This window comes from Centropristis striata, chromosome 11 (genome assembly GCF_030273125.1).
Source record: "Centropristis striata isolate RG_2023a ecotype Rhode Island chromosome 11, C.striata_1.0, whole genome shotgun sequence".
NCBI classification, from domain to species: Eukaryota; Metazoa; Chordata; class Actinopteri; order Perciformes; family Serranidae; genus Centropristis; species Centropristis striata.
The window spans coordinates 18,518,675-18,662,853 of record NC_081527.1 but is presented as its reverse complement, the minus strand read 5'-3'; the positions used below and the strand labels follow the sequence as shown (position 1 = coordinate 18,662,853).

At 39.9% G+C, this 144,179-nt stretch overlaps 6 protein-coding genes across 13 annotated transcripts in view; 3 read left to right on the top strand and 3 right to left on the bottom strand.

The window, feature by feature from the left end:
- Positions 1-23,634, bottom strand: part of LOC131980318 (tensin-3-like) — a 37,667-nt gene extending 14,033 nt beyond the window's left edge. The window contains exons 1-13 of one of the 3 annotated variants that reach the window (XM_059344528.1): positions 23,313-23,634; positions 16,373-16,540; positions 15,646-15,696; positions 15,266-15,388; positions 11,191-11,255; positions 10,056-10,139; positions 8,944-9,056; positions 8,417-8,477; positions 8,152-8,227; positions 7,936-8,065; positions 7,619-7,684; positions 6,675-6,770; positions 737-1,939 (exon numbers count right to left, since the gene is read on the bottom strand). In XM_059344528.1, coding sequence (XP_059200511.1) covers positions 737-1,939; positions 6,675-6,770; positions 7,619-7,684; positions 7,936-8,065; positions 8,152-8,227; positions 8,417-8,477; positions 8,944-9,056; positions 10,056-10,139; positions 11,191-11,255; positions 15,266-15,388; positions 15,646-15,696; positions 16,373-16,522 — 2,218 coding nt within the window. In that variant the 5' untranslated portion in view covers positions 16,523-16,540; positions 23,313-23,634. Of the gene's footprint in view, positions 1-736; positions 1,940-6,668; positions 6,771-7,618; positions 7,685-7,935; positions 8,066-8,151; positions 8,228-8,416; positions 8,478-8,943; positions 9,057-10,055; positions 10,140-11,190; positions 11,256-15,265; positions 15,389-15,645; positions 15,697-16,372; positions 16,541-23,312 lie in introns of all 3 variants that reach the window. The other 2 variants (XM_059344527.1, XM_059344529.1) reach the window with 2 other exon arrangements.
- A 2,436-nt stretch (positions 23,635-26,070) lies between these two features.
- Positions 26,071-43,947, bottom strand: LOC131980126 (desmoplakin-B-like). 2 transcript variants are annotated; one of them, XM_059344305.1, is made up of 24 exons: positions 43,578-43,947; positions 42,127-42,211; positions 41,521-41,639; positions 41,061-41,205; positions 39,093-39,218; positions 38,910-38,969; positions 38,651-38,818; positions 37,998-38,102; positions 37,785-37,880; positions 37,566-37,691; positions 37,139-37,291; positions 36,852-37,006; positions 36,374-36,500; positions 36,039-36,225; positions 35,674-35,933; positions 35,312-35,493; positions 34,812-34,950; positions 34,122-34,315; positions 33,362-33,524; positions 32,938-33,021; positions 32,722-32,829; positions 32,357-32,455; positions 30,395-32,209; positions 26,071-29,853 (listed from the first exon to the last, which is right to left on the bottom strand). In XM_059344305.1, the coding sequence occupies exons 1-24, from the start codon at positions 43,811-43,813 to the stop codon at positions 26,641-26,643; spliced, it is 8,145 nt and encodes a 2,714-aa protein (XP_059200288.1). In that variant the 5' UTR covers positions 43,814-43,947; the 3' UTR covers positions 26,071-26,640. The 2 variants fall into 2 exon arrangements, with proteins under 2 accessions (XP_059200288.1, XP_059200289.1); XM_059344306.1 differs by having other exon boundaries at positions 31,712-32,209; positions 43,578-43,945.
- An 8,639-nt stretch (positions 43,948-52,586) lies between these two features.
- On the top strand, positions 52,587-94,723 carry LOC131979879 (solute carrier family 22 member 23-like). Its single transcript, XM_059343947.1, has 10 exons — positions 52,587-53,510; positions 60,756-60,859; positions 60,946-61,100; positions 77,414-77,582; positions 79,203-79,330; positions 85,376-85,478; positions 86,153-86,388; positions 88,042-88,074; positions 89,178-89,301; positions 90,088-94,723. Exons 1-10 carry the CDS (start codon positions 53,073-53,075, stop codon positions 91,640-91,642), a joined length of 3,045 nt encoding a protein of 1,014 aa, XP_059199930.1. The 5' UTR covers positions 52,587-53,072; the 3' UTR covers positions 91,643-94,723.
- Positions 94,724-96,562: 1,839 nt separating this feature from the next.
- LOC131979880 (tubulin beta-2A chain-like) lies at positions 96,563-101,643 on the top strand. 2 transcript variants are annotated; one of them, XM_059343949.1, is made up of 4 exons: positions 96,563-96,765; positions 97,154-97,262; positions 98,527-98,637; positions 100,177-101,643. In XM_059343949.1, exons 1-4 carry the CDS (start codon positions 96,709-96,711, stop codon positions 101,259-101,261), a joined length of 1,362 nt encoding a protein of 453 aa, XP_059199932.1. In that variant the 5' UTR covers positions 96,563-96,708; the 3' UTR covers positions 101,262-101,643. The 2 variants fall into 2 exon arrangements, with proteins under 2 accessions (XP_059199932.1, XP_059199933.1); XM_059343950.1 differs by lacking the exon at positions 96,563-96,765 and having other exon boundaries at positions 97,158-97,262; positions 97,536-98,637.
- A 3,044-nt stretch (positions 101,644-104,687) lies between these two features.
- LOC131980746 (desmoglein-2-like protein) lies at positions 104,688-113,768 on the bottom strand. 4 transcript variants are annotated; one of them, XM_059345047.1, is made up of 16 exons: positions 113,607-113,768; positions 112,746-112,868; positions 111,680-111,835; positions 111,436-111,577; positions 111,171-111,334; positions 110,745-110,879; positions 110,462-110,647; positions 110,100-110,377; positions 109,576-109,718; positions 109,262-109,483; positions 108,418-108,645; positions 108,015-108,142; positions 107,602-107,928; positions 106,885-107,487; positions 106,813-106,848; positions 104,688-106,776 (listed from the first exon to the last, which is right to left on the bottom strand). In XM_059345047.1, exons 1-16 carry the CDS (start codon positions 113,655-113,657, stop codon positions 106,375-106,377), a joined length of 3,324 nt encoding a protein of 1,107 aa, XP_059201030.1. In that variant the 5' UTR covers positions 113,658-113,768; the 3' UTR covers positions 104,688-106,374. The 4 variants fall into 4 exon arrangements, with proteins under 4 accessions (XP_059201030.1, XP_059201028.1, XP_059201029.1 ...); XM_059345045.1 differs by having other exon boundaries at positions 106,813-107,487; XM_059345046.1 differs by having other exon boundaries at positions 104,688-106,848.
- A 4,334-nt stretch (positions 113,769-118,102) lies between these two features.
- dsc2l (desmocollin 2 like) lies at positions 118,103-126,968 on the top strand. The gene is made up of 16 exons (XM_059345167.1): positions 118,103-118,357; positions 118,572-118,662; positions 118,775-118,983; positions 119,066-119,164; positions 119,469-119,624; positions 120,044-120,188; positions 120,282-120,436; positions 120,577-120,711; positions 120,880-121,065; positions 121,209-121,456; positions 121,645-121,787; positions 122,440-122,661; positions 123,751-123,972; positions 124,270-124,385; positions 124,519-124,839; positions 125,541-126,968. The coding sequence occupies exons 1-16, from the start codon at positions 118,319-118,321 to the stop codon at positions 125,736-125,738; spliced, it is 2,685 nt and encodes an 894-aa protein (XP_059201150.1). The 5' UTR covers positions 118,103-118,318; the 3' UTR covers positions 125,739-126,968.
- The last annotated feature ends 17,211 nt before the right edge of the window (positions 126,969-144,179 follow it).

Sequence of the window (144,179 nt, the reverse complement as noted above, 5' to 3'; positions counted from 1 at the left end):
GATAAACAGTTGAAATAGTTAGGTTCAGAAAGGTCCTTTCAAGATGACAGTAAAGGAACTCAATCTTGACATCTTGACAGATGAAAGTGTGATGAACATGAAATATGGAGAGCAACTATTAGAGATGCACATTAAATGAAAGAAATGGTGTGTGTTTCATGTAATGCTTAAGAATCATCATTTACACACAATAAGCAGTGGGAAGGTCTGTGGCAAAGACAATGTTAAGGACTTTGATTTAGTAAATATTGGTATTCCTCAGTATGCAATCTCTATAATCAAACACTGAGAGACAACAATGTTCAGAGAGGTCGATGACAGCTGCTCTCCCTCTCTTCATGTACCGTACTGATCCTCTCCTCAGATAACTATACAGGCAAGTCTGGACGGCGTTCTTTCCTTAGATTCATACTGAAAACATCTGAAAACCTGGCAACAACCCTGCTATTTCTGCCACTAAAGCACGCCAGGTGGGAGAGGGAGAGGAGGAGTGCATTGTAAAGTTAACTCTGAAGTGAAGGGAGAAAAAAGCTTATGCTATTGAAGAGGAACTACTCTGTTTTGAAATATACCTCACATGCTAATTAAATCTGTTTTATTACCTTTCCGTGTTTATTAGACATTTCTAGCAAAACAACTTCTCTGGTTTTATAATGACTGTCACACATTTCTTTTCACGACCACACTTCCAGCCCACACCACATCATCACCACCACACCCAGACCGACTGTCTTACCTGTCTGCTGTGTGTTTTTCAGGGTTGCTGCGTTATTATCGTTGAATCTGAGATTGATGCCGTTCGAGGATTTGGAGACTGAGCCATTCACGTGTGTCCCTCCGTTCCTCTTTATGGAGCCGTTGTTGCTCGAAACTGGCACAAATGTAGGATCCAGGTCCATGATCAGCTGGTTGAGCTGGTCAATGGAGTTGTCAATGTCCTTTGTTAAAGATTTGAACTCCTCATCACGTTTGTTGTTGTTGTTATTGTTTATCGTTGCCTGTTCTTCTAGTGGCGCTGTCTTTCTCAGGGCATCTGTCGTCATGTCCCTGTTAGGGCCCTGAGGTTCACTTGGCAGACCTGCTTTGGGTGAACCGCTCCCTTGCTTGTATCTTTCTGTATCATTTCCATCCTCGGGCATGTAGATAAACTGTTGTGCAGCAACCATCTGCTGCTGGCGAACCCAGGACTGTGTGGAATAGCTTCCCTGTCTGTAGACATGCTGTTTGGGCATGGGGGCACTGCTGGGATTAGCTGAGGCCACAGAGTTGCTCCTGGAGCTCAGGCAGCCCCTTCTCGCCTCAGCATAGCCTCTCTCATACTCCTCCATAGGAGGAGGTGCAGGGTGATGGAGGTGGTGCTGGCTTTGGCTTTGCTGCTCCTCTGCTCCGGGACTCCCAAAGCCATCTGACAGCAGTGAGTTCTGGCTGCTCTTGTGGCAGGAGGACGACAAGGTCCCTAAGCTGTCCACACTGTGCAGATCATGACCTGTAATGACCTCATCATCCAGGATGTCCGTTTCCCTCTCTCTGGGTCTGGGGTCTCCGTTGATGTGCACTTGCGCTGGGACTATCTGCTGGATAGCCACTCTGGGGCCTTGATCACCCATCTCCCCCAGTGAGGGCTCCTCAAGACCAAAACCACTTAAAAGGCGCTTTAGCTGGACCTTTTCCTGCTGGCTGGGACCCTGGTTAGGCTTGATGGTGGTGGTGGTAGTGGTGGTCGTGGTGATGGTGGCGGCGGGGACAGGTGTGGGTCTGTCAGTCCACAGTGAAGTGCTAGACAGGCCCGAGTCACTGCTGACAGAGAGGGCGTGGTCGCTGTGGTCCGGGCTGGAGGTGGCGGAGGTCGTGCGGGCCCCTCTGCCCAGCGTAGCCTCTCCTCCGCTGGGGCTCCTCTTTTTAGCAGCTTTGTCCTGGCTTAGGCCTTGAGAGCGTGGCGCTGCAAAATAGAAGAGATGCAGCGCTTCATACGGTCAGCTGGTATGGGCACACACAGAGACACACACAGACAGCACGCAGACGAACACAAACTGCACAAAACCACAGACAAAACAAGACTCTCTTAACATGCACAGTCATGTCACCCCACAACCTGCATCATTCACAATCTGTTATAGACACAGCTCAACACTTACACTCACACCTCACCTGACAAAGACAACATTCCAGACAATACAGAGCAAACATGAGACTACAAATAACTAGGATATTAATGCATTGACAGAAAATATGTGAATCATAATAATAATAATTAGATGTGTCAGGAAAAAAATAAATCACCCAAATTATTCAAATCCCTCTTTTTAATATTCCACTCATCTTCCACCGGGCCACAAGGTGCTAGCATATGCAGTGTGTGCAGCAGACAAAGGTGTTCCTCATGCTCAGGTTATATAATAAATGTTAAGTTTTTTGTATGCCGTTACAAGAGTCAGACGGCTGTGGATCTTCAGAGTCTGACCCCTGCATTCCTCACCCTGCTGTGATTAAGCCATCCTGCTCCCTCTCGCCTGCCCCTTGACCCCCAGCATATGTCCAAACAACCTCCTTAATCCTCAGAAGTGAAAGAAACATCACACATGTCAGTCATTTTTCAAGGCGGGCTCGAATCCATCACACGAGAAAACAATAAGTAGACTTACGCAAAATGAATACTGGAGAAGAAGTGCGTGTGAGGAGCGTTGCCAAGTAAGTAAAAATTGCTGTTTCACTGTCACTCTGTCCGTAACAAAAGAGAGCTGGAACACGACTCCTACGCTTCTCCCTCAATCTGCCGCCTTAAGTACTTGCCTTTCAGTCAAACCATGACTGGAGGATCTGAATACCAGACACGCATGATAAAAGCTCCCCCTCCTCCTTCTCCTCCTCTCCGAAAGCTCCTGTATGTATGGCTTGCCCCCCCTGGCTCACACAAATACACTAGTTGAACCTGCATCCGGCCTTGAGCAGCCTCGGCTCAGGCCTCCATGCAGGTCAGTTCCATTGGGAGTTTTCCAACAAATCCCTCTTGTAATAATCCTTTTGGCAAGGTGCAAGCAGCTTTTAAGACAGATGTTTCCCCCCAGTGCTGGCCATCTTTCTCCCTCTCTGTCACCCCTGTCATCGTCCTGCCTCCCTTTTCTTTTCCCTCCCCCTCACGGCCCTTCCATCTGTCTCAAGAAGAAAAATGTCTTACCTTCGCTGCCACTACCAGGTAAGCACACGAGACAATCCCAGTCTCCGGTAAAGTAAAACTTGCAGAGGGGAATGCAGACAAGCGAGAGCGGACATGGTTTTTATCCAGCAGATAATGGTCAGGGTCAAATCATGAGTAAGAATGAGTTGGCCCCTGCTTTCTTCCTCTGCTGAGAAGGTGAGAGTGTTTGCACTCCACACAAGGGGGGACCTTGAGATCTCCAAATAAGGGCAGAGGAATGTAAACAAGTGAGGCGGGGCTTCAGGGTGGAGGCGGGTTTTGAGGAAAGCAGTAACCCGACCTCTTGCCCTGCATTAGGGGACTACCCCACTGGGGAGAGAGGGGGAAAAAGAGGGAGAGAAAGAAAGAAAAAGGGCGGCTCAGAGAGGATCAGAGAAAGAAAACAACATTCCTGCAGCTCCTGACTTTTCTACTCTGTAAAAAGACACTTTTTAATTAAAGCAATCCTTGCCTTCTACTTGAAACTCTGAAAAGCTGCAGCCCAGTTGTTTTTCTCTCACTCCTGTGTGTCATGAAAGTGCATGCCTGCTGTCCTCATGAACAATATCGGCAAGAAACAGATGTGCACTAAACTCAATTATATGGTTCAACAATTTTTTCAAAAACTGTTTTACCTATCAGGTTTAACACTGGCATTAACAAACCGAGGAATGGTTAACCAAGTATGTTCTTAGCTTAAGAAATTCAGTCAAACCATTTATATCTAGCATCCATCATGTCGGTTGTTGTGGTAAGGTCAGTCCCTGAATAATCCACCAATTACAGTGCAGAGAGCAGCGAAACCAGAACTGTTCCTCAAGCTGCTCTCGTATCGCAGGAGGAGGTCTGGTTGTGTATGGATATGCAATTACCCAACCCTTCCCATTCCTCCACAGCTACTACCATCCCGCACCTTGTGAATGCCAAAACCGTGAGTCGTAAGCATAATGACGATCATCATCCTCATTTTTCTTCCGCCCAACCTTTTACATGTGCCTACAATGTGTAGACATCCGCACTCTGGGAAATATATCTCTTAAATTCTGTGTACAATTTGTACAGGACATACTGTTCATACAGAAGGAGTGTTGAAGGAAAACTCCATTGAGGAAGAGTTAAAAATGTGTTTCAGACGCACTCCTAATGGAATCTTTTTGAGATTCACATCACTGAGATTTCTGCCTCTAATATGAAATGGGTAACAAAAACAGGGAGATGTCACATATTGTTCATATTCTAAGTTACGGTCAGTTGCTCAGAATAGTTTATTTCATTGTCATCTTTGGTTAGCAGTGGTGGAAAAAGTATTAAGATATTTAGCAAAGTAACATAACTAGTCTCAAAGTCCTGCATTCAAAATCTTACTAAAGTAAAAGTATGCAAGTATAATCAAGAAAGTGGACTTAAAGTACAAAAGTATTCACTATGCTGCCAAATGGGCTCTTCTGTTATTATATATTATTACATTATTACGATTGATGCAGTTTTTTAAATGGTGTAGCTTGCTGCAACGGTGCAAATTTTATTCATTTTTATACTGTTGAGGGGTTTAATTTACTGTATAACAATGCATTGTATTTCAATTGCTTAGTCATGCTGTGCCACAAGTTTATCAGGGATTTTGCTGAGATATAACGTGTCAAATGAGCAGCAATTTCTATTTCAGGTATTTTCATTGTCTCTTTAATGGCCTTTTGTTCAATGAAAAAACCCCTGTTTATAAACTATGTGATCCTAATAGTAGAATATGTTCTTCCAAAAGAACTCTTGCCAAGACCATGAATTGATGGTTTTAATCTGGGTTTTACTTCGTATTACACGAGTCCTCCTCCGTTATCTCTAGGTTTGATTAACTCTCCTATTTCCTTTTGATATGGACTGTAATTTTGAGAGCATGGGCCAAGAATTATTCAGACCTCTTGTGGAAAGAGATATTGTTTTTTTTAAATGGCATTTTTCCGTGCTGTGATCCCCACATATGAAATTCCATCTATCTACATTGTATTGAGGTGGCGGCAGAAATATGAGAAATAGATATCACAAACTATCTGCATGGCCTTATACTTTTAAAAATACAAATTTACACAAGCAATAACCATTCAACACTTCAGCACATTTTAATGTTAACTATTAGTTATCTATCTGCAGGCAGTCGGCTGCTAGCTGAGCTACACAGGGACACAAGCCCACTTTCACAGGAAACTTCAGTAAACAACCTTTCTGGAAAAACAATCTTTTAAAATTCAACTCTTCATTTACACGTGGGGATAAGCACACACTCTCACCGGTGATTGTCGAAAAGCCATTGAAGTAAATGAGGTTTTCTTTTCACAACCTTAGCACTACAATGGCAAACGTTTTTCAGACTTCCTCCTCCTGACCAACCTCTGAGTGACAGCTTCTCAGAGTCAAACTGGGCCTGTCAGAGGACTGATGGTAAGTAGATGCAGAATTCCAACAAAGCTCCCCATCTCCCGTCTCAGATGTAGTGTTTACATGAGAAAACAAGGCTGTAAATATCCCACATGAATGCTTTGGAATCAAGGCAAGAGAAAAAAATGCTCCTTGAGTTAATGTCTTTGCTTTGATGAATTCTTAAATTTGAGTGTTTTGCTCTTTTATTGCATTCTCAGAGGTGTGCATAAAAATTGTATATGGTCTTGTTGGTTGTAGTTTAAATGAAAATAAAAAAGCTAATTTTCATCAAGCTGAACCCCGACTTATAAAAACACTGAATGAATACTGGGAAAGGGTGGATCTGCGTTTTAATGCTACCACCACGTCGCTCTATTCTGGGAGGCTGTTGTGAATTCTGTGGTTGAGTGGAGAGCAACAACCACAGCTAGGACATGACGCCCCGACAGGGTGGCTCTGAGTGTGTGTCTGCAGTGAGAGTGCGCATACGTGTGTGTGTGTGTGTGTGTGTGTGGGATGGTTGAAGCATTCCTTTTCATTTGATGAAACAACAAAATAGAAATCTCTTGAGAACTAATTGCTCGTCTTCTGAACCCAGAATTCTCTGCATACAACACTCCTTCCTATCCTTCACATAGATACAACATTGTCATGCCCAGAACCTGAACTTCAGTTTTCTTTTCCTGTCCTCGCCATAATAAAAGTCTCAGAGGGCCTGCCTGGGTTTTAAGCCCTACTCATGAGTAATAACTTCTGTTAGCAACACTTGCAACATAAACCAAGTTAGTGGTGACTGTGTGTGCATGTTAATGCAATCACACTGCAGTCCCTCAATAACATGCAGCACAGGATATGTCATGCTGTGTTAATTCCCTGAGAGGAAAAGAGTGCTTGTGTGTTTGTTTGTGAAACAGAGGAGGTGAAAACTCCATTTAATGTCTAAATAACACCCAATGCAAAAATCTTCCATTCTTAAAAAATCGTGCATATTTTGAGATTTTGATTCATTATGCAAACCTTGGCATTGCTATAATGTCTTGTGAGTCATGTAGTGACTAATGCAGCGTAATTACTGTACCTTCACCATCACAGATGTTCTGGTAGGAGTCCCAGCGGATTAAAGGATCTGAGGTGTTGTAGTCCACAATAACATCCGCCCCATTCTGCCACCTGTCAGCACCTGGACCCAAAAATAACATAAATCAAGGTGTTGTTTTTCATAAAATACTACTCATCATTATGTTATTGTTACATCTGTTATGGCCCGAGGGAAGAGAAAGATGGATCTGTTCTAACAATTTTGTGTAAATATTTCAGGTGGGGCAATAATTTGATGTTATAAGCTTTGAGAGGAATTGCATCACTACAATTATAAGTGTTAACATCATATCACCCAGTCTTGCATGTGGAAATTTGTTATTAACAAATCTTACCATTCAAAAACCAAAGAACAAATCGTTTCAGTTCACCTCATATTTAACAAGACTTTTAAGGAATAAAAGCCTCAAGTTTTACAGTTTATTTACAGGATAGTTTAAGAGCCAATCAAGCTCCCTACTTCCAGTCTTTATGCAATGACATGAGACTGATATCAAGCCTTCCGTCTAACTGTCAGCAAAAGACCTCTGTCACCGCTGCAGATTGAAATTTTATCATTGTTTGAGGACATCTATAACTGTTAATATCACCTGACCCAAAATATTTAAATAATGCTACCGGATTTGTAAGAAAATATACAAAACCTAGTACATTAGATGCATATCCACAAACCCACACAAACTAGTTTAGCTCCTGTGGGGCTGTGGGCCAGCACATGCTGTGCTTCTTTACCTCTCTGTCAGCACACACTTCACACTACATTTCCCCTCTGCAGCATTCCACATCCCTTCTCACCAGGGGGCAGAGGGGGAAGCAGGGAGCACAGGACAACACGGAGGGGAAAATGGAGAAAGCTCTGGGTCTGCTTTCCCAACTTCCTCTCTATGTAGCAACTTAAAAAAATGAAAAACTGAAGAGTTGGGGATCTACCTGGGATCCTCTCTGGTCCCTCGGAGAACACCAGCTCCACTTTGCCATAATCTGCAAATCTGGGATCTGCAACGTAAGCACACAGGAATGCCATTAGTGTCTCCATCCAGAAGTGGAAGGATGAATGTCTGTGAAAAGGATTCTCTCAGTACACGTAAAACATGTTTGGGAAAACAAGATTATTGGTCTCAAAGTGCCAAGTCTAAATTAAGTCCAGACTGAGCCCTGCAGATGCTGCGTGGAGCAGAACAGTCGCTGTAAACTAGCTGGTGGCACGTTGAGACCTGCTCTCAGGTTTTTGTTTTTTTCAGGTCTACCTTTGTTGGCAGTCTCCATGTCCTCTTTTTCAAACATCAGGTTGTAGCCCTGCACTGCTCCCGTGTGGAACTGCAGCCGGAAAATAACCTCACGATCTGAAGTTACGTCACTTTTGTGATAGCATTTAATCTGTAAAAGAAGATACAAAAATATTGTGATTGCAACAATCAAAGCTGATGTCAGAAACCCTGAGAAGGCTTTTTTTTTCTCCCTACCATGATGTCTCCTTTAAGAAGCTGGGCAGGCTCAAGTGAGATGCACACTCGGTCTCTGTGGCCTGGACCGATGTGACTGAAACAAAAACAACAGAGAAGTGAGTCAAACTGAGCCAGAGTTTGGAAGAAATCACAAATATTTACAGAGAGCAGTGACTCACAATTAAAATCAGCATTAAAATAAGTAAAACAGAAAATTGCTTTGATGTTTTCCAATATTCTTGACAGTAAACAAATTACTGTACCACATGTGTAAACTACTTACTAGATTCCAGATGAGTACACTGTCTGCATGCCCTGGTAAACCTTAATGTATGGACGACACACTGAAAAGAAAAGAAATTCTCAAATAAATAATAGTTAAGGCATCCATAACATGACATTAAGTAACCTGTGAGGTTAGATATTCACGAGAGGCTTCTCAGATTGTTTTGCTCACGTCAAGTGTGATAAGCTGTTGTTGTGAGAAAGGGATTTCAGCACCACAGTGTGACGAAGACCTCTGCTGTTTCATTGAAATTAGTAAAAACAGCAATTTACATGTAAATATGGGTGTGAATTCCCTTCGGATCTACAGAGAACCCATAAAGAAGTTCTGTTTATGTATACGTCTATCTGTCTGAGCATGCATGTGTGTCGGAAAAAGAGAGAGATATAAAGTACAGATAAGTCTCCGTCTTGTTTACTGCTCCGGCTCTGATGTGGTCGTGTCTGGTTCTTTTATGCCGTCATGGTGGCAGCGACTGTGTTTTCATTGCAGCTGTGTATAGTGGTAAACAATATGAGTTTAACCTCCAGTGGCGTCGAAGTTTGGGATCCCGTGAAGGATGACGCAGTGCAGGAACAAGGGGGAGGCGTTGATCTTCATGGATCCACTGAGGAGACTGTTGAGGATCCAAACATACCTGACAGGAGACCACAGAGCAGGATGTAAATAATATACACACACAGAAGTGGGACCAACTCCTTGTTAGCATGGCACAAGTGCATCTGAAGTCTTTGCACTCAAGTCTCAAGTCAAGACTGACAAGTCTTATAAATATAATTATCCTATGATTGTTTAACACAATTACCCATTGGCTTTGGAAAAATCATGCACATTTTATTTATGTTAAACTGTCTTTTCAAAGTGGATTTTATTGAACTTTAAATATAATTCAACAAACAAAAAATAAATGTAAAAAAAATAAAAATAATAATACATGCGTAATATACATAAACAAATAAAATAAAAAACAACAAAATCTATATTAAATATATAAAAATAAGAAATAAAAATATGTTGGGCCAAAATTAAATGCATTGTAGTACTTTGCCACAACATAAATTTAATATTTTGGTACATTATATTAAAACATATTCCAATAATGGTTATGCTGGATTTATAACTCAAGACAAAACAAGAGCAACATTGTTAAACAGAATGTTGCACAACAATCGCTTTATCTCAATTATCTTGTTATCATGTTTGTTGGCCAAAAAGTAATTGAAAATGAAATTGGTTAATCGCCCGGCCAACCCAGCCACACTTAAAGGGGCTCATCTGTCTCCGCTGTAATTGCTCAAGGTTTGCGTGACATAAACTTGGTCAAAAAGACAGTTTGGAGTAACTAGAACAAAACAAACTGGAGGAAGCAGTTCAGCCTCAGAGCCATCAGTGTGATGGAGGATGATTCACCGTGATACACAGGATTAGGATGACACCAAGTCACCATGGGGCCCCATTCTTATTAAAATGATCCCAAATAATAAGATTTGTAGTAAAGAAATAAGACAAACAGTACCAGGACATGCACGCTTCTGTATTGAATCAGGTGGGTCTGGGACATGAATGTGTTTGGATGCGAGTCAACAGAGGACAGACGTGTGCTGCTAGAAGGGTGTGCTCAAATTTTGGGTCTTACCGTTTCTGCGAGGGTGTCATCAGAGCTGAGACCTTATCATCGTAGTATTTCCTCATCGCGAAGCGGTCTAACGCCTGATCAGCACTTTGAGGGAGACAGTGAGACACATTAAACACTTTAGGTAATTATGACTCCAGAGAGAGATTACACTCTGCTGCTCTATAATTGAATGGTGTTAACCCTTACTTAAATTAGGACGACACACACACACACACAGACACACACACACTCACACATGCATACACATGCATAATGGACAAGAGTGAAAGTAAGCGGAGAGACAGGGGATTCCAGCAGAGAGGAAGAGAATGCCAGCCTTAAGTAAACACGGAGGGGGACAGAGAGAGGCCAGAGTGTGTGCACAGCTCTGCTATTCAGACAGACCTAAAACCAACAGGCGCTGGAGCCTTTTCACCACAGCTCTGTTTCTCTCTCGTCCGCCCACTCCCCCTGCTCCCCCCTCCCTAAATCTATTCCATTGTAAATCTGCCACATTGTTTTCCTATCTCTTCCTCTACCTCTTTTTGCCCTCAGTCTTTCACATTCACCTTACCGACCCCGGTCTTCCTCAGCGGGACGCAAACACCGAGAGAAACAGAGGCTAAATCGAAGACTAATATGTGCTCATGCTAATAGTGATGTAACACCAGGCCGCTTCTGCTAATGTTTGCTGCATTTCTTTACTCAAGGGCTTAAACACTGACAATGGTTAGAAAATTAGAATCGGTTTTCTCCATGATGAATGCATTGCATGAAACTGACACTGTGGCCAGAAGCTATTACAGTAACTAACATTTTTCGAAGTTGATTCATGCAATCCAATACGGGGTGATTCATTCATAGCTTAAATTGTGTGGTTTGCCTTAGAATTTCGAAGAGGTGACTCTTCTTTGACTCGTTCTCTGAGTCACCTTGACTCTAAGTTAAAGCAGCTAAATAAATCAGCCATGGTTAGGGGGAAGGACATTTCTTGTGGTCTACCGAATGAGTCTTCATGAACTATTGTGGCTTGTTGTTGACATCCTTTGCTGCCAACAGTGAGTGGGTGCACTTGTGTTATGATAAATCCTGACTTCAGAGGAAACAACGACATTTATAGTAACCCAGCATGAAAGTGTGACACATTAGTGGTTACCTTGCTGATACATCGGTGAAATGCACAAAGGAGGAGATGACGACACCGATTCGACCCTTGCCTCCCTGAAGAAACAAGAGAAAGGACATCATACACTACACATGCACTTAGACTTCTATGGTGTTTTCAAGGGCCCAAATAGGTATTTATCAATCATCTTCCTATTGGAAGTAACGGCATCCTAAATAACAGTGATAATAATAACTAGAAAATTTCTAAAGAAATTTTGATTGTGTGCTTGCCTCTGGACCGTGACTCTCGTGGCTTATCAAAAGGGGCAGGGATTAAACAGGGACTTTCTGCTGAGTACACTCACACCTCATACAAGTCTCTAGGACAAACGGTTCATTGGTTATGAAAGGGGGCGTGGCTAATCAAAAAGGGCGGGAATTTATGAAATATTGTTATGTATAAGTGGTCAGTGATGAACCATCATCATGCTTGACAAGTTTGAGGAAGATTGGACAACGTATGGTCAAGTTATAAGGTCTCATGTTTTATGAAGAACAACATGTCTGTTTACTTAGAGTAAACTGACAGTTATCAGTTAGAATGTCTGTGTTGGAGGAGGGGAGGAGGGAGGGGGGAGGCTTTGATAGCTAAGCAACCACGTGGCCAGATGGAGTCGACCAATAAGAGCAGAGCAATCAACTGAAATTAACTGCTGTTGGAGAAAGTTCCGCAGACAGAGGTGGACAAACTGAAATTTCTGGCCTCGAACAGAAAGCATTTTTGGCAAAACCATAATACCTATCATTGATCCGACTTCACTTTGAGCGTCCTGAGTTCTTCCTGAACATCTACATATGTTTTTTTTTAAGAAAGATGAAAAAATAGCTTTGTTAGAGCGATTTAAAAAAACGGTTAAATTTTTTTTGGGGAGAAATCTTCCTGCATTTTTAATATGGGAGCCAATGAGGCAGTTGGTGCGTTTTGTTTGAGCATCTGTGCGTCCTGCGCCAAAACTATAACTCTGACAGCTTTACCAGAGGATTGTGAGTGAGAGGACAAATTTTCCTACGTTTCTATGTATAAATCATTTCTGTAGAGTGAAATTTGCAGCCTGGAGCGCAGTTTTCAAATTTATTTTTTGACAATTCGTTCTCTCCCTCTACACTCTGTTTGATGACATCACCGCTCTAGACTCTCCATAGGGTTACATTGGGGGGATTTTTTGACGTGTCTTTGCCCAATAATTTGAAAACCGTTTGTCGAAACCCTTATAAAAGTCATAGCACACTTGTCATGAGCGAGCCGGTCGATTTGATACCTTTTTTGTGTATGTGCGGCCAAAACTCTGGGAGGAGTAGTCGACCGAAAAAAGACCACGGAAGAAACGGAAGAATAACTAGAAACAAAATTCCAGGGAAATTTTGGAGTGCCACGGGACTACTGCCGGATGATTCTCGTGGTTTAAATCAGCAGTTAAACAGGGACTCTGTCCTGAGTTCACAGACACCTCATACAAGTCTGTAGGACAAACGGTTCACTAGTTCGTAAAAAGGGGCGTGGCTACTCAAAGGGGGCGTGGCTTCAATCACCAGTCAAACAGGGACTCTGTCCTGAGTCCACAGACACCTCATACAAGTCTGTAGGACAAACGGTTCACTAGTTAGTAAAAAGGGGCGTGGCTACTCAAAGGGGGAGTGGCTTCAATCACCAGTCAAACAGGGACTCTGTCCTGAGTCCACAGACACCTCATACAAGTCTGTAGGACAAACGGTTCACTAGTTCGTAAAAAGGGGCGTGGCTACTCAAAGGGGGCGTGGCTTCAATCACCAGTAAAACAGGGGCTCTGTCCTGAGTTAGCAGACACCTCATACAAGTCTGTAGGACAAACGGTTCACTAATTAGTAAAAGGGGCGTGGCTTATCAAAAGGGGCGGGGTTATCAATCAACAGTTACAGGGACGCCATGCTGAGTAATCTGACACCTCATACAAATTTCTAGGACAAACGGTTCATTAGTTAAGAAAGGGGGCGTGGCTAATCAAAAAGGGCGGGAATTTATGAAATATAGTTATGTACAACTGGTCAGTGATGAGCCATCATCATGCATGACAAGTTTGAAGCAGATTGGACAATGTATGGTCAAGTTATAAGGTCTCGTGTTTAATGAAAGAACGCCATGTCTGTTCAGTGAGAATGTCTGTGTTGGAGGAGGGGGGGGGGGGGGGGGTAGGAGGTTGGGGGAGGCTTTGGTAGCTAAGCAACCACGTGGCCAGGTGGAGTCGACCAATCAGAGCAGAGCAATCAACTGAAATTAACTGAAGGTGGAGACAGTACTGCCAAACTGAGCAGCCAGAGGTGGACCAACTGAAAATTCTGGCCTCGAACAGAAAGCATTTTCGGCAAAACCATAATACCTATCACTGATCCGACTTCACTTTGAGCGTCCTGAGTTCTTCCTGAACGTCTACATATATTTTTTTTTAACAAAAATGAAAAAATAGCTTTGTTAGAGCGATCTAAAAAAACGGTAAAATCTGATTATTTCAAAAATCCTTGTGTGTTTTTAATATGGGACTCAATGGGGCAGTTGATGCGTTTTGGTGGCACTTCTCTGTGTCCTGCGCCCAAACTAAAACTCTGACAGCTTTACCAGAGGATTGTGAGTGAGACCACAAATTTTCCTACGTTTCTATGTACAAATTATTACTGTAGAGTGAAATTTGCGGCCTGGAGCGCAGTTTTCAACTTTATTTTTTGACAATTCCTTCTCTCCCTCTACACTCTGCTTGATGACATCACCAGTCGAGAGTCTGAACATTCCGCGCAATACACACACATGGGAAAATCTCCCTCCCCATTAGTTTGGAAAAATGGAAATGTTTTCGCACTTCGTGCGAAAACTATACGTGCAATCGCTTTGAAATTTCACAGGACTAGAGTTAAATTCAGGCCCTACAACTTTCTAAATCGCTTCGGAATTTTACGAGCAACGGTTTGCAAATGGTGAGGCCCCAAAGTTGGCGCAATGCGTTCCGGATGGGCCAAAAAGTGCACGTTTGTGCACGTTGTGCGAAAACGTGCGCGCCGATCGCTAAAAAAAGTCATTCCACACGATTCCCGATTAGGGCGCAACTTTTGACGTTTTTACTTTTCGCGATTTCTCAAAGCTGCGAGACTAGTTACGCGCCAAAGTTTTTACGGAAGAATAATCTATAATAATAAACATGAGCAATAATAAGAGATGCCTCGAGCTTCGCTCGAGGCACTCATCCTCACTGCTTGCAGTGAAGATGAGTGCCTCGCTGCTCAGCCGTGGCACTAATAAAATTAAGCCCGGTGAATAGTAGTTAGTGTGCTTTTGCAAGCAAGCACACAAAATAATAATAATAAAAAATTTAATTTATATAGCGCTTTTCTAGACACTCAAACACGCTTAACAGGCAATAGGAGTGGACAGGACAGGAAGACAGGGATGGAAGAATTAGCCATCAACCCGTCCGTACATATAAATAAACATACATACAATAAACTTTGGATAAACATTCAAAGAGTATGAAACAATCTCTGTTATCAAAATTAAATTGAAAGAGCTTTAAATATAAATTATGCAAATTAAAAGCAGGATCAGGGATTGACCAAATCTGACCATTTGGCATTCCAAAAAAATATATCACACTCGATATCAGGAAACCTATATTTTTAAAATAAGTAAATAAATTAGTGTAAATGACAGTTGTCGGGGTGTAAAACCAATCTGTACAAATAAAGATTCAGTTACCTAACAATGAAATAGCAGTCAGTGCTGGAAAAAAACATGTTTATATCAAAAAACGAAATAAATTATGACCTTAAAATGGAAAATCTACTCGAACATTGAATTTGAGACACTTCTATCATCCACCAATGAGGACTTTTTTCAATCAGAATATGATGTCATGCCTCTTCACTTTCATAGACATATACTTTAAATACTCAGGGGTTTTAACACAAACAACATAAAAATACGACATTGAAAAATGCTTGATGACAAAGTAATTTCAATGTAATCAAACCTGGAGTAATTGCTAAATTATTAAAGCTACACTGCATCTACAACTGATACAACACAACCTGTATATGCTCACCCTGCAGTGTATAACCACCACATGAAGGGGGTCAGCATTGAGCCAGCTCTCCATGGCCTTACAGATGGTGCAGATCTTATCCAGAGGTGGAGCGTGCATGTCCGGCCAGCCCGTATCTAGAGTCTGAAAACACACCACTCACTGTAAATAGACACAGTAGAGGTCTATACAGCTATGCATTTCCAATCAATATCATATAATTTACTGTAGCTGGTTAGACACAGCTGATCAAAGAGGATGACGAGGGATCTATTAATCTACTTAAATTAATTATATTGTGGATTTTTTTGCTGATGGATATTGATAAACTCATTCTTCTAGGATTTATTTAGCTTCTTAGCTTATAGCATATATAGATGGATCAGTAAATGTAAGCTTACCTTTGGGTTCATTCTAGTGAGATCATGTCTTTTCTCTGACAGGTTGATGATCTAAAGAGAACATTAAACAAAGGCAATTACCTAAAATGTATGTAAGATCATTGTATGCTGGTTTAACACTGATTTTTAACCCATTCGTGCCAAAATACTAAACATGCTCTGATTGTTCTAGAGTCTTGAAATCTGGTATGTACATATACTGGGCAAGGATCGAACAGTACGAATGAAATGAAAAGAAAAGAAATTTAGGATTTTGTTTTGTTTTGTTTTCAAAATTAAATATATTTTTCCACTTCATGTGTGAGCATGTCTTTTATATTCAACTATTAAGGAGTACGATAAATACCAAATACTCAACTGTGCTCCTTATAATATCAATAGGACTACTGTTTTTTCCTGAAATATAATGTAATCTATTGCACAAACAGTAGTCCCATGTGCCCAAAAACTTACAGCTTGATGAGAAAAACTCACTTTTCAGCCAAACAGATTTTTAAAATGTCTTCACATTTGTGCTAAGGAAAGCCAAGAGAATATTTCCACCTAATAACATATTTTTAAAAATCAGTTGCAGGCACCATAAATAAGCATGAGTGAAAGATGAACTATGCACTCTGAGATCAATAGTCTCAAGTCAATATCCCATGAAAGCCCATCAGTCCTGACATCAATACTGTTTGCACTTTGACACTTCAGCTCCTTTCAAGGTGAGACAGCGAGCACTGACCAGATAATTATCTGCATGCTTGGACTTGAGCATTCGTGTGACATCCTTCAGGTTGTGAGAGTAGATCTCCTCTGTGCAGCCCCGGGGGAAGGACACAGCGATGATGCGCTCTGTGATGTACGTCAGGTCGAGTTCATATCCCTCCTCCATCCTGAATCTTTAGACTTCCTGTTAAAAAACATTGAAGCAGAGACACAGGTGACTCGGGCACTTCAATAAACTTACACCATTCCCATTTAAAGCAGGTGACATTGCTCAAGTCAATATTTGGTGGCCAAAGTCCTCAGCTTTCGTCATTGTGTCCAAGTTTGTAACAGATATCTTTAGAGCTTGACCTCAATTCCAGATTGTATGACAGAGGGTGTCTTGTGTGCACAGAAACGATCAACAGTGTGAGTCACAAAAACTGTACTGGTTGAAAGGAAACAATATATCAAGGGCTTTTTAACATGTCAGAGATGAGTGCCACTTATCTACACAGCAAAAAGAGATACACAGCGGTGGTATCAAAACACCCAACACCAGCAATCTAGCACCCGATGTCAGTTAGTCCGACAAAAAAAACTTTCAAAGAATTCCGGTCAGAACCAGTTGCTGTAAATCCCTGAGTGATGGCGTGTCCCTGTGACCTCATGGCCATGCACTTCCTGCAGTGGTGGTCTGGAGAGAGCCTGTCTCACCCCACAACATCCACAGACACATCCCTTATTCTCTTATCTAGTCATCTGTGTATGCTCTGTGCTGGTTGTCAGGCGGAGAGGAGCAAAGTGTTGCCTGTGGCCATCACTAGTGCCGACACAATCGGTCACTTCATCAATAAATCAAACAGAGCAATTGTTTTTCATTTAGAGGACGTAAAAAATGTTTGTTGCTGTTCCAACTTATTGTGAGGTTTTGCTGCTTCTCTCTTTAAGCAATTGAAAGGTTTCATTTTTCAGACCTATTATATTAAGAATGGCATTTTTTAAAACTGTTATCTGATGTTTTATTGAATTGCTTTTTTCATAGTATCTAGAAAAGTTAAATAGTAAAGTAAAACCTGACATACTGTTATATACTGTTTGCAAAAATTGCACATGAAATACATATAACATGTATTACATTGCACATTTTCTATTTCTGTCTATAGTCTATTATAATTGAATGTATTATTATTATTATATTGTGATAGGGCTGTGTATTGGCGAGAATCTGGAGAAATTATCACATCATTATAAAGGGGTTACAATTCAATATATTGTGTTTTATTGCGATATTGTAAGAAAGCAATTTTTAAATAAAATTTTAGGTAAACTCATAGTATAAAAGAACAAAGAACAATATACATAAAGTTGGAGTAAAAACTGTTTAGAGCCATAGCATTACTTCTTGTGCAATTTGTACATCTTTACATGTAAACTTTTATTAAAATTAATGCAGTGTTCTTGAGAATCGATACAGTATCGCAAAATATAATCTTGTTATATTCAAGTGCATCAATATACTTATACCTCTATAATTTACTCTATATTGTATGATATATTACTGTACTATACTACTAAGAGATAACTGGCCAATAGAGCTTGATAAATGTCTCAGATTTCACACAAACACAAGCACTCCCACAAACAGAAACACATTCCTTAAAGCTGCCAAAGATATCATCATCCTTCTTGAATGACTCCAATTGTTTGTTGTGATTAAACGATCCACAGTCAAGAATGTGTCCATCAATTAAGTCTGCAGTGACTGCAGGCTACAGCCCAACACTTTGAAGGGGGCCAGAGAGGGAGCCATAAACCAGGGACAGTGTAGCCACGGCTTAAACCAACCCTCAGAGCGGAATGAAAGAGGCCATGTGTATGAAGAGGTCATCACTCGGGGAAACAGGGCTGGGTGTTTTGTGAGTGTGTGTGTGTTGGTGGAGGTGGTGGGAGCAGGGGGGAAGAGGTCCTCAGGGATTGTTGGAACTAATGGGGGGTTTAGTCTATTTCCCCTGAGACTCTGAGGGAAAACTGTTGACTAATGGGAAATTAATGAACAGTGTGGCCAGTACTTATGCTCTGTGTCTCTCCAGGGCAGGGGCATGGGAAGAAGGCTTAGCAATGTTTTGGAAGTGTATCTAACCAACACTTATCCTCCATGTGACCCTGGAGGAGTAAACATTAATTTTAACATTAATTAATTTGGTGTATTAAGTTGTTTTTAAAGGTTATTTCAAAAAGGTTTGATAAAGATAAAATAAAAGGTTTGATAAAGATAAAATAAAAGCATTGATGCCCACCTCTTGTCTGCGTAGTAAAAAATAAGCTAACGTTTCTGCCACTAGCCTGTTAGTTTTGTTTAGCATAAAGCCTGTAAAACAGGGAAACAGCTAGCCTGGCTCTGTAACAAAATATGCCCACAAACACACAATATAGCATCTCAATAGTTTAATACATACAAAAACAAAAGTGTAAATAACGTCAAGAGGGATCGAGTGTCTAACTCTATCTTAGTTGTGGGCGCAGTACTTTCTAACGCCAAGAAAAAGTCAGACAAATAGGCTAACCTCCCCCTAAAACCACAACATGTTGTTCTTTAAACACAGTTTTTGGGGCATGCTGTAGGTGGATTTTGCTAACTTTGGACAGACCCAGGCTAGCCATTTCCCCTTGTTTTCAGTCTTCATGCTAAGCTAAGCTAACTGGAGACTGGCAGTAGCTTCATATTTAACAAACAGACATAAGAGGTACATCAATCTTTTTTATCTAAGTCTCGGCAAGAGAGCTAATAAGTTCAAAAAGTCTAACTATAATATAATAAATATATTTAAATTCAATAAATGGTCACATAACACATTTCATGGCAACTAACAAAGAAAAATAAGGGTTTGTATCAACACAAATAAAGCTCATAAAGATACATAAAATTAGCCAATAGTACTTGTGCCTACTCATTTCTAATGAATTCATTCATGCACAACACTGCAGCAACCAACATCCTTTTTCTACCAGACCTCTCACTTCTCCCACTCATCATTCAAGCTAACATGAGCGACTTGCCCCAGCACGCACTAAAGATAATTGGTCTTTAATTTGCACTGACTGCTTTTGTTCCTGGTTTGAGGCGCAGCATTAGCTCACAAAGGCAGAATAAGCAGTGCCAAGGAACTCAAATCCCGAGCCCACCCATGGCACTGGGAGAGCAAGGCTGGTTGAGGAGCGGGGTAGGCAGACGGATTCAAGAAAATGGGTTGCCAGGTCTACTGTGAACAAGCTGCGACAGGTTTACTGAGGTCAGGATGTTGGGGGATTAGGGTGTGTCTGGCTACCCCAGCTCCAACCCCTGCAGGTAAGAGCTTGACTAGGCTGTGTGGGTGCTGTCAGCCACGTTCACACATGCATGACCATCACTTGGGATTGGATCCAAATGCCTTTCTTCCAATTATCCAGAACAACGCTGAAAATAAATTAATCAAACATTCCATTTATGCGTAAATGAAATGCAGGGAAGACGGAGTTGGAAGGCATATTAAAGTTCTGGGATGAAGCCTGTTTCTATTTCTGGAGCCACACCCTTCACCTGGCCAGCACTGTATGGAATCTTCCATTTTGTAGGAGCAGGTGAACCACGAGATGAAACAAGACAGCATAATGTAATAGGACATAAACTGCCGAGGGCACTAACTCAATCCAGACATCTGTTAGACCCTAAGAGTTAAATCATGGCCGCATCATGTGAACACTGACCTCATAGTTGTTTTCATTTTTGAGTCCACTGTGGTACAAAACTTGGCAAAAACTCTGCATGCTTGTCTGTCACAAATAATAAAGACTACCACGAGCCTCGGGTTGAGCCACAGCAACCGAATCCATTTACGTGAAAGTTTGTTTGTATGTGATTAGGCTGGTTGCTACATGTCTACAGGCTCCACTGCTGTATTTTCCATTAGAGATCTCAGTGTGGCCATCATGCATGATTGCTTTTACATATTTGTACAAACCAGGGGAAGAAGGAACACAGTGCAAAAAAAAAAAGTTTAATAAAAGGAGGTGAGATGAGAATATCAACACTGCTGCAATGACAATGAAAGAAAGAATTTTTTCTTGCTTGTTAAATGTCAAAAATAATTCTCATCACAAAGTTACTATCAAAGCCCACCAAATATTTCCAAAAATCCAAAAGGACTCAATGCTACGATGCAGAAATGCATTAAATCCTCATATAAGGGAAGGTGCAACAACCAAAATTTAGTCTAGTTCTAAGAGACAGGCATTTACCTAATCAACTAATCTATATTTAAATGGATGGTTGCTAATTGGTTTTAAATTAATTAGAGAAAACCAACATGTCCATAAACCTGCACCCCTGCACACATATGAAAGCAATCAAAGCATCCCTTCCCCCATTCACACTTCAAAATCAAACCAAATAGCTTCTCTTGGCTCCAGCTTCTTTTTTATGATTGACATGTTGTGGCAACGGCTTCCATTTTGTGACAACTTAAATATTTTTATAGGTCCATTAAACTGGAATTATGTGTCTGAAATGAAAAATGGTTGCACTGATATTCCCCCACTAAGAGGAGAAAATAAAAGACAGCACCAAACCCAAACTCAACACAAACTTTCTCTGGTGCAGACTGCTATTAGAGGTCGAACTCAGTGAGGGTGATAAAGCTCATCCAACACAGCATGTAGTAACTGGTTCTGGGTTTTTTACCTATGGAAAAAGCAGCTACATATATATAGCACACTTCTGTCTCTTGGGGGATTCTGGACAGATTAATGATCTCCTAAACTGTTTGTCTGCAAACTTGAGTAACACCTAAGGTGCCATAAATGCTTCAGGAAGTCTGGGTGCCTGCAGGGACTGCTGGATGGAAACATTTTTTGTTGTTGTTGTTTCTCTTTTTAAACATTTCTACTAAATGTAGCTTTTTTTCTCCCATTATTTCTTTGATTGCCCAGTAAATGAAACGAACTATTCATGCCTGTTTACTGCCATCAGATGACAGGAATTATACAACCAGAACAAATTTGTTTCTTGCCTTTGTCATCTGGCTGTAGCCCCCAGTTGGTATTTAGCATTCACATCTAATAGCCACCTAATAGCCTTGATACCATCAGCTTCACTGTTCCAAAGCGCCTTGTATTCATACTTGGCACGAGCACATGCCTCATACTGCGGGATAACATGTCCACAGTGACATAACAGGCTGGTTGAAGGGCCCGGAGAGAGACAAGGACACAGTTTGTTCTGGCCTTTTCCTGTCAGGGGCTCTATATGTTTATGCTGTGGCTTTGACACCCATTCACTGCTGCTGAAGAACTGAAATAAACAAAACCATGAGAACTATTGAGAAAAACACTATGCGAGGGGGGAGCTTGGTATTTTTGGTAAGTTTATTTAGTAACCCTGGAACTCTAACATGTATTTGTCCCACATTTTTATGAGATATGTTGAAGGGAATAAAAATGACAGCCCTGGGCAAATCTGTGCACCCTTAAGGCTCCTAAAGTACTCCCTAATTACCGTTTTCTATCCCAAGGTCATAGCGGAATGCGTTCCAAAATGGATTACGTTCCCACTCTCGCTCTCTCATTCCCTCCATCTCTCTATTTCTTGCTGTTCTTTCGTCTTTATTGCTTCCATTCTCCTTCCTTCCTTCTCCAGGTCTCCTTCTCTCAGTTTAATGGCTTACACATGTCAGCCAAGTGGCCGTGGCAGTTCTGTGACAAAGTGAAATGCCCCCAGTGCTCCGTCCCATGCTGTTCCTCCCAGGGTTGGATCAGTGTTCTGCTTACAGTACACAACGCCAACCCTGTGCCAACCCACCTGTCCAAACCACACTTTCAGGATCCCCATTCATCTGCCGCCCTGCCAGCCCTTTGTAATTACCGCCTGACACTTTAGGTTTCTGACACACGTTTCTTTCGCCTTGAAGGGGGCAAGATATTGTTCATATGACTCTGACCTCAAAATAGAACCACCAACAAAAGCTATAATTGCCACTTCAAAAATGTTTCTCCTGTCTCACTGGGTCTGTAATTAAAGCTAATCTTGAAAGAGTTTAGCCTGCAAAATGTTCCGAACAACCTGTATGGTTTATGTTGCTTGAAAGAACGGTGCGCAGGAGGGTGTAAATGCAGGTGTGTGTCTGATTTCCAAGCAAGGGAGGAACAAAATTCAGGTGAAGAGGGCTGTAGTGGTTGTGATGTAAGGACGCTTGTACATGTCATCAACAATGGCTGCCTGAGAAGCATAGCCCAAGGGCCGCAAATACCACGCAGCAGCTGTATCTCAAAGAAGAAGAAAAAAAGACATACTCTCTCATTCTGATTGTCTCCATCAGTTATCCACAGACTGGAGGATACACACAAAGGGTTCCTTTGGGACTCTATAGACTACTGGGTACAAGTTTTCCACAAGAATGGCCCCATATGTTTCACATTATAAAAGGTCTCCAGTACACCAGAGCCCACAACAGCAAGGAACCCCAAATTATAGCCATTGCAAAACGTCATTGAGGAAGACATTTAAAAAGCTAAAAGGACCCAAGGAGCCCAAGCCAAGCTTTAGGGAGTCCAGTTCAAAAGCTCTAAATAATACTCATTCACATTGAAAAGGGAAAAAAACACAAGAGCAATGCTGGGTTAGTTTGAATGAGTCCCTTCTCTGTCTTCAGAGTGCTGCTGGAGGAGCTGGGGCACAAACACACACTCTCACACACACACCCCTGGTTTAAGTAGGACTTTAGCAGAGCCAAAGTAAATACAGAGAGCAGTGGCCTGTTTTGCACTTTGAATAAATGAGCAAACTCAATGAAATGTTACTGAGCAAAGAAATAAAGAGTAGGGGGAAAAGTACAACAGTGTGTGGAAGTTTAATCCTGCTTTTAAGTGCTGACCAGCCCGATTAAAAAAAAAAACTCCCTGCTAATGATTGACCGTGGAAAAGTTCAGACACCGTGCCTTACCTTTTCAAACTGAAAGCGAGTCCTTTGATTCTTCTTTTTTTCCCCTCCTCTGTGTCCCTTTGTGAGTCAGAGCTGCAGAAGGAGAGAGAGTTGGGTAAAGTCCTGATCAAAGAGCCCTCAGCCCTTCATACAGGCTTAGTGCAGGCTGAGAGGCTCATTTTCCTCTGCTGGAATGCGCTCTCAGCTGGACCCGGTGCTCTCCTCGGCCGGTGATAAAATGGAAGCTTTTGCTCCGTTTCTGAACTGCTCCTGCTCCTGCTCCTGCTCCTGCTCCTGCCGCCTGCTGTTGCTGCTCAGCCCCCCAGCACACTTCCTCCAGTCCGGGCCGCCGCTGCAGCCGCCACAAGTCCTGGCACGGGATAGTCCTCCCACTGCGCCGCTAGGGCTGTCTCCCTTGTTCCCTCCCCCTTCCACCCTGCCTCCCCTCTTCACGGCCTCCTCCTCCTGCCTGTCTCCATTTGTTCTCACCCTCACTCCTCACACGCAGACGGAGACTTCCTCCAGCCACCCCTCCACAGGACCCCCCAAAAACCCTTCACATGTGTAGGCCTACACTGTACAATGAAATAGCAGTGGGAGTATAAAAGGATTTTTTTTTGCTTATAGCCCATCATATTACATTGGGCAGTCTATGACCTACACTGTAATAATTTATTCTGTAGTCATTTCATTTTACTTAATATATTTGATAAAATGTAGGCTATTAAATATAAATGCGTCCTTGATTTTGAGGCAGTTGTTTAAGTAACTTTAATGTAAAAATGTTTGAGATAGAATCTACTTATTTTGATCACATTAAATATAATCTTTATGTGTGTGTAATTCTAAAACGAGAGAATTTTGAATGAATCCAACACAATAGAATTAGTCTGTTTTTAATTTACAATTAACACTTCCTGTTAAGTTGTTATTAACTCAACTTGTAACATAGTTAGATTTAATAAATAATATTGCGTGCAATCTGTTGCCTCAGTTTTATTGAGTAGCTACTGTTTGTTTTGTTTACAGTGTTGAGGTTAGGAATCGGGCTTGTAAATGGAAAGTCGCCGGTTTGCTTAAGGACTGAAGTGCCCTTGAGCAAGGCACCTAACCCCGCTGCACAGCTCCCCGGGCGCAGTAATGTGCTTCCCACTGCTCCTTGCATGGTGTGTTCACTTGTGTGTTAAAAAAAAAAAGATGGGTTAAATGCAGAGGTTGAATTTCCCCATTGTGGGTTAATAAAGTAATTAATATAATAAATAATAAGATTGTATTATATTATGTGTTATGTTATGTATTATAGATTATTAGGCCATCTGTTTTACCTATATTATATACAGTCATGGAAAAAAATATTAGACCATTGTTTTCTTGTTGTTCATTTAATGCCTGGTACAGCTAAAGTTGCATTTGTTTGGACAAATATAATGATAACAACAAAAATCGCTCAAAAGAGTTTAAATTAAGAGCTGATATCTAGACATTTTCCATGGTTTTCTTGGTAATAACTAAAATCATTATAAAGAAAACCATGGAAAATGAAGAAAACAAGGCTGGTCTAATCATCTTTTCCATGAATGTATGTCATATACCATTTCTCCTATATTGTGTATATCTCTGCATATATTTGAATATATTTATAGATTAGATTTGACTTTATTAATCCCACAGTGGGGAAAATGTCTTATTTAATTCATTGATTTTCATACTACGTTCAACAACTTATATAACTTATTTAACAGGCTAAATATATATTTTGTCCAATGTGCAATATCTGTAAAATGCAAAGTTCTCTCAGGAAAACAAACACAATATATCTATAAATTAATAATAAATGTTTATGTTTTTTAATATTCTTATTCTGTCTTCTTTATCTGTCTGTATCTTTAGCTGCTGTGATGACAAAATTTCGCCACTGTGGGAGAAAGTCATATCTTATGTTATCTAATTACACTACTTCATCTTAAATACTCATTTCTTTTACTTTCGTAAAAGTAACAATAATAAACTACAGTATGATAAATATTCTACAAGCCTGCATTCAAAGTTTTACCAAAGTACTCAAGTATGAGCATCAACATATACTTAAACACAGTAAAAATAGCTTACTTATTTTGCAGAATGACACACTTTAGAGTAATATGCATTGTATTAGTGAATTATAATTATTCATGCATTATGTTTTCAACACTTTAATGTTGCAACTGATAAAAGTGGAGCTTTTTTCAATTACTGAATAGAGGCCAACTGCTGCATAGCATACACTTGAATATTATGGAATTATTTGTTATTGTGTAGTCAAAATTTGCAAAGTAACTAGTAACCTTAAATGTTCCAATCTGCACTTGTGTCTGGAGTCTAAGTTATTTTAATGCCACAATAGAAACTTGTTTGATTATTTAAATGCATTGACTGATCATAATTACCCATGTTTGTCCACATAGTATATGTATGTGTATATGGTCAGTGACCATCAAATTTCAAACATAACAGCTCATGCACTCCTGGTGAAATAAGCATTATCAAGATTGCACTCCTGCTGATATTGTACCATACCAAATGTGTACAAGTTTGTTTCCCACCTCTCTGGTATAGTGTAAAGTAAACTGTGCTTGGAGGGCAAACTGGCTCGCATTGAATCAGTTTTAGCGCCATTTGCTGGTTACAATAGGTACTGCTGAGCCTCTCTTCATACAGTGAACTGTTTATGCTTTTAATACAGAACAGACATATCCAACTGGTCAATGAATGAATGAGTAACAAAAAAAAAAACTGTTATTACAATTTTATTTTCAATTATGTGAGAATAACATTTTAGCAACAAGGAATTTTCATAGCTGATCATTACATTGTCAAGTCAGTAGCTTAAGCTAAACCTCAGTATTTTCAATTAACATAAACTGTTTTTTCCATCCAAAAATTAACAAAATGAAAACATACAGCTGCACAAAACAAGAAAAAATATAGCAAAAAATTAATTTTTACTGCACGCTGAAGCTAATGTGAATAAGCATGTTATGGAATAACATTGTTAATTAAAAAAAGCACCATATATTAAAATGAGCTATGACAAATATATTCACTCAACACTTGCGCTTTAGAAAAAGAGAATTAACTATGCACTGCATTAAGTTTAATATTGAAACACCACATTACCAAAAACTGCAAACAATCAAAACACTTAAATGAATTCAGAATCAGACTCAGTATTTAAGCAAACCTCCCATGATATCGTAGTGGCAGAGAAACATTTAGGAAAGAAAACTGTTACAAAAGTACTCAAACTGCATAGGAATTGCTAGTGTAGATTCATTATGTTTTTCCATGCTGTGTATTAAGAGTGAGTGTTTTAACTATAGGTGGTGGTACTGCTGGAGGAGAAGTTATAGCTGTACGTAGAAGAGTAATCCACGCTGCCTCTACGGGATCCATTCCTGGAGCCGGCTAGGGAACCAGCCCTGGATCCAGAGCGAGATCCTGGGTTAGAGACATTGTAAGGGCTGCTGATTCCCTTGGTGGACATTGAGGAGGCCTGCAGCATCTTCATACCATTGCTTTCTTCCACCATGCAGCTGTCCATGGCTTCCTTGTAGGAGATCTTCAGTTTTGTCTTGGGACAGGTCAGGTTCTTCGGGTGGTTCCGTGTTTCCTGAAGCTTCACGGCCGCTTGACCATCGAGCCAACCTCTGCGGATAGCCTCTTCAATGCTGATACGACGTCCGCTGCCAGGCTCTATCAGGCCTCCTGTCAGGTACTGAAACTCCAAAAATCTCTGGCCGGCTTCATAGGGCAACCACGTCTCCTTCACTGCCTCAGCCGCGGACATCTTTCTTTTAGTCTTCACATCCTCAAAACCAACAAAGGCTTTCTGGGCCGGTTTCAACTTTGCGCTCATGCTGTCGTCGATGATGCTCTGATGGACAGCATCCTGCAGCGTCAGTCTCTCACCGGTGGCCGGGTTGATAATACCACCACTGCAGGCCTGGGCCTCCAGTAGCCTCTGTGCTGTTATAGTGTCAACTATGCCTCTTCGGAGCCCTTCAGACAAAGTGATTTTCTCCAAGGTCTCTGTGTCGAATATAGCCGCCACAGGGCTGTGGTCATCGAACATCTCAGGGGGAGAAACAGTGATAGAAATACTGTTGAAGCGTCTACGGACGGTAGGAGAAGATGGTGCAGCCTGGGTAGGACTGCTGCAGGTTACCATGTCATCAACATTGCTGGCAGCAATGGACATCTCTGTGCTGCTGGTTCTGCTCGTGATTTGGTCAGCAAACTGGGTCAAGGTTAGTGTTCCGGCACGATACTGATCCAGAGATGTCTTGTCGATGATTCCACGCTCAATGCAGTCCTGGATGTCATACTGGGTTCCTGTTTTCCTATCCACTATCACCAAACGTGAAGAGCCATCAGAACCCTTGATAGTTATTTCCTCCCACTCGCACTCCTGCTCCGACAAGTCCAGGAAAGTGTCATAGTCAATTAGTTCGCGGTGATAGGCCTCCCTCACTGACATCTCCAGCCCAGTGTCTGGGTCAACGATCACAACCCGCCTTTTGCGAAGAACATTGGTGCGGCTCTCCTGTGACTTCTGGGCTTTCTTCTTGTCTCTGAGTGGCAGGAGTATTAATCCTGTGTTGGGATCTGTCATGCACCTCTCCTTAAGCTGAAGATATGTCAGGTTGTCTTTGGTATTAGGGTCGAAGAATCCTTTTGTGTCGTCTCCTTCATAGGTAAGGATCTCATTCATCTCCTCATCAAAATATCCCCTTTTATAGGCAACATTGACATCAATACGGTGGCTCTCTTTGGGGTCAATAATCCCACCGCTGGCAATTTGGGCCTCAAGAAGCCGGATTCCATGACCTTTCTCAATAAGATCTTTCTCAATAGCCTGGAAGAGGGAGATTGTGTTTCCTGTGGATGGGTCTTTGTATCCAGTTACCGCCTTCTCTGCAGACAACAGCTTATTCTTAAACTCATTTCCTATCAGGCCTCTCTTTGAGGCCTCCTCTACTGTCAGGAACACATTGTTGACTGGATCAACAATGAAGCCAGAAGCAGCTTGGGCCTCAAGAAGCTCCAGGGTGGTTCCTCTCATGAGCAGGCCTTCCTTCATTGCATTATAGAACGGCAGTATTCTGTCCTTGGCTTCATCGTAGATACCTGCAATGCACGTAGAGCCATGGAGATAGTTCTTTAGCTTGTCTTCAATTTCTCTGGTGGTGAGCTTGCCCTCTTTGAGCTTCACCAAATCAGTTTCATCCAGCAAGTCAGCATCGATAAGGTCAGTGACAGAGACTTCACCACGGAGACCCTTCACTGTCATGGGCTTTTCTGGACCACGGAGCAGAAGCAAGCCATTAACTGGCTCCACTGTACACTTCTTCCTAAGGTCATTATAGCTAATCTTCTCTCCTGTCTCTGGCTCCAGGTAGCAGGCAGGTTTTTTGTTCAGAGCCCTGTAGAGGTCCTCATCAATAAGATTGCGATCCAAGGCCTGATCTTTCGGAAGGAACACACTCAGCACAGGATCCAGTATACCTCCGACAGACTCCTGAGCCTGGAGCAAGCGGATGGCTGTGTCTTTGTCAACGCGGCCCTGTTTGTAAGCCTGACCCACAGACAACACTTTGCCAGAGTATGGATCTTTGAAGCCTGTGCTGGCTGCCTCAGCTGACACCAGGGTGTCTCTGTCTTCTGTGTCTACAATCCCTCTTGAGCAGGCAGTATCCACAGGCATCCTTTCGTTGAATGCTGGGTCCATTATGTAGCCTGTTGCAGCTTGAGCTTCCAGGAGCATGAGGGCGCTCTCTGGGCTGAGGAGTTTCTTGTTTTTCGCTTCGGTGAATGGCATTTTCCCTTGAGAAGCTGTTGTCATGCCAGCAATTACGCCGGTACCCTTTAGATTAAGCTGGATGTCCAGAGCTACCTCATCCACTGTCTTTTTTCCCTTTAGGAGTTGCTCTAGTGTGGCTTTACTGATGATACCACAGTCACAGAGCTGGTGGGCTGTGACTTTGCGGCGCACCCCATCAAATAACAGCTTGGATGGATCGATTGTTGGGACCTTCTCATCTGTCTGGGTCTGCCTATTCAGAGTGCTGGGTCTCTGCTGCAGCCTCTGTATCTCTCTCTCCAGGGCATCTCTCTTCAGAGCCAAGTCTGATGCCTCCTTTTCAGAGATCATCAGACGGCTCTTGTACCTCTCCTCAACACTCTTTAGCTCCCTCATGAGCCTCTCGATCTCACTCTTCAGGGAGTGCCGGTCCCGATCCCCCTTGTCTCTGTCTGATTCAAACTGCCTAATGTGGGTTTCTCTCAGCTCATACTGGCTCTTCATGTAGTTGAAATCCTTCTGGAGGGAATTCTTTTCATCCTGAAGTCGCTGTTTGGTGCGGAGCTCAGTCTCCAGTGTGAGCTTGATGCGGGTGAGCTCTTCTTCTATGCGCTGCTGACGAAGCTTGTCCTGCTCCAGCAGTTTGAGCTTGGAAAGCAAGCTGTCCCTCTCCAGTTTCAGTTCACTGTATTGGCTTTGGGAACTGTGCACCATCATGGATGTCTGGAGAGAAAAATATAAAACACATTATTATGTCTTTGAAGAAATGCCAATAGGTGATGCACAAAGCAAAAAGCTGATTATGCAAAGAGCCACAACTCTAATTACTTATTTACACATGGCTTTCCTTAGCTGCATGTTCAAAGAAGAGCTTATCATCATATAACATTGTCAACAATATCTATTCAATTTGTGATGTCACAGAACAATTGAAAGTTTAGACATTTCAATCAGTTGTCAGTACTGATTGAACAAATTCATAATGTACAACCTGTTAAAAGATGTGTACATTATATATAAAACAAAAGTTAGTATGATGTGAATAATTAGCGGATTGTTATTATCAAATGAGTTAAGTTTAGTCACTAAATGTGTAAAGTATAAGGATGAACAACATGCAGGTTTAAGAAAAAACATTTGTAAGCAAGTGAATTTCATGCGAAAGTCATAATAAGTCATGTGTCACTATAGCAGTTCATGCAAAAGCGGGTGAAAAAATTTGTTGGATTAGGTGGAGATGATCCTTCAATGCAATCAAAAATACCTCAAGGGATTGCTTTTGGAATTTGTCTATTTCCACTTTAAGCTTTTCTCTCTCCTTGGTCAGGTCATTGGTGAGAGACTGGAGCTCCGCTGTCCTCCTGGTGCTAGTCTGAAGCTGGACATGCAAGGCTGAGATCTGAGTGGCACTCTCTCCATCAATAGCATCTTTGCTAAGCTTCAGGTTATCTCTCTCCTGTCTAACTGTCCTCAGCTCCTCCTCCAACCTCAGTCTCTCCTTCGTCAGGTTCTGCGTCAGAGTCTTCAGCTTTTCGATCTCTGTGGTGTAATCGTTAAGCTGGCGGCTCTTCTCCTCGATGGTTTTGTACAGGTTCTCGTTGCGTTGGTTGAGCTCAAGAATTCGAGCCAGTTCTTGCTGGAGCTTCTGTTTAAGTGTTTTCAGCTCAGCTGTGACAGCTGCCAGTTCCTGCTTAGTGATGTTATGCTCCCTCAAACTCCTGTCCAGAGCCTCCCGGAGGCTGCTGAGGTCCTGCTCATACTTCCGTCCGGCGTTCGTTGTCTCCACCTGGACAGATTTCAGTGTGCTAATTGTGGTGGTGTGCTCTCTGCAAGTATGTGTCATCCTCTCCAACTCTGCCTCCATTCTCTTCCTACGTGTGAACTCCTCCTGGGTCGCCTTCTTCTGCTTCTCCAACTCAGCTTCCAATCCATCCAGAGAGGACTGAAGTTCCCGGATACGGCCCTGCAGCCGGCTAGAACTCTGCTCAGCCTTGTTTTTCTCACTGGACTGCTTCTGCAGCTCTACTCGGGTGATGTGGATATCCTCTTCAAACACTTTAAGCCTGTTAATGGACTCTAGATAGGAGGTATTCTTTGCCTTCAGGTCTGCCTCAGCCTGTTTCAGGCGATTGATTTCCAGTTCCAGAGCTCTCCTCTTCTTCCCCTCCTCCTCCAGGTTAAATGTTAACACACTGATCTGCCTGGCCTTTTCCTGATTGCTTTTGTTGGCCTCCCTTACTTTGAGCTCATTCTCTTCTCCCTGCTGTTTGAACGTTCTCAGCTGAACCTCCAACTCAGTGCGTATTCTTGTTTCTTGTGTCACTGACGCCCTCTGCTGGCTGGCCTCCTGCTCTGCTCTGCTTTTCTGCTCTTCTGTGTGAGCAATGGACAGCCTCAGTCTCCTCATCTCCTCTTCTAGATCTCTCTTCTCAGCAGTGAGTCTGTCAACTTGCAGTCTCAGGTCTGCTGCGTCTTCTTCTTTCTGTTGTGAGGCTTTCAGGATTGTGGTCTTGGTAACATGGATCTCTTTCTCGTATGTCTGCTTAAGTTGATTAACCTCCTGGGTGCACTGTGTTCTTACCTTTGAGTTTTCCGATTCAGCGTTTCGCCGACGTGTCGCTTCTTCATCTAGCAGTATCTTCATCCTCTCCAGTTCACGTTCCTTGTCCTTCACAGACTTTTCCAGGTCAATCTTGGTCCAGTTCAGTTCTTCCAGTTCTTTCTGTCTACGCCGAACAACCGTCTCATACTCTTCTTGCTGACTGGTGTATCGCTCTTCTGCCAACACTCTTTTCCTCTTTTCTTCCTCCAGCTGGTATTTAATGCGGGTCAGCTGGTCATTGAGATCTTGAAGCTGGCTGTGTGTGTTGTCCAGACTCTCCCTGGTAGCGCTGACTTTAATTGCGGTGGTTCTCTTCACTTCTTCCATAGAAATTAGCTCTTCTTTTGATTGACTGAGCTCCAGCTTGAGGCGGGCTAAAGCATCCTCCAGGGACTTGTTTTTCTGGCTACGATCCCGGATGTCGTCTTTCAGACGCTTCAGTTCCTCCTCCAACAACTCAATCTTGGTGTTTCTGATCTGAAGAGAGCATTGACAAAAACAGAATGAGCCTCAGTCACCTACTTTCATATTGTGAAACAAACATTTTGTTCATTTATGTCACTAACACAATATTATTGATTTACGAAAACAATGAAATGAAATTAAATCATATTAATCTGATACCTTCAGCTCTTCCATGTTCTTCAGCAGCTCCCCGAGGAACTTGTAGTAGTCACTAGAGCGGGTGAGTAGCTCTATGTAGCGGGACTGGAGGTCACCCGCCTGATTGGAGTTAAAATTAGAGGATTAATAACGCTGCCAAATGTTCATGTGTTAAAAACATATGGGTGAGATCTCTAAATGACAGAGGCAATTAAGGGATTAGCCTTTAAACTGGTTATACTACATGAGCTAATACAAAAGAAACAACCACTGTTTAATTCATATTTAACAACCAGAAGACAAACATATAATAATTACTTGAATTATAATAGCTAACATGCATAACTAATATCAAGTGTGACGTCATGGTGAGACAGCACTCATACCTCTTGTCTGACCACAGATGCGGGGGACTGCAGCATTGTTCTCTTGATGGGAATATTAAGCAGAGTTTCCAGGCCTGAACTGTAGGAAGCCAGCTGCAGCTCGTAGTCCTGAAAACAACATGGACTTCATTATTTTCTACCTTGCTTGCTTATTCTCATTAACTTTAAAAACATTTTTAAATGAAAGAAAACGGTGCACATTGATTGACCACCCACCTTTATGGAGGCAGCACAGGTGTCTGCATCTTTCTGCACATTCTCTACTTTCTCCTTCTTTCCTTTAATTTCAGTGTGAAGTGCCTGTGCAGTGAGCAAAAGAGGGCATCAAAGTCATTGATTGAATCCGACATGACACAGCGTGGTCTTATTAGATAAGAATTTTAATGATATCATTAAAAATGGTTATACAACAAATTTGTGTTAATTGTCTCAAGGGCTAGTAAGTCGAGTTGCATAAAGAATTTGAGAAAAGAAAAATATATTTTTGCTGTATAATGTATAATGTATAACATTCTGCTTACAGCTGTCAGAATCTCAGTGAAAGTGTAAATGGTGCATATTTCCATTTCCAAATCAAATCAGTTCAGTTTATATATTATTATTAATTACAATATGTTGATGTAAACAAGGAAAGACGTGCCTTCTGTTGGTTGAGGTGATCCATTAAAGTCTGGACGTCACTGAGCTTAACCGTCTGAAGGGTATCCTGGCGTTTCCTGGCATTGTCTATCCACTGTTCCAGGAGATGGCTGCTCTGCTGATAATGATTCAGCTGTTTCTCCTGCTTCTCCAAGTCCCACATTCTGAAGAGGAAAAGAAGGGGGATGAAAGGATATATTTATTGTTGTTACCGGCACTGACCAACAGAGGATGTGTGTTACGTGCCAGAGGACTGTTTGTGTGTGTTTGTTGTGTCTCTGTCTTTGAGACTGGTGTTTTGACATTTAAATTCGACTTGTTAGTGCTATTTTGTGGTGGTGAGGTTGGGACTAGGTAAGTTGGGGGTACCCTGTACATTTTGCATTCACGTAGGTTATTTTCTGTTACTCCATTAGCTTATTGGTTGTGCCACCCCTGTATTGTTTTGAAAAGCCTTTTTGTAGAGAAGTTAGTTGAGCCTTTTGTTTGTTTGTTTTACTTCACAGCTAGGCCTTCTTTTGTTATATTTGTTTCAACTTTCTTTTGGCACAATCACTTGTCCCATCCTCCCCCACCTTAGTGTGTCTTTCTTTTGTTGTTCGTAAAATAAATCATAATTGTTCACAACACTTTTGACTTTGTTTGATTTTCTGATTGTCACGTTATTGTCTGCTGGCTGGGTTTGGTCAGTGGACGTAACAATGTGGAAAAGCATTCACTGACTTTAAAAAGTATGTGTTTACATCTACAGATTATCCTACCTGCTGTCAATCTGGGTTTGGATGCGGCGCCAGCGGTCAGACATCTGGGTCACCAGGTCTGAGTACTTAGACAAGTCCACGTCGCACTTGTGGAAGGGCTCGGAGATTTGACCATTCCAGTGCACTGCTTTAGCCAGGTCGGATTCCATAGTTGTTAGCAGGTCTCTTTTTTGCTCCAGGTCACTCTTCATATGCTTTAATAGAAAACCACAAAAATAGTAAATAAAACATTTCTATAAGTACTTTAAATACAAGTACATAAGCATTGGTAGCATAATATAGTTAAAATATCAAATGAAAAGTATTCATAGTGCAGAAAAATGAAAACAAGTATAAATTGTTATAAGACCCAAGTGTGGAACCTGAGAAATAAAGACGGTGAGATGCAGCTGAAACCTCAGAGAAAAGCTTGTAAATGGACCTTTTAGTTAATATCATTTTGCTACAAGAATGGTTTCCAAGGTCGAAAATTAACTTCCATGTTCAAGTTTCTCAATTGACTAAGCAAAAAAAAGTAGTATATCACAAGAAACAGTGATGTTACAATATAAAATGAGTGACGGTGTTACTATTACTACTGCTATTGTAGCCTCAGGTCCCACAGAGGACAAAGACGAATCAGTGAGTGCTAGTCTTGAAACTGGAAAGCAAGAGACTGCAATTTAATCTAATATAAAACGTGTGACAAACCTTTAGTGTGCTCCGATAATTCTCCACCTCTCTAAGGTCCAGGGAGCTGGTCTCCTTCTCTGTCAGCCGGGCCTCATTGACTTTAATGATATCTTCAGCCTGGAGAAGGCTCTGAAGCAAGGTCTTAAGAGCCGACAGCCTGTTAAAAAAACAACGCAATTACACTAAATGCACATGTACTCGCAAACTTTCACTTACGTTTAATGAGAAAAAAGTGTTTTTACTCATTAGAAAAGCTGTATATTCAAAGAGTTTGATTTCCCTCGGTGACCTGTATGTTCTGATTTATGTATGTTCTGATTTATGAGATTCATATGTCTTGATTGTCTGTGTAAGACACTGGAAAAATTTGAAAAATTAAAAATAAAGTTAAAAAAAAAAAAAAGAAAAGCTGCATATTGCAAGAAGTTCTGGTCCCAGTACTTACTTTATTGTGTGCAGTATTTTCTTAATCATGTGATGAATTAAAATATGATGTAATTACACCAAAACTATTGTACCTTTGAAGGTAAGGTGGGTAGAGACCCTGGAGGCCTCCCAGTTTCTGGTTGATGATTTCCAGCTCGGAGCGGAGGAACTTGGCTTGCTCAGAGTCTGCAGGCAACCCCTCCAGCTGCTTTATAATCTTTTCTCTCAGTCGCAGGTACTCGTCATGAATGGAGTCTAAGTCTTGGTGCACAGTCTGGATATCAACATGGAATAATAATTGACATTTAACATGATCAGACGTTTCTCAGTGTGCTCTAAAGAAAGAATTCAAAACAAAGTGCTTGTTGTATTGGGCACATTTTGAATGGACTTCATAGCAAAAAAAACAACCTAATTTTCAATGTGACAGAAGAATAAATGAAAAGTTACACACCTGCAGCTTCTGGAGGTGTACTGAGCAGTCATGCACACCATTTTCCCCCAGGCAGACGTGAAGATGACTGGTGAGACCAGACTCAGCCAGCTCCAGCCTGCGCCTGAGTTCTTGCAGACTGTTGAGCAGGGTGAGGTTGATGGAGGGTGGCGGAGGCGTGACGCTGACCTTGGGGACAGTGACTTTGGGGATCTTGGGAGTCGGAGGCTTGACGGGCTCTGGTTTTGGGGGATCAGGCTTCACCTCTTCACCCCCTTTTACTGGTTGGTGGAAAATTTAAGGGATATCAATTTAAGAAAAAAGATGGCAGCATTTTTTATATTTAGTGGACTGAAGATTTACAGATAAAGACATTTAACACTCACTGTAAGTAGGCAGCTGGATAACCAGTGTGTCATAGTGGGTCTGGGCTTGATCAAAGTGGCCCTGGATAGTTTTCTTATCCTCTTCCCCAAACATCTCAGAACCGTTGCTGGTACGCAGGAACTCTTGGTAGTGAGTCTCCAGTCTTTTGAGGACACTACGGTACTCCTCGGGACGCATCTTAGACAGCTGTGAGACAATGGAGAGAGGTCGGGTTAAGTTAAAGACATATTATTTCAGATAAGACACAAACTGAATCTAATTCAGCTTAGCCTTTTATGAAAACAACGTTATTTTAACAGTTAAACTCTTATTAGTTGCATTTTTTGTATCTTACCATGCTGACAGTGAGGGAGTTGATGTAATTGATGTCTTTGAGGCAGTACTGCCATGAGATGAGACTCTTAATGTTGATGTAGAGCTGATTCCAGATGCTCATGATGGCTTCATAATATTGATCATTCCTAGGAAAAGCACAAGACATAAATATGCAGATATTGCATTATAAACATAATGTAACATTTATCCAATGCAGATTCTCATCTTTTCATTTTGACTGAATGACTACTTGCCACATTTTGGATTGAGGTTATTTTCTATCCTATTATGCTCATAAACCCCTTTAGAACACTATTGTTGGAGAAATGTATCCAAAAAAGGAGGCCTGGATATATGATATATGATATAGGATATATGAATATATTGTTATTGATTCATCCAATATATTTACTACATAATAAATGGATCTGGCCTGCAATATCTGTGCAGGATTTTGGCAGACCTACACTGGACTACTTTGATTGAATGGTTCTTACTTGTTGGCTATGCCGATGCTGAGCGGGTTTGGTGGAGGGATCAGCAGACACACAGAGGGAATCAGCATGTCCAGACCTCCAGGTCCCGTCACAAGCCACTTGCTGCGCTGCGAGTTATCCTTCAGGAGGCCTTCATTCCCTTTTAAAATTCCTTTCTAAAGCCAAAGCAGGACATACAAACTGAGGAAATGCTAAAGTATACTTGTAATATTCCACTTCATACCCTGTGTCTGCGTATGTGTGTGCGTGTGTGTGTGTGTGTGTGTGAGAGGGAGCATTTATCCCACCTGGTCTTGTTTAAAGTCACATATGGCCTTGACTACGATGGGGCTGCTGCTCTTCTCCTCAGGGTTGCGAGGTTTCAGCCTGACAATGGCCTTAGATTTGCTGACCAGACTGTGGACCTGCCTCTTATTCTCCATGATCCGCGCCTTCTCTTTCTGTGAACATGCAATAATCAGACATATGTTTTAAACTCAGACATCAACTGTTCATTGCAACCATCAGTCAAAGTTCAAAACACTCCAAAACAAAATGAATGCAGACATGCAGAGCCATTTTTTAATAGTGAGTCTCTTAAAAAGGATCTGGCAAAACCAGTTCACCAGACAGGCAAATGGTTTACTCCCATGTCACACAAGAGAACAAATAGTTTTGTGCTTTACACCTGCAGCGAAATATGTGTGCTGTGGATTTAACAGACTGTAATAATACCTCTAGGTTTTTCAAGAGATCAGAGAGGCTCTCCAGTGGGGTGTTCTTGTCGCATGTGTACGTGTTTCGGATAGACTCGTGCTCCTTCTGCAGCTTCGCGTAGGTCTCATTGGCCTCCTTGAAAAACTGAAGATGGCAGCAAAAAGCTTTGATTAGTGTTCACATGAAAACATGCAGGGCTCGATTTTCAAAAGAGCTAGAGCAGGACTGAGCACTTACTTGGCTGTAGGCAGCATTCTCCTTCAAATGAACATGGATACACTTGGTGATCTGGAGCAGCCAGCTCCACTGGGTCTGTAAGGTGTCCATGTAGGCCTGTGGGCACAAACACACACACACACACACACACACACACACACACACACAGTCATTAGTACAAAAGCAATGACTAAATGGTTGTTTAGGATTGAAAACACCCAGAAAAAAACTTACTTCAATCTTATCTGAGGCAGGGTGGTTGTTGTTCAGGACTGCATCAGTTTTAACCTTCAGCTTGTTCAGCTCCTTCTCTTTCTCCTCCAGGTCCCTCATCAGCCCCTGTAAGGAAAACAGAAAGTAAGACCCAAAAGGTTATACTTTGGAGTCTGAGGGCCAACATTCTGAACTAAAGATTGCAAAAAATGCACTACGCGTTACAATGTACATATATTAACTCTAGTTTGTGTTGCTAATGGTTAAAATTGATTTCATGTAAAGGACTCTGGATGATTTTGCCAGGAAAATACAAGGATGTCAGGTTTATTTTGAGTCCCTCTTCATCTTCCCTATAGGACCAACAGTGTGTAACTGCTAATGTTATCTAAGAAATGGAGCCACCACAACGCACTCCAAAACACAGTCCATGTAAGCAAGAAATAAAACGTTTAATCCAGTGAAATACTTCAATATCAACAGGGCCCTCAATTCATGTAGTGACCTCTGTTTGGCTCTGTATCGACTGTAACGTCACTGTTTTGGTCTTAATAACAACTGGTGTCTTTAACAACAAGGATTTTCTAAGAGTTACACATAGTACATTTAAGGTATAATAACACCCATAAACTAAGACAGAAACATCCAGGATAAGTTCAGCCAGGGATCCTTACCGAGTAGCTCTCTTGCTTCCGTGGTATATACTGGTCGATGTTCTTGTCTCCCCAGTCAAACATAAGCTCTTCCTCCTCTCTCTCATTCACCCACATGATGGCTCTGGAGACCTCCTCGATGATGCTCTGAAGCTCACGCAGCTGATTCAAACGGCTGTGGGACATTTTCTGAGACAGACACAAGGTACATTTATGAAAATGATCAAAAGCAACAATAGTGCTGCTGTTTTTTACACTCTGTAAAAGACTTTGGTTCTACCTGCAGGCTTTCCCATTCTTGTTCCAGGATTGCGAGGTTGTACTTGTCGCCCCTCATGTTCTAAAAACAAAAAAAAGATTTAAATCAGATTACAAAACGTTTGTACACTTGATGCAACATAGCAACAATATTCCAGTTCAAAGTAAAAAAGCGTTAAAACAGTGAAACAGGAACACTACTTACCAGTTCATCTCTGGCACGGTCTACTTCCTGGCTCCGCTGGAGAGAGCTGTGGTTTTTGTTGTGGGCCATGATTTGCTTCTCTATGGTTTCAGAGTCATCTCCCCACGGCGCTGTCTCAATCATGCGCTACAAGAAGCAGAATCAAAGTTAATTACCAATTAAAAATACAATAACTGCAACGCTAAAATCAATTTAAATTCAAGCAAAATGACATATTTTGTGGAACACTGCGGTGAAATATTATACATGGTATATATACAAATATGAAAGAAACAAACAATGGACAATCCATCTCTTTATACTTTCTGACCCTCTGCCCTAAGCCAATTTAATCCTACTGAAGATATAAATCTTTAAAAATAAGTCATGCATATATAAAAAGCTTAAAACCACAGGGCACTGCAGTTTTTTTAGCAAATGCGACTCAAACAAGAGTAAATTGTGCAATTGTTGGGAAAAAATTGCTTTGTATTAATACACATGGTGCTCTCTTGACTATTTACAACATCAGACTGTGTGGAATTGACTCCAATAAACTAATAAACCTTGTCAGCCGGTCCAAAGGTGTGGCTCACTGATGTGTTTTTAATAGTTTATCTACAGCAATAAAGCTGCTCTGCTGTGACACAGAAGACTAAACTTTATTGGCTTTAGAACACTCAACTCATTGTTTTTTCATATTTTTTTAAATACACATTGAACCCTCCTTACTCTTTAAAGCAACGTAATTCAAAATCTCAACAGAAAACTATTCTCCCTGCTTCTGACTTTTCCCGTTTGTCCTCTAGGTGTCACCATATAATCATTAACTCCATTGTTAAGCAGGAAACTATCCCAACTATTCCCCCCTTGTTAGCAGCATTCAGCTTTGATAAGCGCTCTGCCAGCAAACCGACCTCAGCCAGTCCCTGCTCTTTACCCGCATTTTTTTCTCTCTCTCTCTTTTGTTCTCTCACCACTCCCTTTCCCTTCATGACTTCTTGGCTGAAGCCAGACACGACTTGAATGTTAAGAGACTGTGTGCAGTAAAGCTATTGTCCAGAGTATAAAGGTCAACGAAGTTATATGTTGGACTGTCAATGCAGGTTAGATACTGGAGTTCTTTTTTAAATGCAATAAAGTATCAAGACTTTCTTTTTTCTGATGACAGGGGGAGAATCTGAATGACGAAGACAAAGGGTGAGGCTCGGAGTGGTGACAGAATGACAGGGTGTGTTTTTGGTTGGGTGGGAGGGTTGGGGAGGTAGAGAGTAGAAGGGCGTTTTCCCATGAGCATGTTACAGTTCTGCTGAACTGCCCTGTCCCATAACGACTGACTCAGTGCAGAGTGTCAGATTTCACACTCCTTTACTTCTACTTTTCTTTTTGCTCCCACAGCTTCTTTATCTGCCTTCCTCTATTCCGCCACTCTCTCGCTCTATCTCTCTCTCTCTCGCCCTGCCGTCTCTTTCTCAAATGGCCGAGCTCTTTCCTCTTCTTTGTTTCCACCCTTCCTCACCTCCCCTGGCCTCTTTTCACTCCCGGATCAGGTTTTGGCAGCGTGTCCAGATGGTTTGAGTTACAGGAGGTCAGAATGTGTGATAGTGTAAGTGCATCCCCCCCCCCCCTCTTTCTCCATTAACGTATGAAATGGTATGCACTAATTCACCTGGCTTTGCAGGCATGCACACACATGCAGGTGCAACTACTCATACTGCTCAAACAGGTTAGAAAACTGTAGGGCAGACAAGTATACCGATGCTGGTAACAGATCTGTATACTCATTAAATGATTAGAAACTAGTGAAGAGTTAACAGTTTAGTTAACAGTGAAGAGTTTTGCACGAAACAGTGGAACATATCTGAGTATTTTGGGTGACTTTATATGCACTTACAATATTGTGATGTGTATTTAAGAACGATTATTTTTGTGTTAGTGATTTAAGCCATATTTGTTGTGTTTATTTAATCGTGTTCATAAAGTGCTCACCTTCTGTTGGGCGATCCAAGACACAGCATCATTAAAGACCCTTCCTCCGTCAAGGGAACCCGCGCTGCCTCTGTTCCGTCTTACAGTCATACCACCTCCTAATTGCTGTTGAATAGCACTATGCATGTGCTGGAACTGGTCAAGGCTGGAGAGTTGCACAAAAAAGGAAAAATTCTTGTGAATCTTCCAAGGGCCCACTGAGCACTCGACATCAAAGAGCTGAGCTGGGCAAATACAGCTGAGAAGAATGTTCCAGGGGCATGCAACTCCTCAGGATTACTTTATCTTAATAAGGTTTGGTTCTACTACAAAATGAAATTCGGATGCTGCTCTGTGACATCAAAAAGCATATTTGTAGGCAGAGCGTGTATACACAGTCATGAATGAACACATGCAAATGCAAACAAACTCACACTGCACTTTGCAAAAGCAAACACAGTCACAATGCATCCTGTCTTACCTTCTGAAGACATCATTAGGGACTCGCATTTGCTGCAGCTCTCTACCACAGACCTTCATCTGCTCCATGGTTTCTGCAGCCATGATCAGCAGTTTTTCTGCCTCCACGACTGGACCTCCCTGTCAAACCACACAGAGAGAACAAACGCTGGAATCTTGCCATTTAAACTCAGCTGATGATATCGGTTTATTTAAGTCATTTAGTATGGCTTCATTGATGCATGAAGAGAAAACATTATAACAATGAAGTCAACTAAAGTTTGTTTAGAAAAAAATCACAAAAAATAGAAAACTACTTCCTTTTAAAAAAAAAAACAATTTTAAATGCAAAAGCTGTTTACGTCTTTCCTACTTTCTCTGTTTAATAAAAAACTTAATATCTCTGGGTTTTTGACTGAAAAAAGACATTTAAAGGCATTGTCTTGGACTTTGAGAAAGTGGGATGGATATATTTCAGGGGTTAAGTAATAATCTACAAAACAAAAATTGTGTTACAGCCCTAAATTATTTATTTAATCAATGCATTACTTTATTTTAATTACCACCACAAGTGAAAGCAAACACTTGAGATCAGTTATGTTCAGTGTAATCTGTGTGCTTCACTTACACCCTGGAGAATCATCTTGGCTCTCTGCAAGTATTCTTGACACTGGCCTGTCAGGAACATCGCTTTTTGCTGAATTCCTTGTACACTACACATAGGGGAAAAACACAAAATAATACATTTTTGGAGCTTGTATTACAGTTTTAAATAGTATCAGTGTGAAAAACATGATCAAAAATACAGTCTACTGTGTGTTTTAGCACATAACACTAGATATATGTACATCTATCTTTGTTTGTCTGTTCCAACACTGTTAGAAATGGTTAATATTGTTAATGAGATTGGTATAAATACTTGGAAATGATCAGTGAATTTCTTGGAAATTGCAATGAAAACATAAAATATCAGATCAAGCCATTGCAAAGTGCTACGTGACACAAGAACAACAATCATGTGGAGACAATCCAGGCATATATCCAAGGAAAGCACAGGAAAAAACAATCAGTGATGAAGGAAATGCTAAAAAGCCTTTATGAAAGTGGCTAAATCATTAAAAAAGCCCAGAGCACCCAACACATTTTTGATCTACAGTGTAGCCGAATATATACAGAGCAATGAGTCATCTCTTTTTCAAACAATAAAGTAGTTTCTGATGAGAAATAATCCTTTTCAAATCATAAACTTGTTTTTTTAATCCAACACAAACTCATTCATTGTTTCCAGTCTGTATAGAGGTTTAGGTCATAGAAACAGGTCATCAAAGGGTCACAAATACAAAATCTCTTCTGGACTTTCTCTCTTTAAAGAGCTGTCAACTCCCACATAAACATCCTGTATTTGATTTAAACCTTCAGTCAAAGTGAGTGAAACATTTTGAAATATTTTTTAAAAAGGGAAATAGTTTGCAAAGCCCTGGCACAGACATCACTGCTATAACATTAGACACTGACATCATGACGAATGACAGTAGTGGGAGGACACATTCGAGGGGTGTGTGCACGTATTTCTTCAATTGTAATGCAGAATATTGGGAAAGAGATGAGGAGTGATACAACTAGGATTACTTAGAAACACATGTTTCACAACACAAATGGGAAAATGACGTGTTAGGCTGAGAGGTGGACTTTAGTATTGATGAAAGAACAGTTTTATCCTATGAAAACAATGTTACTTCATGCCCCTGTTGGCACTTAGCTCTACAACATTCAGCTGCCTGCCTGTGCTATTTAATAGCGAGCTAGCAGTGGCTTTATGAACCTGTTTGATGACATTTTTCTCTTTAATGGTGCACGACATAAACCCTTAAAACATTCACAAGTGGATTTTAAATATCGATATAAATATTATAAAACATTGCTCAATAAAACTACATGAATTTGAAGTTTATGGTTAGCATTTTTGCAAGCTAGGAAGAACCACTTGAACTTTGTTTTTAACGCGAACATTTAAAGGATAATTCAAATACATACTCGAGACTTATTTCAAAGCAACAGGTTAATTTTCAAAGCTCTTACCTCAGTCCCCCGCCTCCACCCATGCTAACTTGCACTTTCTGCGGCCCCCCGTGCATGGAGCTCCTGGAGTAGGAGGTGGTGTAGGTGTATCCGCCGTCTCCTGCCGGGTATTCTCCCTGGAAGCCGTTTCCACCGACGAAAACGTCGTTTCGCAAACCTGCACCCGCCAAATCCTGTCGCGAGTTACTTCTCAGGCCTATATTGGCCAGTCTGGTATTGGAGCCGTGTAAACTCATGTTTGCTGAGTAGTTTTACTTATGTTTTAAGAAAGTTTTTTAGCTGTTCTTCTCTGCTGTCCAGACGGGACAGACCGCGCACCTCTCCCCTCCCCGTCTCCTGTTGCGCAGATAATGGTGTGCTGTGAATAGACGGAAGCGGACCGCTTTTGGATAGAAACCACACCTTGCTGTGTTTACGAAACACTCCTGCACCCAGAGGCTGTGTGGGAAGATTCGTGCCAAGGTTGTCAATTCATTCTGCTTCAAAAGTTGTGTTGCAATTATAACCACGATTGCTCAGTTGAATTATACAATCGAGTTAGGGAAAGTTGATTAGATAGTCTACTTTGTTATCTGCTTCCTGGTGATACAAAAAAAACATGATCAAAAATACAGTCTACTGTGTGTTTAAGCACAAAACACTAGATATATGTACATCTAGCTTTGTTTGTCTGTTTCAACACTGTTAGAAACGGTTAATATTGTTAATGAGATTACTTGGAAATTATCAGTGAATTTCTTGGATCAAAAGGAAACAAAATTTCAGATCAAGTCATTAAAGTGCTACGTGACACAAGAACAACAATCATGTGGAGACAATGCAGGCATATATCCCAGGAAAGCACAGGAAAAAACAATCAGTGAAATATCAAAAGTGAAAGTTCATTAAAGTGTCTAAATCATTAAAAAAGCTCGGAGCACCCGACACATTTTGATCTACAGTGTAGCCTAATACAGAGCAGATAGTGATAGCAGATAGTCTACTTTGTTATATGTTTCCTGGTTGTTAACAAATGGCATATTTTTATTGATTACCACCTTCAAAACATCTCCCAAATGTTCATAAAAACTTATAAGAGTTTTAATCGTCTTTGTGGTCAATTTGAATATCAAATCCAATATAATGCCTGTGCTTTTATATTGTAAGGTGTTGGTGTTGAGCTTGGCAGCAATAAACGACTAAAGTTCATACAAACAGCTTACTACAGTTTACTCATGTTAATAATAAAATGTGATAAATTTGAGACAAATATCCAATCCAATATAATACCTGTGTTATTATTATATTGGATTATATTACAAGGTGTTTTTATTTTATGAAATCTTTACATTTTGTGAAAGCTACAATTGGAATTAGAATATAAATAGATTTTTAACATATATTGTTTCATTTTAGTAAGCTTGGCTCCAATAAAAGACAATTCTGCCATTTCCTGTTGTGATTTTTACACAATTTTTTGCTTTATTGCTGTTTAATTGTTACAAATAAAGGTAATTCTTTGTCATCTTCAAAACATGCCCCAGCTTATGACAGTTTAATTGTCTTTGTGGTAAATTTGAATATCCAATCAAATATAATACCTGTGTTATTATATTGGATTATATTGTAACGTGTTTATATTTTTTGATAATAAAAATATACGTTCAGTTTTAATATATATTGTTTCATTGTAGTGAGCTTGACTGCAATAAAAGACAATTCTGCATTTTCCTGTTTAGATTATGATTGCTTTATTGTTATTTAACTGTTACAAATAAAGGTAGTTGCTTGCCATATTCAAAACATTTGCTATGAATTTATACAGACAGCTTTTAATGTCAGAGACATTTAATAATCTCTGTGGGAAACTTGAAACCATCTGTGTTATTATATTGGATTAGTTATATTGTAGCCTGAGGTGTACTTTATATTTTGTGAAATCTACAATTGGAAATGTATTTATACTTACAGTGTTTGGAATAACCTTTACCTTGATTGAAAAAAATGAAAAATCTGCCTTTTCCTGTTATGATTTTATATGATTTTTGCTCTGTTGTTATTTTAATGGATAATGTTACATCTGGCAAAAGCACAAAACTGGAAACTGAAAGCCTTTGGCTAACCCATTTACAGTGATATTGATCACTGTGCATTTTACCTTGAATAATAAATAAATTAAAACATTAAAGAAAAAAATACATTCTTAAGTTTCCTTCTTTTATGGACCCTTAAGGCTCACTGATCCTCACTTAAACATCCTCTGAAGAATTATTCTTCACTCATGATTTATGCTTTCAATACATTAGCTTGCTCCTTCTCCAGTTTGCTATAGCTTCAGGATCAATGTGGGCCCAATTAAAACCTGGCAAGTGATCATGCTATATATACACAGTTGACAGTAATTAAAGAATACAGCAGCCAAAACATTTAATCCCCAGCAGAGTGAGATAGTGGTTGCACAAAGAATTTGTCGTCCCGGGTTCAACATTCTTGAGGTCAAAAGGAGTCCATCTGAGAGCTCAGTGTGTGGCGTAGCTGCTTGAAGATGACAAACAAGGGACACCAAGTTCCCCAAGTATATTTTTTATGTTTCAATTTTGTGACTTTGTCCTCACTTCTCTACTTTTTCTCCTTTCCTCTGCACATTCAGACACAACAGGTAGGCATGCCGGGGCCGAGAAAAGTGAAAGGGAGTGAAAAAAGGAGTGGGGAGGGTCACACATACCTTGTGTCAGTGTCAGGCAGTGTGTGGGTGAAAAAAAAAGCCAGTGAAAAGTCTGAAGAGTGAACAGTTAACCTGAGTGTGCTTGCATGTCATCGTGCAGGTGTGATAAATGAGAAAAGTAGGAAAGATGTACAAAAAAACTAACAAAAAAACCCCATAAACTGCCTGGTGGGCTTTGGTCTTTACAACAATGGAAAAAACAATAGTGCTCACAGACATATTGTGCCCTCTGGTGTTTAAGTCCTGAGCTATTGCCATTGTGCACACACAGCTACACTGCATCACATAGGAGTGTGAGAACAGAGAGAACAAGAGAGAGACAGGAGGAGAGGGAGGCATGGTCATGGAAACCAACACCCTAAACTGGAATTTTTTAAAAAGCACAAGCTTCACTATGTATGTGTTTGAAAAAATTGGCCTGACTTGTCTGTGCGGGTGACTTTCAAACGTATGATCACAGCCTCATCTGTTATAATGACAATTTTGTGAAAGACCAGCCTAAAACACACCCGCCTAAAGACACACCCTGCATTTTTCTCCCACTACGCTCAGGTGGGTTTGCTTTACGTGTTTGCATTTTCCACTTGTAAAACAAAACACGCTGCAAGACCGAGCATGTACAGTACAAACTTCAGTTTAAGAACAGCTTTTGTGCCAAGAGAGATGGACTGAACAGTAGGACAGTGAACCTTGAGATAGAAATGTAATTACAAACAGGGTATTAATTATGAGCTGTCAAACAGAAAGGGTTTGGCCTCAAACCGCAAACAAACAACTGACTTTTTTTTATTTTTTGAGATTGTTGTGCAGGGATTGTTTTGTTTGTGTGTATATATTTATGAGATATGAATCTTTCTGGGAGATTTAAGTGTCACAACTGTCACAGTAAGGTGTGCCAAATAATGCAGGGATGGTCCACTATATCAGCTCTACAAATACCTGTCTGTCATGCTGTGGAGCCGCCCTCTGGCTTATCTTTTACATCTCCTTAATCCTTTCCGTCTGCTTTGTCCATTCAGGTCTACACAAGGCCTTTTGGGGAAAAAGTAAAACCTTTGCTGACTTGTCTCTTCAGTTTGGGAGTAAATATTTAACCTTGTGTTTGCTTTCTGCAGTGAGCACCAGTGGGGGTCACGGCTGTATTTCCTGGTTATGAAGAGGCGATCTGTTCCAAAGGGGAATGTGTCACTCATGCATGTGTGGCTCACACCAAACTGACGTCTGGAATATAAAACTAAACAGACTCACACCAGAGTGTCTGATATGACATATCAAAAACAAAGCCAAGGTAACACCAGTTTCACTCTCACGTAGTATGTCCGGTGATTCACAGTGACTGTGAGACCTGAAGACACACAGCATGACATCATTTCCAGACACTGGCACTGACATCATTCACTGAGTAAACAGTGATAAAAAAAAACAACCCTGACAGCTGGTTATTAAATTACGTAGACAATTGACATTGTATCGCTGATTAACGCTGTGACCTGAGTTTCCCCCAGTAGCGTGTTAACAAACAGACGGCTCCTCAGACTTTCCACTGAGACATGTCTTCAGCACTGCTTAACAAAACCACATTAACTAAATCAAATAATAAAAATTACGTGACCAAAAAAACACTTTTCTGGTCCTCTTTTTGGTATACTTCCAGTAAGATTTTACCTGTCAGCATGCTCACATGTGTTTCACAGGTGTGTAATCATAGTGAAGAATGGTTTGTTTGAATCATTTTAACCACTGGAATCAGCCTTGAAATGTCTATTGATTAAGAATTTAAACTCTTCCTAAAGTTATTAAACGCTCCCAAATTCCCAGGATTATTAGGGCCTTGGCCTTTCAAACACCCGGGAAACAAATCCACCACATCAGAGGCTGTGCCGCAATGATTTGGAGCAAAAAACCCTTGTGTTAACCGCCTTTTCTTCTATAATATTTACTTATCTGCCGCAAGATAAACCAACGTTTTTTTTACAGTATGTATGCATTTGTGTGTGTGTGTATCTTTGTGTGGTTGTGTGATACTAACCCGAAAGTGATAAATCAAACAACTTTGAGCCAATCTCTTGGACTTTGAAACCAAAGTGCACTAAAATTATATTAATATATGGTTATATTGTCTGTGTTATGTCATCACTTTACGTAATGATACAGTTTAAATCTATGAATCTATTATAAATACATACTGATATATACACTATTTTCTGACGGCAAAAAAGGAAAGTCGGCCTGTGGTTGTCTTTTTACAGCAGAACAAATTTACATCAGTCAGAGTGAAAGCTCAGTCACATCTCTGGAATTTTTTTTCTCCTTTACACCTCATGTGTAACCAGCTGGTTTATGAGACACAGACAGACACAGAGTACATGCACACACACACATTTGAGTTCACTAACAGCATCACCCGGGGCGGGCCCTGGACACACCTGAATTAGTTGCTAGGGAGTGTACCGAGCAGGTTTGAATGATAACAAACAGCACAGTGAGATAGTGTGACGGTACAACGGTCGACTGGTTTCTGTTGGCCCCGAGCCATGCCATATTTTTTGCACACACTGCAATGGAAGGCATTGTCTGAATGACAGATTTTTTGAAGGATGCAGATTCAATGGATCCGGCCATTAATGTTTTCTTTTTATTGTTACCTTTCAGACAAAAGAGCAAAGGGCTAGAGCACAAAAAAGTTTATAATTAATTGAAAGCAAATAATTTGCATCTATCACCTTCATGTCACATGTGTATCCTGCCCTTTTTGTGAGGATATTAAACTTGCTTTCAACAATAAAAAAAAGCCCTAATTCAACTTAACATATTAAAAAATAAATGACTTTTATGTTGTATGATTGTTGCCAGATGAAACAAATGGGCCGCAGATGCTGCAGTAACAAAAATAAGTGTTGTTGCTGCAGTTTGCCTGCAGGGAGCATCAGTGTGTAACAAAACACAACAAGACACTGCAAGCTGTTTAGGGGCCACTCAGTCATCAATCCTGGGGCTGCACGGGGTCTAGCATGTTTGCAAAACATGCAGTAGGGTGAATTCGGGTAATGTGGGACACTTTTTGCAATTTTGACTTTGTTATATTTTTCTAAATTTAAAAATATTTTATGTAATTTCAGTCACATGACACCCAAGGTAGACCAAAAGTAAAGGTTTTGATGACTATATTTACTTTAAGCAGGAAATAAACCAGCCAAACCTTAAGTGTCCCACATTGCCAAGTGTCCCACATTACCCGAATCCACCCTAATATATTTTATAACATGTCACATCAAGGTCTACTCCAATGTAATTTATCACAAGTAGGCTATTTTTTCACAATAATCATTTGGAAAAGAAGACGATTTTTTAACATTATTAGTCAGAAACAAACTATCACTTGCAGATCTTTGTGAAAATGTATTGATAAAAAAGAAAGAAAAAAAGTGCATGATTAAACACCTTGAGTGAATGATAGATGTATGCAATAACATATTAGGGCCAGCAGGGTGAAGCATTGCTAAACACATGCTGTGCAGAGGCAGCAGCAGTCTTTTTATCACATGCTCAGATAAATATAGGCTTTCAAGCTTGAGGGTGTAAAGCAAACCTGAGCAATATTGAACTCTTTGTTATCATAAATATCATTCAGATTATCCCAAGAGGCTTTCATAAATAATTCACAATTAGAACAGAAAACAAAAATGTTTGTAATTCAAAACATCTGTGTCCAGATCGAATCTTAGTGATAATAATAAAAAAGAAATGTATAAAGTGTGACTATAATTAAGTGCAAAGTTCAGTTTTGCAACTAGATGTTAAAATACTCACAAAAATATTATAATTTGAATTATATATCTTGTAAAACAAGTAGTGGATTTTCAGTAGAATTAGGGGAAAGAGATGGAAAAATAATAAATAATTAATATTTTATTATGATGACTTTTATGACTTTATTATTATTTTATTATTACTGATCAGATCAAATTAAAATGTGCAACACAGCGTGTGAAGGAAATGTGATGTGTTGCGATAAAGAATAGACCCACCTCCCAAAAGGACACACTTTATAAAGGGTGATTGGCTTTATTGAAGGGTCATAAATAATTTATTAATGCTTTAAATATCAATAAGGAAAAAGCTTTGGGATGCCAGGTTGTGATAAAATCAGTTGGCTGGTGTCTTGTCTTTTTAGTTCTCCAGTTTATTGCCAAGACCCAGTTTAACCCCTCAGCTGCTGGAAAGAGCTGAGAACAAAATCCATTCATTAAGTACCAATTAACATTTACAACTCCAGAATTAATAAATAGTTATAGTACAGGAAAGTCAATATTAATAGCTTACTAACATATATAACTGCTAACCTGTTGACCCATTATAAAGTGTGATATTGATAAGATTTTTACCCACGAGGTAGTGGTGGGGAAGAAGTATTGAAAGTATTGAAATCTTTGGAGTATTAACTTTAAAATAAACAAAAATACAAAAAGTTCAGATTTTGCAGAATGGCATATTCCAGCATCACATATAATATATTATTGGATTGTAATTATTGATGCTTTCATGTGATCATCATTGTAATTACTTTATATACTGTTGGCTATCTTAACATACCTCATACCTCATATAATTTATTAGTTGATTTATATTTCCTATAACTGATCTTCACCAGTAAAGCAGCATATAATAGAAATACTCAAGTAAAGTACCTCAAAACTATTTTTAATACAGTATTGGGGTAAATGTAGTTATACTTGTACTACTATTTGTTATATTCCACCACTACCACCAGGCAAATTTAAAGTTATTTTTAAAACCTTAATATTGATCTATGCATTAATAAATAAATAAGCAAGCTTGAATAAAGGACAATACAAACCCTCCATGCGATTTTAGAAAATTGGTACATATAGACATAGAAGTTCATGGGGCTGCCCATAAGTGGGCAAAAAACCTCAGTAAGAATAGAAATAAGGAAGTAGAAATAAATACATAATGCTGACCCTGAATAAGTCAGTCGCCTTCACCAAAAAAAGGCAAGAAAACAAAACAAAAAAAACTTGAACTATCAACAAAGTAGCACACAATGTACCCTGCTATCTGTGACAAGAGAAATGATTGGGTCACTGTTTTTCTCTCATAATCACTCAAGCTCTGGATGAACAGGCAAAATACAATGTTAACTCTTTTTTTGTGTGCCTTTTTAACATGCTGCTATCACTCACTATACATCAGTGGTGGAAGAAGTATTCAGATCCCATACTTAAGTAAAAGTAATACCACACTCTAAATAAAAGTCCTGCATTTAAAATTTAGTTCAGTAAAAGTGCAAAAGTATCAACATCAAAATGTACTTAAAGTATCAAAAATAAAGTACTCCTGATGCATCATGGCCCCACACAGATTGCTATATATATTCCAAATATATTATTGTATTATTATTTTTGATGCATTTATGTAAGCAGTATTTTACTGTATTCAGGTTAGGGCTAATTCTAACAACTTTATATACTGTTATGGGGTTTTACTTAAAAAAAAAAGTTGAATCACTTTGAATTGGTCATGTATTTTATGTTAACTCTCTACCCAAGAAGTTATTAAAGCTGTTAGCTAAATGTAGTAGAGGTAAAAGTACAACATTTGCACCTAAAATGTAGTGAAGTAGAATTATAAAAGAACATATGTGGAAATACTCAAGTAAAGTACCACAAAATTGTACTTGAGTAAATGTACTTAGTTACATTCCACCACTGCTGTACATACACTATAGCCCCTGTACAACAGTCATTGCCTCCTGTATCAAAACTTTCTGCTACCAGCTGATTACATATTATATAAAGAGTAATAAACTTTATTATTATTCACCTGAGCTGGCAGCTGAAGTAGAAGTGACATGTTTGTTTGTTACAGAGCTGGGCGGGGACAGAGCTCCTCCTCCTCCCCCCTGTTGATAGGACATCTGTACTACTGTGCATTTAAAATATTTGTATTTATGTATGCATGTAAAGTTTTTCATTATTTATTCATCTTCCATCTGCAATTTTTGGATTTTTGAAAGAGCCCTAAACACTGACTCTTGAGTGTTTCTTGCAAAATGTTTGTAATTCCATTTTTTCCTACCAGAATTGTTACAGTTGCTATGGTTTGGTTGCTATATTCTGTCATCAAAGAATAATAAAACATAACCTGGTTGCACAAATATGCACTATAAGAACACAGATTTAACAGTGTAGTTTTTATTTTAAGAAATACACACAAAATATGCCTACTGGTGTATTTTTACTGGGGAAAAATATTAAATATTATGTGATATTGTTTCACTTGATGACGTGTTCACTGAGAATGACTATTTTCCTTTCAAAGTGGTTACCAGTGGCTACAGGTGGCCATGTTGGGGTAGAGTCAACAGCACACAGCCTTTATGGGCAGGTGTGTTACCTGTGGCTCCCTCTGGAAGCACTTCCGAGGGCTCTGCTGCCACGGCTGACCGACTGACACACCAATGAAAAAGACGACGGAAAAGATCATGCAATAGTTTTCCTCGTCACCACCGCTTTAATCGCCCCTGCAACCACCCGCCTTTTATTCCGGAGCTTTGAACCTGCAGTCAGCCCCGCACGGGTTTTTGGTGGCAGACGGAGGGAAGTGCTTCCTGATAATAAAGAGGTGCGTCTTATTTCCATTCCAGTGATTGACTGCGCACGGCTTTCACCGCCGGAGCTGGGGGCATTGACGCATTGTGGAGTCGACAGGGGGTAGCACTGCAACCCCGGCTTCGCAACACAACGGAGGCATCTATCGCCGAAACCGCGATGGCCGTGGTGCAGCTCGACACGGAGGACCATCAACCTGAGAACGGCTTCGTGTCCCCCGAAACCACGTCGCCGGGGCTGCTGACACGCATCGACGGCTCTATTCTGCCATTTCTCGGGGGATTTGGGAAGTACCAGAAACAGCTGATCGTGCTGACATGGATCCCGGCGTTATTTATTGGATTCAGCCAGTACTCTGATAATTTCCTCCTCGCCCAGCCGAACAACACATGTATCCAGCCTTTGGCAAACCTGAGCAATCAGACTACAAGCCATTCCTCGTTGTTAGACAGTCCAAAAAACAGCTCGCGGCCAGCTTATATTCATGCCAATGGAAGTTACGCCGGTACCCACAATGACACGGCCAACACGCAGTGTAGGTGCAATGAGTGGACCTTCGAGCTGCACACAGGACTTGTACAGAACGTGGTTACAAAGGTAAGCTGTCCATCTTGAGGGTGGACATCCTTTCCATCATATTGTGTTATGCATCAGTGAAACCCTATCCGCCCTAATCCTGTTAGGTTCGATTAAAGAGAGAGAAATAGTGGCGCTTATCAACGCTGCATCTTAAAAAAACTAATTTCAAGCAGCAGTGATGTTAATATACAATTATGTATATGACTTGACAGCTTCTGGATAGTGCTTGTGGTTTTGCCTCCATTAGTGCATCCACAAGGCGTGCACATCTCCACAGTGGGCCGTATAGCACTGACTCATCTATTCTGTGGAGATTCACAGATTCTGCTCACATTGGACCTGAAAGTAGTAGTATGTGTTACAGCACCGTGCTGACAGAGATTGTGTGAGTCATTGCAACAGCTGACACAAAGTGTGACCTATCACAGAGAGACGCAACCATTGGCACACTGGGCAAAACTGCCAGGGCTGGTGGAATTTGCCGGTTGTCGTAATGGACATAATAGACGTGTAGCCTTTTGATTTGGAGCAAAGGTCATTTAGTGCACACTCTAGAATAATGCAACCCCATCCCTGGCCAAACATCACCCGCCCTATCGCTGCACTAACCAAACACCAGTGAGATGTTTTTATTGCTTTCACTTTGGCCACTTTTAGTGTGTCTGTGATGCATTTGTCAAATCAGCATTGTGTTGTAATATTCCTATCTGCACAGGCCAGGCTGAGGCATAGGCCTGCAGTCTTTATAACTGGTCTTCTAGCAGGAGGAAGAATATATGTATAATATACATCAATATGCACATCAGCTCTCCCATTGTAGATGCTGCATGCTTATATCAATAGGTCAAGTTTGATACCTGAAACTTGATCTATAGGGCTCCCTGAGTAAACCTGACATCAATATCGATGTGGGCTGCACCGTCTTAGTCAATCAGCTGCCTAATCGGTCATTTTGGTCTTAGTCATCTCAGGCTTCTATAGCCAACAAGTAATTTTTAGTGCTTTTTCAAATGCAAAATGACTTATATGCACATCTCTGATAAACATAATATTTAAAGCGGGGCTTTTACGTGATTCGCCATGGACAAAATCAGTTTTACAGATTAAATCGATTAAATCAACTTACTGTTGAAAGGGCAATATTGTAGTGATAGTCGACTGAAAATTTCATTAATCCACCCGAGCCCTGACATTGATGTGATAATGTGATTAAATATACAGGGAAACGATTCTTATCAAAAGTACAGATAAGACTTTAGAAAGGGAAATATAAAACAGATATTAATGTGCAAAACTTTGCTCAGAATAAGTCTAAAATGTTGATACATACCCTGATAACCTCACACACCCTTAGAGAGAACAGTGAATTGCATTTTAATCTGCAATTAGAGTTTGGCATGCATGCCATAATCAAAAGGCTTATCAGGAGGAGTTAGATGTGAAGCTGGGCTTTGAAGCTTCTCTGTGCTGTAGGAGGGGGGTTGTGGCACCCTGAGCTTGTGTCCACTGTGATGCCAATAGCCCATCTGCTTATCACTGATAATGTCCCCATTTAAATAAAGCAAATAAAATGCAACTGTGGCGATCTTATTTAGCCGTGAGCCACGAGGACAGTTTAAATCTTGATTTCATTTACTGTCCGCCGGGTAATTTGAGGGGGTGGGGTGCATGAACTAAAGCCAACCTTATAAACTGTTTTTACGGATGGAAGCGTGCAAAATATTCTCAATTTGCAGCTAAATATGAAGTCATTTGTGAGGGGGAAATCGATTGGGTGGGTCCTTATTACTAACAATCAAAAAATGTCTCTCATGGGTGAAAAAATGAAGAGAAGTTTGGGATATGAAGAAAACACATCCGGCTCTCCTCTCATACTGGTGCTAACGTGTAAGTACTGATATTTGTGTTGCCGTTGCACGCATATGGAGAATGTCATGTTGACACTACCACCACTGCAGATCAGTGACAGGCCTGAGCAGTTGGTAAAAGTGTCTCGTCTTCCCTGACCCATGCAGTCTACATTCTGACAAGGTCACCGTCAGGAGAAATTGAGTCGGATGGCATGAGGACGAATCTCGAATTGGAGCCAGAATTGAAGCAGAATTGACTCCTCCGCTTGACGTCGGACTTGCGTCCTTTGACGACCCGTCCCTCACTCTTTCAAGGCTGCCTTTTCCTACTAGCAGAATCACAAACTAGGATGTGACACTACAGCACGAACTGATGACTTGGCATTTCTCCCTGTGTTTGGATTGCATAGGCATAACTGCACATGACTGGGCTCAGCTTATCTGTGACACTCGATGCCTAAAAAGCAGAGCAGACATGCCAACACCCGTCGAAACCGGTAGCTGTCAAAATGTACCAACACATTCTGACCTCGTGTTACTCTGCTCGCTCTTCATATCGCATGAGGTAAACATGTAAATATATGTAGATGGTTTCGCCCAGTGCCAAAGAGGTTGTGCCTCCAGAATCAGTAGCACATTAATGCTCACTCCCTTTTCTCAGGGGGTCACAGAAAGAAGGCTTTGATGGAGGAGGCTGAGGTGGTGGTGAAGGATCCAAAGTGGTTAATGTGGAGACCCATACTAATTGAGTCAAAGCTCTCCTCGGGGTCCGTCTTAATTGGACTGAGCCTTAGAAATGAGAATGTATCATTACTCAGAGACAGATAGAGTCTCTCTGCAACCTATCCCACTCAGCTCCCATTCAGACGGGCAGCAGCTGCACACGCCTGCCTGAAATAGTGGCCTGAGAAGCGCTTGGAAGCAAAGATTACCCTCTATGCTTCCTTAGAATGTTCAGTTCTTTTCTATTATTCAAAGACACCTGCCATCTAGGGACTGATGGTGATACCTTGAGTTCTTTTGTAAACCTTAATTGTAGAATGATGTTTGGACCTCTACAAAACGATGACACTGTCATGCATTTAATCTGTTTTTGATTTAGATCACAATTTCTGTTTTGTCAAAAGAAAAAAAATGGTAAAAGTTGCAACTTAATGTCTACATTGCTTATTTTATTCGATCAACAGTCCAAAACCCCAAAGATATTTCTTTTAAAATTATTAATTAAAAAAATCTGGGAAAATTAGCAAATCCTCATGTTTTAGAAGCTGGTTGTTTATAGGGCAATATCTATATCCTGATATTTATTCAATTAATAAATAATCTATCACATGGTAAAGCCTATATTTATATGTTAGCAAAACACTGCCTCTATTTGCTCCCATGTGCAGCAATCAGAATGTAAAGTGTTGCCGGAATTATGTAAATATTGCCATAACGCATGCTGGCAGCTAGTTTTTCAACATTGCGATAGAAACTATATAGAAAAATATATTCGATTAATATTTCTATATGGTTTTGACAATTTATATCGCCATATAATTTTATGAAATGTCAGAAAATAGTTAAGAATGCCAATCCCAGTTTCTCAAAGTCCAACAGGATGTCTTTAAATATCTAGTTTTGTCAGTCCAACATAAATATATTCAGTGTAATGAGATATAAAACAGAGAAAATAAGAAAATCTCAATAATTGAGAGGCTGAAAACAGCCTTTTCTGCCTTTTTTGCTAGACAAATTAGTTTAGAGATTAATCAGTTATCAAAATACAAGATTATTTTTGTCAATGGACTTCTCAGTTAGTTAACTAATTGTTGTGTCTTTATTGTTGAGTTAAACAAAAGTTAAGTAATGGATTAGTCCATCTATTTAAGTCATTTTTTAAGCAAAAAGGCCAAATAGTTTATGATTATCTCTTCTAAATTTTGAGGATTTGCTAATTTTCCGTATTATATTTGATCATAAACTAAATATCTTTAGGTTTTGGACCCTTGGTTGGGCTTTGATGTACATATTTTTGTATATTCTTACATTTTAAAGAACAACCAAGTTATTGATTAACACAGAAAACTAATGGGCAGATCAGCCAATTTGCAATGAAAACAGCAGTACTTCAGTATAGATCCAGTACGATACAGTTCATCAGTGCCAGTTTAGTTGTCTTGTAGATTAGAGTATTGTGTGAGAGGAAGATATGTTGTAAAAGTACATTGGTGGGTACACCCAGACTCAGTATCACTGTACTAGAGGCTGCACACCCATAGATCTGAAAGATGATACTATAGTCGAACACCCATGCAGGCCTCTCCACTCTGTGTCCCTTCATACTGTTTACCCAGCTGGTTGGCTCCTTCCACAGACCCCAGATCAGTGTGGGACACTTTGAAACAGTCTCAGCTGTCGAAAGGCGATGACCCCACTGCAGATACCCAGTCAGCACACAATGACAGCCACTCACAGCGTCAGCTGGGAGGAAAGACGCTTGTGTGACCCAAAGATAAAGCTCTGTTGAGGCTCTGTGTGTGTGTGACTAGAGTGTGTGGTGCGGGCTTGTTTCTGATAAGTTTCCAACAGGGAGGGGTAAACATTGTGGCCTCTGTGACCCTTGGCTGTAGTAAGTTTGTGTTGTAGAGTTGTGTGATATAATTCAGGTCTTAGGAGTGTTGGTTGGTTGGTTGTTGATACATATCAGGGCTTTTTAGTGACAGAGATTTGCTCTTACGCTTTTTAACTGTCAACAAAAGGAAGCATGAATAATAGATTGTTGGAAAAAGGTTTGTTGTTTCACCATCTGTCACTGTTGGTTGCAGGAAAGCATAACTGCCATCAGCTAACCTGCCAAACATGTTAGTGTTTTCCACTTGATGTGAAGTCTAGTCCGCATGCTCCAGCAGTATGACGGTTATTTGAAACACGGTCACACCTAGATAATGTAAACTTGCTGTCAGCGTGTATGTCCCTCAGGCAACATCTCTCATGTCAGACTTCTGTGTATTGTTTCCTTCTTGACTTCCTTTTACCACATACTGACAGAGCATATGTAGTAGAGATTTATCATCCCGCTCTCTCTTTTGTTCCTTCACCTCATCTAACACCACATTACAGGATTTCAGCCCTTTGGTGCGGCAGTGGTGCTAAAACTTGCACTTGGAAACAGAAAGAGTCTGATAACCACAGTGATGGTCTGTTGCTAGGCAGTAACTATGCAGCAGTCTCTCCATGTGTTTCTTCCTCACAACTGCTTTTAAGCATCTCTCTACATGGCCTGTTATCTTTATTTCCCCTTTATTCTCTGCATTTCTCTCCATCTCTTTGTATGTTCTGTTTCTACATTGTACAATCTTTTATTCCTCCCTCCTCCTGTGCTTTCCTCCGTCTCCATCCCTCCCTCCCTCGCCTGCTCCCCCTCCTTTGAAATCCCCCACCCACCGCTCTGAAGTTCAATGAGTGCAGAATCGTGCAGCTGTAGTTGAGAGCGTCTTCATCTGAGCTAATGAGACTCACTGGTGGAGCCCCATCATCGATGGCCGGTCATTTGAGAGAGGTCAACAGACACCCTGGGGACTTTAACTGATGTACTTTTGGCCCTTCATTGTTCTGAATTATCTGTCAGCTATTGGATTTATATGCATATAACCCCACTACACACACTGATTTCTTGTCATTACTCCCAGAAATGAGCAAGACAATAGCAGGGGAGCAACTGACAGAAATAATAGGGGCATAGCAGATAAGCTGCATGGATTTGACTCATGCTAAGACTGAATCACAGTTTTTTGGGATTTCTTTCTCCTCTGCTGTAGCTGAACGTGTCATATTTTTTTTCCCACTTATACTAATAGCAGTGCAGTTGCCCTTTTAATGATTGTGTATGAGCCCAGTCAGATTGTTGCCCTGGAGAGAATTCTGGTTAATAATACATGTTAGATCCTGAAATAAAACACACTAATGATATGTAAGCCTTTAAAATCTACCATGCTTTTCCCATTTTCGTGACACATTTCAGCAGCACTAAACACTTGCTGCTTTGTCTCTGGCATGTGACTTGGGGTATTTTACACCATTGTTCATCTGTCTGTGGTCACCAATAGATGTGTATTCTGCACACTCACCATACTGTCATCAAGCCGTGCAGTTTCACTTCAGCCAATGTGCCGTTTTGCCACAGTCCCAGAGGACAGCAGGTTTGTTTTTTTAAAAACCCTTGGTCTTTCAAGGATTGCGCAACAGGAACTCGTTTGGCTCCCTCTGTCTTTTTCTCTGCTGACATCGATACTGAAACCATGAATGAGTGGCATGCCTGGATCATGTGATGGCGGGGAGCTCTGGGTAATCCTGGAGCGTTCCATTCTGAACAGGTCACTATGAGAGAGGTTATAAGAAGTTAGAGCCCATCAGAGAAAAATGTAAGAACAACACACTTTGTATTTCAAGACGAGGTTGAGCTGCGACCTCAAATAAATATATATTTTTTGTGATATGACAATATATATTTCCGTAATCTTTATAGTGGTACTAGTCTTGTGTCTCGATGAGGCAGAATTGCACCTGCTATTGCCACCACGCATCCGTCTGCTCCTTCCTGCCGCTTCTTCAGAAATCAGGGCGTGCTTGATTCATGCAAAAGCAGGCACTCGCTGCATTGTTTGCACTCTAGGAAGCCCTCCGCTGATCGGGAGTTTCAGACTGTGAAGAAAATGAGGAGAGGCAGAGTTGACTGTAATAATCTACACCATTTTGACACACAGCAGGGGAGGCATAAATAAATAGTAAATCAGGAAATGTCAGCTTATGTGCACCCAATGAATTTTGACTGCGGAAATTATTGGCATAAATAGAGATGATTTAATCCCTGGTGTTTGATTTGCAGAGGACAAATACGCTTCTCCAACCTTTCTGGTGCCACTGCAAGGCAAATACACACTGTGGGCTTTGCATAAACATGCATTTACTAATTGAGGAAAACCCCAATGTACCATTTTATATTGCTTTTTGATAATTGCATGCAGAATCACTATTTTCAAGACCACTAGTATATTTTGTGTGTTAAATTAGCAAATATGTCAATCCAAGTGCGATGTGCTTTTTTTGGCTACTGTGGAAGCAATAACTTGATATAATGTTTGGAATAAATAACAAAAGAAAGGTAATAATTGGGTGACTATCATATCAATGTTCCCATTAGATGAAATACCAGGAAGCCCTGTTGCAGAATTTAGGCTACCCTTCTCACATTTCAGTGTTATGTGTTTGAGTGGTAATAATCTCCCATAAATACTACTGTAGTGTCAGAGTCGATAGATAAAAATGCCACATCCTCCGTGAAATATAGTTGTTGCTTTCATTTTCATTCCCATTTTGCACCCAGCATAAATTTTATGGAACTAATACATGTGTTTATTTGTCTCTGCAGTGGAGTCTGGTGTGTGACTCAGCATGGAAAGTCCACATCGCCAAGTTTTCTCTGTTGGTGGGGTCCATCTTTGGATACCTGACGTTTGGAATCCTTGCTGACTGGTAAGATTTTTAAAAAGTTCTTGTGCAACATTAAGTCTTAGTTACAGGTTTATAATATCAAAAACTATACCTACCTTGTTCCGTAGGGTTGGCCGCCACCCAGTGCTGATCATATCGGTGCTGTTTATGCTGGTGTTTGGTCTGACTGTGGCCTTCTCCGTCAACGTCCCCATGTTCAGCACCCTGCGCTTCTTTGAGGGATTCTGCCTGGCAGGGATCACGCTTTCTCTATACGTCCTCAGTAAGTCTTCATCTCACAACTCAAAACAACTAAAAAAGCTCTGTGTTAACTTATGTTGCAATGCAATGCCGCCCTTGTTATTGACGTAAGTAAGTTGCGCATTTCTAGCCAGCTACCTTTGATTTTGAAAGCGAAAATGACAACTTTCAGGTGAAGCCTTTACCTGTAGCTAGCTACTTCATGCTAACTCCAAACTCCAAATCCATTCAAGAGAAGGACAGAGCCACTATCATTACAGTCCCAGACCTGAATGAAGACTTTTCTAAGGTCGCCTGTTTTTGAACAAAATAATGTAGCTAGCAAAGCTCCTCTGCAGGAGTAATGCTGGGTTGGAAGTTCTATGCTAACTGAAGTTACAATGCCATGCCCCCCTTGTTATTGTTGCTACACCTGTCAAGAAAGTATATGAGAGTATATGAAAGTAAGTTGCACATTTCTTACCAGCAACCATTGATTTTTGGCAGCTTAACTTTCAGGAGCAGCCTTAACCTGTAGCTAGCTACTTTATGCTAACTCCAAACTCAAAATCCATTTAAGAGAAGGACAGAGCCACAATCATTACTCTAAACTCTAACATTCAGTACCATCTTGGCGTCCATGCAATCAGTGTCCCAGATCTGAATGAAAACTTTTCCAAGGTTGCCTGCTATTGAACAAAATAATGTAGCTAGCAAAGCTCCTTTGCAGTGGAAGTAATGATGAGTTACACTGGGTTGGAAGTTAGCTGGGTATGCTAACCTTACAGCAAGCAATCCAATCCAATCCACTTTATTTAATATAGCACGTTTATAACAAACACAGGGTTTTCAAAGTGCTGCACAGAAACACAATAACTAAACAACACAATAAAGGCACAATAAAAAAAATAAAAAAGACAAGTAGACAATAAAACACTAAAATACAATATGATAAAATAGAATAGCAAACACATTGTTTAATCTATTCACATGTTTTTTGTGTGAATTTTTAAAACATTTTTTTATAAAGGCATGACCCTAAACTCGCTACAGAATACCGCTGTAACTGGAGTCCCATGCACACAACAGTAGCATGTTGAGAAATCCAAATCCTGACAGATTATGGTTGCAAGCTATTATTGGATAATCACAGTTCATGGGAGGGATTTGGCAAACCATCAGTTGAAATACGAGTACTTTTCTGTGTTGACTGTGAACATTGAATATTTTTGCTGACACAAACTGCTTGAGGCCTTTCAAGTAGCACTTGAAACCTCCGAAAGCTAGTTGCTGCTTTGGTTCAAGATTGTAGACATTTCTTGCATTTCCCTTTTCCAGTGAAAATAAGTGCTGAGGAAGAATGGCACAGCATTAATGCAGCAATGATACTTTAGAAAATGCATTGAAATTTGATGATTTGCCTGCAGGACAAACTGGTTTGTTTGGGACTTGGCTTTGTGTCCAGGAAGTACAAGCTGCCTTTGTTGCACTGCAAGTTTTAAGGAGCAGTTTTTTTAGGGCTAAGTAAATATTTTAACATCTTCATTAAAAAATAATCTCCTATCAAAATATCATACCTCACATTCTTATGTCTCATCCCTAAAGGAAAGATATCTTAAATTTTAATCAGAATCTGGCACAGCATTAAATCTTACTTGAAATTCTTGTTTTAATTTAAAATTGTGGCCCACCAAAAGCCAAAAATGAAAACCAAAAAAATGTAATGTTCATTTTTTAATCATGTGGTTTTGAATACTTAAGTGCTGTAACATATTAACATTGTGATAATGTTGTAATCATTATTGGAATATTAATTTAACCTATACCGCCCACTCTTAATCCTTAGTATCCTCCCATTGGTGCTGTTCTCATTTCGACCCGATACGCCTCATCAAAAGCCCATTCTACTTTAATTCTTGTCTCTAGCTTAGGGTAGCTTGCAGCTGAAAGAAGAGTAATTGTGTTGCAGTGACCTCCTAACTTTTATTAAATTGAATGCCGGGATAAACTCTCATTACAGGACAACAACCGACACTTACACTAGCGTCCTTACCCTTCAAGTGAACTCTTTAATTTTCATTTGGGTGTAACAGCATGTGTCTTTTCCTGAGTTTTTCATTCCTACTACGCTAATCAATAATCTGATAATGGCAGAAGGGCTTGTTGGCGGTAACTTGTCTTCGATATAGCTTCACCCGTCACTGCAGGAAGAAACTGTAATGTTCTCAGAGATGAATCCTCTCTGTTGATGTGACCTTCTCTCTGCGTAGTAAAGGTTTTCAATAATCAGTTCTGTTTGAATGTAGCGTTAGTCCCAAAGAATGGGGCATGGCGTCCTGATAATTGGCCATGCAGTTGATGCACACTCTAGTCTCAGCGATGGATCCTTAAAAGCCTCTTTGGCTGCAGTAATTGACCAGTGCAGAGGGAGCTGGCAAAAGTGGAGGGACAAGGGAAGATGAGAGGGAGGGAGCAAGGGCGATATGATGAACGAAGGGGCCCTCAGTGTCCTTGTCATTCTAATTTACTCCACACTGTATACCTTGAAAAGCTTTGCAGCGCGCCCAAAATAGAAGGACCGTTTAGTCCGTTTAGCTCCCGGGGACAAAGGAAAGAGGGTTGGACAGAGGGAGGCAAAAGGGCGGGGTTAAGCTGTACAGTATGGTGTCTTATCAGATTCAAGTGAATTTGACATCTGCATCTATTGTTTTCACATTAGCCCACAGTTTATGGTTCAGTAAATCAGTGGTTGTCCACCTGGTGGTTCAGACCCGATAGGAGAAGGTGGGGGTCAATTTTTGTCCACATCTCTATTATATATGCTTATATAACATGAAAGTTTTATGTCCAACTTTTTCTTTTTTATCTTGTGAAATGTAGAATAGTGTTCAGCTTTTAGTGATATGTAAATAGTCATTTTAAAAGGTCTGCTACAAAATGGTACAATCCAGACTTGATACTGCAGTTATTAGTTTGTGCCTCTGTATTTTTTTCATTTTGTGTGTCAGTTTATTGTGTTGGCCATAAAACACCTGCTCTGCATAGTGGTGCAGTGAACGATCAGGAACTTTTTGAAACCGGCAGCTGATTCTTGGCCTTCGGGTGGCATTAGTGGCCACCACTTTTTAGCATTTAAAAAATAGGGACAGTAAACAGAAAAACATGCACAGCTAAATAAATAAGGTTTTAATATTCGAAGCGTTGGTGATATTTAAATATTTATGTTACAGTCAAAAATGGGACCAGACAATGCTGCACTTTCATTGGTGCTTTTACTTGCACAGAGTTGTTTGAATGTGGGGTGAAAAGTCTGACTCACCCTTCAGAATCACAAACAAATATACAAATGGGTCCAACAGACAAAGAACCAGATGAACCTGAAAGAAAAACATTAAGGAAATTAGAAATTTTGGGAGGGGAAGTATCCCAGTATCTTATATAGCATGTACGCCTCAATAAAGCTGACACCTGATTGTCACCCTGGCAACCTCTAAGTGTTAAGCCCTTACAATGCAACTTGCTGTTATATAAGGCCAGAATTAGATTGGCATTTGGAAACATAAATCATGCGCCTCTTTAAAGGCTGAATGCCAGAGCAGCTGAGCAATATTTGACCGTTGTGACTGATAAAAAGAAAACAGTAATTGAATATATCTGATGTTTTAGCAAGGCCACATTCCAAATAAACCACATTTGTGTCAAGAGAGTTCGACAATTGTGAGTCAGAGAAATATATATGATTTTTCTTATTCTACACCCCCCCTTGCTGTTTTCTAATTTTTTTTTATATAGTTTTCCCTTCTTAGTCTAACTTTTAAGTCTAACTTCCCCGCCTTCTTCTACCATTCTCCTATTTATTTATTTTTACATTCTTTGCCATTCAACTGTCTGCAATCTACAAAACAATAGAGTGATTGCAGAGTAAATCCTGATGTAACACCTTTCTCTCTGCTATTATGTTCAGGTACCTGTGTGGTTGCAAAATGGCTTAAAAGCTGCCAAGATAATCTAAAATAGTAGGTTTGAGGTTTCTGTAGCTTTATAGAAAGTAACTCAAGAGGTAGTATTTATCTAACCTTGTGCGTCCTGACAAGCCCAGCACTTACTACCATCACCAGGACTGTGGAGTCCGCTTAGATAACCCATGTTGATCCATTTGCATCAACAGCAAACACAAAGTACTTCACGGCTCCTTGCATCGGGCTGAAATGGGTGATTATAATGCAGGCTACCAGTTCCTCATTTAACAAGCATAAAAAGAGCAGTCAGCCACAAACCTGTCATCTAATTAGTCTAATATTATTCCTCCTTGCATTTGTGGCAGGGTTTATTCATTTCAGCTGGGGATTTATTCATGAAATAATAAGCAAAGTAATTTCCCCACATAAGCTGTTTCATTATTTTTTTTAAATAATCAACCATGTCCTTTTGATTTCCTTTTAAATTATCTTCTTTCTATGAACAGCTTGCCGAAGTACAAGATGGGGATCTTGACTTGAGCTAGGCTTAGCCTGACAGATGTTTGTTTGAGCTTTGCATATTTGTGTAGGTTTTGTGTTGCTATACTGCTGCCCGTATTTTTAATCATGTGTGGCCTCTGTCACATGATATTTACCCTGCAGCCACTCTGTATTGACAAAACTCCACTGGAGCTGCACCGTGACGAGGAGCACAGTCGTTCAATAACACATTACTGGAGAGAATCAATTGGTTTTTATTCCAAGGTGTTCTGTTTAGGGTGTTTTTTTTAATTTGCATGACAATTGGCCTCATGCTAAGAGTTTAGCAGAAGCAAATGTTCTTTATAGTCCTGACACTGTGTCAGTCATATGACGTATTTGCATGTTACATTGCAAACCACATGACCCTCCTTTGTGGCTTGCTTTGTTTGACTCTGCTTATAAAGGAAAGTCGGAGCCAAATCCCGGCTTGGGCTGTGTTTGCACTGGAGACATTACACTAATCCCACCTTTCTCATCAATCCATTTGCAATTAAGTCTTAGTTCATGGATCTTAAAGCCTGGCCACCATTATATTCTGCACTTCTAATCTAGTAAACAGCAATGATTGCAATCCTTGTGTTTGGGCTGAAAGAATTTTAAACATCCTGGTAAATACGAACACAACATCTTCCTGTCCCCCCTGTATGTGATGTCATTGTGCCCTGGAGGTATCAATAAGGAAATCCATTGAGTTTTCTTGATATGGGTGAACCTCTTTTAAGAGTGTAAAGCAATTTGTGCACAGCCACTATCCGTTCCGCAAGGATGGCCTGTCCAAGTCAGGACCACTGCAGGGCCCAATGTGGCTCATATGATGTGACACTTATACGCTAACTGCCACAAAGAGACAGATAGAAAAAGGGAAAAGAGAATTAGCATTCGCGTGGTCTCAGACAATAGGAAAGAATGACGACTAGTGACTAATGTGAGTAGAAAAAAGGTAATGTAAAGAGTTGAATGTTGAAACTGCACCTGGAATAGGGGAAAACAAAATGTATCACCTCTGATTCTGAAGAGTAATGAAATGAAAGAGTTTTTCTGCATATTAAAGGGGACCTGTTTTGCTAATTTTCAGGGTTAAATTTGTATTTTGGGCTCGTACAAGAACATTTTTACATGCATTAATGTGCAAAAACACAAATTTGTCATATTGCCCATTGCTACTACAGCTCTATAAACCGTCTGTCTAAGACACTCCATTGTAGCGCCTGTCTCTTTAAGACCCAAGCCCGAAAAAGCCCAATCTGCTCTGATTGGTCAGCATTTCCGGGTCTTCCGCATTATTACTCTTAGTGTCCCTCTACCACCGGTCATTGCAACTAGGGGAATGACTGCATGGAAAATCACCAATTCAGGCTTTTAAACATTAAAGTGCAAAATTGAACATGCTCTAGTCGGTTCCAAAAATAGGTCCCCTTTAACATTCATGTATGAACAAGGCCAGTGCATGATTCTAGTACACTGATCTATAGTGAGTTGGCTCCAAAGTATAACAGCAGAATAGCAAAGCTTATAGCTATAGAAAGTCATCCGATGCAGCGCTGCTATTTATACCCCAGTGCTCCATCAGTGTGTGCTAGCCTTTGTAGCATCACAGCACCAGGCAGGACAGGCAGGGCTCATAGTGCCTATAGCTCAGCATCATGGCGCTGCTCACTAATGTGTTTTCACAGTAAACACCACCCTCACCACCCCCACCTCTGCTCCTCACCTGATACCCCCTCAAATACAAACACACAGTGCATATTACCTAGCTGAGTCATGCTAGCTGGCTGCACCCGGTGTTTGTGAGAGAATTTTGTAATCAGCTCAAGACGAGGTGATTGTGTTCTGGGGCACTGGGCCAGAGCTCCCTTTTTTTGTTTGCACAGGTTATATCGTGCATCCACGTCGACTGTGTAGAGCTTTAATATGAAATGCTTTTCTAGACATACATTGCTTCCCTAAAGTATTTTTTCACACCAAATATGAGTTACGCAGCATTATAACACACATACTGTGTGAAAGAATTGTGGGTTGAAGTGCGGAACACTCCACAAAATGACAGCTGAAGCGTGTGCATGTGCGCGAACATGAGCTTAATGGTTTTCTATCTCACACCTTTAATTTCCCGAAAGCACCTATTAAATGTTAATAAGAGGCAGGATGTTTACTTTGAGAAGTCTGTATAATGGCCTTACAGTAAAGAGCAAATGTCTCTAAACTGATCTTAAGTGGAGTTCTTGCTCTCTTTCCCTGCCTGAATCAGAAGAGGCAAGTCTATACATGTCGTGTGTGAGAGGCCTTGAGATACAGTACACAAACAGAGCGTTAGATACAGACAGAGAGATGCAGAAATACGACAGACAGACCACATGATTGAGTCACTGTGTCGGGTCATGCATTATAAAGTGCTTTATGACTTCCCTGTCGGTAACATTTGACATACATACTGCTCTGTGTGTGATGGTCTACAGAGGGAAAACCTGCTTCTAATGATATGAACAAATGGTCATTGTTGTCTCTTACTAGATTTTGTTAAAGGATGGTGTACTGTTTGAAGGTTTGATTCCTTTTTCTTGTGATATGTATATACAAGTCTTCAAGGGAATATTTCCCAGTATCTTTTGTTTTTCTTCCAGTTTGGGTTTCTAGTCCTCTAGATAATTTAACATAAAAAAAATATGGTGTCTGTGCTAAATTAAATTAATTTGGAAAATGTAACCTGTTGCTATGCAAACAAAACGCCAATTATGGAACCACTCCCTGCACCAAAATGACTTGTTTACCAAGCTCGTATTATGCACTGCATACATTATTTTTATTGTCTCAACGGGCTTGGATTTGTTATTAATAATAATAATAATAATAATAGCTTGTGTAATCTTGTCATATCTGGGAGATAAATGGACAAACAAGCATGAGAGAAACAAAGAGTGAATGTAGTAAATGTATCATATTTATGTCTAGTAGGGCTGCTTGATTTCTGCAAAGATCGTAATCACCATTATTATTTCTCATACATAATGTTAAGATCACGATTATTTAACACAATTACTCATTGACCTTAGAAACATCATGCATTTATTGAACTTTTAAAATCCGACGTGTCTTTAACAGTGGATTTTCATGGTTTTTAAATAATCACACTGACAAACACATTTTAAAAATCCATATGAAAATTAGAATAATAATGAATAAGATGAGAAGTAGAAAAATGAGAAATAAATTGCTAAACCAAATGCAGCACAGTAAGCTTGTTTGCATAATAATTTGAAGCCAAAATCTAAAATATTTTAATTAAAATTAAGGAATTTTCCAGCCCAAACATCTAATCCATGACCGTTACATGACCTCACTTTAGCAAGTGTAATTTCTCAGACAAAAAGTCACGTATTTGTGTCAATACGGTAATATTACTGCTGACACACCCAGGCACTCAGACTGTATTGATTGTGGCTTTTGCTGTCAATCCTTTTGTACATAAACTGTCCTAGTGTTAGTAATGATCGAGTGCACACATGAATACAGGAGCCTGGGAAGTAAATACTGCATGACATGATGATGAAAAGTTTTTTAAGATTTTGATAAGTGTCTTAAAGTTACAATTTGACTACCCTTGTTGTAATTGTGTTAGTTAGATATTTCTTGAGTTCAGTCAGGACATAATCTTCAAAGTTTTAATAATTTACTGCGACAATAACATGCATTTCAGCCTGCTGGCTTTGCTCTGCTCATGTGATGCTCCCGAACAAATCCGACTGAGCTCGACACAGACTGTCCCTGAGCTTGCAACCCCTCCGGCACAGCCCTAGATGCAGGAATGAGGGCTCTGCTATACAGAGGTTGAATGAGCACCATACAGTACAGTATGTGTATGTATGCAGCATGAAGAGATAGATCGGATCGCATATGAAGCGGTATTTATAGCATGGGTTACACTTTACAATAACCATCTAAGTAATGTTTATATATGATTTATAAACCAATTCTAAACCATTTACAAAGTGCTATACATATTTAATCGTTAAACGTATTCAGCCAATTTCTTAAAGGTATAGGAAACATTTCAAATTCATTAACATACTTAATATGGTGTTAAAATGTTAAAATGAGTGCCACTAAAACCATTAATAAACTATTAATTATAATGTAATTGTTTGTTAATGGTAAATTAACTATAAACTTACATGAATATACCATCTATTAGCCATTTATAAATGATTTAGTTAGTTAAACATTAATAAATTATATATTTACCATTTATAAATGGCCTATATACGGTTTTTAAATGATGATTAAACAATATTAAACTATCTGTTTACCATTTATAAATGATGGTTATTGTAAAGTGTTACCAAAGCATGTGATGATAATAGGATTTATGTGCCATAGACAGCAATAATCAGCTGCTGCGTGCCAGTGAAAACGTTAAAAAATAGAGCACAGTAAGGGGATTTGAGAGTATTTCCTCTTTTTATGTAGGAATCCTATTCAGCATGCAAAAACAAACGACTGGTAGTGTGACAACACTCGTTTCCTCTCATCTGATCTGTCCTCCCTGAGATATCGTTTACATGGTCACATGTGCTTTCCAGCTGTGTGTGCATGTTTCCTTCCTTGTGACAGTGAAGTAATGCTCCACTCAGACAGGATGACCTGTGATGTATTATCTCTGCTGCAAGGCTATGCTGTGTTTTGTCAGGTTAGCCAGGCCAAGCCAAGCCAGGCCAGACCATACCAGTCTTGTCTACTTCACTGTTCCTGTGTTGCCTGTGATGAGGTGTTTTTGTCCCCTCTGTGCTGCCCTTTTGTTACCAAATGCATTAATCTCTCTGCACACAGGTGAGACGCGAGGGGCAGCACCGAAAGATGGAATCTCAGATGTGTATTTATCTGTGTAAATGGCTGCCTTTGTGGCAACGTTAGACTTCCTGTTTGTCGGTACAGTCTGACAGACAGCATGCTTTGTTTGCCTGCCTTCCTCTCTTTACCTGTCTTCTTCTCTGTGTTTAAACTGTTTGCGTGTAATGCATCAATGGAAATCGCTCAATCTGGCCCTGCCCGAGCAGTGAGTGCCAGATCTGGACTCTGAAGATAGAAGCTTTTCATTTCCCATCATATGGCTATGCCTCCCTGAGGACAGCAGCCAGGTCCGCCTCACACCACTGCAGAGATATTGTGCTGCCTTACTATTTTTACTCATTGTGAATGTTAAGAAATGCCTGAAAAGGATGAAGTTTACAGAGAGGAAGGGTGGGACATAGATGTCATTGTGTACAGACAGCAACTTCTTTTTACCCAAAGAACGGCATTTTCCATGATACACAGCTTGACCTGTCCTCATCCTTTCACACAGTCCGCTCCAGCAGCCTCCTGATAAATGGGTTAAGGTGCACACTCAGTATTTCCTCCTCTAAGCAGGGTTAAAGTTCCCTTTTGTGCAGAGTTTGCATTTTGGGTTGCACAGCAGACTTCCTCTCCTAAAACAGCAAGCACTGTACATCCTACATCTGTTTTTTTTTTTTTTTAAATCCCTGTCTTCTTTTAAGGAGGTTGCTTACCTATTTTAAAGACAGACTGAGGGACCTTGTGGTCATGATCTAATATTTAACCTTTCTTGTTTGTGAGGGACATTGCATGACATAACCTCAAGTTATCTCACGTTGCAAATTCCTGAGTGAAGTCCAGCAGTGATTGTCAAAACCAGCATGGGCAACCTTTGCACTTTCTTATGATGTGTGTAAAATGCATGGTCTTTAAGTTCTTCTTTGGTCAGGCTGATGAATATGTTGTGTGTTAGGACAATTTGGCTCTTATACTTGTGGCAGATTATGCTCAAGCTGTACTGTTTATCAGTCACTCTGGGTCTCCCGCAGAGCTCATAGCTTGTTTTTTTTGCTGATCTTTCTGTGTGTGGGAGGAAGAAGGGGTGAAATGATGGGGTAGTTAGGACATACAGACACTCTCACACACAAAAAAATTTCAAAGGAAAATGCCCTCCTGCTAGTGTTTCACTTATGGTTTAATAGCTGAGAATTTCAGCACTCACAGATCAAAGGAGATGGCCTGTGGCTAGTTGGCATTCTTTGCACCTCCAGATAAGGGACTAATCAATGAGTATGGCCTTATTCTTGGCCAATAGCCCTTTTCAGTGCTTGGAGGAAAGAATGAGACCTCGGGATATGTGGGTGCTAACACAATGACCCCATATATAAACAGAGTAAGAAAAAAGTACTGTGGAATCCCCCTTTGGGGCGTTCTTTGGAAGTTATTTGCCAGAGTAATTGTAAATAAATTGCAGTATTTTTCTTACCCATATGGACTCAACATCTCAGTTATCCACCATCAGTCAGATTGGCTTTCTGCCATGGCTTCTTATTTATTATATTCTATTAACTTTCTGAACCCCAAGCAGCTTCAGGGCATTTTTTTCTCCTGTCACATTTTACTCACTTTGGCCTCATTTCTCACTGCAATATATAAATCCTGAACCTTAATGGAAACAGAAAATGTCTTTTTTTGCAGTTTAACTTAAATACAATATCAAAAATCATCAAAAAACAGAAAAGAAAAAAAATAGTATAAAACTATTTATGCATATTTTTAACAGGTTACCATGATTTTTTATAATATTTGGGTAAAATGGAGGCTCCACGTGCTTTACTTATTGAACTATTTACTTTTTTGCAACCTCTCTTGTCCTCTCCTCTCTGCTCTGTTTAAACAGCCTGCTGTTTACTCAAAGGTTTGCTGTTTTTGTTACAGAACTTTTGGTCTGAGTCATTCATGGGCTGGCAGTTGTGCTGAGGAGCAGAACATAATGTTTTTGTTTTTTTCAGGATCTGGTTTGTGCAAACGGTTATTTATTGGCTACATTGTAAATGAGACATTTATTATTGTCATCAAGTGTGAAGGTGTTCAGTAAAGAGTTGGGTCTTCAGTCTCTTCTTAAATGAGACGTAGAATAATGTGATCTTGATTTAAAAAAAACAACAACTCATTATTATAAGCTTGGATATGGTTATTTTTTCAGATGAAAGCGTTAGTCACACATGACTCATTCAAGGACTGTTAGAAATGTGAAAGAAAAAGAAAAAGTCTGACAGTTTTTGTCAGTTTTCTGGCTATGGGAATGTTGTGGGGTACAGAGGGTTAAAATATGAAAGGCACATTAATAGAAATGTTTCCTATTCTCAGAGGCTGTTCTGGTAAACTGAAGGTTAAACAGGGCTATGCACTCGCCCCCACACTGTTTGCTTTCTTCTCATGTGTGGTCACTATGTTCCACTGAGGATGCAATTTGCCTTCACACAAAAACCTCTTCGATCTGCAGTAAATCCAGCCCAAGGTTCATTGGGTCCTAATCAGGGAAGTGGTGTTTGCTGACAATGCTGCACTGGCCTGTCACTCACAGGAAGCCCTCCAAAAACTCATCAGCAGCTTTGCCTCAGTTGAATTTGTTCTCGTCATGCATTTCCAACTGTGACCACAGCTTTGAACGTGTGAAGCTTTCACAATGTATCGATAAAGCGGACATGGCACACCTACCCAGTGTGGTTTGAATGAAAGTGAACCAGGTCTGTGAGCTTACACAATAATTACATTATTATATTACATTACTAAGAATTAAAGGCCTGAATATGTTTGTGTAGAAAAAAATGCAGATGCTTCAATACTGGGCATGAAGGGGCTTGGTGTTGTTAGTCTGAAAATAATGATGAGGTGAATCACCTTTACAGTGACCAGATCTCAACCCAATTATACAGCCATGGGTAATTTCTGTTCTCTTTTTTTATTGGGTGTGGCTAGGTAGCTACCTATTAAGGCAAATAATGCCCCCCCTCCTTTTTTTATTCCACAGACAAAGCTTTGATAGGTGGACGGCAGTAAAAGAGCACAACACTAGACCCGTTTTCATAGCTGAACCAATCAGATTCGGGCAGTGATTCAGAGCTAACAAGCCAATAACTTAGTGCCTCTCCCTACCTGTTGCATTAGATGGGACCTTCCCTGGTTGAGTGCAGCTTTACCTATCAGGGTGTGTGTGTGGTTGACTTACCACCTGGCCACTGCTTTGCATCTCCACAACTGACATGACAGCTCTCTAAAAGTGAAGGCGAAACATCTCAGTCACGCTTGGTGGCTGGCTCCAGTATGGCTCATAAACACCACCATGATAGTGGCTGGATCACGGGTCAAACGATAAGAAAAAAAATCAAAAGACATGCCAAATAAGCCTTTTTGCAAATAGTTATTGTAATGTTGATGTTGTTTCAAGTGTTCATTAATTAATTTGGTTAGTTAGTTATTGATGCTATAAAAATGCAACATCGTGATTGACAGCTGTGATTGACTCACGATTGGTCAGGTGTGTATAAATAGGACTTCAATCATGCATCTCGACCAGCTGATCACTACTGCCCAGACTCTGGCTTTATTGCTTCATTTTCATACAGTGAGAAGAAGAGGAGCGTCATTGTCCATCTTTCCATACCATCTGTGGTCTGGAACCATTGACCCTGAGGCATGACGGTACAAAGCAGTAGAGATAAAAGATGTGGACGGAGAAGAGGGAACAGAGCTGCAGGATGGCAACTGCAATAAAGCTGCATTTTGTTTTTCACCATTGACACCTGCAAGAAGGCCGGCAGCACCAGATATGAGAATAAGTCATAATTGTGCCATAAAATTGAATCACAGCAAAGAAACCCATGTTATCTTTCAGTATATATAACTACCGCAGAGTCTCTTCATCATTAAGTTATACTTAACAGATCGAGTTGCCAGGATAGGCAGTGAAATCATGGCACTGGGCCATATGGACCTCATGTGAGCAGTGAAAGGTTGTGACATTAGCCTGTGGGTACAGGGAGTGGCTGCACTGAGTGCATTTAGTGGTCAACCAATCTCTTTTTCTTGTAAAACAATGGGCCTCCTTGACTGAGCTGTGTACTTGACAGAAGGCTAGTGAGCTGCTGTGGCGTGCACCAGAGAGTGTGATTCATATTCTTGTTTTGCCAGTCAGCAACTCAGCCAAAGCTTCTTTGGGGATTATCATCGCTATTAATTGGCTATTGGCTTGATCATTGATGATGTAATTTCCACTTTGTACAGAGTGTGTCCAAATGTGTTTAAATTAGTCTATTTTTAAAAGCCTGTATGTCCCACTTGTTTTGTCACTCCCGAGATCCTCAGTTAGCAGCTTTTGTAAGTTTCCTGCATGTGTCATCAGATAAGTTAGTGGTAGATTTATGTCAGTAGAACACAGGCTGCAGCAGTGCATTGTGGGAATGCTGATCTAGTGGGTTGTGTAGGATTAGGGTCAGCAGGAGTAAGGAGCTCAGGCCTCCTTTCCTTTCCACAAACTCCTCATTCTGCAGCAACATGTGCCATATTTCATATATATATATAGAGGCCTATATATATTTACACTTATTTTAATATCTTTACATCAGATATAGTTTGCACTGTCATATGTCTGTCTGTGCGTGTGAGCACTTGTCCATAGCTCACCACAGGATGTACTTTTCCGGTCACAATGCAGTGGCCTGTTCAGTGCACATGATGTCTTATACATAACCGAAGAATTCAAATCCCATGCAGTCCGTAACCAGTGAACCGTCACTTTTCTCCCAGCAATACACAGAGAACGGGTCTGGAGGTTAGTTGGTTCAAACCCAGCAGGTCTTGCACCCATCGCCCTGCTCTCAGCTCATTGGCTTTGTCATTCCAGCTGCGATAGTGTCTGTGAACAGAGAGCATTATTCATGTCCTCAGAAGGGGGCAAGTCCTAATTGAAATTCCGGTCTTTTCCACTGGAATGAAGCGGGGCCGCCAACACCCACTGTATTATGCTGGCCCTGTCACCTTGAAAGGCCCATCTGGAGACTGTTCACATTCTTGGGAAAAAATGTGAAGTATAACAAAAAGTAATGAATGAAGCAGGACAAAAGATTCGAGCATTACGAGAATAGTGACATTACAGTGCTGTTCACTGTTCTTTTGGTTTGATGTGAAGCCATCCTCTACACTGCAGTAACTAAAGGGCTGCACTGTCTGTGGTTGCTGGCTGCCAGTGTGGTGTGCATGCTAATGGCTGGGTGAATGAATCAGTGCCATTCTGATAGTGGAGGATTGAGTACAAGGAACCTCTTTCTAGTTAGTTCACTCTCACAGCAGCCTACTGTCTTGGTCTGTCTACTGTCTCTGAACAACAACTGTACAAGGTGATTTATCGCCTTTTTTAATGTCACATTTGTTCTGCACTGTTGTTCAGAAAGCCAAAATATTTGTTGAGACGTATTAATGATTTTTCATTTAGTCAGCTAATGATGTGGTCTGCACAGTGTCAGGAATGTGTAAAAGTTTTCCCAAAGCACAAGGTCAGTTTCTTTGTTTGTCCAACCAATGGTCCAAAATCCATAAAATTGAATTTTATTTTAATGATAGGACATAGAAAATAAACAAGTCATCCCATTTGAGAAGTTAAATTAAATGTTTTAGCACTAATTGACATGTTTAATTTATTTATTTTTTAAAAGGTGATTCTAATTCAATACAGTTTTTGCCAAATTAAAAAAAAGATCTTCTCACAGTCCGCTTGCTGTCAGTTCTGTGTGTGCTGGGGAAAAAAACTGGTGTTCATACACCATACACCATACTCTGTAAATGGGGAAACAAACACAGCGGCTCGGACCAAACCGCACAACACATCTGTTCATGTTGTGCATAGGACAGGAGAAAGGCCATGGCTGTATAATGAGAACAGCAGTGGGAGAGAAGGACGGGTATTGTGGCACATGCTAACACGATGCACTGATGGGAGGGACGTATTGTTTGAGTTCAAATATCAACAACCTTTCTGCAGAATCACTGACCCCACCTTTAGCTGGGATTTTCCTGGCTTTAATGCTAGTTGAGTTAAACAAGTGTCAACTAGTTTATTAGGCGTTTTTTTGTTTTGAACGTCACAGTATTAACACAATAGTCATTAATTTACAATGTCCTGGGAATTAACTCTGTGTTGGCTCAAAACGACGGTAAACGGCTCTTCGTTAGCATAATCCTCATTGTTAAGATCCGTGTTCTGACCTGTCTGCCTTACCTTCACCATTCTGGTCAGACGTGGTGTTGTGTCTTGACAGATGATTCATCAACTCAGATGCCATGCTGTATTAGACAAATCCTGGATTGGGTTGCACCAGCTATTTGTGAATCCATTACCAAGTCTGTGTGAAAAGTTGCAAACTAGTAAATTACTTGCCCCCTTAAAACTTAACAATTGCCTCAGCTGGTAGAGTCTAAATAGGTTACTAGGAAACATTTGTAACACAATCTCATCCATAGAAATAGATGCGCCCAACTGAAATCTAACACATAATTTGAATATGTAATTTGAAGTATGTTGTGTATATTTTTGTTAAATTTTTTGTTTGTGTTTGTTAAAATCTTCCCAATGTGGCTGTACTGGTGGATAACCGGTAGAGCGCATACTAAGGCTTAGTCCTTGTAGCAGAGGGTCCAGGTTCGAATCTGGCTCAAAGCCCTTTTCTCCACATCTTACCCTCTGTCTTTCACTGCCACTATCAAATAAAGCTGTAAATTAAAATATAATTTAGTCATTTGTCATAAGCTATGCAACAGTTTCATGTGCCAGTTACTGAATAAAAAGACTTGCTAGTAACTCCTATTTTCTGTGTTGTAATTAAATGATGGGGTTTGAACTTGAAAAGCTGGTGTCATATTGACAAGAATTCTTGAAAAGGGGGTATTTGGGCTTGTTGCTGTACATTCCCAGTTTGTGAGTTTGTGTCTTTGTCTTAGCCTAACACTTTCTTTCTTTCTTTCTTTCTTTCTTTGTTCTCTCTGCCAGGGATCGAGCTGTGCCTGCCAGGATGGCGTTTTTCCATGACCATGGTGGCCAGTTTTGTGGTGTTGGGTGGTCAGCTGCTGATGCCCGGGGTGGCATACCTCTGTCGCGACTGGCAGGTACTCCAAGCCGTCATCATCTGTCCCCTGCTGCTGATGCTGTCCTACATCTGGTGAGGAGAAGGCCCGAGCATCTGCTGCACTTTAGCACCAACACGCCTTTTATCATTCTGTTGGAGTATAAAAGTTGTTTTTCAGTTTATATTGTCCATAAGACTAAAATATGTGGTGCCATCTGCAATCACATTCTACATGTGTTAGATTCTAAGCAACCGGTGGTTTAATAGTCTAAAAATAAACCTTGTTAAGCCAAAGCAGATTTACATGATTCAAACAAAGAAGGAGAAAGTCCCTCCAAGAACATTTTTCAGCAGTGAATCCCCAGCTGAGTTAAAAATAATGTCTTTTTGTTAACTCATTCGCAGTGACCCCTAAAGCGACTGCAGTCTCTTTTGCGAAACCTCCAGGAATAAATACTCATGTATTCTCCTCCGTTCATTCTACCGCCATGCACAATACTCCACAGCGCTGCTGATGCGTACAAAGCAAGCAGAAGAAAATCCAAGAATATAGATTTTTATCAGAGTATGAAAGGCCTTGGCTTTCTTCAGTGGTGTACCTGAAGAAGAAAGAGTGTTTCAACTCGTTAACAGTCAAAAGCACTCATCTGATCAAAAACCAATACTGGTGATATGATGCTAGATGGGGGTTTACACAATGCCACGAGGAGGAATTGGTGACCTTTGGCATACAGCAAGGTATTCACTTTTATCCTGATAATTGAGTGCATATAGAGTAAGCTATAGAAGGGGTTTGCTGTCTGCTTTCATGTGATCATGGCCTTTGTAGCTTAAAAAGACTTACAGAACTCAAGGACGTGAAGCGGGTTGTGAAACTGATATTTCCTACAGATATTACTGGATCTCGGATAGTGAACTCAACCTGCAAGAAGCAGCCAACACTGTAACCTCTTTCTACACATGTAATAGAGCCGTCCACACACCACTGAGATACACAAATGCATCAGCGAAGCTCGAGCTCGACCCATGTTGACTTCCTTGATTAAGCCAGACAGCGTTTATGGGCACAAATTGGATCCATGACTGAAAAAGGGGCTGACTCCGTAAATATAGAAATACAGCTGATTGGGCTGAGAAGTTCAGCACTGCAGGTGATCTAAAGTTTGCTGATTTCGGAAAACAACTTAAAACCACACCAGTGCAAGATTGTTAATCTTGCACTTTTACGCACGTAGACATCTGTTCCAGAGAAAAGCAACCGGCTGAGGCAAATGTTGCATTGTTTTTGCTGACCGTCTCCAAATAAGCATACATCTGTGCGGAGAAACATGACCTCTGAAAAAAACATGCGCCACATGATGCAGTACAACTACCATATAATAGAGCATGATAAATGAAAGCAGCTAGGGTTGGGGATAACAATGGCTGGTGGTCATGTGTTTATTTGTTGTTCTCACTGTAAAAACATCCCTGCCACTTGTAAATGCTATATGAGTGAATTATTGCCTGTAAAGCTGGATTTTGTGTTCAGGATAAATTTTCTAACCTTATTTTACCATTACAGTTTTCTTTCCTGTATTCAATTTGAAATGTGTTGAAATGGTACACTGGTTAACAGAGAAAAAACAAGGTTTGAGAAAAAAGGGGGATTCATTTCGTTCTGACTCATTTTTCATGTCTTATTAACGAGGACATCCCCTGTCTTTTCGACAGGATCTTCCCTGAGTCACTGCGTTGGCTGCTGGCCACCCAGCAGTACTGCCGCTCCAAGTGGATCATGGGACACATAGCAAAGAAAAATCGAGTGAACATGGAGCTCGACCATGAAAATATCCTCCCAGGTAACAACTACAGTTACAAATTTTTGAATAAATCAGAATTTGAAAGGCTGCTTGTTATATTTAAATATTGTGATTACTATATGTGGTTGCTTTGTGTCTTTATATATTTGCTACAGTCTTCCTTTTTTCCTTTCTAAAAAGCATGGTGAGTGGTAGTATCTGTAAGTGATTAGCTGTAATTTCCTAAATAAAACAGATTGACATGGTTATATCTGCTTCCTGTCTGGTTACCACAGTAACGGGCCACTCCAGAGGCAGCAGTGGGTGTTGAACATTACATTATGACACTCTAGATTGTTCATTCATTTCATTATAGCCTGGGTGGGTGGACATTAGCTGACATGAAGGTGTACTGACGGTAGATGGACACAAGTGATACACTTTAACTCCGGATTAACTGGTATTTTTTGCGATTTAGGGCCCCTACAGTTTCAGATTGCCATTCACTTCTACACTACGGTCATGAACTAGCCGGGCTAACGTCAGACAATATCACAAATGAGATATAGTCTGGATACTACCTATTCATTTTTCCGTAGAGGAGGCGTGGTTTACAATCCTCCAGAGCCGTTTATTGGGCGCTATTAATGTCTATCATAAGCGTCTGCGTAGCTCTTAGCCAATCGTGTCAGTTATACCAGATGACGTATGTTGAGCGACAGAAATTCGAGGAAGCATCGAGCAAGAAGACGACTGATGTTTACATAGCCAGACTAGCCCATATCTACTTTGGGACTAAAATGCTCAATTCTGCTTCTGCAACGTTTTTCTGCAGCATGTTGTGGCTCTGGCTGCTCTATAATTTCTCTAGAACACTTTTTACAGCTAGATCCAAAGAGAGCTTTGTGTCTGCTGCAGCAATGTTGGATCCGTAAGAAAACTACAAAACTACAAGCTTCCATCTATGGAGTAAGACCGCTGTCAAAAAGATGTGTCCATGTTATAAGCATTCGTATTTGTAATGATAAACATTTGTGTGTAAATAAAAAAGTTGTACCCAAAATTCTGCTGTCACACGCATGAGTCTGATAAATTATTAGGGTTAGGATTGTTTTTATGTGAGTATGAATCTAAAAGCTGTGAGTGCAAAGTCTTGTGAATACAACTCTAATTTCTACGACTACGAGTCTTCACTGTGAACACGAATTCAAGTTTGTGGGTACGAGTCGAAAAACTGTTGAAATGACGTCACAGGCAGGTCACAGGGGAAAGCAATCGAACCCCGAAAAATGCGCCGAAGGATGGCTGACAACATGGACACCGTCGTATTGTTATCAATGCTATCCCTCTAGGTGTAATTATGTTATTTAGATGCACTTTAACACAAAATCCGACTGTTTTGACCCTTGATCCATCCAAACATGAAATTGGCCAAATTTGTTTCTCTTCTACACGCAACAATAACCGAAAAATACGTTCACTGTTTCAGAAAGAAGTTGTATCAACCCCCTACATCATTGCTTATTGGAATAATTGTATTGATAACCTTAATTGGGAGAAGATTTGGAATTTGCCAGCAAAATATATAGTCAACAATAAGATCAAAGAAATTTCTTTTAAAATAATTCACAGAATCTACCCCACTAAAATTTTTCTTCAACGTTTTAAAAAAGATTTAGATTTGAATTGCTTTTTTTGTGAAGGACACCCTGAAAGTATTTTTCATTTATTTTGGTCTTGCCCTTTTTCGTCTAAGTTCTGGAAAGATATTTGTAACTTCCTTTTTTTTTTCAATTGAACCTAATTTGTCCCTTTGTTTTGAAAATATACTGTTTGGTTTCACTGACTTCCCATACACAAAAAAAAATCAATATTACATTATAAATCTAATTATACTATTGGCAAAATATCACATACATAAATCTCGATACACAAAAAAAAAAAGTGAAACCAAGCAGTATATTAATTCTATTAAAGACTCTACTAATTTGAAAGCTGCTAAAACTCTGAATATTTGTAATTTTTATAATATTTTTGTATGACAACCTCTTTATGATTTATTGAAACCCCCTGGCGACGTTCTGATGTATTTTTTTGTATTACACCCCACCCAACTGCCTTAATAAAGTTTATTTAAAAAACAAACAAAAAAAAAAAAACATGGACACCGTCGGGGAAGCATCATCATCATCATCACAGGTAAAGTAAATAACACATCCAACATTTATTTATTTTTATTTAGTTGTTTATTTCATGAAATTGTACTGTTTTAAATAATATGAAGTTTGTGGACGTTAAGACATTCTGCTTTAGCTTACAAGCTAATCACATGTCAGTTACTGCTTGTGTAACCAAACAATAGAATTAGTCAGAGTCCTGACAGCAGTTTACTATCAATCCAGAATTTATTTATTATTATTTATTGTTTTATTGTTTTATTATATTATATTATTTTTTATATTATATATTTATTATTTTTTATTATAATTATTATTGTATATCTGAGATCAGACACACAAGTATGGTTTGCATGGGTCCAGACTAGTAATATTAATTAATAACTTAATAATTGATATTTGTTGCATTAACTTGCATGCTAATGATTGGCATACATTATTTTGCTAAAAATACAAAATTATTTTTTATGTCTGTCCAGCCTATGTGGGATAGAGTACTGTATGTTGATTCTCCGGTCGTTAGCTTGTAAGCTAAAGCAGAATGTCTTAACGTCCATAAACTTCATATTATTTAAAACAGTACAATTTCATGAAATAAACAACTAAATAAAAATAAATAAATGTTGGATGTGTTATTTACTTTACCTGTGGTGATGATGATGATGATGCTTCCCCGACGGTGTCCATGTTGTCAGCCATCCTTCGGCGCATTTTTCGGGGTTCGATTGCTTTCCCCTGTGACCTGCCTGTGACCTGCCTGTGACGTAATTTCAACAGTTTTTCGACTCGTACCCACAAACTTGAATTCGTGTTCACAGTGAAGACTCGTAGTCGTAGAAATTAGAGTTGTATTCACAAGACTTTGCACTCACAGCTTTTAGATTCATACTCACATAAAAACAATCCTAACCCTAATAATTTATCAGACTCATGTGTGTGACAGCAGAATTTTGGGTACAACTTTTTTATTTACACACAAATGTTTATCATTACAAATACGAATGCTTATAACATGGACACATCTTTTTGACAGCGGTCTTACTCCATATCCACCTGTCCAATAGTACGCGTCATCGTCTTACCGTCCCTCCCCGTTCTGTGATTGGATCCCTAAAACAGGGCTAAGAATCGGCCATGGACACCAGACCCTTTCGCAGTTCGAAATGAAATCGAGCGTGCATGGCAGTATGGGTATACCCAGGCTAGTCTTGAATATGGACAGCTAACACAGTTACTATTCATTTTACTCACTAGTCCAACCACTAGAAGGCCATCTTGGTGTCTGTCTTTTATTTTACACAGCCCTCTAAAGGCCAGTCAGAGATATACCTTCTCCAACAGCCTCTTACTTCGGTCACGCTCTCGTTGTCTCTACTTAGTTTATTATTTTCGGTGTCTTGATTATGATATCTGTAGAAGCCGCTGAAGCCGATATTGTTTGGTATCCGGTTCAAGCATGATTGTGAACCCGGTGGTCCAAAGCTCCTGAGCTTGTGGTGTAAACACCACAACTCCCCAAGTGCTCCGAGCACTGCTAAGTGAGCTAGCCTACCACAGCTACAGTTAGCAGTTTTTAGTGGTTAGTATTACAATAAATAGGGCACATTTTCTTCATAAAAGATTATCTAGTTTGTTATGGCAGTTCATACCTACTCACCAAGTTATGTTGTGCAAAACAGGCATTTTAGTCGCAGAGTGGAAATAACAGATGCACCATTCTCCCTATTAGAAGTCAAGCTTAAAGCTTAAAGCTGTTATTTTGAAGTAAAATAGCTGCATAATGTTGCTTTAAATTTCATAGCAGATTGCTTGCTTACAGTAGTGTTTGCTGTGAAATATTTTTTCCATTTTTGTCCTGCCATTTCTCATTGTATTTATCAATCCATTTAGAAAAAATAGTGCCTCTGCTGGGAAAAGGCTCAAAGAGGAACCACTCAGTGTGAAATTGACTGCACTTTTTCAGACCTCGGAGACGGTGTGCTGATGCAGCATTGAGAAAAGTACATTGCCATAGACATTAATTTATCCTCTCTTGTTTTAATAGTAACTGGCTGTCCCCAACCCTTCCAGTAATATTTCCCACTTTTAACTGCTCAGCACTAAGTACTATTGGCCACTGAATGTACTAACTGCCACAGAGAAGTTGAGCAACTCATTCAATCGTTTAGACATGACAGATGCATGTGTAACTGATGATTAAGTCGTCATTGGAGAGGGGGCAGAATGATATGCCTAAATCTCAGTAGGGATAGTCTTACTCAGAGATTTGGAGCCTGGCCAGGGGTTCACCGGGAAGCCTGAGTGTTACAGACTGAGATAACCTTGAGGCGGCGGTGTGGAATGCTGTCACATGCCTGAGTCAACATGAACATGCAGTACCACAAAGCAGAGGTGTGTTTCTGTGGCAACCCGCACTCCGATACCAAAACATCCAGCATGTCGCACATCACCTGCGGGTTAGGGCCGCTGCCCTCGCATAAACTGTTCCTGTTCCTCTGTGAGCGTTGTCACCTGTCTCAAAGCAGCAGGAGACTAGTCGCATGGGATGAAACGTGCTCATTAAAAATACATGTGGAATTTTCTGTGGTTGCAATGAATCAGGGGTGTCCTTGTTTGACTCTTTAGAGATCCCAGAGTGCTGTCGATCTCTTCTTTGATCTGAAAACTTGATTTGATATGATGCATAATATAATACAAATATGATAAAAATATATCAAATATGATAGTATTGGCTGATATCTTCTTATTACCCATATATTGAGATCCATCTATGTTGGCTGATATGCAAACAGTAATTAAGAGGGTATATTTGACCCTTGTTTTCCTATGTGTAAAATATTTTTGTGGTAATGTACATATTATTTAAATTGCGCTTTAACAATTAGAAGTCAGTTGCCATATGCTTACGGTTACTGCCATCATTGATAGAAATGTAGAGGGGTAATTTCATTATAATTTTAGGTTTTAAAAAAGGACATTTTCTCCAAATATTACAGATTTAACTTTTTTTTTTTTTTTTTTTTTTTAAATGAATGTCTGCCAATGTATATCATCATCACATTTTACACACAATATTTTATAAAATCTCTTCCTCATTTACATAGCAGTCACAATACATAAACCATAAGATAAAGATATTGAGGGAAAAGAATTGGGGAAAAATACCAATAAAACCAATAATAAAAAATATTTTGTTACTTAGAAAGACCAAAAACAACAATAATGTATTTATGCAGTGATCAAGTGTCCAGGAAAACATAGGAAGAAAGGTAGGGAGACTATTCTGCCCTACAATGTGTAACTACGCAAAGGGTAAAACTAAGAAAAACTGCTTTAAAGTTTTTTTAATGTATTTTAACTGGCCAGCCTAACGTGTTATAGGTAGGTAAGTGATATGACACTTTTTAGACCTTTGTGCATTTTAGACTTAATATTATAAAGTAATGTTATATTTTTAGTCTTAATAATCATTTTATCTCCCTTTTTTACTTGATCACTATGTAGATAATAATTTCCCTATTAAATTCCCTTATAATTTCTATTCTTGTCTTCTCTATTCAACACAATGAAGAAATACAAGGCATATATATATATATATATATATCCAAATCAGACCGTGGTAAGTAAATTTACTGCGGTTTTGAGTTGGATTTTGTAGTTACTGCAATTTTTATATGCAAATCTAAAACTTTGTTACAAGATAAAACAGACATCAAGGGGTTCATTTTCAGTTAGAACTCAATTTTGACCAAAAATGTAGTTACTGCAGTTAGGCTTTGTAGGGCAGTGTTGCTCTTTATACTATTCAAAATGGGAAGCCTTTGCATTGCTAGTCTCAAAGTTATGAAATAATCTGAAATAATAAATATTGATAAGGGATTCTAAAATCAGATTATGGTCAGATTATAACATATTTGCTTGTTTCTAGAACTGCAGAGAGCTCTTCAAAAGAAATCCAAGAAGACGTGCATTGTGAAGATGGTTGGAACGAGAAACCTGTGGAAGAATATTGTTGTGCTCTGCGTCAACTCGTAAGTGTTTGTCTTTTGTCAAGGTGCTTCTGTGTGTGTGGGAGGATCTGAAAACCAGAGAGAGAAAAGGGAAAACGTGTGAGTGCTTGTATGTCTTTGCGGGGCGAGGCAATGCCAGTCAGACGCGCCATTTTGTGCAGCCTAGATGGCACTATTAACCTGGAGGCTCGATACGGCATTGATCAGTAGCCCTCAATGCTTTTGCCCTTCCATATTTGTGCTGCTCTCTCTTTTCATCTCCACTGGGATCTCACCACTCCTCTCCATCTGAGACCTCATCTCTAGCTAAGCTGACCCAGCCTCAGCTCTTTAGTTCTGCACAGTATCCCTAACTCCCCAAGTCAGCATTAATTTTACATGAGCTGTGTCCTTATGAAACATTAGACAACCAGGAGAGAGGCTGTGTGAGTGTTTGCTTCTTTTTTGTGTATGCTTCGGGCTGTGTTTGCTTGCGTGTCAATAAGTCAGTGTTTACATGTGTGCGTTTTCTTTGAGATAAGTTGAGATGAGAGCAAATGTGATAAACCTTGAATTATCCCTTCCGCCTCCTCCCAGCCTCTCATCTTTTAGATTTGCTTGGATCTATTTTCTCTGTATCTTGTGTTTACCATTTTGTCCCTTCCTTTCTTTTTGCAGTATCTAATAACCTCGCCCTATGTATGTTTTTTACCCAGGCTAACAGGCTATGGTATCCACCACTGCTTTGCCCGCAGCATGATGGACCACGAAGCTCAGGAGACGACCATGTTCCATAACTTCTATGCAGATTATTACACCATGGCGGGCATTGCTGTGGCATCTTGCATGGCGCTGTGCCCGGCGGTGGGCCTGATGGGCCGGAGGGGTGGCCTTCTCATGTTCATGATCATCACTGCCCTGGCATCACTGCTGCAGCTGGGCCTGCTCAATTGTAAGTACTTAATGAGTAACATGCCCACTTAGGATAGCACACTGGTGTTGTTTATCTGGGGCAGCACTCAATTTGGAGATGATCTATTACAAGATTTTGATTATAGACAAACAGGTTCTTGGTCACATTTACCACTTTTCCACTAAGCCAGTTTGAGGGCCGGTTCGGATCCAGTGCCTAATATCGGACCAGTTCTTTACGCTTGGGCAGCCAAAGAACTGCGTCAGGGGCTGGGGGCGGGATAATTGGGACTAACAAAACCAACTATACCATGTGTCATTCATTTTATTTAATTTGTTTAACTGCAGTGTGATTTATTACGGGCTAGCATAAGTGGGCTAATGTTAGCGGGTTAGCGTTAGCAGGCTAGCATTAGCTTACAACAAGATCTTATATTCAGTGTTAATAAGAACGTTATCGCTGTCCATAGCATTCAAAACGAGCAGCACAAATGTCTTTTACCAGTCGTGTTTGGATGCTAAAGCCATGAGCAACAATAGATGATGTAGTCCACATTTTTTGCTATTATCATATTAGAATTTAATGATAAGGCTGCTATTAATCTATATTTTCTTACTGAAAATCCAATGAACAGACAATTAATATTCCGTGCACCCAAAGCCAAATATATCTTTTTTCTCTGTACTGTAGAGCTTCATTGTTGCCCAGAAACTAGAAAAACAAAATTTTCCTCATAACAATGAACATGGGCACTGATGTTTTCAGTCGACATACACGTCCTGTCCGTCTGCTGGAAATACTCACTAGTGCACCAAATGTTTATTCATGGCAGAAAATAGTTCCCAACAAATGTCTTAATTACTCCTGTTTAACATTCCACAAAAACAACAGAAAACCACAGTTTCAGGAAAAATTATATAGCCTTTTTTAAAACCTGAAACAATATATTTGTGACACATTTTAAAGCTTATGTCCAATTGAATTGAAAGTACATGAATTTGCTTTAAAAGAACAAAATTAATGTATTTTATATAAAGATTTGGTAGTAGGTTTTTCTTAGTTTGAAAGGACGCTGTAGTTTGAAAGGAACCTCATTCAGAGCGGAGATGACCGGCCAAGGTCCTGTTAGTGCTGGACAATGATTCGTTAGTGTTGTTTATTGACTGTCAGTACAATCATTTTATGATTATATGATCATATCACATAGCATCTTGAAAAATTCTGGCTTTATGAATTATTCCAAGCAAATTAAAATAATAACAATAATTTAATGCAATTTAGTTTCACAGTATCTGAATGCTTTTGTACAATGGAACACAATTTATTGAATTCAATATATATTGCTCTACTTGTTTTTAATGGAATAGTCAAACAAGATCACAAACTGCCGTTTTAGTCAATGTGTGCCAAAAAGTGCTCCGAAACCGAACACAAGTCAGTTTATTCAGTTACAATGAGTGAGTCGTAATGTTTAACCTGAGTCAACACATCAAGGTTACTTATGTTTCATGTCCCCATTTGAAGCTGTTTGTGTTGTAAGCGTGTGTGTTGACAAGGTTTGCTCAACACATGTGCATGTTTTTATTTGTGTTTGACTCCAGATTGAATTTATTGTCTGAGTGAAAGTTGAGATGCTTCTGCTTTGTGTCCCTCACTGATACATATCTGTTAATCTCTCTCATTCTCCTTTAGTGCTGGGAAAGTACAGTGGTCATCTGAATATAGGTAGGATAATCTCTTTATTTCTATTCTTCAGATAAACTGATCAATAATGAGTACTTTTGCTTGCTATGTTTTCCACTATCACTTTTATCAGCTTTACATTCTCTCAAAGTGGGAATTGAATAGCCTTACACCACTCATTACTGAGATTGTTGATTTATCTTGATGAGGTTTTAGAAAATGTGCTGCAAACAGGCGTCCTGCAGCATTTCATTAGGTGCATACAAGCCCTGCAGAGACACATAATGAAGTCCGAGATGTAATTATGGCTAGCATTTCACTTATTTATCCCCTTTGTGTTGAAGAGGGTGAGCCTCTTTGTTACCGAGCTGCGAATCTCACAACTTCCGAGCCTTCCATTGCTTTTCTGCTCTGTTTATCAATCTCTTTATTCTCTCCTCACTAATCCCCCTGTGGGAAGCAAGAGCTGATCACTGAGCAGTTTCCACTGAGCCATCTTCAACATTTTTTATTCATTGAAAAAACACTATTCAAACCAGCTTTGGTCTAAAATGGATATTTGTATGCAAACCAATTGCTCAATAACTAACTCATCAAAATAAACATTGGCTTTGAGAATGTAATTTGTAATTAGTTGTGATGATACATTCTGAAATATTATAAAAGACGCCTTATGTTCTCATGTGATCCAGTTTCAGTAACTCCTGTCCTTGAGAATAATAGACACATTTATTCTACATTAATCTTCTGAATCAGACTACATGCCACAATAATTTCAATTTTACAAGCAGCTGAATAACTTTTTTTCTTTTTTACCTATAAAAATACTTAATAAAATGATGAAATACCAGTGGATTTTTTGCAGGGAAATGGTTTTCTTTGAAATCTATTTTTGTGTTTTTTTAGTGCTTTCATATTGTACAATCTTTTAATTTCTATTTTTTTTTAAAAGAAAGAAAAAAAGTTACTGTTTGAATTCCCTGCAATCCATTTTTATCTTCTATCATTTTTTAACTGCAAAAATCTTTTTTTTTTTTAAACACAATTTTTTTAATTAAATTTGAAAATGCTGTATGTTTTGCTTTTTGAAAATAATCTGTACTAAAAGCAGACCCCCAGCCCTTATTTACATTTGCCTTTTACAGATTATACCAGCACGCTGAATAAGAACTTCTCCATCGCCTTCTCCATCATCGGCATGTTCTCCTCCCACGCAGTCAGCAACCTGAGCATCTTCTTCTGTGCTGAGATCACACCCACTGTGATCAGGTAGGCCCACTGAACCACTGCAACTTGTACCATTAGAGGAGGGTGACAAAATGTGGAAAATGTGCTCTTCCTCTTAAGGACTGAAGCAGCCATGTTTTTATGTATTGGACATTGTTTGTCATGAAACATGTAGGTGGTTAGTCCACAGTGTGTTCATGTTAGCTCTAATTTGTGCATTGTCAAGCCATCTGGTTGAGTGTAGCAGAAATTTCCAATGTTCTCTCTACTCCTGATTAGTTTATAATGGAGTTAATACAGTGGTTGGTGTCTATAGCGTCTAACATGTTCCTGCAGATGGATTAGCTGCTCCACCTCCTGTTATTAAAGGAGGGTATAAAATCATTGAACTCTCACAGTTCAGTGTCAAATGTAATCTACATCTTGTAGAAATTAGCCACCCCCTTTGAGAATATATGACACAGCACTGGATGTTCATTATCTGTGGATTATGTAAGGGGTGTTGTTCTGCTGACTGTGCTGCAAGGGCAACCTCTGGTGGTGAACTTAGACAATTACAGGAGAAGAATGGATCTGCATGTAGAGAAGGGCGTTTGGTGGTGCTGCAGCACTATCTGCTGCTGTTTGCTAAAATGGCAGTGATATGTCAACAGGAGAATGAAGAGAGAGAAAAAAAGATCCTCCCTTTCATATAAAAATGAGTGATAGCTCAGTACATGTAGATCACAATTTGATTTAATGTGTTCCCCTTTGGGCGGTTTGTGAGGTCTTTTAGGTATGTGTGATAATAAACCCTACCATGTGATAACATTTTCCATTTCATCACAGGGGTGGTGGGCTGGGCCTGGTCCTAGCCAGCGCTGGCTTCGGCATGCTGACTGCACCCATCATGGAGCTCCACAATCAGAAGGGCTATTTTCTTCACCACATTATCTTTGCCTGCTGCACTCTCATCTGCATCATCTGCATCCTCCTGCTGCCCGAGACGCGCTACCAGCCCCTCCCCGAGACCCTGGCCGACGGCGAGATCGGCCGCCAACCTCTCCTCCCCCCGAGGAAACCTGGAGAGCAGCGCCTCCTGCTGGCTCAATCTGAGAGCAGCAGGGACTACACCAGGGTGCACGACACGCCTCTCCACGAAGCCGCCGCCACCGCAGTGTCCACCATGGACTCCACCGCCTCTTCGGCTGTTGATTTGACTGCCCCGTCGATCGGGGATATGTCCGCTCCCACATTCATGGAGGTGCACCCTGGCAAGCCGGAGCTCAAAGACCCCAACGGTCACTCAGTTTCATCTTTAACCACCAGTCCCCTCACAGCTCTGGGTAAAGACGGCATCATACATGCCAGCAAAGAGCACCTTCTGTCTTCCACTCCTCTACACAAGCCTCCATGTGTCACAGACCCACTTTTAGCTGGTGCTGAAGAACCTCCAGCAATAGTCCTGGATCCCGTCAAACCACTGGAGGATTCTATTTTTATTGAAATGAATGAAATCAGTCCATCTCCGACAAAAGAGCCAGCCGCGTCCCCCTCAGTACACCGTTCCACTCCACCCCCCCCTCAAACTGTGCCCGCCTCCTTATTGATCTGCACCACACCCATCATCGAACCCCCGCCCAGCTCCACGTTAGAATCCCCCAACCCGGTGGAGAATGAGATCGACGAGATCACCCCGGAATTTGACGCTCCTATCCTAGAGGCAGAGTCCCCTACTCCATCTATGCATGACAGCCTCCCTCCATCCCCCACCCCCTCTCCGGTTCCCATAACAGATTGCAACATTTCCGCTGACCCTCCACCACCAAGTTGTGCACACTCTGACATTCCCATCGAGTTAGAAATCGTAGAAGAATCTACACCCACTCCTTCCACTAGAGATTCCCCCATTCCTCCTGTCGTAGAGCCCCAACCACCACAGTTAGACCTGACCCCTCCCTCCCCTCCCTGTGTTAATGATATATCTCCCTGTCCCCCAACTCCCCCTAGACCCCCTAGCCCCCCTAGCCCAGTAGCTGTCTCCCCTTCACCCACTCCCCCTCCACCCATTGACTCAGGCCATACGCCCCCAGCGGCCCCTTCCACTCCCCCTCCCATAGATACTGTCAACACCACCGCACCGATTCCCACTATTCTCCCCGTCACAGACATTGTGCACACCTCCACTCCAGAATCTACTGCTCTGACTGTTCAGCCCACGCAGGATTCAGCTGCCTCCCTCGGCGTAGATTCAGCACCGACATCCATCACGGATTCAGGCTCCACAGAAGCCCTCTCTCTAATTGACTGCACCGTCTCCTCCCCCATAGACTCTGGCGTCCTTTCCATCAGGGACAGTGCCAGCACAGAAAACAACACTGTCAATGGCATGGAGTCGTTATGATCCAGTGCTGCAGCCAGGAAAGGAAGCTTTACGGTTGCACGAGGAAGCAGCCCCATGCCACATGAATAACTGAGGAGGGGGGCGCAAATTGTCCTACTCAAAACATCAGGCACTTACTAAAAAGTGTCCCCACCTGGAGTTGAGTAGACATGTCTTACAGAGATGCTGTATGTTTCTCAATGCCCCCCCCCCTCCCCTTCCTGAATTTAGCCAATAAATGAGACCACGCAAGTGAGAGAGTGCCAGAGGCTGGTTTGTGACAGTGTGTTTGAATGTCACTGGAAATCACCAGCCTATAAACTTCTTTGATGTAAATGAATGGGAAATCACTGTCTGTCAGTCATTTTAAGAGACTTACAACTTTACCCACAATCACTGAGAGGAAAGGTGAGACATGCAATGATGCTAAAAACAAACAAACAAACAAAAAAAAAAAAAATCAAATCACTGGTACTTTTGCTCAAATGAATTGTCCGTCTAACATATTTGTATAAAAATATCGCCTTACTTGTATGGACAAAAAAAAATCTGAATGTTACAACATACTCTATGCCGTTACAGAGGTGAACAATCCAAATTGGGGTGTTTTTTTTTCTAAATAAAAAGCCAAAAACTACTCTGACCAAAATTAAATGTAGACATAGTGCCAAAATTAGTATAAATACAGTATTTGCCTGTTTGGGGAAATACTGTTTAGTGCAGTCCCCTGCCATAGACTGTATGTGGATTAAAGTAAATCAGATGAACCCTTTTCCAAAGTCAAAATTAAATTGTTTATCAAATTAATAAAAGACTGAAAGCTCTATCATTATTTGATAAATTAGAAATGAGAGATGAGATTGCTAAATTTGCTTTCATAAACACATGTTTCGTTGTATGAACAACGATATTAGAAAAAAGAAAGACCCATATTTTGTCGGTCTGAAAAAACTTTTATTTTTCCAATCGTTTCAGTCAATGGAATTTATGGTATGCAAATGCTTTTATTTGTAAATGTGATATTGTAAGTAAATGCATAATTAGTTGTTGAGCTTGATTCAGTCTTTTCTTTTTCTTTTCAAATTCAAAGTATTATTTTGAATAATCTCCCATGGCGTGCCCTTATTGTACAGAGCTATACTACATTCTTACAGTATTTCTGGCACTTCAGTGTGGTGCCACCATATTCTTTGCAGTTGGGACAAAGCATGAAAAATAATTGTGAACGTGTCAGCGAAACAAATCTTAAAAAGCAAACTTTAAAAAAAGACACAAAAGCTATTTTTGAAATGAAACCAATGGATGACAAAAATGTTCGATGTGACTGCAACAGCATCACTAACCTTCAGTGTGTTTTCCAAATCATGCTCTGGTATTAACATAGTTTATGTATGTCGATGTGTTACATGTGCTACATACATTCACTACATTTACCTTTAAAAAAAAAAAAAAAAAAAAGCAATATGTCATATGATATATTTATCAATGACATTTAAAAAAACTACAGGTCAAATCTTCATTTAAAGGCAGTAAAACCTATTCATGATCTTAAATTGACAAACTTGCTTCAGGAGGCACTTTCTCTTCCAAAGCTTGTGTCCGTTTGTGGACAGTGTTATACTTGACTTGTGTGTAACTTGACAGTTGTGGTTACACGCTGCAGGCTGTACTATTTGTCAGAAAGTTGTGTGATTATGGTTAGACCACTGTTTACAACAATAATAATAATGATAAATAATAATTACACTTTACTGTAAAACTTAAAGAGCCAACTGAATGATGTCTTGTCATTTCAAATGTGATAAATCTTTCTCACGGTATGTCATATTACATTTATCCAGGGTACTGGTGACTAATTAAGGTGTTGTTCAGGAGTGCTAAGACAATACCCGACTGGTGTTGTTCACATCATCTTGTGATGACAGGTACTTAACTCATCAAAATCCTCTTTTGTTTCATCAAAGGTGCACTGACAGAGGTGCTGCATATCTATAGGGTATCTGAATGATTGAGCAAACCTGCTTGTGTTTTTTTTCTCTCCTCAAATGCAGCTTGAATCAGTATGAAAGTTGTTTTTTTTTCCGATTGATCCATTGATCTTTTTAATAGATCATAACAAACTTCCATTGAGATTCATGTGAACATGTAATGTCTAACATGCCATGCTGCTAAGCCTCAAAGCACAATGCCCTGCAATCATGTGATGTCAAATTTGGTGGAGCTTGGCGTCTTGACAGTAAAAAAGAAAAAAAAAGGGAAAGTGGAGTGGGATTTTGAATACAGAAATTACTAGTAACACATTAAGTTTTGCAATAGACCCACATGTAATCTACTTAGTGGAAGAGGGTGTTGACACTGGATTTAATAAGGAATTCTTGGCATCTGCAGTAATGAGTGGGTTGACTGCAGTGGTCAGTAGCTTCACATTGCTCTGAGTCCTCGTTGTCTGTGAGTCTCTCTGTCTGTGTGTGTGTGTGTATTGCAGAAATTGAACTGTGTATTGCCAAAAGCCCACGCAACACCAATGTAAAGACAGTGACACAGCACAATTCAACCAGTGTCTTCTCTAAGATCTGTTGCTTCCATTTTCACAACGCCCATGCAGCTTTTTCCCAATGCTGATGGGTGTAATTTATCTGGAGTAAAATTTAAAGTACAAATCAGTAAAAGCAATCCAAAGCAATGTTGGCACCAGCGATAGCGTGGACTAAGAGACAGTGATCAGTGTAAAAGCAAAAAAGCAAAAAAAAAAAGAAGAAGAATGGCTTATGCCTTTGTAAATAGTCAATGTGTGGAAACGCCCAGCGCCGCTAAGATGAAGGATCGTGACATGGACTGATGGATAGTTTTGAATTTAGATAAAACTCTCAGAGACATGAAGACATGAAGTCCCCAAGTGTACACATTTCAGGTTTTGCTTCTCTCAACTGTGCGACTCAGAATCTCCTGATGGGAGATTTGAATGAATGTAAAAAAAAACATGGATTGTACCATTTATAATTTCTGATTGTTTGGTTTCATTTTGTTTTCGTTTTAACAGACATAATGCACTTGTATATAAGCCATACCTGTTGTTAAAATAAACCACTATTTATTGATCAACTATGGACATCTGTGAGTGTTTGATTTTATAGTATTGTGTGGATTTTATTAAAAAGTAGATGCCAGGCAAAACAGCAATAACATATTTTCACTCCTGGCTGGAGAGCTTGTATCTTAAGGGGGAAAAATGGACAGTGCACTTATTTTAAGTCAACCGCTATGGTTTCAGAGGCAGGATTACCAACTGAGTAGAGTGAATTATTGCCCCAAACCCTCAGGGGGACCCCATTTGTGTAAATTACTTTATGGTGATATGACTAATTACAAATTAGTTTGGTGAAATGCTTCACTTAGGCACAATTAACCAGGCTAAACACTCAATAGCTGGATATTTAGGCACAGAGATGCTTTGAAGTAAATGCTAATATTAGCATGCTAATATGCTCATAATGACAAGGCTAATAAACGAGCTATAGAATCACCAAAGATATGACTATTCATCCTAAGGAACACGTGAATATTTTTACCAAATGTCATGACAGTCCATTAAGACATCCTAAACTCACAACCTCTTTGGTGGTGCTAGAGGAAGAGTCAGGGGATTACCAGTCACTAAGGTTCATCGTCTTAACATCTATACAAATTTGCATGCCAATCCATACATGAACTTTTAAAACAAGCTCAATCTGGACGAAAACCAAGTGGACCAACAATCAGAGCCAAACTGCCCTCCCAAGAGCCACTCTGCTAGCATGGCTAATGCAGCTAGCATGGCTGAAAACTGCAAACAAGGTTCCTGTCTTAAAGAGGGGTTCTATGTAAAATCTAGTTTGAATTAATTCAATATTTAAATTGATATTAGATGATGTTAGACTTTATAGACCCCTTATCAGAACATGTCACTCTAGTGTCACACACGACTTTAAACACATGCCAGTTGCAGAAGGACTCAGAAGTAGCCTTAATTATGCGAGAAAATTTAAATCACAGAAAGACTTGTTATCTGTTTTGAACATGTCGTGTTGTGCAGTGGGCTGCCAAAACAGGAAAAAAAGATCGAGACAGAATTTAAATAGTTAAATCAAGAATTTAAATAGTAAAATCAAGAAAAAGTCTCATGAGAAAGTCTTTTTTGCGATGTAGTTTTCTTCACGATAAATGTCCTTATTCAGTTTTTCTCTAGTGCAGGTGGTTGTATTGTGGTCTATAATAGTGCAAACCTGATGAACCTCAGTTGTCCTTACGTGAATATAAGTTACGTTATAAATATGTGCATGGAAAGAGATATATCAATAACTTAAAGCAACATTACATTTTTGCAGCCAAATACAGTACAGTATATCATAAAGCACCACAATGCACAAATCCTACATTACAACATGTCTAATATATTTCTTTCTTTTCCTGGCCAAAACGTGTGTGAGAAAGGAGGCTTAATAACTGCCCCCAGGGTCCCTTAGCGAGTTAATCCGGCCCTGGCTCTAGCATTTTCTTAACTCACTGGAGCATCTGCATCATTCAAACAACATGTAAATCTATGAGTCAGGGTTAAAATGCCAAATCAGAATATCAAATTATATTTACAACCGGGAGTTTGAAACAACAGGCTCTTTATACATACTTACAGGTAGCTTACATAGGCATAAACACAGGCTGAATCAGCACATGTAAATCTGCAGCTTTCAGTATTTAGCTACCTAATAAAGTTTGACATTTCCTGGCAGAGAAAACAACCTCAGCCCAGCGAGACAGAAAAAAAGGAATCATTTCCTCTGCATGGGACAGGGTGATGTCAGGGGGATGATGCGGCATGATCCTCGAGCCCACTGCATCAAACCGGAGCGCGCCTATTGGCTGCCGGGGATATTGAGGATGCTGCGCTATGTGCAACGTCATCTGACCAGCAGCACGTTTATCTATCTCGCCGGCTCAACACTCACCCTAGAAATGAGGTGCAGATTTTGAGAAACACAGCGGCAACAGACTGAAAGACGCACGCTGGTGAAAGACGAGACAGGACACTCTTTGCCCGCATCCGCAGCACCATGAGGGAAATCGTTCACATCCAGGCTGGACAGTGTGGGAATCAGATTGGGGCGAAGGTATGGATATTATGAAAAGGGGATAATTAACGTTATTGTAATTTTAATGCGGAACGTGCCATGTGTTGTTATTATTGCGTTGAATAAGTTATGGAATTATTTAAACATTTAGTTTAGGCACTCTTGGGCATATATAATAAACATCTTTTTAAAAATAAAAAAAGTTAGATTATAAATTATTTATATATGTGCAGGGTGCGGTTCAGCCAGGCCGAGCTCGCGGCTGCAGTGATGTGGCCCCCTCTGCTGTGTCATTGTGTCACCAAGCAGATGCGCAATTACCAAAATAAGGCCTGACGCACGCGCTTCAGCTCGTTTTCACGCCACCTTATGCTGCTAAATGACACCAGCAACTGAAGTTTATATGATTATGTTTGTCCCCTCTTAGTTCTGGGAGGTGATAAGTGATGAGCATGGCATCGATCCCACTGGTAGCTACCAAGGTGACAGTGACCTGCAGCTGGAGAGGATAAATGTCTACTACAATGAGGCATCAGGTAAAAAAAAAAAAAAAAAAAAAAGGTTTGTTTTTAATGTGCCACATGTTTGCATTTACCACTGCATAAAGCTTTTCATTGCTTATTAATCCTGCATGACCTTATGTTGCACAGACTGCATTTGAATGCCACAGTATGTCACTATTTTAGCTGCAAGGGGAAAGTAGGTCCCACTATGACTGCAGGGAAAAATAGGACAGTGAATCTGCTAAAATATCTCTCTCTATCTCTCTCTCTCACTGTCTCTCTCCCTCTCTCTGTCTCTCTCTATAGGGAGCACAGGTATCTGCAGTCTCAGTATAGATGACCCAGAGCCCACTGTGCCTCGGTTTCATCTCACTATCTGATTTTTTTTAATGGCGTGGCATGTTGAAGGTCATTCCAAATTCATTGCGTGTCATTACTCACAGCTGCCGTGCACAGAACAGTCGAACAAAGAGGTTCAGTAATCATGCAGGTCTCTCTCGAGTGATTCAGCTTTTAAATTGACACTGTTGCAGAAGGACAAGTCGGTGCAGATCTCTAGACAGGATTAAGATCACTCATCAGCTTTGCACAAAGGCCCGTACAGGAGGCGCATACTGGCCTAAACAGTATATTCACTATTACTGTCCACCACTAACCTATTTACTAGCAGCAAGCTTTATTGATCCTTTGTTTTCACGTTGCATGCTAGCATCAGTGTCACCAACTGGGTCACTATTGAATGTGTATTGACTGACTCCAATGAATTAGTAATGTCTCCTTAAAAGCTATGAATACACTGGCAGATGTTTACTGAAGCAAGTGACATTAAGACTTATGCAGGCACGACAAAAGAAAAAGAGGTATGGTAAGGGTTGGTTTGAACTCTGCAGAGCTCAGCACTTTGCAGGCCCCACTGGTCTAGAATAAGCAGTGCAGCATGCTGCAGCAGTTTGCTTGCAAGAAGGGTTACAGAAAAAAAAGGGAGGAACATAAAGTGCAAGAAAGAAACAAAAGAAGGCACCATGCGGCCTTTGAATATCCAGCTTAATGGACAGGCTTTAGTATTCTTTAAACAAAAGGCTGTTTATCTAACAGCTTACTTTAGCAAATTGTACTACTATAATAGTATCATTGTAGATCAGTATACTCAATATGGAGAAACAAAATCTTAAGCTTTTTTCATTTTTCACTGCAAGGGTGCTGACATCCTGCGCACTGAGACTGTTGATATCATACTCCACCCTTCCATCCATCACCCCTCTCTGTCCCTCTATTCTCTGCTTTCTTTCATCCAAAGGCAGCAAATTCGTCCCTCGTGCCATTCTTGTCGACCTGGAGCCAGGAACCATGGATTCAGTCCGCTCCGGCCCATTTGGACAGCTATTCAGGCCTGACAACTTTGTCTTTGGTGAGTGGACAATAAATCACAATGTCACCACTCACCCTGAACCAACTGCGCATACAAATACATGTTTGTGTGTGTGTGTCAGCAGCTGCTGTCTTGTCCTGTCAAGCTGTGTTTAGTTTTACCTGATAGAGCTGTACAGCAATGTATTTTTCCAGCATGAAGCTGCTGCAGCGATGTACCCGTAGTGTGATGCATTGCCCATGTGCAGCTGAGTCAGACTGAGGCAGCTCTCGTGGTGACTCAGCGAAAAAAGTAATCTAGTAGGAGATGATGCTGCAGTGCTGCTCACAAGTAAGGATACAGGAGTCGATAAACTCCACCACAGGATGAGTCCTCATTATAAAATTATAGTTCAACAGGAATATAATTCACCATGCCCACGAGCTAAAGAACTAATCTACATTTACCAATGATTACATACATTTACTTTTCAGATTTTCTCATTTATTATATATAACTTGTGGTTTTTGAGTGTCTATTATTAACAATGAATACTTTGCAAAGGCTGTCATGAATATGTTGAATAACGAATGGATTTATTAATGGTTGTGGATCAGACATAGGGCTGGGTATCGGTAATTGCTATGTTTATTATATTGACCAAAATAACCCAGTACCAAGTAGTATAAAAACTTCTCCATTCAAATAATACCTGGATTCGTTTTTTTTGTATGCAGATAAAAAAAAGACTTTGCATGGTTTTGCTTGCAGCCAATCACCACCAGCATCCTCCGATTTAATAATATGTGTGATTACTTCACTACCAGCAGCTACAACCCCTACTGTCTGTGGTCTGGTCAACTTATGTGGTGTATTTGACGGAGTTGGCAGTTTAGGGTGTAATGTATTCATGTTAAAATCATTTGGTTAGAGTAGTGATAATGGCATTTTTCACAGCTAAGCTTCCATTCACATGATGGATATCAAATGTAGGAAAAAAGGTATCATATTAAGTACACTATTGGTATCGCTATCACTTTAAGGGTATAATTGGCACTGGGATCATGATTTTTTTAAACGATACCCAGCCCTAATCAGTAGGAAGTTGTCTAATTGGCAATATACTTAGCAACTTTGAGCTAAATGCTAACACTTTTTAGCACTGCACCATTTCCTAATTTGCACTAAAAACAATGTACAGCTGGTGGTAATGGAATGTTTTTAGGCTAATTTTACCATAGAATGGTGCTACATGAAATCAGGTATAAAATCAGGGGATGACCAACGTTATAAGAATGATTTTTTAAGTGGACATGAATGTCTATACACAATTTCATGGAAATTTATCCAATACTTTTGAGACATTTTTATTGTAAACCACAAATGTCAACCTCATGGTGGTGGTAGAGGAAAGTTAAGGGATCATCAAATTTATTAGGATTCATCCTCTGGGGACCATTAATGTACATAGATTTCACGGAAATCCATCAATAAAGACATATGTAATAACTTACAAACTTGTTGTAAAGTTGTTGCCAGAAACTGTCACCATTATTTGTCCAACATGATTTGTATATAAACATTATGTGCATCCTGCAGGTCAAAGTGGAGCAGGAAATAACTGGGCCAAGGGTCACTACACCGAGGGAGCCGAGCTGGTGGACTCGGTACTGGACGTGGTGAGGAAGGAGTCTGAGAACTGCGACTGCCTCCAGGGCTTCCAGCTCACTCACTCACTGGGTGGCGGCACCGGGTCAGGAATGGGCACACTGCTCATCAGCAAGATCCGTGAGGAGTACCCTGACCGCATCATGAACACCTTCAGCGTCATGCCTTCCCCGAAGGTGTCCGACACTGTGGTGGAGCCCTACAACGCCACGCTCTCGGTCCACCAGCTAGTGGAGAACACAGATGAGACCTTCAGCATTGACAATGAGGCCCTGTACGACATCTGCTTCCGCACCCTGAAGCTGACCACACCCACCTACGGAGACCTCAACCACCTGGTGTCAGCCACCATGAGTGGAGTGACCACCTGTCTCCGCTTCCCTGGCCAACTCAACGCTGACCTCCGTAAGCTGGCCGTCAACATGGTGCCATTCCCCCGCTTGCACTTCTTCATGCCCGGCTTTGCGCCCCTCACAAGCAGGGGCAGTCAGCAGTATCGCGCCCTCTCCGTGCCAGAGCTCACACAGCAAATGTTCGACGCCAAGAACATGATGGCAGCCTGTGACCCTCGTCACGGACGCTACCTCACTGTGGCAGCCATCTTCCGTGGCCGTATGTCAATGAAGGAAGTGGATGAGCAGATGTTGAGCGTGCAGAACAAGAACAGCAGCTACTTTGTCGAATGGATTCCCAACAACGTCAAGACGGCTGTTTGTGACATCCCTCCACGTGGCCTCAAAATGTCTGCCACCTTCATTGGCAACAGCACTGCCATCCAGGAGCTGTTCAGGAGGATCTCTGAGCAGTTCACAGCCATGTTCCGCCGCAAGGCCTTCCTCCACTGGTACACCGGCGAGGGGATGGATGAGATGGAGTTCACTGAGGCCGAGAGCAACATGAATGACCTGGTGTCTGAGTACCAGCAGTACCAGGACGCCACTGCTGACGAGATGGGCGAATATGAGGAGGATGAAATAGAGGATGAGGAAGACGTCCGCCATGATGTTCGCCACTGATTGTAAAACACTGACATGACACTCTGAGTGAAACGGTCACCTCAAAATATTTATTGTTGTTGGACAGTGCAGTGAGATTAAAAGAAGTACGCTAGAGTTGCCGGTGTTCAACTACATATTGCATTGTGCAGATCACGATGAAATATAGCTGTTTAGCTAAACTTATATTGCATATAGATATGGCTTATACTGACAAGGAACATGAGTGGTGTTAGAACCTAAAATGTGCTAAAAAAAAAGTACTACACTAATTGGTTTTTCCAAGTCATGCTTTGCCAGTGTTGAAAATAAGTACAGTCTTGTTCTAAACAGTTTTGTAACATTTACTTCAACTTACATTCACTGTCTCAAATCTCCAATAAAAAATCCAGTCCTGTCAATACCTCATGTCATGTTTTTATTTAATAGTTAAACAGGTGTAAAGGTGAATAACGAAAAACGTGCTCTGTGGCTATTATATCTATCTATGCTCTCTTCAAAGCCACCAGACTCCTCTGAGTCGTTTTACCTTTTAGAACAGGAACTGCTGGTTTACCCCTGCCTTGATTTGTTTGTGTTATAGTGTGACTTTGGTGAACTATCTTTAAAAGTCCAAAAAGTAATGTCCATGTAGCCAAAACCTGCTGTAGCTCATTCCTTTGTGCCGTAGACTTCAATTGTTGTCAAAACTTATACGGTATGTAGGATTTAGTAGCATCTGGCCGTAGAGTTGAAGATTTCAATCATCTGGATATTCTTCTGCTCATCATTTCCTTTTTCAAGCTAGTCTACGGAGGCCTTCAGGTAATGTAAAAATGCAAAAGACCTTCGCCGGTGTTTGGTTTGTCCATTTCGGGCTACTGTAAAAAGAACATGGTACAACATGTCATGTATATTATAATGCATTTCTACCACAGATCCCCCTAAATCGTGCACACTGATCCTTTAAAACTTGACTTAAAAAGTCTTGTTTGCTTTATATTTCATATACGTTTGGATGCCACTGTGAAATGTTGATCTATGGTGTGGTGTGTTCATGCAGATAGGCATTGGATTGACACGTATCCAAGCAACCAGGAGAGCAGCGCAGCCCAGACAGTAAATATATAAATCTTTACACAACATGCAGACAAAGTAATAGCAGATTTGCAAAACATATTAATCACTGACAGTCTGAGAACGTAAAACACAGTGACAGACTCATGATGAAACCTGCTGATATGATGTTTCGGTGATCTGACAACACATTTGAGCACATGTTGCAGACAGATAGGGCACTGACTAGTTGTTAAACTATTCTATACAGTTTGAAATATGTTAAGACCTCTGGCCACACCCCAGTCACGGCTGTCAAAGCAAGAATTTTCCATCTTACAACTGATGAAAAACATCTGCCTTGACATGACTGATGGCCAAAAGAGCGAAACTGAGAGAGAAAACCTAATCCAGGGTATTGAGCAGCATTTTTTTGCCCTGAGCCAGAGGGAAAAATGCTCATCACAACAAGCTTCTCGGTTTGTCAGTAAAAGTAAATTGTTTTGAACACTGAAATGTGGAGCAAAAGCAAATATGTACGGTACTGTGCAAAAGTCTAAGCCAGGTGTGAAAAAATGCCTAGAAGAATTGATGCTGGTTTGAAGGCAAAGGGTGGTCACACCAAATGTTGATTTTATTTAGATTTTTTTTCTGGTTCACTAACTTTTTTTTGTTAATTGATAAAGAAAATAATTAACATTTCTATTTTGCAAAGCATTCTTATTTTACAGATTTTTCTGTTTTTTCACACCTGCCTAAAACATTTGCACAGTACTGTTTTTTAAACAAATACTACCAGAAAAAAGAGAACGAGAGCATTTCAGGTTCTTATCAGTAACAAGGTGTCAGTCAGACCTGTCTTTCAAATTCCAGATCGGATTACAATGATGTGTGCACTGACAAGTCAGACAAACAAAGTCCAACAAAGTCTGCATGGTCATATAGACGAGGCTATTTTGGTATAAGGTGTAAACCGAAGCAATAAAATGATACATTGGCTAAATACTTTAGTTTTGTGGGAGATTTCATGATCATCAAATGGCTGCAGAAAGTTGCTGCAGAGTACAGCGTTTATGAAAAGGCTGGTGTAATTAAACACAAACTGAACAATGTGACAATTAAAATGATAAATCACACAAGATATACCTGTATGGTAGAAACAACAGAGAAAAAGAAGATGACGAGTAGTAACTGTCTGGGTAAACATGAATACCTTGTGAAGCTTCAGCATCCTGAGAACTAGTTCCTACTTGTGCATCCAGATTCATTATTTACTTTTTCCGACTCAATGGAAACTCTTGCTGTGTGTGTATTTGCCCACAAGGATAATACCACAGTGACAGTAAGAGGACAAGCTTCCTTTACCTGCTTTAATGAAATACTATGCAAAAAGCAGCCTCTGTAACCTAGATTCACCTTGGATTTTCTGAGAATACTGCAATGTTTTACATACAGCACACAAAAACTCCAACTGTGGACCATTAAATCCGTACCATACCCCCATCTGCTGACCGCATGACAGCTTGTTTGACATCTGATACAGTGGTAGAGCGTGTTCTCATGTGACCGTTGTGCATCTTTTTTCAGGTCAAATCATGACACTGAGCGGCCTGTGGTAAGGACTTTACCCTTAAATGGAAAAAAAAAAAAAAAAATGCCTAAGAGCTACGTGTCAGCTCTGGTTAGAAAGATGAAAACTAGGCTTTAGCACAGCTACAACTCACTTTGCCATGTTCAGACTTTACCTGCATTGTAAAGGACCTACATACTAATCCATTAGGGGAAACCTGATTTTCTACGTTCTCTCTTTTTTTCGGTTAAGCATGACTGATTCTTTTTTAAGTCAGCTACAAAGACACCAGTTGTATCAACTATCTCACTCTATGTAGGTATGTCATTGTCTACTTGGAAAAGCTTGAAGCAAAATTTCCTAGAAAGCTCATGGAATGAAACATGTTTAACAGGGGACATACAGTATGTATGTGCATATTTGACAGAAATATGTAGGTTTTTACGTCAGGACTGGATTTAAGATCTATGTTTTTCACCTGTCAAACTCTCTGCTTTTGATCTAGCACCAAAACTAATGAATGCCACTTGATTTTACACAGGAAAATCAAATGACAGGAGTCCTTTTTTAATTTTTGAAAGCTGCTTTTACAGAATTTACTTTAGTTTGGGTAGAAAGGTTGACAGCATGTTGGGTTGTGACATTATAAAGACATCGTGTTGCGCAATTTGATGCATTTGTTTACAGCTGATTTGCAGTGCAAACAAATACACAGTTTATTTGAATGATGCCCTTCCTGTTAAAAGGTAGATGACCGAAACATTGCATCAGTAAAAAGGGTCTCTTTAAACTTACACACACTATTTACAACACATATTTGAAACCACAAGAAAAAGGTCAATACAACATTTTTTTATTGTTTTATTCTATTTTATTACGACAGGAGGTGCAAATCTTACAAAAAAAGAACATGCTCGACAACATGTCCAATAAGGCCGCTTTAGTGGTGCACTGTTCTAAAGCAATATATGAATTCATACAGCATAGAAAGTAGAGCTGAAAATACATATATATCATTAGCAAGAGCAGCAATATCAAACAGCGTCATTCCACCAAATGTTCTCAGTGCTTGGCAAGCTCTTCCTTACTGCGTCTATCCACATAACCAGATTACAGTATTTTACCTATACACACTCACACAGAAACACACAATAAAAGCAACATATTAAAAGCATATCTGACGATTACGACATACAATACATTTGTAAAAATAGGGCTGCTAGCTATTGTACACGTTTTAAAAAATTTGGCAATTTTCCACTTTTTTTTAATCATTTGAGTTAACACTTATTGTAAAAACACAATTTTAGAAACCCACACACATTGCGTAAAACATAATAAAAAGAGTGCAACAATAGAGAATCTGTGTAGTATTCTCTTCTTTGGTTTATATTATGTAATGACTGTGATGTTATCTACTGATAAAAACACTCCTCCCTAGATCTAGCTAGGCTTTAGTTCTTCTGCAGGGGCGGCTTTCATCAGTTGTACAAAACAAACAGCATTTATCTATGTTCCAAGCAGTGGGCAACCATATACCACTTCCTGATAAGTTACAGTACAACTAAGTCCAACAATCTTCAGTTCAGCAGAACGGCTTATGGCTAAAGATAAACTATTACTAGTTTACTATAAACTCCAAAATGCAACCATAGCATAGCTAGAATCACACTACCCTATAAAATACAGTCATTTAAACAGTACAAGAAGTGTCTAAAGATTTTTTTAAAGTTTTATTTCCATGTTTAGTCTTGTTCTTGAAAAGCAATAAGTATGATTTGAATCCATACCAACTATCCATCGGTTATATTAACCTTGTGAGACCATATGAGCACATAAGTGCATCTTAGGCTAGCTGACACTTGCATTAAGATGCAATCTGAGATGTATGCGTGAAGCTTTTTGTTTGAACTCTGCTCTTTTTAATTTCTTCATTTTTCTTAAAGGGATAAGGTCAGAGGTTTGCAACTTTGTTTTAGTTCTGTCACATATACTCTGCCTGTCCTTGAAGCCACGCTAGTTTTGTACCTGAAATAAATGCAGCATTTTTACGGCTGTCAATTTGTTGCCTGAATTGTCATTCTCGGGACCACAGAAGATTTTTCCTCAGCTGGAGCATCACAGCAGATGTCATGAAACCTGCTGCTTTACTTTGCATTAATACTGTGAAATATACACTTTCAACTAATGCCAACAGAGCCTTATTTTAGCAGGTAGCACATTAGAAATGAATGCACTTTTCAAGAAAATGTAATTTTCCTAAACAGCATCAGTATAGATATCCAATGCCTTTTACAGCCATTAATACCACGTTTACTTTGAGCAGTAGTGTCATCACTCGATGAGGACATACAGTATTGCACATTTGGTTCAGCAGACTAAACAATCCTTTTACCAGTTTTACCACAAGTTATCACAATCTGTATAAATATATATGTATTCATATGCTGTAGCATATTTTAGTATACTAAAATATACTTCAGTATACTCAATAAAGTGTGGCAGTATATGCCAAACAAAAGGGCTGCTTTATGCTCTTGTAGCAGATTCAACATTCCTCTCAGTGACTGACACCTTCTTTCGTTGCACAACAACTCTCTGGCTCCCTTGCAAATTGGGTGTGGCTGTCACAGCAAAGTCCTCATTTGACCCAGTTGAACTGCCTGAACCGAGCAAAAAGCTCTGAGTTTGAACATTTAGCCCTTGCCCTCTAACCTCCAAGCCCTGCTCTGCAAGCCCTGTCTGAACAAAGCCCTGTGCTAAGTGTGCAGCTTGCTCTCCACCCGAGGACCCGTTCTCCACCAACAACACTTGCCTGGACCTTGAAATGGTTCCTTTTGAAAGGCCTTGTGCTATCTGCCCTGTCGCTCCGCCCACACCTACTTGCCTGTCTACAAGGACCACACCCGGGGCAGCTTGCATGCCACTAACCTGCACCAGTCCCTGACTACCTTGCATGCCACTAACCTGCACCAGTCCCTGAGTACCTTGCATGCCACCAACCTGCACCACTCCCTGAGTACCTTGCATGCCACCAACCTGCACCAGCCCCTGACTTAGTCCAACCTGGCCTACAGTCTGCTGGGTCCCCCCTTCCACAAGCACCATTTGGGGCTTGGACTCGACTACATACATGGGCGTGGCAGCATAGTACATAGTGGGCTGCTGTATGAGCAGCGTCTGACTAGGAACCACAACCTTGTCTTGGACACGTACTGTGGGAAGAGTGGCTGAACCCTGGGCTCTCCCAGTGATCCGCTCCTCCTGCACGATGGTGGAGGATTCAGATGCTACATTGGAGGTATTGAGAGTGTTGATGTTGACACGGTCCCTGTCCCTGATTGTTTCTGTGTGCGTACTGACGTGTGTATGGGTGGAGGTGGAAGGCCAGACAGGAGACACTGGTCTGGGTGGAGAGACAGAAACCCCTGCAGCAACAGACTCGGTCACCAATGTCGTCCCCTGACAAATCGAAGCAAGGGTTTTAAATTTAGGCCCAAGATCATTGAGGAAGGCAAGGTCGTTATCGTCCTCAAGAAGGCTGCAGCAACCTACAGAACCTGCCAGAGACTCCTGGCCCTCATAGTCATAGACCAGCAGAGAGTCCTTCTGCTGGGATTGGTTTACAGCATGGTTGGCTTTCTGCAAAAAAATAGAGCCAGAATATATTCTTGTTATTAAAACACATTTAAAATCCTATGCTTTTGTCAAAAACCACTGGACTTGGATGTTGGTTGTGGTGTTTTATGTACTCACACTTGAATAATACTCCCCAAGGAACTGCTCGGATAGAGCCATCCCATCAAAGGCGCCAGCATTGTATCGGGAGTAAAGATGTTCTTGTCCTGTCATCATCCCACCATCCATGTAGTCCATCCCCATCTGTGAGTTATACGTGTTGTACATGTGCATGTTCTCTTTGGTCAAGGTGTTCATGCCACCGCCGAAAGCTGCTCCTCCACCTGCCGCAGCTCCTAATTCAATCAGTCCTCCTAAGTTCACCTTTCCATCAAAGGTGTTCATGTTCTCTGCATTTACTGTGGCACCACCAGCTTCTACTGGCACATGCATAAGAGGAACTTCCTGTGGGAAAAATGTAAGAATTTAGGCAACAATGGTTGATATATATTTTTAAACGATAAGTTAGTATTGTAAACTAATATAAGTACCTTGTCTTCTCCCTGTCCTTCAGTGTGATATGAGATGAGTTGTTGTTTTGTATCAAATGGAATGGGCTTGAAATCTCCAAGAGCTGATACACCTCCACACAGGCAGAACAGCAGGAGAAGGGGCAGCACTGGAAAATACACATTTCACAATATGTCAACATTAACTCCTAAAGTATTATACTGATGAGGTCAAACATAGTCATAGTCAAGATTGGATAAAACAAACTTATTGTGTAATGCATGCTGTCATGACCAGTCTCTTAAGTGCCTTAACCATATAAATCCTTTTTCATCTCTCCAAGCATGCTACAACATGTCAGGTTGTGCAACCTTGTAAAAGAAAGTAATTGATCCTGATCCAAATAATTAACAATGAGGAGAAAATAAAGTAAGTAATACTCACACAGAAGGAGCAGCAGTCCCAGGAGCAGAAGCAGGATACCCGAAGCTCCAAGTTCTGTAGTTTTTTCACGACTTGGTCTACAGGTTTTAGTGTTTTCAAGGCAACTACACACAGTTACGTCCATCACCTGAACATCATCACATGACTTTCCCTGCTGGTCTGTGATTTCCATCACCACTTTGTACACGCCTGGCCAGTTGGCATGGTCTCTTAGAATGGCTGTGGTTGCTGCAGAAAGATGAGATCCATATTTTGAAATGTGCTGCACAAGTTATAAAGAAGTGTGCATACTTGTGTCTTGTAATATATAGCGATGCTTCCTTTCTTTATACAGAAGTGACAAAACCAAGATATTCCTTTTTCGCAACAGACATTTACTTGTCATCGCAGGAAAAGCAGATATGAGGTTCATAAAATGAATGATGAATCCATTCGATTTGAGTCTCAGTAATCCATGTGATTAAACATGTACAATAGAAACAACAACACCTAATTAGAATGTATTAAAAAATAATGTTTCCAATTACTTTTACAGTTGTTCGACAAATCAAACACACCTGGATAAGTGTTTTAGAGCTTAAAAAATAATCTATTTGCAGCTGTTTTTTTGCAATTTTTTTTTTTTGCAGTTTTTTTGCAATTGTGAACCATTCGAAGCCAAATAAATGAATCAAGAAACTGTAAAACAGATTATAATGATCACTATTTGCTTTCTGAAGCTAAAAAACTAGAGTTGGGTACTGAATTAGTCTAAAATGCCTCTTTCCTTGAAGAACACTTATGCTGAAGGCCCATTAAATGCTGATTTGTTGGAAATTTTGCCAAGCCATAATTGTAATCTTACCATTAAGACGCTCGACTGTCCATTTCCCCTTGCTTTCCCCCTCAATCACAGTGAACTGAAATGGTGCAGAATTGGGGAATTCATCTTTGTCTATGGCTGTGACGTAGATCACATTATCCTCAAGGCAAAGGGTTTGAGTTGTAGTGGTCAGTTCTGGACATTCATCATTAAGGTCCTCCACCTGAATGGCTATGGTTCCTGTGGCAGTTTTTGAGGGAATATCTGAAAGACGATCAAAACAGAGATTAATATTAAACCTGCACCATACAAGTCCAATGGAGAATAATGCTAGCTTACATTTATTCAGAACTAACCATTGCTGATGCATATAATTTCAGCATAATATGTTCCGTTGATCAAGAACTTGGACTCCCTGTCAGGCATTTTATTCAGCTTGATATCTGCTGTCTTTTCATCAATAATCAACCAGTTGTCTGCATCCTTGTTTTTAGCATACCTAGAAATACAAAAATATATAATTGTGAGGACAAAAAACCAAGCTTTTTATGTGAAATACATAAATTAAAAGATAACCTCTATAAACAGAATGAAGAATCTGGAGGCAACATGACAGGATTTTGGTAAGGGAAGCTTTCTGGTTTCCATCTATCGTCCAAGTAGAAGTTGACCAACCACATTTGAGCGTGGTTTCGTTGCATGCATGAAGTATGAAGAGCAAAAGATATGGATATCTGTGATTCAGATAGCCACTGACTACACCAGAACCCAAAAAATATTTTCTCTCACACCCAGACGCTAGATCAACTGCTGGGTTCGGAGATTGATTCAGAGATATCAATACATAGATATCAAGACATCTCTCATTACGTGGCCTTACCTTACGTTGGTGGCTGTCTGTAGCGTGTCGCTGTCAATAGCAGCATAGTTGTCGATGACTTTGTGGATGGAGACAGATTGGTGGTCCTCTGAAAGACTCACCACTTTGATAGTTGGTTGGAATCTAGGGCCTTCCTTCTGATTGAGAACATTGATTTTAACAGGGTAAGGTTTTGCGGTAATGGGCCCAGTTGGGCGCCCACTGCCAAAGTTGTACTCTGCTTTGTTGGCAACAGCTATTTCCAAATTGAGCATCTTAAGTTCCTCATAGTCCAAGGCCTGCAAGATTTAAGGATGACACACATTAAATGCAGCTCACATTAACTTTCAGAGATTTTTTTTGTACTGAAACTACACTCTTACCTTGTTAATTGTGATAATCCCTTCATTGGTCTTAGAATCAGTAGTGATAGTGAAATAGCCTGCCTCATTCCCTGTGACAATTTCATAGACAGCCATCCAGTTTTCAGTGTGAATCAGATCCATGTCAATGGCTTTGACCCTCATCACTTCCACATTGACAGTGTTCTCCATCACACTCCCTTCATACTGCAAATAAAACACAGTTGCTTTAGAACAACATCACCAATTTAAAAAAGCCAGTTAAAAGAAAAAGTGTTAGTTGTGTTAATTGTGTCACACCTACCGATTCTTTCTCCAGGGTGGGAATATTGTCATTTATGTCCAGAATTTTGACAGTAACTTCTCCACTTCCTGTGTTTCCTCCTCCTCGTCCACCCATGTCTGAAGCTGCTATAGTCAATGTATAGGTATCTTTTTTCTGGAAAAGAAAAAAGAAAAAGATCAGATATTCATTGCACTAATAAACACATTCTAGATTTTTTTTAAAACTTGACATAACATTGGTATTATTCAGTTTTGATACTTGGTTAAGAATGCTAAAAATGCTTACTAAATACTAAAAATGCTACTAAATACTAAAAATGCTAAAAAATGCTTACTTTTATGGTCAACTGATCAAACCACTGCATTATGAATTTAAAGGTTTCCCAGTTAATGGAACTAGTTGTACAAGACAAGAGAATAATTTTAGGTCAGTAAAGTTCCTCACCTCCCGATCTAAAGTGTTCTGCCGAACCGAGACCTCTCCAGTCTTAGAGTTGATGAAGAACATCCCAGCTGTGCTACTCTGCTCCACAATGCTGTAGTGGATCTCAGAGTGGGCTGTGCCCTGTTGATCAGCATCAGTAGCTATCACTCTCATCACAACAGTACCTAGGAATCACCAAAGGGAATTAAATAATCAATTGTCATTACTCATTACAAGTAAAAAAAAATGTTGCCCTCAAAAAAATACTGTATATGCCGTATAATACCTGCTGCAGATGATTCATTGACAAATCCGACTTGCTGCACTTTAATGATTGGTGGGTTGTCATTCTCATCCACAACAGTAATGTTCAGGTCGATATCCCTTTCAGCGTAGGTCCCGTCTGTGTATTTTGCCACACCTTTTAACTACAAAAGGAGATATCAGAAGTGCTTTACCATTTTCTCGAAGTACAACTTGAGACTGTTAATGCGTCAGATTTTACAAACAGGATGTTTAGGTGTGCTTACATTATAGAAGGCCATCTTCTCTCGGTCCAGAATGGAAAAGATTTTGACAAAGCCAGTGTTACGGTCTATATCAAATACACCTTGAGGTGGCAGGTCAACACCAGGCCCCGATAGATAATACAGTATCTTTGTAAAGTTCTCCTTATCAGAGCGAATCTGAAAAACAAATAGAAAAACTCAAAATGAATCAACAAAATCTGGAAATCTAATGATTTCCAATAACAAGGTAAAGTGTAAAGATAATATACTTCAAGTTTTTATGGTATAATAATGCACTTCATTTTTTTAACTGCATTCTTGCAAATAAATGCCTTTTAGATCATGTAAATGCAAGCATGTGGCATAATAAGTTGTGATGGAGAGTAGCCGAGTACTTACTTTGACATACTATACTTAAGAATTCCCATTTTATGCTACTTTAAAGTTGATCTAATGTTACAGATTAAAAATGTATTATTCAAAATTTGCTCTTAATTGACCAACTACAAAATTAAAGTACTACCTACATATTACTAATAATACATCAATAACAATGATCCCCTAATATAATCCTATACCAATGACATAAGTCTATGGTTTGAATACTTCTTCCACTGCTGATGACATGTAAACTTAACTTAAACATGCTACCCAAACAGGTTTGGCTCTGATGAGAGTCAAAGAAATCTAATTTATTTATACCTGTAGCTTGGATTACAAATCGTAAAAACAACGCTTGTGCGTGTCAAAACATCAGACACTAATGTCCTCATCATGCAGTATGCTTGAAGTGACTCATTACATGAACATGACAGATTTGCAGTGTCTGGGGAGCTGTTCTTACACATGCTCTATGTAAGTTTGTGGCAAACAAAGGTGCCTTGCGGATAAAACCTGTTAAATGAAAAATGTAATTGATCGATCAGATAAGGGTGTAATTATTGTAAGGAATTAAATGTTGCTGTGCCTACATGCAATGTCTGGATGACTGACAAACTATGTTTTAAATCATTCTAAATTAAGAACTAGGACATTCACTTTTGACAGAATGCTTTAGAAAGAAAGAAAAGAAGAAAAAAGCACGCACTCTGGCGATACTTGGCAATCCAGTGTAATCGTGGTTCTCCTTGAGCTGTCTGGGAGCTATGATCCACTCTCTCTTCTGTCTCTTTAACATCAGCCCTTTTCCTTCTGATCCCGCAGGGACAAGCTGCAGGTAAACAAACAGAGTGGAAAACATGATTCATATGTAATTACAAAATCATATGGCATCTTATTGTTGCTCCTGACTATACTAACACACTTATGGTATTAGTTTACACATTATGTATTTTACATAATGAGAGGGAAGGTCACCTGAGGATCTCAGGGATCTTAAAAAATATAAGTCTTAGAATTATTGTATGTATTATTTTATTGTCAGTAAAATAAGGCCAGTCCAACATGTTTTAAATACATGTCAATCCTTTATTTTACTTTGAAAAGTCTACACAACATAGTTAGAACACTGAAAGTACAATCCACATCTCCATTGCCTCAAAGCTAAAAAAAATAAAAAGCTTCCTCTAATTTCTCGTGAATTATTTTCTGAGGGGAAATCGACACGTCATAATGACTTCATCGCGACTTTACAGATGAAAAGTTTTCTCCACATCCAGTAGGCCTATATTAAGAGACATAATCATGAAAAGCTGCTTTGCTGGAGTGGAACAATAAAAAAAGAGCAGCTCGCTGACCTTCCAGCACAATACGTGAGTGTCCAATAAACATGGAGACTGCGCATTTATTTTCCCTTTCGCATCTTTATCTACATATGTTTTAACTGTAACTACGAAGGCTACTATGTACAAATGAATACGATGAACTTAATGTCTCACCAGAGACGAGCCACACCTGTTGAAACCCCGATAGAGTACAGCAGGAAGCGCAAATTAAATAGGTTACTTACCGTTAGGAAAAACGCCAGAAGAAGGCTGCATTTCAGCAGCGGAGCCATCATCTTGAAAAATAAAAACTTCGTTAGTCCTCCTGTTGAAGTGAAATCGCGTTAACTGTGAAGTCTGGCGTAGGTTTCGTACAGACTTTGACCCTCCTGAGGGTAGGAAGAACTTTTGCGGCGATGGGCGGTTCCTCTCTGTTTGATTGCTCCCACTTTGTGATAAGAGGCAGGGAGGGGAGGAGGTTATGTCGACAGAATGCATGTCTGTGCAGCCTATTGTCTTGGAAAAAAATGCGTTTCCGACTGAAAGGAAATCACTCCGGATTACGCCATAAATGGGTCCAAACCAGACAAACATGATTTTAATATTAATCTGAAGTGAAAATATGTGAAATCATATTTTTGTGGCCATAACTTCGGTTTTGATTTTGACATTGCAGTGTGATTATGTCTTTTTATTTATTTTTTTCATGCTCAGTTAGAATTTTAAAAACTGTATTGTCCCTTTAGACCAACTTTCGAACTCATCTGTAAAACTTCACCTGTGCCTGTGAAATTCCCACAGCGAGCAGCACTCATAAACATGGAGCTGCACACTGGGCTGTTGGAGTGTGTGTGCAAGTGGGCGTTGGTGAGTTTGTTTAACAGAGAAACACAGAGAGGGAAGAAAAGTCTGTGTTGCCAGGATACATGAAACTTTCACTCCCTGTGGTCAAAGGTTGACAGTATCGGTTTTATCTTGCCCGATTAGGCCATTTGTTTCTCTAAGAAAATGATGTGCTTTTTACTGACAGTGAAGCTCACATTTCACTGGAAGACTTTCACTCCTGTGTCATCTTTCTGAGTGATTGTTTGAGCAATAATTGATTATTCATTGGCATCTTCAACCGTTACCAATTACGTGCACAAAAGGTAAAAGTTTGGTTCCCATGATAGTGCGGTATGATGTAAGACAGTTGCGACTCTTTTTCTCACTTCAACTTGTTGTTTAGTACATTTTTTTGACTCATCTCATGACCTGGGTGTGTCCACTCTGTCCAGTTTGAGTGACCAAACCACACTGTAGTGTCCTGACAAACATCCATTCTAACATTCTAACTCCCCCCAAAGCCACCTTACTATTGGTGTGTATGTATTTGGTATTTACTTTGGGTAAAGGTACTGTTTAATGTGTAAATATATTATCTTAGGCATTAGTTAGAATAATGCAATGTATTAGTTCACATTAAAATAGTACATTACAACAACTTTCAGTAGATTAATGCACATTTTCCTGAGTATTTTCCTGTATTAAAATGTATAATGTATCCATTTCTGTATGGTTTAAATTACACTTGCTGCATTGAATAAAGAACACTGGTCTACAACTAATACAGTCTTTTGTGAGCGTTCTGCATTAAATGTGACATTCACAAAGGTTATAATGGTTTTTGTTTATTTTTTATAGTCATTTTGGAAATATGTATTGTGTTGTTGTATACTGAGAGGTTTATGTTGATGGATTACTGAGCAGGCTAATGGGATAAAGGCCCAGGGACACAAAGTGTTAGGTGTCCCTCCTGGCCTTCACATACAACATGTCACTCAAAGGACCAGGAAGAGATTTAAAAAAAAAACACACAAAAGGGACAGAACAAGTACAAAAACAGCCGAGACTCACAATGACCATGAAAACAACCACAGAGATACAAAACAACTACAAAAAGGATCAAAATGACTGCAAATGACAAAAGCAACTACAAAGAGACACACAATTACTACAAAGAGACTCAAAATGACTACAAAGAATCACAAAACAACTACAAAGAGAATCAAAGTGACTACAAGTTGAAGCAAATAACTACACAAAGGATCAAAATAACCACAGGCGAAAAGTAACTACAAAACCACCATAAACAACTGCAAAGAGACACAAAACCACAACAACAAGAGGCCACACAGTCTTTGTGTCTTGTTAATGGAAGCGCATCTCTGTGCCCAGGGGCCGATGGTGTCATATTAATCCACCCATAGAGGTTTTTTTAAATATCTTGTCTACTCCATTAATATAGAAGATAAGAAACACTTCAGTTCAGTACAATTCAATAGCCAAAGTTTCCATAAAACTGAAAGAACCCCTCTTTAAAACTTGTTCACATAGACTTCATTGACGTAGTAATTATTGTGACTGTTGTAGTAAACAATTTGATTCAGTTGTGCCTGTCTGTAATAAACGTGTAATTTATTTAATCACTGGCAAGTTAGAAAATTATACGTTCCATGCATTTCAATGTGTCCTGTTTTTCAAATGACTCACTAATAACCAGACATCTATTAGTCACATGATAATCTACCAATACTACCGAGAAACTTGTCTCACTCAAATATGAACCATCGGCCATGACGTGAATGCTCCACCCTGCCACACACCGGGAGTGGAGTGAAAGGGTTGGGTGATTGCATCAAGTGAAAAAAAACTTTCTTACCTCCGGCATTAAGTATAGATGTCACTGTTATCAATGCATCAACTGGCACTGCTGTCACATCTTGGCAGAACACACAGTTTGTTGTAGTCATGGAAAGCTGTTTGTGACAAACAAGATTTTGTAACATTGTGTTCGTACACCAAGTACAATACCTGGTGAACAGGTGTGTTTGAAAGATAAAGCAAACCCTGCTTACCTTTGAAGCTGAAAGTATTCTAGCTTAATTTCTCAGTAGGAAAGTTATTAAGCAATGCTTGGTTTTTCTACAGAACCTGACAAACCTCTGTCGTCACTGATTTATCATAATATATCACAATAAGTGGACACTGTGGGAGAGAGTGGTCAGACATTCTGTCACCAGCACAATAAGCCGAAACACAATGAGGTTATCTGCTGAAACATACTTATTCTGTGTACACTATGAAGCCCGAGTACAACCATAATTCACTTTCATTTCAGCTTGGGACTGACACAGGAGGGTATTTTGCTGAGTCTGTTTTGAATTTCTTGTTGAGACACCCAGCCCCAAGCCTTTCATTACGTCCACGCCCATGACTCACAGAAGCGCAGTCTTCCTGACATTTTTCTCACCTTTCCTGTTGCAGCCCCACATAGTCTGACTTCCCTTTGCACTTTTTTTAAAAACAATGTCTACCCCAATTACAGTGGATCCAACTGGGACATGTTTTAAAGGACACAGACTCTGGCTCTGACCACTCTCACTTTTATCAGCAGTTTATAGAGATAGTGAGAGCTTCGCTGTGGGAGTGGAGCCTCCCCCACCACCAGGCTTCATTCAGTACACATTCCTGTGGCGTTAAATGAGGAGCACAGTTCTGTTCCTCCTACCAGATCGCTTTAGTGGAAAGGGGAGGCATGCAGAGGTCAAACTCTAAGTAGACCTGGGATAGGTTTCTCAGACAGGAAAACAAGCAGGCAAACAAACAAGTAATTGTGTCCAGAACAATGCAAAAATACTCTACTAAGGAAAAGGACACTTATTTCTCTTAGACAACTAAATACACCTGCTCAGCACCACAAAAAGTCACTATAGGCCTAGAGGTTCCAAACTACATCTTAAAGTTTAGAAAATTCCAGGTATATGCTTGAATTTGAATAAACTCCTTGAAAAATGCGTACATTTCAATATAATCTGTTGTTTTTATCTGTACAATCACTCATCTAATTGTTCAGTAAATAATCAGAAAAAAATACAATTAAAGTTCATATGAACAGCTGGTTAAATAAAAGTGTCATTATATATTGATTGCTGTGGGTATGAATGAAATCTACAAACCTTATATTACGCTTGCATAAACTCATAATATACCTGAAAGACACTACAGTGCTTTAATAGACTTTTGTATCTTATAAGCCAGGGATGGGCAACTTAAATGCTGGAGGGGGCCACAATTTTTCATCAACACTACCACAGGGCCACATATAGGACCGTGCACTTCACCAGATATGATGAAACTGCCATTTTAAATATGTTAACAGTGCAGTAACTTAACCTATTTCATGCTCAAATGCACGTATAACAGTATAAATAGGAATACAAAAGGTTTGAAGCAAATAAAAAATAACCACTTACTGTGATTTCTTTTTTTTTCAGTGCAAGGACAGCAGACCAACAGTAATTGCAAGAAGTCATTTTGTGCATTTTTACACTGCACTTTTAAGATGTCATGCTCAAATGCACGTAGTTGTACTGAGGGCCACTTCAAGTGAGGGTGCGGGCCTTATGCGGCCCCCGGGCCTCCAGTTGCCCATCCCTGTTATGCTGTAATTATAATAATGATTTATTTACATGGGAACTTGCACTTTTTTAACTTGGGGTCTTGCAACATTCTGACATTATAAAATGTCTTCAGCAGGCAGAATTTTTAAGCAATATTTCCCCCTGCTGGCAGACACAAATGTATAAATGCACATACTTTTAAGAGTCTATGTGTTCAGTACAATAGAAACACAGTCCAAAGGTGGCTTCGCCTGCGGATCCAGCAGGCAGGAGGCTCCCAGTCTGGGTGTGGCAGCTAAGGTGTGTCTCTGTTGACTCACTCCTTGCCAGTAGCGACAGATACCGCGGCTCAAGCTGAAGTCTGCCCGTCCCACATTCAGAGTACAGGAACAGACGAGTTCTTTTTCTCTCTTTAACGTCGACACTTATCTATCATCTGTCACTTGTTGGACAATTCACTGCGGGTGGTGTTCGGCTTCCTCCCACGGCCAAAGTCCTATCAGAAGTTTTCGAAAATGGCGAAGGTTTTAATTTTCAACATATGCTTGGTGTTGGTAAGTACTTCCTCAGTTTGTTTTGTATCCTAATACGAAAGTATTATCGACAAAATGTAACATTTAACTGTCGTGTTAACCTCTAACGTGTGTCAATACAAATAAGTATTACTATAATGTACTTGCTATTACAGGGGCACTGTTCGTTAATTTGAGCAATCTTTGGCTCGTTAACCCTGTGTGAACTGACTTTAAAATCGACTTTGTGCTTTAGATTTTGTCCGGTGTGGAGTCGTGTTTTATCCCGGGCGCTCTGTACGTAGTTGTTCCGAACAGAGTTGAGAATGGACACTACATAGCAACAGGTATTCACTCATTATTTTTTGTCGAACAATTTATATTGTAGCTCCATCATGGCTTGAATTATTTCCAGTATTGGCTTTTGCGTAGTTAAACTTTCCCTCTCTCGGTTTTCAGTTGAAGTTGCCGACTGCGACACACAATCAATGCACTTCACTTTGGAGGACCTGGACTTTATAATATCGAATAATGGAGAAATACAATCTACGAAGACTGTGTTAGTGCCAATAGCAGGGCGGACATTTTCTGTGTGGGTTCAGGACAACAGTGGACCGAAAAGCGAGATGGTAGTTCACCTTGTGCGCAGTGAACTGCCGAAAAAAGAGGTAAGCTAATGCACAATTGAAACCTTTCAAAGCAAGTGTATACATGTCAGACTGTAAAAGTATCTTTTTTCTCCCTTTACAGTCGACGGAGTTTCTAAAACGCTCCAAGAGACGTTGGAGTCCCCCACCCTTCAACATATTGGAGAATGATAAGGGACCTTATCCAAGAGAGATTGAAAAGGTGATCTCAATTTTTAAGAAAATATGAATATGATTTTCAAGTCTTTATTGTAGCATTTGTGAAACAAGTACACGTTTTCTTTTTTCTTTTCTTCTCTTCCCTTGCTGCACTTGCCTCTTTTCTCACGTTCTTTTTTCCCCTCCCAGATTAACACACCCAGACACACCTGTTAATTACATTACTTTCTGCTGAATTAATCCTGTGATTAACTTCTTTCCTGTTTTCATACCTGAACTACAATAATGTGTATTGACATCTGTTTTAACCATGTTCTCATATTGAAATCTTTTGGTTTCTGTTCTAGATTGTGTCGGACAGTGAAGCCAAGCAAGAAGTATACTACACGCTCAGTGGACATGGTGTCGATCAGCATCCAGTGGGAGTGTTCTCTCTTGACAAATACTCTGGGATGTTGAGTGTGCACAAGTCAGTCGACCGTGAGGAGTTCCCATCCTTTACAGTGAGTATAACATGAGTCAGAAAGTAATAATATAGAGATTAATCTGACAGTTCGTTGTCTATAAAATCATTTTATAGACAACGAACTGTCATTTTATTAAAATGTCATATATAAGAAAAATTCCTGTCTCAATTTTCAAAGGCCCAAGGTCACAATTGAGAAGTTGGAACTACGTACAGTAATGCTTGGCATTTTCAGCCCCCAAAAGATTTAAACAATTAATGGAAAATCAGTTTTGGCCCTGGCAGTGTGAAATGATGTTGACCCTTGATTGGAATAACCCTGGAAGGGGGGTTCAGGGGGGTTGAACAATTTAGGGACCCACACTTCAGGGATCCTCACTTATATGTTATGATTTGTACTTCTTTGTATTTTTAGAGTGATTTAATTGAAAAAAAAAATGTTTTTTTTCATTACAGTTAACAACCAGAGTTTTCAACAGAAATACAAATGCTGAGACCGACTTGCCTTTGGACATCAACATACTTGTAGATGATGTGAATGACAACGCTCCGACATTCAAAGACGCACTACAATTTACTGTGTTAGAGCAAAGCGCTGAAGGTGAGTAACATTCAATTCACACCAATGATCCTGTGATATCTGATCATCAGTGTGGGTGGTAATAAACTCAATTGATTGTGTTTTACACCACAGGAGAAGTGGTGGGAAAGGTGAATGCTGTTGACAGAGACTTGGAAAGAAGCCTCCACGTCAAGATCAAGTATTCTCTCACGACAGGATCAGATTGGTTTATCATCCACCCAGAAACAGGTGTCATCACCACCAAAACACGCAACCTGGACAGAGAGGTGAGCAACATGATAAACATGATTATTAATGATAGACTCCCAACAATGTGATGTTACATATGTTTTATCTTGGTGTCTGGATACATCTTTACATGTTATTCACCTTTTTATCGCATCATTTTGTCACATATTTTCTTTAGACACAAGAGAAGCATTTGGTGACAGTAGTAATCAAAGATATGGACGGTGCAGCAAATGGTCTGTCCAACACAGGAACAGCAACCATCACTGTGGGTGATATCAACGACAATGCACCAACTTTCAAAGAATCAGCTGTAAGTGTTGTACTCAAAAGAATGTCACATCTTGAAATTATGTCTTAATGTTTTATGACAAAATCACCCGCAACAGTTGAATTTCTGAAAAAAATCAGTCTTTTGAATAGTTTTTTACAAAAAGATTGGTTGACTAGTTTAAGTAATGCACTTTTTTGTTCCCTGTAGTATGCAGCCACTGTCAAAGAAAATGAAGGTGAAAAACTTATCCTCCGAATTCCCGTTCAAGATAAAGATTTAGTAAACACACCAAACTGGAAGGCAAAATTCGCTATAACGAAAGGAAACGAAAATGGAAATTTCAGAATTGATACTGACCCCAACACCAATGAGGGGCTTCTGTATGTGGCAAAGGTGAGTGAGATTTTGTATTATTATCTTTATAATTACAGTTAATGTATTTGTAGTAGTAACATAGCTATATAGACCTGCACATTATGACATTTCGAGGCCTACAATAAATATCTATTCACAATACACGCCCTCCTTGTTTACAGCCCTTAGATTTCGAGAAGAACTCAAAGGTAAATCTCGAGATTCAGGCACGTAATGAAGCTGAGCTGAAAGGTACCACAGACCCATGGGTGTCCGTCCCTGTGGTGGTCTCTGTCGTCGATGAAGACGAGGGTCCCGAATTCTCTGCTCCCGTTGTCCGCTTCACCGTCAAAGAGAACCTACCAAATGGCACGGTGATAGGAAGTTACACAGCTGTGGATCCTGAGACCAAGAGCAGCAACGGCATCATGTAAGCAATCCCAAAATTACCTTTCCTGTAAAACAGTATGACTCAGAACAGACACAAAGGCTGCAGCTAATGCTCAAGACTCCAACTCAAGTTTCTGTTACTTGTCTTTAACACTGGAGGGCAGACTTTCACTGCTGAACTGAAGAATGTGCTCCTCATACACAAGTACTTTTCTCACCCTCTCTCAGGTACTATAAGCTCTCAGACCCAGGCTCCTGGATCGATGTCGACAAGTTTAACGGAGAGCTGAAGGTGGCAAACACAATTGACAGAGAGTCACCGTTTGTCCAGAATGGAATTTACAACATCACCATGAAGGCTGTTGATGCCAGTAAGTTGCTTGTAAATGCTTCCTATCCATGATCTCTATAAGCCATCGTCTCGTTTAGAGCCCAGGCTGTTGCTGCATCACTAAAACTATTGCTCAATTGTAATAATGGCATAAGTTCAAGTATACCTGCTGTGCTTCCATAATTCTGACGAACTTTAGAATGACTTAATCACAGGCCACATCATCGTGCCTTTCTCACTAATTACTGAGTCACATCTATTCCCTGGAATATAAACTCACTTTTTCCTTACCGGGCTTGGCCAATATCCATAAAATTCTCAGTGAGAGTTTTGGAAAAGTATGTAGTCTGTATGCAAATCAAGGCATCACGCCTATTTTGCGGCACTGTTCCAGCAGACGGAAATGATCGAGAACACCATCTCCACCCTCAGTAACATGTACTGACTTTGTCAAAACCTGACAACACCTGTTGACAGAATGTGATGTGACAAGTCACTTACTGTGACGCACTGATGTCTGGTGTGATAGTGAAAATTTGGCTTATATCCCAGATGACTGTCAGAATTTACAATTAACTGGCAATTCACACCTAGTTGATGTCAGAATGCGTCCAACTTGTCTATCTAGTTGTTTCTCAGTGTCCATGTCACATTTTCTATTTATTTTGAATACTAATTGTCATGTATTTCAGAGGCCAAGACAGGAACAGGAACTGTCATCCTTATTGTCGAGGATGTCAATGACAACGTGCCAACGATCCCCACCAGCGAGTTGGTGGTGTGTGAGAAGCAAGGACAGCTCGGTTCTGTGCTGGTTGTGGCTGAAGACAACGACCAGAGTCCCTTTTCTGCCCCCTTCAGCTTCAGTTTGCCAAAAGATCATGATGGCGAATGGTCCTTGACTAGATTTAATGGTAGGTGGTTGTATTTTGTTTTATTTTTTTTAATTGACATATTAAACAACAGCAAAAACAATATTACATACATACATACATCTGTAAAAGAAATATGCAAACTATTCACACAGGATAATCCAAATCTCAGCTTTAATTCAAATGTTTTCTATCTCCAAAACATGTGTTTTTCATTTTATGAAAGCTATCTAAATAAACCAAATCTAGAGGCATTCCATGACCAGTGAACGAGCCAGAAGCAGAAGGCATGAAGTTAATTGTTCACAGCTTGACTGATACTGCATTTTTAGGCTGATACCGTGTGGTGAAAGAGGAATTGAGATCACTTATATATATGAGGAAAAGGATGAATACCACACAGTAAAAGTCATTTTACATTCATGAAGTTGAACGACCTGTTAGTTAAACTGTATATATTTCATTATAGGATCATTTTATTGATGCAAGTAGTTTACATTATATCATATTTTATTAGCCCAAAAGTAATTGAATACTCTATGAATGCAACTTCTTTCTTTGCAGCATTTAAGATATTAAATAAGTTTTAAAACTCTAATAATGATGTATTAGCCAATATACCTTCTGAATATAAAGGCAAAGTATGAATATTTTTAATGATTTTTGAAAGATTTGAAGCCCCAGTATGTACTGTGTGGAACAAATAAACTTCCGCTCCCTGGTGGACAAACGATGTAATGTTTGCACTGTTTCTGTAAACATATCTTGTGCAATTTCTTATTTGGAAACACTTTGTGATGCGTTGTAAGCCAATGTTACACAATCATATTTCAGTTGGGCTCTAGCATGTGTTTGGGAAATACACATACACAGTTGGGAGACAGATTTTACTGCATTGGCAATGCAAGAATACTAAAAGAAAAGATTTTGCATAATAAATTGTTTTGGGATTACAGTTACTTTCATTCTATTTGTAATGGCAAACAATTTTTTAAGCTGTTTCTGTCTTTTGGGCTGCATATTTTGATTATCTTTCGCTAAAGCATTACTTAAAAACATCGTAATGAACACTCTGTTTTGCTGTTTTGTGTAGAAATTTGAGAATAGTTTTTGTATGCTTTTTCTCCTCAGACACAGCAACAACGTTGCAGCAACTCAAAGAGCTTCCTACAGGGACATACGAAGTTCCCGTGGAAGTTACAGATCTGCAGGGCGCTGGTAAAAAACAGACGGCCAAAGTGAGGATCTGCCAGTGCAGGAATGGAGCCTGCCCGGCCAAGGAACGCTCAATGTCATTAGGGCCACTGGCTTTACTGGCTATGCTGTTGCCTCTGGCTCTCCTCCTACTGCTCGGTGAGTTCCCCACTGCTATGCTCTTGCCAGGAGAACCGTGTAGTCTACACTGTGTAGATAATGAAACAAGAATTTTGTGCTCATGCATGTGGAAAAGAACAAGAAGGTGATAGAAAGTTAGAGCTTCTATCACTGAATTATGCATTGTATATTGGGCACAGGCAATGATATGTGTCCACATTATACACTATATGATGCCATTATGTTCACTCTTGTGATGCCTACCATACGTGTGGCACTGTTTGTTATAAAAATCCTTGTGCACTCATTTCTAACACACTTTCTTTGTTATTGCAGGTTTACTGCTCGCATTTTTCTGTGTGACAAAGAGAGACAAGCAAGAAGTTGAATATGGAGGAGACAGCGGTGGAATCCTGCTCAAATCAAACACTGAGGCCCCAGGGGACGAAGTGGTAAGGACATAATAATGAAAGCATTGCCTTGGCTCATACCCTTGTAAAAAGAAACCTCTTTCTCTCTCTTTTGCTTCATTTATTTAATTGTTACTTGATTGTTTGTGTTTTCTTTTATTGTTTTTCTCTACAGGATTCAAGTCTCATCAATGTTCCCATTGCCGGTGTTGACTCAGCAGTGAAGGGCTCAGTTAAGGGTTTGAATACCGGTTGGATGGGAAACATGAGCACAAGCACAATGGGAGGGCTTGGCACAGCTGACAATGGGATGTATAACACCGGTGTTGTCACATCCGAAATGAATGACTTCTATTCTAGCCAGTATGACCAGTACGGCACTCAAAAGTTTGGAGGTACTCTTCAGGGCAGCGGTGTGAACTATGACAACAGATTCATCGCCCAGGACTCATCTTACATTCAGAACTGGAACACAAATGGCCGCTATCTTCAACAGGTAAAGTTGTTTTTTAATTACAAGATTTACAATGTATATAGTAAATCAAAAAAGTAAAACTACTGCATAGTACGGCTCTGCATGATTAACCACCTGAACACAATGCTGGTACAGAAAGTCATTTAACAAACAAAAGGACATCTGTAAAAATGTAGTAATTAACCTTATTAGTGTTATAACATTATTATTGCAGCCTTGAGTTGAAAATCTCATTGTAGATCTGTTTTCTTCATACCTCCGTACTATAATTAATGGAGAATGTATCATTTTAAACACTTGATATACAAAAAGTATAGCATCAATACTTTTGACAACCCTAAAGAAGAGCAGAGTCTCACCCTGTAGTCGAATGACGGCATACAGGAGTGGAAGGAAGCACAAAAAGTGGCAGAATTAAATGTGTCCATGTGTACACCTTTCATTCTCTGAGGTTTAATAACTTCTTTGTTATCTGTAAGAGCTTAGGTAACTCTCATGTGTAATACAATCTTGTTCTCTAAGCCGATATTATCCTCCGTAAACTTTATTATTTCCCAACTTCTTGGTGTGAGATATTATTTCTCTGTGTAATATCTGACTGCCAGTCATATCCTGAGCATCCTTGTGTTATCACATGGTGTCATATCTCCACTACTATCGCTCTGGCCTCCTCCACACCAAGTAATAACATGCTTCCTCTTCCTTCCACTTTTGTCCTGCAGAGGCTGGTCTATTTTGGAGAAGAGGAGGACGGACGGTATGCGGGCGACCTCATGCACTCCTACGGGTTTGAGGGGGTGGGATCTGAAGCTGGCTCTGTGGGGTGTTGCAGCGAGTTTGGCAACGACGATAACCTCGACTTCGTTAACACGCTCGGACCAAAGTTCAAAACTCTGGGAGAAGTCTGCAGAAAGACATGAACAATGAAGCTCAAAAAGTAATGGTGTTTACTTTTCACTTTACAGGATGCTGAAAGGACGGGATATAAATGCTTGCTTTGTCCCTGAATGAGAGAAAGAACAAACAGGTGGTGTCGGCGTGCGCGCACTGCTCTTCTGTTGCCTTTTGTTGTTTGTTTTTTTTCTTTGTTGCTTTTTTGGTAAAAGTCTTATGCACTGAAAACCACGCAGACACAGTCAGTTGTACATACTTTGTATTGTGTGTGATGTATTGTTTGCCTTTGGAGTCTTGGTTTACCAACCATCCATCCACGTGCTGTACCTGCCTCTTCTTGTGGAAGGTTGTGTGTTGCTGGTGATGCAGGTTCATAATGCTAGTTGTATTGATATTTCCAGTGAAGGGCCTTGGTGTTTTCTATCTACTGTATGAGTAACAACGTATGGGTATATTGGTTACTGTGAAAAACCTGTGTTCACAGTAAATGAAAAAAGAATTTTGCATTTGTGTGGTTGACTTCAAAATGCTTGCTAATTTTTTATAGTTTTGATATATTTTTTTTAAAGAAAAATAAAACAACTACCAAAAAGGAAGTAAGAAAACTGAATTCTTAACATTTGACATGTTCATTTCAAATGACATTTTTTTTAGAATTATTTATCAATATGAAGCAATAATGTTGATGGTCTTCCACTGGCTTTCCAAATCATACAGTAATTATCAGTGCAAACATTCCTCCACAGCTCTTGACCGTTGACTGGGCGTAGTTTCACCCTGTGTGTCATTGAGGTGGTTGCAACATACTGACAGTAATCCTGTGAAAGTCAGCATAAGGGCGTGAATGTGATGAGTGAGGTGTTACTGATACTGCCTGCAACTGTTTGAATACAAGACTGACTGGACACAAGAAAAGCTTAACAGATCAGAAAAATGTCCTTGGACGTGCTAATTAAAGGGGATATTGACATTCCCGTGTGTATATTAAGTTGTTGAAGTAATTTTGCATGGTCATTAAATAATTTTTCTCCTGGTGAACTTGTGCTATTGTAGCAGATGTATTTTTTTCAGTGTAATTTAATGGAACTTCAATTTAGATTTATAAAATTGAATTGGTATTGAACAGATTATGAGTATTTTAGAGGTAACTGTATCTCAACTATAGGCCCTAAAGGCTTTGCTTGCAGCTAGGATTCCGTGTTGCAGTATGATCTTATTAACATTAAGTTGGAAAATAAACAACATGCTTCCTCATACTGTTTTGACTCTGTACTCTGAACGATAGAGCATAAACAGTTGTTCATTGTGTTCACTCTCTGTATACACTCTGGTGAATGATTCACTGGGTGTGGCACTCTGAGCTTGCACAATATGCAGACACATTTTTACACCTACTGCCGAGCTCCTCACCTCCTAGCTAATATTTACCAACATTCTTCTGCATATCTAGTTGGTGCACTTAAACAGTATCATTGTGCCTCTCATTTAATGATGCAAATTTCTCCATGCCAACAGTGTTGTAACTGTTGCTGCACAACTTTAGCTCAAACACAATTTTTAATATATTTTGTTAAAAGTAGATCAGATTTTCCAGTAACAGGAAATTCACTATAGGGTCCAATCAGCATAGCAGTTAATTCATTATTGATATCATATTTGAAATGGTGTGATTCTGTAGATAACAAGCTAGCTACATTATGCACAAACCTTCATGAATAAATAATAGTGTATAACAAATATATTGAAAGCCAAATTGAAATCCCCCATGAGTTTACGCTTAGGTTGATTATAGTATGGATTATTAATTTATGGATTAAAAAAAAAGAAGAAGAAAGAAAGCATTGCTGCTCGTAAACAACTCAACTTTTGTTTAGATGACATGCAGATCATGCATCAGTGTGATGAATTACAAATGTGAAGGTGGAAATATAATTAGAGGGTCCAGAAAGGACCATCTGTCATGTGATTGTGATGATGAGTATCAAAGATGACAGCAGAGAGCAGGAGAAAAAAAGGGAAATTAAATCTTGGAATGAAGCCGGTCTCTCACTACGATCAAACGCTGGAATCTTGTTAAAAATACAACAATATTATCTGCACAGATTACAATAATACTGTCACAATTATGGGAGGATGTGAACGAGATGGAAACATCAAGGGGTTTTGCTCAAAATCCCACCGGGGCCAATTAGTAGAATCTTGAAAAGTCACTTAACTCAAAATAATGAAAATAAGCAGTTAACCCACATATCTAAAGAAGGCACTCCAAGCACAGACGGCAGTTCTATTACCCCTATTTTACCAATAAACACTCGTTTTTCCTTTTTAATTAGTGCCCTCTGCAGAAATAAAAGCTTTTGTGTAGAACTGGTATTCCAGAAATCTGCAATGAAAAGCAAGGATTCAAATTCCGAGGCATCTTTTGGAAAACATTGTGGAGAGTTCTATTCAATGCATTTACTATGGAAACCATGGGCCAGATATCCAACATGTAGTGGAAGCAAGAGTTCATGCTCTCTGTTGTGCTGTCACTAACAAACTGGCCAGACTGATGACACAGCATTAAAACCTGGGAGTCACTTGGACAGCAAAAAATCATTTGACACACAGTCTATTTATAGATGCGCACCATTCAATGGGTGTGAAATGTATCATGGGAGTCCAAACTGAGAGGCAGGGAGGAAAGAGTTTGACACGCTGGTAGCAGATTTGATATGATATGATGCCTCATTCGACCTCGCTTTTTCACTAATGTGTACTGAACGGGCACAGGCCCAGGGTCCCGAAGTGTCAAACCAGGAAGAGACTCAAAATTATCACAAAGAGATGCAAAACAACTGCAAAGAGAGAGAGAAAGAGACCACAAAGAGACTCATAAGAACTCTGAAGAAGTGCAGAACAACCACAATGAAGCTCAAAATCACTACAAAATGACCACAAAAAGAAACAAAACCACAGAGCGACACGTATCACCTACAAAGAGACACAAAACAACAACAAAAAGAGATTCAATAATTATAAAGTCTTTGTGTTTGGCTCCTATATTGCATGACTGTGCCCAGGGGCCCATTGTTTCATCTTCCACCCTTGCAAATGCACACTAACTTGTATTTTCACACAAAACATAGTTTGCACAAAACACGCTCTGCTGTCCTAACAGGCGTAAGTGTAAGTGTGTGTGTGTATGTGTGTGTGTGTGTGTGTGTGTGTGTGCTGACAAAAACACCTTCGCAGCAATTAAAACAACAACCGAGTTTTAGATCACTTCTTTGAGGATAATCAAGTGCATCCCTATGTAAACCAATGGCACTGATAAGCCACATAATTCAATAGACCACTTTGTGTGTCCACCCTTATCAGAGCTGCTTGAGCCATCACTTCCAGTCACTTCTGTAAAGATGCAATTAATTCTAAAGCAGTAGCGTGAAATTAATTTATTGCTTGTAATTAGTTTTCGGCATACTGTGAAAACAATCTCTCCAGATAGGGTGTTTTCACCCTCCACCAGTGAGTCTGAGGACACTTGGCTTCCATCTTAGTTCAATATGGAGTGGTGTCTTCAGCTGCCAAGAATGTGGAGCAAAGAAACTTCTTCACCGCCTGGTGACTTTGGCCTCAGTATTTATAGTTTTAAAAGACATGTGCAAGATATTTTGGTTAGTGATGCACAATATATATCGGGACATTAAATTATCAGCTGATAATGGGTAATCTATAAAATGTATTATCATACTTAGACAGTAAGTGTCATATACACATTTCATTCAAAATTATAAACATTTGAAAAGTCTGATTTGTTTTTGCTGTGTTAACAATAGTCATAACAGTTACACGGTCACCCATAAAGTTGGAATCATTTTATTTTCAGACACAATCTTCTGTTAATTGTGGTTTATTTTCATTGTGATATGTTTGGAAGAGATTGATTAATAAAGTTTTTAGAAGACATACACTTTATCTTTCAAGTATAAATCACAGTGTCCCAATCATTTCATGGAAAGAGGTAAAAAAAAAAAAAGTTTATTCCAACTTTATGGGCCACCGTGTATATTTAGTTATGTCAGATCTATGGAATATTCAATCATCTATCTTTGCTCACTACACCCAGCCTTTTTTAACTCTTATATACATAAACTACAAATTATAATCTTCTTGTTAAAAAACTGTTAATCTTAACAGTATCGGCCATGAGAAGCTGGTTATTTTTTGTATCAGCTGGAAAATACCCACAGCATGCATCCCTAATTATAGTTGCAATGAATGCACATGACAGTAATTTCTTCATTGTGTGTCTTGGGAAAGCACAAACCAGGTCATGTATATATGGAATTTAGGTTGGTTTGTGATTAATTAAATAACTGAATGTGTGTGTTTCTGCATGTAACAGGCCGTAATCAAATTATCATGATGTATTCCTGAAAGTGACTGCAGTCACGTATTGTTCGAAAATGATTTACGTGACACTAATTATATATGATTCATTTGCATTTTCCTCATGAAAGGCTGTTAGAAGTACAACATGTCGTTGCTGTCAGTGCCACTAGGTGTCACACTTACCTCTTATCTGAGTTCAATACAGGCTGTGGAGACAGCTTGGGGGGGAGGGGGGGTATTTTTAGAAGGTGGCTGATTTCAGTCAAGACACTTCCTCTGTCTGTCACATGTGTAACCAAACACCTGAAATCACTTCAATTAAGCTGTGAAGCCACGACAGCCCAGTTAAAGTGAAGTGATGAGACAATTTGTGGCAGGAGCCTCATCGTACTCCGACGTGGCATATGCCAGGCTGTACACCTTCACTGATATTCGGTGTCACTTATCTAACAAGATCAGGCTTCTCACTGCACCTTCACGCTCATTATAACTATAAGTGAGATTGGAGCTGACCACCGTCTCTCTTGGAAAGGGTGCTAATTTATGGGACTGAAAACGTCAAGAGTGATGTTAATTTCTCTAAATCTCACATTTTTAATGATTCAAATATTTACCTGTCTCTTCAGGATTAGAATATTTTACGCTTCATCACAGTTCAAAGAAGAACTGTGATGTGCTTTTGTCATTTAAATAGACATTTTTTTTTATTTACAGTAACCAAAACACTGGGTGACAAAGAAGGCCATTTTCATGAACATCATGGTATTTCTGGTAACCATATCAACTCTTACTAAATATAGAATGTAATTAAGTGGGAAAAAAAGGTGGCATATTTTGTACCACTTCTTATTGTTCTGTCATCATAACACCTCCTCTTAACACATTTGGCACAATGCGCCTTACGTTAACTATGCAAGAGCTTAAATGACTTGTTACATCGTTTGTTTGAGGTATTGTGCTTCTTTCAGGAGTTGCTGTTCATATCTTTCACACTCAATCAAAAATGTGCAGCTTACATTTTAATTAGATAAATCTGTTTGGCAGCGGAAAGCCTCAGCGAGACATCTGGGTCCTAATTAGTCAAAAGGATTCAAGTGATAAACAGTCTAAAGAATATGTGTATAAATGCTAAATTAACTCATTCAATTACATCCATGACTGTTAACAGTAGAATACCTACATGCAGTCTAAATATCCATTTGAAATTTATTTCCTATACCTATTTTGTTTCCTGAGCTGCAGATAGAGTTTTTATTATTTCTTTAGATGATTTTTAAGCCGATTAAGTGCTAAAATCATGATCTTGCAGTGAGTTTTTCCAACATTGACATGTGATCATTATCCCATAGATCAGAGATATGATTTTATCTCCAAAGGGCTAATGAGTCGAATGACCCTGGTAAAAGCTGTCTGAATAAATATGTCATTATTCTCCCTGGATTTAAATGTCTTGTCCATGTGGATATTACAGAACAGAGGTCTTTTATTTCTGTTATAGTCATCAGTGAACACCAGGATGTGAATGACGCACATGGTATCATCGGGGAAATGAGAGGTAAACAAATTGATTTTTTTTTGCCAATTACAATTACATGAAACACTCTTTTTGTTGACCTGTTTCTCCTCCATTTAATGGTCGAAGAAAGAGGACACTAACAAACACAGAAAGATGAAAGCTTGGTTTTCATCTCATGTCTCCTATTGAGAACATAACATTGGGTGAAGACCGAGCTGCTGCATTCATCAAACTTGTGCTTCACCATCAAGTGTCCACCACAGTAACAAGCGGCTGAAGAAAAAGCCACAGACTCATTACTGTATCGAATGAATGGCTGAGGTTGACCACTGTCGAAGCCATTCATCTCTGCAGTCACACCTCTGAACCACATCAAAAGACTGTTTAGTTGTGTGGTTGAGATTTCTGTTTGTGTTGGTCTCTATTGAGCACATGTATTGAAGTGCAATGAACTGGAGGTCAGCGGCAGAAATAGGAGATGCAAAAAAAAAGGAAATCATAAAGAATGGATCCTGTTCATTATTGTTCATCCGGCTGAGGCTTACAATACTGATCACACTCTGGGTTAGGTGGTTCGGCTTTGAACGATGTTCTGAGAGAAATTCACAGCTTGTCTTGGTCCTGCTGGTGTTAGGTCAAAAAATCACTTCGCCAACTACTTCATGTGAAAGCACGGCACAGCATAATCTTTTTAATGAATACACACACACAAAAAAAGCAGCTGCAAACAAAGTGATTATAGACTATTGCTGCAGTCTCAAAAGGGCGCTGTTGGTGCCTTCAGAGGAAAAAAGAATGTTTGTCACAAGAGTTTCTGTCTGACTAAGAGCCTGAGTGTGACGTTGCGGCTCGTCAGAAGCGCCACATATTAGCACAGTGGCCCCGTTACGATATCTGACAGAAACACAGAAAAAAGAGGACCTGACAAAGTGTTTTCCTCTGTAGTTGTTGTAATCAAAGCGAGCCCTCTGCAGAATCTTACTGTCATGTTTCACGAACTGCTAGAATTTAACAGCCGAACTGCTAGGATTTAACAGCTGAACACGCAAGGATCAGCAGAGTGCGAGCCGCCTGAGTAGAAAGGAAGAGATAGACGTGGTTAGACAGGCTGAGGACGGGGGAGAGGGGGGTGAACAGGTAGATTAAGAGCATAAAGGAGAGAGCCAGAGAGCCTGACATGCACACAAAGAGGTGAGACAATTGTCAGGTGGGTGTTTGTGAGTTGATTTTGGGTACTGATGTCGAGCATTAAGCCGGCGCAAAGTCGGAGGCTCACTGCGGCTCTTAGAGTACAACCCCCGTAGTGAAGATCTATAAGGCTGATCAGACCACCTTCTGTGTGAGCGGCTGCTTTTTGCCTAACTGCCAGTCTCTTGGCAGGCTGCAGAGAGAGACTTCAGCAGACTACAAAACGCAGTCTCACACAGGGGTTATGCCCTGATAACCACACAGTCTTAGCGAGGAATTTAATTGGCCCGCTGCACATTTGACTTCAGGGAATGTTTTGACACTGTAGGTGTCAAAACAAGATGAGCTAAAGGTTGAAGCTGTAGATACAAAGCGTGCAACCGAATCCCGGCCCACTCAGTCCTCTGAGCTCAATGGCCATAACAAAAAATTTGCATACTGATGAGGATACTTGGGGAAGTTTTTAAGCCACGAGTAAACATTCAAATATAAAAAACAAGGATTATTGGACTAAACGTAAACATCACTTTTTTTTTGGAAAGTATGAGTATTTTTCTGCCGTTTTTCGGTAAATATGTGCTTATTCCATATTTTCTACAAATAACATGGCAAAGCAGAGCTGTGTATCAGTCACAGAGGATCTGCATCAGCAAGTGAGAGAAAACATCAAAAATGTACACTGTGTGTGTAAGGGAGCACATCAGAATACAACTTCATTATCTTTGAATAAATGTAAACACGCTGGTAGCAAAAAATCCAATACTGCACAGGAGCAAATCTCTCGCTAAGCCCTGTGACCACTTTGTTGTTTATTTATACCAAAGTCTGGAGACGTTAAACCACACCGACACTCCTTACATGTTGATCCCTTTCATGTTCTAAGACTGAGCTCAAAAGACATTTTTTATATCCACCAACACTGATGCTAAGGGAATACAATTTATTGATTTGCTGTCAGACTTGGATCAACACGGTCCTATCAGGAGGCTCGGTACATAACAACACAGCCGGTGGATGGAGAACGGAGCACAAATAGACCTGCAAATGATGATGTGGACTGTGCACAGGGTTGACCCCATATCTCATGCAGTCAGCTCAAAACAAGTAGCATCACACAAATCTGCTGTGCTCCGTTGAGTTCACTTGGCTTGCATTCCCAGACAATTGGCAGCCGGGTGACAGATATCAGCGCAGACCTGATTTATCTGAGTTTGTAAACCAGATAATCAATACAAAAAATGAATCACAGCAGCACACTGTGTTTTTACAGATCTATGTTGTGTTCCATATTCTAAAGCTTCAGGCAATCCTAAGCAATCATTTATGCCAAAATTGACGTTGTGTGAAAGGCACAGCTCAGCCCAAAATCAAACATACATTTTTCTCTCACCTGTAGTGCTATTCATCAATCTAGATTATTTTGGTGAGTTACTGCGTGCTGGAGATATCGGCAACATAGATGTCTGCATTCTATCTTATACAATGGCACAATATGGCACTTTTGGTACTCAAAGTGCCCCCAATTTTTTTTGAAAAACTGTTTTGAGCAGTCTCTTGAAGGAACCATACTAGTAAGAAAAATATTTTCAACAAGAAACTGCTCATAACAAGGTCTGTGGAACGTCTTGGGTAACCAGGTCAAGATTTCTTTGAAGAGACACTGCTGTCGAGTTTTAAATTATTTTTTTTGCCAATGCCATATAGCTCAAGAGAAGGCAGACATTTCTACAGCAGATATCTCCAACACCAACACCAACACAATGTAAATAAATAATAAATAGCACTATATGCAAGAGAAAAATATGTATTTTTGATTTCAGGGTGAACTGTCCCTTAAAGTTGTTATTCCACATTTTGGGAAAAATACATATTCACTATTTGATAGAGTTTTATGAAAAGATTGTTGTCCTTCTCGACATATCCGTCCGTTAATATGATGCTTCCAGCAACTGGTTAGCTTAGCATAGCACAAAGATTGGAAACAAGGGGAAACAACTTGGTGACAAAATCAGTCTACCAGAATCTTTAAAGCTCAATGATTACCATATTATGTCTGGTTTGTTTAATCAGTAAAATTTAAATATTGAGGGTATATGTGCTGGACTATTTCTTGGCTCGGAGCAGCAACTTCCAAACCTGATGTGCCAGATGGTTTGTTACACAGAACCATCTGGGACGCAGTTATTGGAAACAGTTTAAAAAAAGGGCAGGCACTTTAAAAAATATATTTGGCAGGTGATTTGATAAACCATCTGCCAATATCTGTCAATCACAGACAAACTTCAACCAATCAGATCAACAAACCAGCGGAGCCAGTTGGTAAATCCAACTCTTGCCAAAGCCAGTTGGCAAAGAATTCTTCAGAGACATTCTTTGCTCTTCTTACAATAAATTAACACTAAATACAGTTCTGATATAAATTATGCTATAGGACACCACAGGAATTACTCATTTATGTTAGCATTTTAGCGCCCTGGCGCCAGACGGCAACCTCCGGGTCTGAGCATGGAGGCAAACCAGGAAGTGCCTTAAGCCTGCATTCTACCAAAAAAATTCAAGCCGAGGGTGCTAAGTTTGGCTGCAGAAAAGATTTCTGTCCATTCATTTCAATGCAAAATGAGAAAACTTCTCACTTGATTTATTACCTCAGTTTTTTTTTTAGGGCAACACTATGGTCTCAATCACTAGTAAAAAATCTTCTTCAAGACAATTTGATGTTAATAGTTCAAATAATGGCCCAATTTAGAAGTAAATAGAAGATAAAGAATCGTATGATTTGGGGTGTGGCTACCTTTGATTGACAGGTGGCTAATAAGGCGAGCCGTCATCAGAAGAGAGGCAGATCAATGCGTATCCACAGCACTAAGGATGTTTACCGGTTTGGTCTCATAACTTTGTCCCTTTCACACAGTATTTTCACTTAATGACAGTTTATTTGAAAGTTTTGTTCATTAAATGTCTTGTTCAGTGTTTGGTTGGACTAACAGACACTCCAAGGAGTTGTTGTTCATTTTTCTGAGGTAAGTAACTACCTAACTAACTTGTTAGCCAAAATGAACATCCCAGTTAATGCTCCACTTAATGCTAACATATATTAGTGGCGACTTCTGCTGAACAAAACGCAGAAGCATCAGAAACTTGAAGCCTGACAAGATGGATTTTTATGTTATCTTGGGATCTGCGGGATTCCCATGTGATCTTCGATAGATAGATAGATGGATGGATGGATGGATGGATAGATGGATAGATAGATAGATAGATAAAATTACAGAAATTATAGTATAGCAGCAGCATTACACACAGAGACAATAAAAACACAATTAAATAAAAAGAACAACCTAGGCATACTTCAAGCAATAAAATATAAAATATAATAAATCTTGAATATTGCGAGAATCCAGCTGCCGTGAAAAAAGATATTTCCTGGAGTTCAGGAACTGTCAGTCCGAAAACACAACCCTCTGTAAAATCACGAGTGGTAATTTTTTCACTTTAGATGTGATAAGGCAAGTTATTTCATCCTCTGTTGTAATAATCATGATGTAAGTGTTTTTATTCAAAAGCATAAAAGTGCTCTTGCATGTGTTTGATTGGTCAATGCAGTGCATGGTCACCAAATGTCGTATTGTGTTGAGCGGGGCAATGGTCGTGTCCGATCAATCATTTGTTCTGCTGAAATGTGCTAGTGCTTGTTATAGTGCTATTTGTCAGTTTGAACCTGGCCTTTGTACTTATGTTGCCATAACGTGTCATTTTTAACACCTGCTCACACACATCTCACTCAGCAAACAGGCAACCTTGACCTATTTGCTTTACATGCAGGCACACATGTTACCCCCGCTGTTCCCCTGCTTGCTGCCATGCAATACTCTCCATGACTTCATGCTACGCCATTCCCTTTTTTGTTTTCTACCTGGTCTCTCCCCCACCAAACCTCCTCTTCTTCGTCTCTCATCGATTGCCACCCCAACATCACAGAAATCACTCCATCTATTCTGAGTGGCAGGCAAAGGAATGACGGAGGAGGATAAATCGATGCAAGTATATTTGGCAGTCATTCCTTTCCTCTGACCTTTCATCCTCTCCACCGAGAGGTCAAATCAAAGCCCCATCATCAGCGATTCCAAAGATGTGGAATGAATTGTTGCATGTTTTAAGAAAAATCCACTCAATACTGTGAAATGTGTCTCTAGAATATACAGGGCCTCTGTATGTGGCCTTTTTTTTACAGATTTGGACAACCAGACTTTAATTTTATGTGTTAGATTGTATACGGTAATGTCTCATTAAAATATTCAATTTAATACATATTCTTATTAAAGGCAACGTAATTCCTTCCACACAATTTATCGCCTCGGTAAAAATATTTCTTCAGGGAACACATTTAAATTCAATCTTGGTACTCATTTAATATGTGCATTGTGATTAACTGGTATTGACTGCAGCGGGCCCCCCATGCATCCTGCAAATACAGGAATGACCAACACCTGGGGGGTTCGACCTTTCCAGGGTCACTGTCCGGCACGATGAATCCCTCTAAGTTCAAGTGAATGCATTACCAGGCGCCTGTGATTAATTGCTAACAGGGCCCACGGCAAATTGCCGCCACAGATGACAGCTTGTGTGATAACATTTCTTATCAGTGACCTCCATCACTCCTTCCATAACTCACAGAGATCACACAGACCTGATTTAGACCTTACTTTATGGAAGACATTAATGGAGCTGTTGTTGCTAAATGATTGAATCCATGAGAAGAATTGCAACATTTATTTTGTATATATAGTAAACAGTTATAAGGAAGAGGATGGATGAAATAAATGTTTTCTTAAAAAGGAAACGTGGCAACACACAGACCTAGCTGTAGTTTAGCCCTTTTTTCTGCCTAAACTGTCCTTTAATAATAATAATAATAATAATAATAATAATAATAATAATAATAATACATTTTATTTATAGAGCACTTTCACACACTTTCACAGTCGCTTTACAGTTAAAATACAGTGAAAATGTAGCTATAGATACAAAAACTAATAAAATCAACAGCATTGGTCATACATTAAAAGCAGTTCTGAAAAAGTCACTTTTAAGACAAAATATTTACGTTTAAATGTTTTCATGCATCATTACATTAAATGTAAGATATTTCAAGCCCTTATATTTAAACAGCAAAGGCATTTTTATGCTTTCTGAAAACACCGCTTAAAGGTTTTTTTATTAATTTTATTATTTTATGTTGTGGTCATGGCAACATAATGTTATAGGCAAGACTTAAGAAGTTTATGGAGATATTGCCATCAGTTTTAAAGAAAAACAACAATACAATGGCAGTGTTAAAGGAAAAGTTTAGTCTGCGTTTTTTTCAAGTGGGGTTGTATGAGGTCACAACAACAAACAAACTTAATGTTCAAGGCAGCAGTAGAAGCATGGGCAAGTCCTGTGTTCTGCGAGGCAAATTAGTGTCTTTGTCTGGTGGCTTTGAACAGAGCTTAGACGGATGTAACGGCTTTAGTCCCCCATCAGAAAGAACTACAAGGCATGTCTCCTTACTTCCTAAATTGGAAGGTAAACATAGGCTGTTTTAAAACTTAATAAATGGACTGATCATCTGTCTGGCGAGGACAGTCTTAAATAATATAGATTTCTCGTAAATTATTTTGGCCTGACACCTGTAGTATCTCTGGACACAAGAATTTAAAATTATGTTCTGTGAGTTTGAGCTGTCCACACAACATACATTCATAATGACAGAGCCACCTGCAGGTCAGTAAAGTTTGAGATGATGCAACCAACTAAACATGACCACCAAAAACTCAGCTAATTTGAGCTGTACATTTCAGCATAACTAGAACTAAACATGGCTCAATTATCTATATCTAATTCAGTGGTTTAGTAAGTAGTTTAAAATACCTACGGAATTGTTTTGCAAAGTTATCACCTCGATCACAGGCCAGCATACCAAAGAGACAAATCTTATTTATCATCAACATTACTGAAGAAACTGCTTCTAATAATACAGCTTGAGGGTTGTATGATGAAAAACATTACATTGTATTCCCAGCTGCAGACAGTATATTTATGAGCTAAAACATTTTCCATTAATAATGTAGAGACTAATGGCCGTGGCGGTTGCCAGCAGAAAATAGATAAAGCCCTTTACAGCAGCTTTCAGCCCCCAGATAGCATACAAGTGTGTTTTAAAAATCAAACCTACATTATATACTTGAAAACATTCTTTTCTATATATACTCTTACCTGATAATTTTGCTCATTTAAAAAACACAAGGCAACCTTAATAATTCATGTAAATAATTATTTTTTAACTTGCCGTTGTCAGACCAAGTGAGGAGGCCTTAATGTGAGTTTATATACAATTCCACGGACATGTAAATGGAAAATTAAGGCAGCATGCCAGCCTGCACATGTTTCTCTTTAGAACTTTATAAATTATGTTTGTGTCTCTGCGGAATTATCCGGCTAATGGATTGAAAAGTCCCTGGGCGACAGCAGCATAGGCACACAGTGACTCAGTCCATAGGCAGCAAGTAGCCATAACAATAGAGAACAGGGCAGATGAAGGTTGCATGTAATTACACCTACCCCCAGGCTTAATTAGGTCACCCTTAAGTGAGTATTGTGTGATAGTGTGCGTGTGTGTTCGCCCATGAGTAAAATGTGTGTGTGAATGCTATCTCCAAACAAACCACGGGTTCATGGCAGTGAGTCACAAGATCAGGATGGATATCCAGTGGGCTGCTGGAAAGTGCCTCTCTACCCAGCTGAGAGCTTTTGGTGGAACATACTTGTGCAGTGTTTTCGTGCACACTCCAGGTTATGAGTCAAATCCATTTTTGGATGTGGTGTTTACATGTAACACGCAGGTTATTTATATGCCAGATTATCCAGGTTTTTCCATCATTGTTTGTTGCCCGCGCAGGCATGTATTCGAACAGCTCACTCAGTGTCTGTCATTTCTATAGGCGCCATGATTATATTATCTCTGCTGAGCATGAAGCCACTTTCCTTTATGGCAGCTGAGATGCTGCAGCAATTTAATGCAGCATTGTGGATTTGACTTTTTCATCTTATCGCTAGTAATGGAAGATTAGAGCTTATCGTGATATTGTTTGTTTTTCTGACTCACTCCTATGCGACTCCAGTTGAAGAACAGTCCGTGCAGATAACACGCTGCAATCAGATACTTGAAAGAAAAGTTTACAAGCTTGAGTATTGTGGTTTCTTTTATAATAGTCCAGCTTACTAGCTTCTGCGAGTGCTTATCCATATTTCTGTAAACATTATTCTGTATCTACTCTACTGCATAGACATTATTATTGCTGTTGCGGAAAAAAGGTATTCTGTTGTGTTCTCATTTTCCAACATAATGTTTTACACTTTATAGTCTTGTCTTGCATGTTGGAGAGACTAAAACTTCACACCCAACTACTTGGAATTCAGTTGTATTGACGCTTTTCAGATACTGTCATCACAAAGGAATGGCTGGAGCTACTCATTTAATCATACTGAAATTATTCCAAGGTGACATTACTGTCTGCATTCCACATGTTATGCTGTTTTTTCTTCCACTGCTTCCATTTTTCATTGTCATTTTAAACTGTCAACCTTTTGTCCTGCGCTCTCTCTCTCTCTTGCTGTGTCCTTGATATAAGTACCCACTGCTTCTGTCTGAGAACGCCATTATTACCATGCATGCCTGTTTGCTGGGAAGAGAGAGAGAGAGAGAGAGGGAGAAAAGCTAATGATGTTGGCTTGAGCTCAGAGCTAATTAAAATTCTATAAATATGGTGGAGGTAGGTGGCGTGATGGATGTAGTGTGTCAGAAGTCCGGTGAGCGGGGAGGTGCGTGGAGATGTCCAGACGATCAATACTAGCATAGTGAATGCATGACACTGCATATGCATTTAATGAACCAACAGTTTTATCTGTTAATTACACACCAGGAAAACACCTTAGCATTCCTCACACTGTGCTAAACCTTCCTGGCTGTCCAGATAATGGCCGGCTATTTCACACAACAAATCTGCAAACGCTGGGCACATTCCTCTATTTTTACCCGCTCACTTTATCTCTCCCTCTCCTGCCTGTGCTTTCATTTATTGCAGGTAATTCTCCATGCAACACACTCCACGCTATATCGGTAAATGTAATGCATTTCTTCTTTTGTCCCTTGACCGCCCAGTTTAGAGTAGCATCGGTATTCATTCTGCAAAAATTGTGTCTCGAAAGATGCCAGCGCTTTCTCAATGTGCTGGGAAAATTGTGCAGGCAGGCAGAGGGGGTACAGGTTAATTGGCCTAACAGGTAATGTGGGTAAATTGAGAAATAAAACTCTCACGTTAAAGCCCACATAAAAAATAATCCTCCGCAAGTGAGGAAAGTTTTTTTTATTTTTTATAAAGAAACAGTTTCCCTGTCAAAACACTGTTGGGAGTGCTTATGTAAAAGTGAAACAAAGCAATATTTCAATGCCCCTCTTTGCCCGTCTAAGCGACGATCACACTGAGATAATTGCTGGTAGTGGAGATTTAAAAATATCTATCAATGCTTCTATTACACCATGGTAATTCTTCTTTTCAGAGAACTTTGTGCCGTTTCAGCTTATGGCTTTAAAAAATCCTGTAGAGTAAGCTGCTGTATAATCCCTTATTACAGGAGAAATTTGTCTGTGATGGTGAATTATTTTGAGGGTTAAGCTTTGAATATTATCTTGCACAAAGTAGTTTGTTGTGGGGTGAAGAGGTAATATTGCAAGCAGGCAGTTATGTAATATACTGTGAAATATGAATGACGAATAGAGGTGAATAGGGTATAACAGAAAGCTTTAACCTTTGCTCTAGTTTACTCATTAGCTGCAACTCATGGGTCTAACAGCATCTCTTCAGCAGCATGATACCTAGAAACACCAACCAGACTGTATACGTTTTTCCTCTCGAGTCATTCAACATTTACAGTGCTGTTCATCAATATTAGAACAGTTATTTGTTTATTCTATACTGCAGCTTCTGGAAAAGAAAACAAGGTTGCAACGATGACTTTAAGCTTAAATTTGGACATGTTTATTTCCACATCTATTTAATGATGTGGCCGCGTATCCCTGTTTATACAACCACAATTTTAACCAATGTTTTTAACTCAAGCAGCAACCTCCAGTTGTAGCCAATGTAGAGGTGACTTAAACCTGCATTCTTTCTAATCGCCACCAGGGGGTGACTCAACTGGTTGCAAAAAAAAAAAGTTGATGAAAATTACTATTTCTCATTTGATTTATTACCTCAGTCAACGACTTTATGGTCTCAATCTCTAGTTTCAAGTCTTCTTCAATACAACATGGTCATCTTGTATGTATTATATGTATGTATTCTGTAAAACAGACAAACATGTCACTGCAATGGTGCACTGTCTTTAGACCCTTGAACAATCAAAGAAAATATTATCAAAATCGAATACTAGTAAATACCCGTCAATTACATAGACTGTATAAATAATTACAAGGCCTTATTATCATTATAATTAAATAAGGTCAATAATCCAAGTTGCAGGAGGTGCAATATTTGTTAAAGGCAAAATATGTTATATGCGTCATAACATAAGGTGCTGTAGTGATGTCCCAGCCTACACATTGTATTCTGTAGACTAAAAAGAAAAATTATTTATTTGGTACAGATCCATGCGGAATACACACCGTGATCATTTTAATATAATTTTCCATTAAAATGAGAATTATGTGGTCACTTCTGCCTCCAAAACAGCCATAATGCCAAGGCATCAAAACAATCATCCATAAATCAATTTGTTAAATCATCAACTATTATATAAGATGAGTTAACCTTATTAATACAGTGGGGTCAACTCTGTTCATGAAGTCAACTTCTGGTCTGTTGTTGCTACATGGCCATGATGTAGGGTAAAGCTCCCTCAGGTACACCATTCATTTGAAGGGTTAACTCTTTGGTAGTCATCTTGGTGTATAAAAACTAATGTTAGTCTTTGTTTTGTTTGTTTTATTTAGCAGGGACAAGGAGATGTTATATTAGCAATAAATAATAAGCCAAAGAGTAACTTAAAAGTTTAGTCTCACCTGAATGATGCATATTGGTAAATGCAAAAATAATAATAAACATTTCTTTACAGCTTGAGCAAAGCTGCTTGGAAAGGAGCAAATTGAGATAATTTTCTTCGTGACATCCACATGCCATCTGCTGTGTGAACGCTTGTTCTAAAAACAAGACCAAAAATCCAAGTATCCTCTATATTATAACATGGACCAGTTTTATAACATACCATATGCTTTATATTTTACTAATATGGGCATAATTTAAAGGCCAATTGGGTTGCGTTCTCTCTCATATGTTGCTTTCAAATCAGCAGAAAGTGCTTCAGAATATTTTAAGACATGTTGGCATAGACATTCTTCAATTAAAATCTAATTTAAGGTTAACCTGAAAGGAAGAAAAACAGAGGACCACTTCAGAATTTCCACTTGAGAATACATGCCTGCTTTCTTCCAATCCAAGACCGAATTCTTGACCCTAGGGTCATCCAATAACTCATTTAAAATCCAGTCTACTGGATTAGAACACAATGAAAACACATCACTGTCTTTATAGTTGCAGCCTGCAATGGAAGTTATTCATGACATACTGTAATTGGCATACACGCACACATGAGGTACTGTATAAGTTCAGGCTTCTTCAGGTGGAAGAGGTAAAGGATGCTGGGACAGTGACTCAGCTGTGTGCTGTGGAAGCCCTGGCTCTAGTCAAAGAGACGAGGAGGGGGCTGGGGCTGCTGATAAGTTACTATTCTTACTGCAAGCCTTTCAACATATCTGCCTTGTCTCTCTGGCTTACATTATCAGAGGAGTATCTTGACAGCTGCCAGAATTCCCCCATGTATGATATGAAAGCTTCTTTTTTTTTAGTTTTACATCAGCACGTAGTTGGCCACTGCAGAATCCTAATAACATTAGATAAAGCCATTTTTCATTTATCATTTATCATTGATTCTTAGATGGTATGCTGGGACCGCTCAATCATGAATAGGGATGAGAATGAATAAATGAATGCTGTCAAGAAGCTTAAAATCTCTGCTTTTACAATTTTTTTTCCAAAAGAACACACAACATTGTGTAAATTGGATTAATATATTGTGTTTGGAGTGTGTATTTTGACAAAGTCAGCACAGTTTTGTCCGAATTTAATTCCATTCTATCGTCTGTTTCATTCTTTTATATTCAGTAGCCTTTTGTATCAGAAAAGTTTGTTCAGGACTTGTACAATTCTCAGAGACTTTGTGAATCAACTCTCCCTGTGCGTCTCTTTCTCTTCCTCTCTGACACACAGTACTGTCACCTCTGGGCCATTAAGTT

Coding starts and splice junctions, on each gene's coding strand:
- LOC131980126 (XM_059344305.1), bottom strand. CDS start 43,813: ATGAGTTTACACGGCTCCAATACCAGACTGGCCAATATAGGCCTGAGA. Junction 36,226..36,373: donor ACTCCCTCACTGTCAGCATG/GTAAGATACAAA, acceptor ATTGTCTCACAG/CTGTCTAAGATGCGTCCCGA. Junction 35,494..35,673: donor TACACCTCCAGAAGCTGCAG/GTGTGTAACTTT, acceptor GTTGATATCCAG/ACTGTGCACCAAGACTTAGA.
- LOC131979879 (XM_059343947.1), top strand. CDS start 53,073: ATGGCCGTGGTGCAGCTCGACACGGAGGACCATCAACCTGAGAACGGC. Junction 79,331..85,375: donor CCATGAAAATATCCTCCCAG/GTAACAACTACA, acceptor GCTTGTTTCTAG/AACTGCAGAGAGCTCTTCAA. Junction 86,389..88,041: donor GCAGCTGGGCCTGCTCAATT/GTAAGTACTTAA, acceptor ATTCTCCTTTAG/TGCTGGGAAAGTACAGTGGT.
- LOC131979880 (XM_059343949.1), top strand. CDS start 96,709: ATGAGGGAAATCGTTCACATCCAGGCTGGACAGTGTGGGAATCAGATT. Junction 96,766..97,153: donor GGAATCAGATTGGGGCGAAG/GTATGGATATTA, acceptor GTCCCCTCTTAG/TTCTGGGAGGTGATAAGTGA. Junction 97,263..98,526: donor CTACTACAATGAGGCATCAG/GTAAAAAAAAAA, acceptor TTTCATCCAAAG/GCAGCAAATTCGTCCCTCGT.
- LOC131980746 (XM_059345044.1), bottom strand. CDS start 113,657: ATGATGGCTCCGCTGCTGAAATGCAGCCTTCTTCTGGCGTTTTTCCTA. Junction 112,869..113,606: donor TTCTGGCGTTTTTCCTAACG/GTAAGTAACCTA, acceptor GTTTACCTGCAG/CTTGTCCCTGCGGGATCAGA. Junction 108,646..109,261: donor GACAGTCGAGCGTCTTAATG/GTAAGATTACAA, acceptor ATCTTTCTGCAG/CAACCACAGCCATTCTAAGA.
- dsc2l (XM_059345167.1), top strand. CDS start 118,319: ATGGCGAAGGTTTTAATTTTCAACATATGCTTGGTGTTG. Junction 118,663..118,774: donor TGGACACTACATAGCAACAG/GTATTCACTCAT, acceptor CTCGGTTTTCAG/TTGAAGTTGCCGACTGCGAC. Junction 124,386..124,518: donor AGGCCCCAGGGGACGAAGTG/GTAAGGACATAA, acceptor TTTTCTCTACAG/GATTCAAGTCTCATCAATGT.